Here is a 130578-nt window from a genome sequence, read left to right as displayed (position 1 = left end):
AGCTCTCAAAATTGTCCGTGATCCGATCCATCCTCTCAACCCCTGTTTCGAAATTCTCCCTTCAGGTAAACGTTATAAGGTCCCTTTGGCACGCAAAAACCAGTTTAAAAAGTCATTCCTGCCTTCTGCAGTCACCATTTTAAATTCTTCTCGCATCACGTAGAGGCTGGTCGGCTGGGAAAAAACAAACAATGTGTACATGTGAAGGTGTGTGGGAAATATTTGTAATGTGATTACTCGGCTGTGAAACCCAACTCCTGTGATATGAGAGGGTAAATTTACATAGTGCAATATCATATTTGATTGTATCCCTTTTATGTTTTATGTTTTATGTGTGTCGTCCTTACAATTGTTGTTATAATCGTTTACAGGCAGACAGGGTGTGCCGAAGAAAAATTTCCATTTTTATGTAATATTTTAATGGACAATAAAGTGCTGTTATTGTTATTATTGTTATATGTATGCTCTTCATCATCATCATCATCATCATCATCATCATCATCATCATCATCATCATCATCATCATCATCATCATCATGGTCATCGTCATCGTCATCTTTATCATCACGTGCTGAAGTTTTCTGACCTCCTTTTATTGGTAAACTTTTTAATTTTTAATTTTTCAATTTTATCATTGTGTGTCTGTGCGTCCCAAGGACAGATTGTAAGAAAAGGCGTAGCCTTAAATCTTAATCCTTGTTAAATAAAGTTCAATTCAATTCAATTCAATTCAATTCAATTCAATTCAATTATCTCTCTCTCTCTCTCTCTCTCTCTCTCTCAGTCTCTCTCTCTCGCTAGCCCCCCCCCCCCCCCCCCCTCTCTCTCGCTCTCAGCTGTGACATACAATACAATACAACTTTATTATCTGAACTTGATGTAAGACAAACAGCATTGTTTTTCATGGTGTACATAATAATATAAATCGTTTACTCTCTGACTGCTGGAAAGAGCTTTTTGGTGTTTGTTGGGGGGGGGGGGGGAGGGTGGAGGGGGACTTTGGCTGAAAAAGCGCAGCGAGCGTTTGGGAGTTGTTCGCCAGCTTGCGATGACGTCATGCCGAGAAATAGTGCAGCTCTTTGCGCAGGCGCACACGCCTCCTAAACCGCGTGCGATGTGTTTACATTGCCAGCTGTTCGTCTGCTAGCGTCTGCCAAAATAGCTCGCGTGCTCAACGCTCGGACTTCCTAGTCGCTGTTGTATGTGTGTGTGTGTGAGACTGTCTATGTCTGTGTGTAGGAAAAGACATACACGGCACTCGTAGAGTGTTCGGGCCCCAACATACATCATCAACACGCTTGGCAACGATTCTGTCCGAGCGTGGCGATCGAGGGCGGAGACAGACAGCGAAAGAAGAGAGAAGGGAGAGAAGTCGATGTCACCGTGGCTTTGGAGCAGACGACAGCGCGTTAGCAATGGGGATTAGAGTGTTGATGTTCTTTGTTTGGTGCAAAGGCCTTCAATCCACACTGTGAGCTGATCGGGGTTTTCTCGTCGCTGAGTCGAGAGCTCGATGCTCTACGGAGTTTCTGTTTCTTCGCCCATCCAAACACCGTGATACATGGTAAGTCGACTGGTAGACATAAGCTATGATAAGGCCTTTTACTGACTTCACTGTCATTTTGGATGTGTATTCTTTGACAGTCTCAAGAAACAGATACTGCTGATCACAATCAAGTCATGACAAACTGCTGTCAGTTGCAAATATAGTAGCGTTTCCACAACTATATTGATACTCATAATTATTGCTGCATCCAAGAAACAATGCTTGGAGCATAGGTACTTGACATTGAGAGTTTAGTCTTGACGAAAGCAGTTTGAGTCACATGCTACGATGTGCAGCCGTGTGATGGATAAGAAGACTTCTCCTGTCACAATCTCTGTGTGTCAAGCGCCTGTGCCTGTAGGCCGAATACACAAGTTGTAGATTTTAGTAGCAATCGCCTTCAAGCGATTTACAACGGTGCCGCTTGAGCGGTGTAACGGTAAGTGTTTTTGTTCTAAGTCAGGCTAAGAATTAATAGTTCTTGACAGCAGTTCTTGAGAGAGGAAAAGTAGTCCACTAACATGAGCGGTTGGGTGTGAGACTCCGTATCACTTTCCTGTCAGGAAAACTATCGAGCAAAAACGCTTTGTACGACTGGTGGAAAAAGCTGAAAATAACCTTAAAAGAAATGTTGGCAACATCACACCAGTTGAAAGAGTAAGGGGGAAAAAGCTCTGGGATATCCGTGCTTTCTGTGTGTGTGTGTGTGTGCCGGTGTGCGTGCGCGCGCTTATGTGTTTGTTATATTTAGTCAAGTTTTTTTTTGAATTTACCGTAGACAGACAGACACTGGGGCAGAGCGGTAGAGAGAGAGAGAGAGCGGTAGAGAGAGAGAGAGAGAGAGAGAGAGAGAGAGAGAGAGAGAGAGAGAGAGAGAGAGAGAGACACACACACCGACAGACAGAGAAACAGGGGGAGAGACAGGCGCTGTGCGTGACTAATCCTCACCATGCATTACGCCGCCGGACAATGACAATCAACATTTAAATCGATGCGTATGCGTCGAGGCGACATTACTCTCTTTGTATACCGTCTGCTCTGTTTGCCAGTGCAGAGTCGACTGAGTCATCATTATCATTATCATTAACAGCAGAGAGAGAGAGAGAGAGAGAGAGAGAGAGAGAGAGAGAGAGAGAGAGAGAGAGAGAGAGAGAGAGAGAGAGAGAGAGAGAGAGACACACACATGCACACACACACACATACACACACACACACACACACATACAAATACACACAGAGTCAGACAGACAGAGAGTAGATTGTATCAGTGAGAGAGAGAGAGAGAGAGAGAGAGAGAGAGAGAGAGAGAGAGAGAGAGAGAGAGAGAGAGAGAGAGAGAAGAGAGAGAGAGAGCAGTGCATTTGATCAGTTCTATACATACATAGGCTTATAATACAGGGTTTTAGTAGGTGCTAAAGCAAGGACAATAAATTAACCTGGCCTTCATTACATTTAGTCAATTTTTGACTCAATGTTTTAACATAGAGGGGGAATCGAGACGAGGGTCGTGGTGTATGTGTGTGTGTGTCTGTGTCTGTGTGTCTGTGCGTGTGTGTGTGTAGAGCGATTCAGAGTAAACTACTAAACCGATCTTTATGAAATTTTACATGAGAGTTCCTGGGTATGATATCCCCTGACGTTTTTTTCTCAATTTTTGGATAAATGTCTTTGATGACGTCATATCCGGCTTTTTGTAAAAGTTGAGGCGGCACTGTCACACTCTCATTTTTCAATAAAATTGATTGAAATTTTGGCCAAGCAATCTTTGACGAAGGCCGGACTTCGGTATTGCATTTCAGCTTGGTGGCTTAAAAATTAATTAATGACTTTGGTCATTAAAAATCTGAAAATTGTAATTAATTTTTTTTTATAAAATGATCCAAAATTACGTTCATCTTATTTTTCATCATTTTCTGATTCCAAAAACATATAAATATGTTATATTCGGATTAAAAACAAGCTCTGAAAATTAAAAATATAAAATTTCCGAAATCGATTTAAAAACAATTTCATCTTATTGCTTGTCGGCTCCTGATTCCAAAAACATATAGATATGATATGTTTGGATTAAAAACACGCTCAGAAAGTTAAAACGAAGAGAGGTACATAAAAGCGTGCTATGCAGCACAGCGCAACTACTACCCCGCTCTTCTTGTCAATGTCACTGCCTTTGCCACGAGCGGTGGACTGACGATGCTACGAGTATACGGTCTTGCTGAAAAAATGCAGTGCGTTCAGTTTCATTCTGTGAGTTCGACAGCTTGACTAAATGTAGTAATTTCGCCTTGCGCGACTTGTTTATTCTTTCAACGTACCAAATACTGATAATCCCAAGTTTTAAAGAAGCGAATCAAGGTCCGTATAGTTAATCAATGTTGTGCCGAACGTTCCTCTTTTATTTTCCTGTTTAGCTTTTGTATGTGATGATAAGCAGGTTTTCAGAACCCACTTGACAAGACCACCTACCATCATTTATTTGCATTATTTTCGAGAAAACCTACACAGAGAGTTGCAAATAGCTTGTCCTTATTTTGTCGCAGGGACTTTGGCAGTTATTACTCAAGATAAGCAGGTTTTCGAAACCTTCAGGTCAAGAACATTTTTACCTTCATTTTTTTCATTTTTTTGTATAGTAAACTTGCATAGACCTGCTCATCCACCTTTAAATTACAAGGAATGTTACGCCTATCAATCGTGCACAACTCGCTTTCTGTTTTTGATTGCGAATGTTTTTTGGACGTTTTTTCCTTGAGAATAAGCTAGCTTTCGAAGACTAAACGCTAAAAACACATCACTGTCAAAAGCGTTTCCTGTTCCGTTAATTTACAGGTGGGTGATCCTGGTTTATAATGTAGAAGAGAACCTCAAAGCACATGCTCTGTTTGGTGGAAATGGGTTGTATGATGGGTTTTTCTTTCTGCTTTTGGGGGACACGAAGTTTCATTCATAGGTTGGGGACACTGGTTATGTGAAGCCCAAAGTCAAAGGATACGCTATGTGTGAGGAAAATTGGATTCTATGGTTGTCTGCTCTTTTCGCGGCAAGAAGTAACAAAGAAGCGCGACAGGCATCAGCATTTGTGTTTAATACTAGGGATCGAATTGTATGAGGTTTTTCTTGAAAAGTAACGTGGTTGCCCCTCTCAGCTCAGTCGCAAAAAGGTCAGTAAGTGTACTATTATGCATCCAAGACTTTGGAGCGTTTAACATTCTATTTGTTTTGGATTATTGACATCCAAGATCGAAGAGAAGAAAAATCGGTCGATCCTACGTGTCTGCTTGTTTGGTCTGAAGTATGGCTAGTATTGCGAGGTGCATGGTCTGAAATATGGCTAGTATTGCGAGGTGCATGGTCTGAAGTATGGCTAGTATTGCGAGGTGCATGGTCTGAAATATGGCTAGTATTACGAGGAGCAAGGGCCAGCGCAATCGTCGGAATCGTTCTTTTTCTTCTGATGACAGAGGAGCAAGAACTGAACTTGCAAGACGACCGAATTTCCTTATTTCCCTTCGAGTAAATTGAACGTCGTGCATCTGCCTGTGGCCCGGTCAGACACAGTCAGCTGTTGCAATCTGACGCAGTCTGCTGCAGTGTTAACATGTGAAAGGAGCCTAAGAAAGGGGGTTCACAGCGGAAGGGGATATCGATCATACGCCTAATGATTTTAACATGCCCTTTGACAGTGTCGCGCTCCCGTTGGAGTGACGAGGATGGGGTTTAAGGCCCTCACAGAAAAATCGTTTGAAGCATGTCGTTCTCCAGTCCCTCCAGGTCCCCCATTTGTGTTTGTTGTCCAGGTGCAAATGTGTTCACAGTTTCTTGATACTGGTAAGTGTTGTTGTTGTTACTTTGTTTCGTGTTGTTAGTTGTTTTTGTTGTGTGTGTGTTTTTAGTTTGCAGCAGTTTTGCCTTCTTCTTCTTCAGCATTGATTCGAGGTTGGCAACCCAAATCATCTATGTTGCCAAATTGGGTAATTTATCAGTATGTAGATAACTTTAAACGGCATGAGACAATTAGAAAGAATAGGATAGTGACCGGAAACAAGGGTTTCGGTGAACGGGGAAATTTTGTTCGGCAGAATAAATTTGCACATTTTGTGGCTAATTTCTTATAAATAGTCGGGTTTGATACGGCAAAAGCACAAGCATATAATGAGACGTGTTTCTTCGTTAATCTGCTCAGGGCAGAAGTGTTTTAATGGTGCTTTTCTGGCGCCGGTGTAACACGAAATTTTTACTCCACGAAAAATTTACTCCGGAGTAAATATTTCGTACGAAATTCTTACTCCGAGTACACTTTTCGTACGAGAAAAGAACTCCCCAAGGCACGAAAAAATTATTCCCTCCACGAAATTTTTACTCCCCATTTTTTTTACTTCCAGTAAAAAAACTCGTACGCAAAAATGGGATGCGGGCGAAGGGATAATGCCAATAAGTGATCTCGCGCACACGAATGTCGCGCTACCCTCCTTCCACCCTTTCCACCACCAAGACTAACAGGGGACAAGGGAGTAACAATTTCGTACACCTGGCATGGGAAGTTAAATTGCTCGTGTTGGGCTGAAGTAATTTATTCGTATTTATTCGTCAGGGGAGTAACATTTGTGTACGAAATGTTTACTCGGAACTCACCTGTCTTGGGGAGTAATTTTCTCGTGCAATGGGGGAGTGCTTTTTTCGTAAAGGGAGTAACTTTTTCATGCGAAATGTTTACTCCGGAGTAAAAATCTCGTGGGAGTAATTTTCTCGTGTTACACCGGAGCACAGTATACCTTTTGTGAATAGTCTGTTACAAGTATCACTGAATCTTTTTAAGCGTTTCTGCTTGAAATGTATTTTTTGTGTGTGGTTTGTTTGCTTGACGTTTCTGTCTTGTGGTGGACAAACAAAAAGGAGAGATTTTTACTTTGACAAATTGACAATGATACCTGGGAATATCTCAGTACAGTACGTATCACCACTCTTTTATGACCACCCCTCCCCTGCCTCACCTTCACACACACACACACACACACACATCCACACACACACACACACACACACACACACGCGCATACATCCACACACACATACACACACACAGTCACATACACACACACACACATCCACACACACACACACATACTCACACACACACATCCACACACACACACACACACATCCACACTCACACACACATACACACACACACTCACACACACACACACACACACACACACTCACACACACATACACACACACACACACATCAATTTAATGCTTTCCTCCCTTCTAAGACCCTGCTTATTAAGATTCTCTGTTCACAACCTATGTAAATGTATACATTACTATGCTTTTCATCTAAATAGTTCCACAATTTATAAGTAATGCTTGTCCGACATCATATTGTGTTATTTTCCTACTACCGTAGGGCGCGTAATAAAAGCGTTCGCTTGAGTTCGTGTCCCTATTGTTTATCGTTGTATTATTGTATCATGTTTGATTTAATAAAACATTGTTTAAACCAAATGTATATATTTCCATTTTAAGACTCTCTGTCATTCTTTCCAAACCTGACTTTCTCAGATGTTGTTGTTGTTGTTATGGTTTTGAGAGAGTCTACCACAGGACTAGCATTGTGAACTACGCCAGAACACACAGAGCATATCTATGCAGCGCCCGCTTCACCTGTAGAATCAGAAAGGCCAGAGAGATAGAAGGCTAACCGCAGACGGTAAAGCGTGGAATAGAGATAGGTGTGTCTACCTGCGCCGCAGTGCATCTTTCTCACCTGTGCATGCTCAGGCTGGCAAGGTGATGTATTTATAAGCATGCTAGTCTATGTTTTGGTTCCGCCTGCAAGGGGTGTGTGGGGTTTTATTGTTACAGAACGTTGGCACTGGTAAGTCTCAGTGCTTGCATCCTTACTATTCTGCGCTGGAGCTTACTGTCTTTCTTTGTCTTCACTGACTGAGAAGTTCGTGGTCCCGCAGTTCGCTATATGTTGAAGAGCTTTGGTCGAGTTGAAGACTTCTCGGTCAGTGACACAGTATCTTTTGGTGCCGTGATTCTCAGTGGCAATGGCAGAACTGAACTGCGATGGTAAGAGTTATGTTTTTGGTCTGCATAAAGTCAGTATTCTAGGCACACGGAAGCACACATTTAACGCTACTACACGCTCAGTGGTTAGGGATGCCAGGGAAAACAGGACGAAGCCAAGCTTTGTAAACAAAGAAAAGCTTTTTCTGGAAATGGTGTTACGCGCGTTACTGCGTCTTTGTGTACGGTGCATTCGTAACTTGATTTGAAGCAGGCTTTCGAGTTTTCTTTCTTTATTACTTACAGCTATGTGACACACTCTTAGTCTGAACTGTCAATGTAAATTGTGCATGTTAAATGAAAGATAGCATGATTCGAGTCAGTTGTAGTTTCTGTTTGTACAGCGCTACGAGTATCACGTGCGTTTTTTTATTGTTTTTTTATCTTCGTCTTCTTGGGCATGTTCGTTACTGTATTTATGCAGACATAGTTGTAAAATGAGTACAGTATTCTTACATTAGATGTACCTTCCGAAACATACTATATTCTGAACCGTCCTTGGTACTAGTTGGTAAATGCAAAATATCTCAGGTCTGTAAATTGTTATCATACACTATCAGTGTTGAGTTGTTGATTAGTTTTCCCTGCTCGCCGGGTTGCTCTTAAGTCCTGTGCTACTATATGTATTTATGAACATAATCTAGTGGGAACACGATTGCAGTAAAGAAACTTATCCCCTGAAACAGTTACAGATTTGTGAGGCTTCGACTCCCAACGCAAGGATCCGCTGTGTATACTTTATTTGAGCTGCCCTTTTTAGTGGTTCAATAAAACGCTTTCAAGATATCTAACTGAGTATTGTGTATAGTCGTTTGCATGCGTTGTAAAACCCTAAGTCAAATGGATCCTTGTCGAGTAAATTCGGTGCTTTACAGTGCTTCAACACGGACAATCTCTTTTTTGTTTGTTTTTCTATGAATTCCGTTACGTTTATCACAGTAAGTTATAGCGAGTTCAAGCTAGCAAATAAAACTATCCCAAAAAAATCTGAGGCCGGGGTTTTTCAGTGCGAGAGGCCGAGGTCGTTATCGGAGTACCCGTTTTAATGGTCCATTATCGTACCGGTACTAATGGACACCACTTCGAGGTCAGCCGTTGCTTTTTACGACCGGAAGGGTAGATAGAAAGCTAGATTCTGGGGACCGGGAGCGATCTAAAGGCCAAAATAAGATCAGTATATGTGTCATCATTAGCACAGTTCATGTGTACACATGCTTATTGCGTGTTAGATTGTCTAGAGCTGTGACCTTCCAATGTCAACCATCACCTGTGATTGTGTATACACAACGTGTGTGGTATTGTTCTCTATTTCGTCTGAATGTTAAGAATCGATTTTCATTGATAAATGAACCTTCTGAAGAGACTTTCCTCACTGGTAAGCTGTTTCGAATCTCTCCAAAATTTATGTGACTTTGCTTTTCGATTGAAATAACATAATATTATAATGCAATTAACTCTGCGAAACTAAGTGATGCTGAACGAGTTTTAGTTTGTAGGACTAAGTCATTTAGAATCTATCAACTGCAGTTAAAGTGCGGTACAATGACGAATCGAACTCTAAAGTCACATGTGTCCAGGTACAAAGTTGATAGGGATTTAGCTTTTTCTTCTTCTGGAATATTCGAACGTACAATTGCATGTGTTTCTTGGTGAACGTACAATGAGCAATCCCCACTCCCCCTTCCCCCTTGTATTTTCTTTGAGGAAATAAAGCGAAAAAAGCGGTTAATAATAGCACCTATGGATATAGTTTTAATCGGCAGAACAGAGACATTTTACAATTCAATTGCCAAAAGCCTCGAACCCAAGAATACGCTTATATCACATGGCCTAAACGACCACAGAATCACACGTCGAACCACCATAGTGGAAAGGCTTAAGAGATGCTTTCAGAGAAGGTGTATTCTTTGTAACATCTACTAACTGAGATGAAATGTAGTAAGAGACAAGTATAGGGAATAAGAGACGCTGTTACTGTCCATAGTGTGCAGTGCGGGTTACTGTCCATATAGTGTCCAGAATAACAAAGAACATTCGTCTTTTGATAGCACATATTTTTGCTGTTTCAGTGTAAGTCAATGACCGAACAATGAGAGGACTCTTACCGCTCAAGTAGCCATGGTTCGAGTCAATTGCTACTAGTCTGATGATCTGTAGACGTGCTAGCCAAACAAAACGAGAGGTAGTGAAGGAGTATATGAGTGTGCATTCAGAGCCTTCAAGTGCTCCCCCATTAGAGCATAACCAGCATGTCGCGAACGGCAATACAGTTTCTTTGCACTGTCAATACTGGGCGTTTGTCCATTTGTATGGCTGTGGTGAATATGGGTTTGCGTACGATTCGGGGTAAGATACTCAGCCGCGGGAACTTTGACCTGTTCAACGTTTTCCCATACCGCTGACAGGGAGAAATACTGACACATATATTATGCGGTAACTAATGAAAGTTTTCGGGCCTTACGACTGTCATGACTGGCTGCTTGGTGCGCTAAATTTCAAGTTCAGCGGCTGTCTGAAGTTACTTCACTCTGCCAACAGCAAGCCATGTCCGTGCTGATCATGAATAAGGTTTACGGAATGGAAAAGGTTTATGGAATGAATCGAACTTTAAAGTCAAAAACCATCGGTTTTCACTTGGTATTTGCTTCCGTTGGAGCTACTCATTTGACGTGGTGTACTCCGGCGTCTTTAGACTTGGGAAACTTGCAATAAATTCCTTGAATCCGGGAAAGTAAACTTTTTACTACACGTATTGCCTCACGCAATGTGTTTTGCAACTGATGCAAGTTTATATGTACCAACGAATCCAGCGCCCTGGGCTTATATTGCAGGCGTGTGTCTACATTTACCGCAGTCCCGGCAACTAGACACCAACCATAGGATATTTCCTTTAGGTAGGTGCTTGAAATAGCAGGACGTTTGCTATCATTAATGTCGGTTAAGAAAATCGAAACCTACAAAGGCCATCAGTGTGGTCTTTTGATCATTGCTTTAGAAAGGTCATATGTTATGGCACGACGTTCCTTCTTGTGTTCTAGTTCTACCATTGTTGAGTGGTTAAGAAAACCAAGATCCGCGAAGGCCACCCATCAGTGTGGCCTTTAGATTACTGCTTTATAAAGGTGATACAAGCATGTTATGGTACGAAGTTCGTGGCTTTACTGCTGTTAAGAAACAAATGACTAACACTGTCTTGAAAACCCACAAATGACATCAATGTTGCATTTGGATTACTGCTTTATAAAGGTGATACAAGTATGTTATGGCACAACGTCCGTGGGTTCACTGCCGTTAAGAAAACTAAACCAATGACAAAGTCATGCAACGTGACATTTGGACAAATGCTTTACAAACAAAGGTGATATGTTACAGCACGATAATTCTTCGTACACTATGTGATTGTTGGTAGTTAAGAAAACTTGAACCCAGGCTGAAAGCCAGCAAAGTGGCTGCTATCCAAACGGCGTTTAGTTCCAACGACTAAAACCTGGTTAAGAGTCATTGTCAAAGAGGCTTGCGTTAATCCTCACCCTAGATAATGGAGATTTTAGAGAAACGGACTCAGAAATGGGGGCGGTTTAGTTACTGGCCCCCACTTGTATCAATTTCGGTTTAATCGGAGAGTAAATGGAATACGGCCATATCGGACTATTATCAACCGTGGAACGGCACAAAAGTAACTCTTCTCCAATCGTGTCGAGGTTTACGTTTTCTTAAGGTTAAGGTGTTTGTTTCATTAACAGACCAAAAGGGGACCATAGGTCAACACACATATCTGACTCGGAAAACAAGTCTCTAAGGATTATATTTAATTTGATGCTTGGTTGTTTCTGTGATAGCAATGTTGAAACTTTAGAAAGAAAACCAACAACGATTTTCCCCGCAAAAACTTTTGGACCCAAATTATTCATAGGCAAGCCCATGCGTAGGTTTTTCATGCATACTTTTATCCAGCACTATGACCAGTTCCACATTTGTGTGGGTTTATAGTTTGACTTTCTTATTCAGACTTCAGAGCGAGTCAGTCTAGAGTTGAGTTTGGTTAATAATGCTCCCTTTACCCGATCCTAGAAGCTAACCCTAGTTAGCTGTAGAAGTAGCTTTAACTACTAACGTTGTCTTGCCGCAGATGAAGGTAGGTAGCTATGAGGAAAATAGCCATCCGGCTCATTTTTGACACTTTAATTGCCAGTTTATTGCCCGGAAATCGTTGAATTTGTCTTTGAGTACATTTCTGTTGGAACACACATTATACCAAGGTGTAACCGTCTCACTCTTAATGTTGTGGGTTTCTTATTTAGTATTTGCCGTCGGTCTTGCTGACACTGAACGTCAAAAACAAGTTGACATGGCCAGAAACTTTAGATTGACGCACAGGCAGACAGACAGAAACAAACACAGACAAACTCTCTGTCTGTCTGTCTCTCTTTCTGTCTGTTTGTCTGTCTGTGTCTGTCTGTCTGTCTGTGTGTGTCTCTATGTCTCTGTCTCTGTCTCTCTCTTTCTTAATGTCTTGCGAACGTGTTCATTTAATATGTGCATTATTGTTGTGGTTTTTGTTCTCTTTTTCACATAGTTGACAAAGATTATCCGTGAACATAAGTGTATAGACGGGTCCTTTCCAGGTAATACATTACGTCGAAGATAGTAAAGACACAAACAGCTGAAACCTTAGCCCGACACAGTCACAGTTCCGTTTGAAACAGTATCCGTAAAGTGGCTCAGTTTCATTCTGCGTAAATGAAACTGTAATCACCCGCATTGTGCTGTGTGTACTTTACTACTTTGCAAAAGCAGCAGATTTTTGACGAAAAGAATGCGACTTCCTTCTACGACGAGGCAACAGTGTTGTGTTGGTTCAAGTCCGTGAGGCTGTTGGGTTCCAAAAGGGGCTTTAGTAGACTGACGGGGAAAACTGATCGTCAGTCAGACAATTTCAATCTGATAACGGTGTGTGTGTGTGTGTGTTTCTGTCTGTTTGTCTGCGTGTTTGTCACAGTGCAAGTCAGTGAAGTTTATTTTCCTCACCGAGCGAAATGTGTTAACTAGCACGAATGCCTTTTTGCAAGTTGTATATATAATGACTTTACTATCCGTTTGTTTTCAGTCAAACGGCGCATTCATCTGTCCCCAGTACGCACAAAGAAACATTCATGTTTTAATTTTTTTTGAATTTTTGGTTTTCAGACTGATCCGAACCCGGAATCCAGAAGCTTGTGAAGCAACGATGTGTTGACAGACCTCCAACGTCGGCCTTCCGCGGACCCCTTCTGCACATGATCAATTATCTGGAATCTGCAACAAGTCTGAAGAAAGCGGAGAACTTCAGTTGAAAGCTAGAGCAACAGACGAAGAACTGTTCTGCTGAAATTTGAGAAGACTACTCCGTAGATTTTTAAATTTGATCAAAAACGTATTTTAGAGATCACTGAGTGCCTTTAACTTCTGTATTGAAAAGAGATATCAGAGCGGAAACATCATATTTTGAACTTCAACGAAGAAGAAGACGACGACAACAACAACAGCAACAGGAACAGCAGAAACAACAACACTGACAACAACAACAACAACAACAACAACAACAACAACAACAACAACAACAACAACAACAACAACACAAGAAGAAGGACAATGAGAATGATAGATCGGTGGAACCGAGAACATTGATTTCTTTGCGAGCACATACGCCTCAGAACTAAATCCGAGAAGGTAGTCTGTACGTGAACGTGGCAGTCAGTGCTAATACAGATCAACGGTGACACCACGACAGCTCCGTTCAGGTCGTAAAGGAGTGGAGTTGGAAAGACGACCCGGTGTGACGTTTTCATCTTTCGCCGTGTTGATATTTCGCTTCTCGGCCTCGTTGATCTAGTATAAACTCTACACTGAACATAAAAAAAACCTTCGATAGTACTGATGAGGGACCTTGTGTACCTTACATTCATGGGGCCAAATTTGTCCAACCAATTTGTTTTATTTAACTTATAAATTTGATTCATCCTAAAATGTTTTCCTTCTAACTCAAGGGACGTAACCACTCGGTACACGTTTTCGAAGAATTCGATTTTGGGGGTGAAATCTATTAAATTTTACCACCAATTTTCTTCACATGCAAGAAACTGACATGCTTTTCGTCCATAAATAATTTCACTTCTTAATTTTACTAGGAAACAACATTTCAGTCTTGAGCATATGTCGAGGGGGAAATATGTACACAGGCGAAAGATGAAATCGTGACACCGGGTCATGACAGAACGGACAATACTCTGACGGTTTTTAAGCGGGAACATGTCCCAGCGGCGGGTCTAAAGATGTCCACACAGTGATTACTGATTCTTTTATATAGTTTTTTCTTCGTTCGGGATCAAGCAGGACATCCGGACCCAGTAGTGCTGAATCTCTTTATCTGCTTCATCGCGAAATCTTCGGAATAGAAAGGCATATGGTTGCGTTGTGACGGCCAATCTGTGTAGTTCAAGGTGAACATCTTGAAGAGAGAACAACCATTAGTACTGTGTCGTCAGTGTGATCAGTCTCAGCAGTGCGGCCAGTCTCCCTATCTCAACTTGAAAGTATTGTGGAGAGAAAGGACAAGCATTTTGTTGTGGTCAGGATTTGTGATTCAGTCAGAAAATCTCGAAGGAAGGAGGAATTGGTATTGTGGTGTTGTCAGTCTCTCAGTCTAAATTCAACGTGAAAGCGTTGAACAGAGAAAGAAGCCTGGACACGGTCTGCTGTGGTGTCAGCGTTGAAAAGACGGACAAAAGCGACAGTGAAATGTGTAATCCTATCATGGCTGATATCATCTCTGTAGCGGTCTGGGATGTCTGATTATGGCCATAGACCTCTCACCCACGATGAAATCTTGACCGAGGAAAAAGCATCACACGGGATACGAGTTTACGAGTATAGGGCGGCCCCACACATCATTGCGACAAAGAACTCGAGATCTTTACCAGCGCCTGAAAGACTGGAGAGAGACTGACAGAGACATTGAAGCTGGTGACAGAGAGACTGGAATGGGTGATGTTACAGAGAGAGACTGAGACTGGCGACAAAGTGAGACTGTTAATCGTACATTAAACAATAAAGCAAATCAAAATACGGGAAATACCCGACTAAAAGTGCCCGACGGACAAGTATGTGGCGGCGTTTATTTCTTGACTATGATGAAAAGTTCATAGTAAAATTGTGAGACGGTGGAACCTGCAATCAAATTTTTACCACGTCGTTTTGGGGACAGGGATTTTGTATTGCTTTTGAAATACGAGACACAACCCTGAAGTAAGGCCCGTGAGGGTTTAGACAGGAATAAAGGGAAACCTGGACAACCTTTATGCCGATCTCACTGACGTGATAAGCTCCTTATCGTGACCATAAGACCGTAGTGTCATCGCAGAGATCATTGCACTCAGTCGGCAGTACTGAACTTTATGGTCGCCTTACGAAGGTGCTAGAATTGTCACCATAGTGCAAGAGACTGGTCAGTATGACCAAGGTATAAGTTTTATTGTCCAGCCTTCGTACTACTGTTGCTCTACGTATGCAGGTGGGTCGGTAATCTGCCCCAACAACGGATCAACGGTATTTTGTTACAGTGCTCGTGTCTTTTCTGAATCTATTTGTGTTTGTGTTCTCTTTCTATATAGTTTGTGCGGTACTCTTTTAGTTCAGAGCCATATTCATTTGTAGAGCTCTCGAAAGCGCGGACTCAAGTCTGCATCCGCTTCCAAGTGCAATACCAGAAACGTGCCACTACTCGTATTAGCAACACTAACAATAAGTGGGAAACTACGCGCACTTAACTCTCATAGTATTACCTCTGTGATACACTCCGGACACCTGCAGTATTCCTTGTTCTTCGCAACATTAGACGTGCGAACGAATGTACATTTCGCCAGTGTGTCATTTGTTGACATCGACAAATATAACTAGTTTTCATATCAGTTCATTGTCACCACCATTACAGCTTTAGTCTCACAAACCATTTTCAGCAGTGTAATTTTACTGCGGTGTTCTAATCAAGAGTCATGATGAATTGTGTTGTCTATTGACACTGCTCCGTTGTGGCTAAGTCATCGTCACTGCTTCGTTGTGGCTAAGTCAACGACATTGCTTCGTTGTGGTTAAGTCATCGACACTGCTATTCGTTGTGGCTAAGTCATCGACACTGCTTCGCTGTGGCTAAGTCATTGACAGCTCTGATGAACTGACTAGTCGCCAATAGTGATCGTTCACTGATAGTCTTTAATCCCCAGTAGTGCTGCATCTTCAACAAGACTTTCATACCTCCGACATATCATCTTCTTGACTTCTTCTTCTTCTGCGTTCGACTTTCATGGCCGTCATATCCTCAGGTTGGTGGCTGCCATGAAGTCTGCAGTCTGCTCTTTTTGACAAAAAAAAGCAACAGTGCCGTTGCGTGTTCACGAAGTCACCAATTCCAGCAGTCAACGAAGGGTAGCACTTCAGCAACAATGTTTAGTACAGTGTCATTCTCCTTATAAAGCCTCCAATAAATCAAGAATAACTTCCGATAAAAGCGTCCTTAGTTTTTTAATTACTATGGAGGTAAACTTACAGTCTTAGTGGAGCAAAAGTGTGAGAAATAGGGTCTTTTCTCAAAAGAAGATCTCAAAACCCAGGTTCCACTTCACTCAGAAATCAGCATTGACCTTTACCTGTTGCTCTCAGGTCTTCGTCGAGAGCTTTTTACTGACTAAACGATCCCTGAAAGTGACCCATACGATCTCAGGATGCCGACCCAGTTGGTGCAACAAGAGGAGCAACTCCTGGAGGCAGTGAAGGCAGGGAGGGAAGACAAGGTCCGTGCCTTGCTCAGCTCTGGCTGCAGGCTAGAGGCTGTGGACGCCGACGGCAGAACTGCGCTGCACTGGGCCTGTCACTACGGACACCTCGCTATTCTCTGCCTCCTGCTCTCCCACACCCCTGCCGCCTTCACCCCGCCTCCTGACTCCCAACCTTGCCCTTCCTGCGCACTGTCTCTACGCTTGAACAACGATGCCAAAGAAAAACAGTCTGTGAGAAACTTGAAAGGCGAGTTTAAGACGCCAGAACATGGTGGTGGTAGCTTGAACAGTGAAGGAGATGCTGAGACTTTAGACAATGATGACGGTTTAGGTGGAAGCGGTGAAAAGTCACTAGTCCACAAAAATCACCACGTGCAGGCCAGAAAGGGTCCGTGCACGTGCGTCAGTCGCCTGACAGCGCACGAGGTGAACAGGCGTGACACTAAGGGCCACACCCCGCTGCACGTGGCCTGCAACTACCGGCGTGATGACGTGGCGGCCTTCCTGGTGACGCTGCCCTCCTGTGACATCAACGCGGCGGACAAGGCGGGCAACACGCCGCTCCATCGCGCCATCCACGCCGACCTCCACACCCTTGCCTGCCTCCTCTGCGACGCCGGGGCTGACGTCACCGCCACCAACAGCCAGCTGCGCACCCCCTTGCACGAGGCCATCCGCAGCGGCAACCATGACGTCATACGCACGCTGATCGCGCGTGGCTGTGACGTCAACGCTGTGACGAGCAGCATGGCGGCTACCACGCCCTTCCTGACGGCGATATTCTACCACAGGATCTCTTCGCGGTCCTTACAGTGCGGCCAAGCTTTAGACACTACGCTGAGACTCCTCATAGAGGCGGGCTGCCGGCTGTCCGAGGGTGACTACCAGTGGACACCTCTGTCTGCCACCATCGACATCGACCGCAGTTTCATCGCTTCCTTGCTGCTCTTCAACGGCTGTCGCGTGCAGAGAGCGTACAGCGATGAGCGCAAACACAGCCACAACCTCAACCAGCTTCTCCCTTCGTCCTACTCTCGCAGCTTGCTGGTGGAAGCGTTCTCTCGCTGCGAGAGCCACGTGGTGAAGCTGCTAGTCCTGTGCGGCTACCAGCCCACGCCGGAGGAGGTGGAGCAGTGTTCGCGCCGCATCCCGTCCTTCTCCCCGCTCTTCTACCGCATCTCCACCTCGGAGCGAGCCGCCACGCGCGCCAAGACCCAGTTGCTGCACTGGCTGGGACAGCGCGCGAGCAGCACGTGCACGCTGATGGAGCTCAGCAGGACCGCTGTCAGGACGGCCCTCAACCACGCCGCTGGAGACACCTCCATCCTCAAGCGCGTCCCCCACCTCCCCCTCCCTTCCGCCATGAGGCACTACGTCGGTCTCAGTGACTTCACAGAAATCTTGATGCTTTGACGTGGGCGTCATTCTCAGTGACTTCATAGAAAACTTGATGCTTTGACGTGGGCGTCATTCTCAGTGACTTCACAGAAAACTTGATGCTTTGACGTGGGCGTCATTCTCAGTGACTTCATAGAAAACTTGATGCTTTGACGTGGGCGTCATTCTCAGTGACTTCACAGAAAACTTGATGCTTTGACGTGGGCGTCATTCTCAGTGACTTCACAGAAAACTTGATGCTTTGACGTGGGCGTCATTCTCAGTGACTTCATAGAAAACTTGATGCTTTGACGTGGGCGTCATTCTCAGTGACTTCACAGAAAACTTGATGCTTTGACGTGGGTGTTTAGTGTTGCACTGCCATTGTGTTCAGTCCATATTATGTGAGTGGTGAAGACAGGCTCGGGTAGAAATATTTTTGAGAGTTGTGTTGTGTTAAAGAAGGGGTTGGTATGGGGGTTGAGCGGAGGAGGAGAACAAACTGTTCCTTTGTTTGTTTGGCCGCATTTTCTTACGTTGAACATTTAATCCAGCAACAGTTCTCTGAAGTGCTATACTGAGTATTGTCCGTATTTTAGAGTTTTTTCCTCTTGTTATGCATTCTCAGTAGATTGCAATGTGTGTGTGTTTGTGTTTGTGCGTGTGTTTGTGTGTGCGTACGTGCACGCACGTGTTTGAATATGTGTGTGTGTGTGTGTGTGTTCGTGCGTGCGTGCTTGCATGTGTGTGTGTGTGTTTGTGTGTGTGTGTGTGTGTTTGTGTGTGTGTGTGTGTGTTTGTGTGTGTTTGTGTGTGTGTGTGCACTTCTGTATACGCAGTTTTCAGAAAATTTGCTTGTGCGATGAATATGATGATTATGTATTGTATGGCGATGAAGATGAGGACGAAGACGATAACATTGATGACAATGATAACAGTAATGATGCAGACGACAATGGTGATGATAATGGTTCGGTATTGCACTCCCCACCCAAGTGAAAAAGTACCACATAGTATACTATAGTATACCACAGTACATTTTTTTTTCAAATGACCAAAATCATATAGTACATTTACAATTTAAACTATAGTATACTATAGTACATTTACCACTATGTACTATAGTATACTATGGTACATTTACCAAAGTACTTTATTGTACTATAGTATACTATAGTACATTTACTATAGTATACTGTGGTATAGTACTGTGGTATACTATAGTACTTTTACTATAGTAAACTGTGGTACTTTTTCGCCTGGGCACCTAGTGCAGCATTATGCACACACAAAAAATAGTCTGTTTACGGTAAACCGACCGACCCTATTTTTTCGCGCGACCCGGCCTAGACTTTTTTTTGGCATTTGGGAGAAAAAAACCAAACAAAAACCCATCTTTTGGGTTTTTTTGCAAAATAACGTAAAAATATGGTTTAAAAAAAAAACCAAAAAAACCATATCCCGACCTACCGACCCTATTTTTTGCGTGTGAGCTGACCCCCACTTGTGACCAGTAGCAAAGAACAACTCAAAAACTATAGTATACTATAGTACATTTACCACTATGTACTATAGTATACTATGGTACATTTACCAAAGTACTTTATTGTACTATAGTATACTATAGTACATTTACTATAGTATACTGTGGTATAGTACTGTGGTATACTATAGTACTTTTACTATAGTAAACTGTGGTACTTTTTCGCCTGGGCACCTAGTGCAGCATTATGCACACAAAAAAAAATAGTCTGTTTACGGTAAACCGACCGACCCTATTTTTTCGCGCGACCCGGCCTAGACTTTTTTTTGGCATTTGGGAAAAAAAACCAAACAAAAACCCATCTTTTGGGTTTTTTTGCAAAATAACGTAAAAATATGGTTTAAAAAAAAACAAAAAAAAACCAACATATCCCGACCTACCGACCCTATTTTTTTGGCCTATGTTACCGTAAACAGACCTATTTTTTTTTGGCCTTACGTAGGCACGGAAACAATCGTGACAGTCTTTCTAGTCAGTGACTTCTCAATTGCATTGTACTGCCGTGTAATTTATGTGTAAACATGTTCGTCGGTCATCCAAGGAAGGGAGGATGGGTGGTGGGTGGATAATAGGGGTGGATGGATGGAGGAAGAAGCGGAGGAGGGTGGAAAGCCAGGTGAGTCAGGAAGGTATCGGTGAAAATACCCGATTCATATTCTAATCACATTTTTGTTCTTTGCTCTCTGCATATAATGTTGTTGGAAGATCTTGACTGAAAGAAGTTGAATTGTTGACAGAAAATATAAATGCGTCCGAAGATAGTGCGGGATTGAACTAAATATGCTTTCATCGTTCTCCAAACGATGTGTGGTTGCCTCTGCAACCATTATTTCTATTTTGTTCTTTGCTCTCTGCATATAATGTTGTTGAAAGATCTTGACTGAAAGAAGTTGAATTGTTGACAGAAAATATAAATGCGTCCGAAGAATGATAGTGCGGGATTGAACTGTCTGATTTAGTTCGTGTCTGATTTATGAGGCTTGTTTTTGAAGGTTTGAAAGGGACATCAATCTAAAGCGGACGTAAAAGTCTAAATTTTATTAACAAATCTTAGGCATACATTTTATACGGCATATCATGAAACAGATAGTCTTGAACTGATGTGTTTGCTGGACACATCAGTGTACATTTTGTAGCTGCCAATAACGTTGGCTGTACGGGATCTTAAGTGTTACGTAGGCCTATTTAGTAACATCATAAAGGCTCTCCCGTGACGCCACAATGTCATATGATGATTAAAAGACCTTTGTGTGGTTTTAAGTGACGTAACCAACAATCCTGTAACAAAAGAGTCCCTTTTCATAAATATTGTCAGTACTTGATTGTGTTAAAAACTTCAGAGAAATAAAATAAGAAGAAAAAGAATTACACCGCTAACTTCTTTTGAACAAGCGACGTTTGTGTCCTTTTGGTCGACGCCACTTGAAACAGTGTGCCCTATTCTAGTTGCTGAATGTGTCCTTGACTAAAGTCACGTGCAGATGGTCCGAGTTCAAAGAAAACAATCTGTCTAATAATGGGTAACACACTTGATGATTACAGGCGCCACCACCACTGACTTCCTTTGGTGCACGACTAGGTCAAAGCACTACAAACGTATAGAAGAACACTCACGACCGTTCGTTGTCGTGTCGGATACTGTCTCTTCGACATTTCCGATCGTCTGTGGAATCCAGCGCAGAGAACAATGGATGAAATGTCAGCCATGTTGGTTTGGTGAGGGTGACACGTGCGTGCTCTCTCTCTCTGTCACTGAGCCCAAGGCGTTTTCCGGCTGCTGCTATTGTTGAAATAACGGAACAAGGAGATTGTGTAAAGGTCGAGAACTAACTGTGGAATTTTCTTTGCGTTTATGAGTAAGATTTATGTGCAAGTCTATACACGTGTTTTTCTGATTGTTTTTTCTTTTTGCCGCTGTGCTTTAGGGTTATGTTTTTAAGGACATCGCGTAAAGGTCGAGAGCAAACTGGAACACTTTGTGTTCATGAGTTAGATGAATATTATAATTTCTTCCTGATGTTTTGTTTGTTTGTTTGCTATGATTTAGAAAGTAATAGTGCAGCTGTCCATCCATTTATACTGACATGTTTCAGATTGATCATTTTGCATGAAAAAAAAGTCTCAGTGTCGGATCCAGACTACATTTTTCTTTCAATATACACTTTATCGATCCACACATATCCCTTATCAGCTCATCTGGTGATTCAGTACTGAAAAGCTTTTAAAGCGAATCTTTTGACAAAAAAATGCGTACGTTGTTTTAAAGAAAAGAAGATTTTGCAGGTTGCATTTATTTCGAATTGCGCATATCACGTACATAACTTTTTTTGTAGTGATTCAGACAAAGAAGTTTAGTTTAGATTTGTAGATTTGGTCGCTCTTTGCTACGATCTCATGGGACTAAAATGGATTAAATTGCAATATGCCAATGTGTGCGTGCTTTTGTAAGTGAAGACGACCGTGCTTAGAGACGTTTTTATTTTTTTGTTTTTAAGTTTTGAATGGTCTTATGGCTGCATTATGCTGTATCACAACGCGGAGAGGTTTGCTCCCACACTGAAGTCAGGTGGTAAATGCGAACATGCACGCTCTGGGTGAAAGCTGTGAATATGTATGTGTAGGCCTACATGTATGTGTATATATATGTATAAGTTTTTTTTAATTTTTTTATCTGCTTGTAGTCAAGTGAACTGCTTCCTGCTAGTACCATTGTAATTTCTACAACAAAGTCAACTTCAGTTCTTGCTCAGGAAAATGGCACTGCCAAAAATATCAGTATTAATCATTACGAGCCAATATATGTCTACATGTACCGTGAATGCAATCCTTTTGATTTTTGTACTTGCTGGTTTTGTGTTTGTTGTAAGATGGATCATTCAAATCAACGGCGACATCGGCCCTCTTCCATCAACATGTCACGCTAGATTGATTTTTATGCTAGATTTGTTCAGTAACCAACTGCAATTAGCACACCTTCCGTTCTCAGTGGCTTTTTTCCAGTCATCTTGTGTTTTGTGTGTGATTTTTACATTTAGTCAAGTTATGACTAAATGTTTTAACATCGAGGGGGGAATCGAGACGAGGGTCGTGGTGTATGTGTGTGTGTGTGTGTGTGTGTGTGTGTGTGCGTGCGTGTAGAGCGATTCAGACCAAACTACTGGACCGATCTTTATGAAAATTAACATGAAAGTTCCTGGGTATGATATCCCCTTACGTTTTTTTTCATTTTTTTGATAAATGTCTTTGATGACGTCATATCCGGCTTTTCGTGAAAGTTGAGGCGGCACTGTCACGCCCTCATTTTTCAACCAAATTGGTTGAAATTTTGGTCAAGTATTGTTCGACGAAGCCCGGACTTCGGTATTGCATTTCAGCGTAGTGGCTTAAAAATTAATTAATGACTTTGGTCATTAAAAATCTGAAAATTGTAAAAAAGATATTTCTTTTATAAAACGATCCAAATTTACGTTCATCTTATTCTCCATCATTTGCTGATTCCAAAAACATATAAATATGTTATATTTGGATTAAAAACAAGCTCTGAAAATTAAATATATAAAAATTATTATCAAAATTAAATTGTCGAAATCAATTTAAAAACACTTTCATCTTATTCCTTGTCGGTTCCTGATTCCAAAAACATATAGATATGATATGTTTGGATTAAAAACACGCTCAGAAAGTTAAAACGAAGAGAGGTACAGAAAAGCGTGCTATCGTTCTCAGCACAACTACTACCCCGCTCTTCTTGTCAATTTCACTGCCTTTGCCGTGAGCGGTGGACTGACGATGTTACGAGTATACGGTCTTGCTGCGTTGCATTGCGTTTAGTTTCATTCTGTGAGTTCGACAGCTACTTGACTAAATGTTGTATTTTCGCCTTACGCGACTTGTTTGTTGTTGTTGTAAGTAGCATCAGGTCTGCTACATGTTAGACTATGGCCAATTGATTAAATGTGTTCTGTGAAGAAAATTTCTTGTTCTATATTGTTGATTACTTTCAATATAATTATGTGATCATTGGAGAGAGTGAGTGAGTGAAAACGTGTATGCTTCCATGCATGTGTACGCTTGTTGTGTGTGTTCCCAGCACGCCTGGTTAACGAAATGAAGACAATGAATTCGAGTCATGAATCCCACACACACACAAACTATCTCTTTCTTCTGGCAGCAAAAATCAAAACAATGACACAATCACAGTAAGTCTTACCCTCTGTCATGCAGATTTCATCATAACTGACACTTATGGCATTCAACAATGATGTAACAAAAACAGAATTAGACATCACTTACACCTTTTCCAAATCTTCAGACCAAACTTATGATGTGACAATTAATGTGAATGATCAAATTATAGAACCTGAACACATACATTGAACCTAAACTACCTGAGTTAATGCTGAACAAGTCAAGGTAAATCAGTGAAAATTGCACTGCTCTTCATATTTGACTGAAAGTCCCTGAAACGAACCAAAGGAAATACTGAAACATAGGTGTAATTTTTCAAATCACTTTTCAGTTACGCACTTAGTCAAACAGAGTTGTTTTTCTTTCTTTTTACTTTTTTTTCGCTGCAACATTTTCAGGATGATTAAAAGCACTGCTACGCCGTTGTCTCAAATTTTGAAAAAAATACAATCAAGCTTTTTCACTGTGTCAGATGGTTCAACATTATGAGAGAAAAATATAACAGAATAATGACGTTACCACACAAAAATAAATATATGAAATAAAATAAAATGAAAGGAACATAAATTGTTTAAAGTTGATATTTCGTTGTTATGCTTAAGGTACTCACAGTGCAAATGTAAAGTATAATGCATGCACATTCATTTTTACAATCGACACATTTTAGAAAATGCAGTTTTCAACATAATTATGGTAACAACAACAACACAGCATAATATATCGATTGAAATTGGATTTACATATTACCTTCTTTGAGCCATGTGACATCTGAGTCCGACAAAAGCTCATATCTAGGCGGCCAGCGGAGACTACAAAAGAGCGCATGTTTTTGTGCAAATTCAATCGTAAAAACTAAAAGGAATTCTAACCAAAGTGGATCGATACATAAATATTATTTGTATTTTTGATCAAGATATGACATTTTACACTGATCGCGACAGTCATTGTTCACTAGCACAGTCTCAGAGGAACACTGACTCTCTCGGTCTTTGTAAAATGTCATAAAAGGGTCAAAAATATAAATAAGGTATAAGTATCTTGCATTCATAATGAATTGAGCCACTCCATTGAAACGCGTTTGAACTTGCATGACACATACACGACTGGCACCATGAATTTAAAGCGCAAAGACCAATCATTGAAAGCACTTCTAATTGCTGAAAAACCTCTATAACGAAGCAACCTATTTCAAAGGATATAATTGTTTAACTCCTCAAACATGTGTTTGAAAATGTATTAATTTTGTAGCTGCCTTTTAATAACATGGGTGCAACCTGGAAAATTCCAAAAACCGGCAAAAGTTGGGGTCCAGCTTTTTTAGTATTTAAAATGCCAAAAAAAACCTCTCCTGGAACAAAAACATCGGCAGCCGATGAAACCAAAAACCGGCTGCCGGCGTGTAGCCGGCAGAGTTGCACCCATGTAATAAGCACATTAAAGAGAATACATTTATCAAAATTCTGACAGGACAATACTGTCATCTGTCTAGACTCTGACAAACTTCAACCAATACTTCTGGCTGGTTTCTTTCTTTGTTCAGTTGTTGTGTTTTGCTTGTTTGTTTGTTGGATTGGTTTGTTTTTTTGGTTCGCCAGTTGGGCTTTTTCTTTTTCTTTGTTTGATTTTAATGGTTCATGCTTCCAGCTCAATGTAAAAAATCCAATGCAATACTCTCCTGGGTCAAAACACTCTTTAGAAAAGGCACTCAACAAACATCACACAATCGTAATGCACACATGTACAAAAACCTGAGCAATAAAGCCAAAGCCTTCAAAATATAGAGTTGCACATGCAAAAGAGAAGGATTTTCTACTGGAGTTTGCCTCAAGCAATGTGGACAACAGTATTACAAACAGAGACAGTTTCAAGAATGTGTTTGTCATTCAGAGAGATACAGAGACAGAGAGAGAAAGAGAGCGTGCGAGAATGAATGAGCATCAGTGTACATGTGCGTGTGTGTGTGTGTGTGTGTGTGTGTGTGTGTGTGTGTGTGTGTGTGTCTGTTAGTCTGTATGTCTGTGTGTGTGTCTGTGTGTGTGTGTGTGTGTGTGTGTGTGTGTGTGTGTGTGTGTGTGTGTGTGTGTGTGTGTGTGTGTGTATGTGTGTCTCTGTATCTGTGTCTGTGCAAGTCAGACTACTGCAAGCAGAGATTATAATCAACTGCAATGTCATGCTGACCTGACTTGCAGAACATTGCTATTCAAAAAATAATATATAGATATACATCTTCCAAAATCACAGACAACTTGTTCTTGATTTCACAAGCACCAACTTGAATACCCAAAGCACAGAACATAAGAACAATGGGTCCTGTACAATAGCTATTGACAGTATTAATAGAGAGACCAGCATGCATTCATTAGTGAAAACATCCAGCACTCGTAAGAGGCATAATGACAGTTGTGTCTGGTGTATGGTGTTACCATTGAAGTTGCAACAGCGTTGTAATCTATTCAGCATACAGATGTCGGTGAAGCTATCCAGCGATTGACAGTGGCACAGTGACAGTCTATCTATAGAGAATGGAGTCAGCGTTGATGACGCTTCCACAGCTTGGTAATCCATCCACCATGCATACATCAGTGGACATCTCCAGTACTTGTTGTCAGTAGTATTGTGACAGTTCATTCTCTGACTGGTGTCAATGTTTCTACATTCCATAGAGTTGCAATCTATACAGCATACAGATGTCAGTGGAAGTATCCAGCACACAATGTCAGTGGCACAGTAACAGTCTATTCATCCACCACACAACGTCAGTGACACAGTAACAGTCTATTCATCCACCACACAACATCAGTGACACAGTAACAGTCTATTCATCCACCACACAACGTCAGTGACACAGTAACAGTCTATTCATCCACCACACAATGTCAGTGACACAGTAACAGTCTATTCATCCACTACACAACGTCAGTGACACAATATAACAGTCTATTCATCCACCACACAACGTCAGTGACACAATATAACAGTCTATTCATCCACCACACAATGTCAGTGACACAGTAACAGTCTATTCATCCACCACACAACGTCAGTGACACAGTAACAGTCTATTCAACCGACGGTGTCAGTGCTTCTGCTTTCCACAGCTTTGTAATACATGTATATCCAGCATAGATAATTATGTCAGTGGCACTATGACGGTCCATGTGTTGTACAATGTCTATGGTGTCAGTGCTCCTGCTTTCCACAGCTTTGTAATATATCCAGCATAGTTATTTCAGTGGCACTATGACAGACCATGTAGTGTATGCAGTGTCTATGGTGTCAGTGGCACTATGACAGACCATGTAGTGTATGCAGTGTCTATGGTGTCAGTGGCACTATGACAGACCATGTAGTGTAGACAGTGTCCATGGTGTCAGTGGCACTATGACAATCCATGTAGTGTATGCAGTGTCTATGGTGTCAGTGGCACTATGACAGACAATGTAGTGTATGCAGTGTCTATGGTGTCAGTGGCACTATGACAGACCATGTAGTGTATGCAGTGTCCATGGTGTCAGTGGCACTATGACAGACCATGTAGTGTATGCAGTGTCTATGGTGTCAGTGGCACTATGACAGACCATGTAGTGTATGCAGTGTCTATGGTGTCAGTGGCACTATGACAGACCATGTAGTGTATGCAGTGTCCATGGTGTCAGTGGCACTATGACAGACCATGTAGTGTATGCAGTGTCTATGGTGTCAGTGGCACTATGACAGACAATGTAGTGTATGCAGTGTCTATGGTGTCAGTGGCACTATGACAGACCATGTAGTGTATGCAGTGTCCATGGTGTCAGTGGCACTATGACAGACCATGTAGTGTATGCAGTGTCTATGGTGTCAGTGGCACTATGACAGACCATGTAGTGTATGCAGTGTCTATGGTGTCAGTGGCACTATGACAGACCATGTAGTGTATGCAGTGTCCATGGTGTCAGTGGCACTATGACAGACCATGTAGTGTATGCAGTGTCTATGGTGTCAGTGGCACTATGACAGACCATGTAGTGTATGCAGTGTCTATGGTGTCAGTGGTGTGGTTTCCACAGTTTGACACACCTGTCCTGACCCCCTGACAAGACGGCGCCCTTCACTCTTGTGTTGAGGCAAGACACAGGGCCTGCAACAAAACAAACAAGATACAAGGGGGAAAACACAGAAGAGGCTTCTCCTTCTTCTTCAGCGTTCGATGATGGTTGTATCAATAGAGGCACTGTATAGATAACTACTATAATATGCAGCTTGTTGTTGATTTAGTTCTTATTGTTAATTAAGTATTTGAAAAAATGGATTGTTGAAGAAAACAATGTTTCAACCAAAAGAACAGGCCAACGCCAGGGGTTATAAGCTGCCATGGCCAGTCCTAAACAGATTGTTATACTGTCTTAGCTAGACTACAAACTGCTAGAGCCTACATACCTGTGTGAGCTTGGAGCTGAGCTGCCACCTGTCCTATGTCCATGTCCCACAGTCAGACACACCTTATCATACTGTCTCAGACTGCAAACTCATAAAGCCTACATACCTGTGTGAGCCTGGAGCTGAGCTGCCACCTGTCCTATGTCCATGTCCCACACCCGCAGGTAACCTTCCTTGTCCCCTGTCACCACAGCGCCGTTCAACGCTCCCACACACCTGTGATAAATATTGTGTAGTCTTCACTCAACATATTCCCAGTAGCATTTTTTAGACACATATGCATGGACTTTATACACCGTAATCAACACGGAGAGTCGTCCCCACAAGGTTCCAGGGGTATGAAAGCAGCAATATCATCGAGCGGCAAGCTGTAAACAACACACGAGGCTTCCGCATCCCCACCTGCAAGACAGACCAGTACAAGAACTCCTTCTTCGTACGGACAGTCGCAGAGTGGAATCAGCTGAGTGACGCAGACCTCCCAGCACGACCAGCCCAGCCAGCCAGCGCAGCATCTTCAGCGCTGAGACTGCCGTCATCAGGGCTGCCCCAACACTGACCACCTACAGAGCTCAGTTTTTAACATTTTAATAAGTCACTAAGAGCGAAAAGACATTGATGTGACGGGACAGTATATATGACTTGTCCCACCAAAGTCAGGACTTTTATTGTATTCAAAATTATTGTATGCACTCTCCCGCATCCGTTGCGAAGATGACCAACAGTGGTTCCTGCAACGTAACAAATCCAGATCCAGATCCAGAACACAAGGTAGGTTATTAGTCAACATTATTTTTATATCAATGGGTCATTTTTATATCAGCGGGTCAGTCTATTCCACCCTTGATTGACTTTGATGCATAAAGGATGGCTTGATGAACATACAGTTAAAATGATCAGTAACTTCAAAGTTAAATGTGACAATGACCGGTGACTGTAATCTGGCCTAAAGACTGAACTTGCAAGAAAAACACTACCTGAGGTCTTTCAAATAATTGCTTGCAAAAGTAACGTATTCATCTTGCAGCTTTTGAAACAAAAGCATGAATCTATTAGCTACATTATGCATTCATTAAAATTCAGGTCTTGCTCGCAGCTCACAGAATTTCATGTTGAATATCCTTGGAGAATAGTTCTGTCAGCGTTTCCATGTCAATGACCCTGAGCAGTCGGTCGGAGCCACAGGTCACGATGCGCTGGTGCTCTGATCACAGAACAGAAAGAAAAACCATCAGCACCAGCATCAAGTTCTTCTGGTAAAGGCAGTCTTTAATTGAGCCAGAAGTCGACTTTGTGAATATTTTGAAAAGTTTTTTTTTAACAAAAATTCAGTACCGAAGCTCCGTGCAGCGAGCTTCCTGAAGTAGATTTCACAAAGTCGACTTTGTCCAATTAGTGACAGGCTTCAGAGGTGGAAAACCCCAAAGATGTTATGAAAGAGAAAAAATTGTCACTGTGTCTTAATTTGCCCTACCAAAGTAATTGAAAGAGATACAGTGGAACCCTCCTTTTAAGACCACCACCCCCCCCCCCCCCCTCCCTAATTTAAGACTCTCCCCCTTTTAAGACGTTGCTTTTTCACACTGCCTCTTCATAACCTCTGTATGCATATCTCCATTTTATAAGTACCTCCTTTCAAAGACCTGCTTTTCTGAGATTTTTGGAGGTCTTGGAGGGTGGGGGGGGGGGCGGTTTCACTATACAAGAAAAGATACAGAATAATCTGCCATCACCACCTGTCAGTTTGAGCTAATTTGAAGTGTGGGAAGATTGTACTAAACACAACAATTGACCTTTGACTTATAATTGTCAAGCATGCTTGGGGCCGGGATACACTGATTTGCATCTGGGTTCAAAAACTAGAAGTTTGTAGTTTTACCTGAGGAGACGAGGCAGGCGTTCACTTCACCGTGATGCACTGCAGGAAGAAAAGACATGCAACAAATTTACTCGTCTTCAATATACTAATTAGCGTGGAAGGAAACTAAGTCAATTGCATGTCACTCCATACACAACATCACTTACATGCATGAAAAGCAAATACAAAGAAACAATACAAAGAAGCACATACTCTTACATGTATACGAATGCACAGAAATGAAATTTAAGTTGAGGAGTTAGTTACAGGTCTCAAGACCGATCCCATTTTATTTTGAGTCCACTGGCCTAGTCCACCTTTCTTGTCATGATAGATTTGCTATCAAGGGTCAAGGCCACTTCTCAAAAAGGGACGCTACAGCACGGACAAGTTTGCATCAAAGGGGATTCGACGTGGTTCGAAGGAATAAGTATTGAATTTGATGTTTTTATGTGGTCAAGTTATACCTCGTAAGGTTGAGGGGTAATTGACGCAATTTTTTTTGGGAAAAAACTGTGGCGATCAGTGTAGTTAGCGTTGAGCATAACTACAGGTCTTTGTTCGGAAAACAATGGCTAGATCAGCGGAATCTAGGTCATCCTGCAAGTGGGGGAATATCATGGTGTACGGTCATTCGTTTGTGCGAAGACTTAGCGAGTTCGCTGAGAGGGATGGGCTAGTGGATACTCATTTTGGATTTCAGCAATGCAAGGTGTCCATGAAGGGGGTCGGAGGCTGGAAGATAAAAAATCTTTGTGAGGCTGCCGACCATATGATTAGTCACTCGACTGAGTTGTTGATTTTGTTGATTGGGGATAACGATATTTCCCCCAGGGACTCGGCAGAACTGATCGCTGCTCAATTGTTGGCGACAGCCACGCATTTGAAGACGAAGTTCCACATCAGAGCGGTCATGATATGTCAACTAATGCCTCGATTTCATACTACAGGGAAGGGGCGTGCAATGCATGAGGACTACAATACCAAGGCCCAAGAGGTGAACGAAAAGCTGGCCGCAGAAGTGAATAACACGGCGGGGTTGTTCTTCTGGACACATGATTTTGTCTTCTTTCCTCAACAGAATGCCCAGAAATATAACACACTGAGGCGCAGCTTCCTAGCTGATGGGGTGCACCTGGCACCGTGCGGGCAGTGCAGACTGTATAAATCATTGAAAAAAGCTGTTTTGCACGTTGGCAGGGCAATGGGTTGTTAAAAGGGTCTGTCAGAAAAACAGTTACATTACAAGTGGAACAAGGTTTCACTGTCAGTGTCAGGTAAACAGCACGAGTGATTCTGGTACACAACTCCCACAAGTGTAGGGTAACTTACAGATACAGATACAGAGAACTAAAAGGCAGTAGTATAGGACGGGGCGTTTTGGCCCTTTTTTTGGGGGAGCCTACTTCCATGCCAGTAATAGTGGTAAGGGTTACGGTATTGATGTCCCATGATACCAGGTACTTGCGATAAGGAATTTCAGGGCGGTTGGTCATAGACTCAGAGCACGTGTGTGTGCTATGGAGTCACAGCCGGTGTGTGTGCTGGTGACATGAGACCATGTATTAGCGATAAGAAATTTCAGGGCGGTCGGTCATAGACTCAGAGCATGAGTGTGTGCTATGGAGTCACAGCCGGTGTGTGTGCTGATGACATGAGACCAGGTATTATCGATAAGAAATTTCAGGGCGGTCGGTCATAGACTCAGAGCATGTGTGTGTGCTATGGGGTCACAGCCGGTGTGTGTGCTGATGACATGAGACCAGGTATTAGCGATAAGAACTTTCAGGGCGGTCGGTCATAGACTCAGAGCATGTGTGTGTGCTATGGAGTCACAGCCGGTGTGTGTGCTGATGACATGAGACCAGGTATTAGCGATAAGAAAATTTCAGGGCGGTCGGTCATAGACTCAGAGCATGTGTGTGTGCTATGGAGTCACAGCCGGTGTGTGTGCTGATGACATGAGACCAGGTATTAGCGATAAGAAATTTTAATGCGGTCGGTCATAGACTCAGAACATGAGTGCGTGCTATGGAGTCACAGCCGGGGTGTGGCTGTTGACAGAAGACCAGATAGCAGTTGTAAGAAAATTCAGGGCGGTCAGTCTCGGATGATAGACTAAGACCATGTGTGGTTGCTTATGACTATGAGAGTTAATGGAGACAAATCCACCAATAAATTACATCTGACATTGACTATTTCAGGCAGAAAGCAGTCGGCGGCGGCACGCCACATAGTCAGAGTAAGATTGAAGTGTTTAATTTATTGCAGCTGCAGAATCGGTGGACAACCAGTATCGTGTGTTGTGTGTGCGTGAGTGCATGGTTGTATGGCTGTGCACGTTAGCATGCATGTGTGTGTTGTGTGTGCGCGGGTGCATGGTTCTATGGTTGTGCACGCTAGCATGCATGTGTGTGTTGTGTGCGCGCGAGTGCATGGTTGTATGGCTGTGCACGCTAGCATGCATGTGTGTGTTGTGTGTGCGCGAGTGCATGGCTGTGCACGCTAGCATGCATGTGTGTGTTGTGTGTGCGCGAGTGCATGGTTGTATGGCTGTGCACGCTAGCATGCATGTGTGTGTTGTGTGTGCGCGAGTGCATGGTTGTATGGCTGTGCACGCTAGCATGCATGTGTGTGTTGTGTGTGCGCGAGTGCATGGTTGTATGGCTGTGCACGCTAGCATGCATGTGTGTGCATGTAAGTGTGGGTGTGCTAGCATGCATGAGTGTGTGCATGTGTGTTTGCCTGATGTGTTTGCACTGACCAAAATTCTACAGTACGAGAAAGAAGTCTGTATGCCAGACTTGCATATGGACTGCTTACACATAGGCACAGTCAGCACTACGGCACTTCTAAGTAAAAGCCCGGCACAGAAGATCTTAGAATACTGTGCACAAATTGTCAGACATAATGAAACCATCCCCTTCTTTCCCTATTTTTGCAGGTTATGCTGGGCTTCTGAGCAGACAAATGCGGAAAAGAACTTGATGGGATGGGATGTTATTTGATGTTGCTGTCTGATGTTGATGTCGTGTACCAAAAAGAATTAAAAACTGGTATAAAAAAATAAAAAATAAAAAATTGATGGGATAGCATGTGTTTAGGTCCAACAGACACTACCAGCACAGTGAATAAAAGAACTTTCACACACAAACCTGACAAGGTGTTGATGAGAAAAGAAGTGTTTAAGTCACACAGGCACAGAGAACCCATTAAATATTCACAGAGAGAGAAAGTGAGAGAAAGAGAGAGAGTGTGTACAGAGATACTAACACCTTTAAAACTACTTTCTTTCTTTTCTTTATTTGGTGTTTAACGTCGTTTTCAACTACGAAGGTTATATCGCGACGGGGGAAGGGGGGAGATGGGATAGAGCCACTTGTCAATTGTTTCTTGTTCACAAAAGCACTGATCAAAAATTTGCTCCAGGGGCTTGCAACGTAGTACAATATATTACCTTACTGGGAGAATGCAAGTTTCCAGTACAAAGGACTTAACATTTCTTACATACTGCTTGACTAAAATCTTTACAACAAGAGGCGAAGCCTTCAAGGCTCCCGTAAGAAATCAACAAACAGTAACATAACACAAACTCACTCACTCCGTAACACACACACACAAACACACACACACACACACACACACACACACACACACACGCACACACACACACACAGTTAAAACTAACGCATCATATCAACTCCATGTATAATTTTCAAAAGAAGGCAAACAGATAAAATGACTAGGGTAATAGGTTAGGTACCTGCCATGTGGGCACTTTTTCCACTGCTGTCCTCAGTCCTATACTTTTCATCAAGACTTGTCACCATGCCGAGTAGATCTAAATTCGGAAGTCTTCATGTGGCTGAGGCATATATCTGACATAGCGTCGATCTTGTTGTAGGTTAACCTCCTTTCTGAAACAAATGGCAAAATGCGATTAGTTATGATGACTACAACCTACACAAATATAAACAGTGTTTTGAAACAGAATAGTCAGGTTATACAAGCCACTTTACCTATGCAGCATGGTAACCCTACAATATGCGAAACATGTCGACTGCAGCAGCCTGGTTCTTAAAATAATTCTGACGGTCAACACAGCCAGAAATGCCAACAAAGACAAGAAAGCTGTGGCAAGGTAAGCTTACCAAACGTTACATAGCAAATCATATGATAGTGCGTAAACAGCAAACAGTAGATCTACAATCAAAGAGAGGATCGAGTCTGGAATGAAACGCGATACAGATCTAGCATTCAAAAACTGTCTTTCACGTTCAAGGAAGTTGTTGCAAAGTACTTAAGACTTACTAAATTGTACAGACAAAACCATGACAGTGCATGTTTTGAATCTGAGGAAAAAATCGTGATCATTTTGACTTTGAGAACAGATTCATTCCGTTTCCTTATATCTGCATGTTCAAGTAAATGGTGGACAGTTTTTTTCGGGCAGAGTAAACTTAACTTGAGACTCTACTGCAAGTCTTGAAATTCACATAAATCGAACCACGAGCAAAGACATCCAAACATTACAGGCACTTTAGATCAACTCATTTCACTAGAGGTGACTGCCTAGCACTGTGTTTGACATCCGTGTCTGCTGAAATAAAAAGAAATTAAAACAAGAAGAGCAAACGCTCGATCGAGTCACTTTCGCAGTTCTGAATATTATATGAGGCATCAGATTGACAGGAAGAAATTGCTATTCACAACACAATACAGATGTAAATAATTTGATGTAAAGAATAATCCTATAAAGTTTGAATCAAATCCGATGAATAGTTTCAGAGATATGATATTTCAATTTTTTTCCTTCAAGACATACCTGTGACCTTGAAAAAGGTCAAAGGTCACCAAAGCCGACGTCAAAGTGTAGAGGTCACTGGGAGTCACGTTCACATAAAATTTGAGCCCGGTCACTTTTATAGTTTCCGAGAAAAGCCCAACGTTAAGTTGTGTGTTGCCGAACAGAAAAGGCTAGTTATCTCCCTTGTTTTTCTGATAACGTTCGTAAAAGGCTACAGATGTAAATACTTTGATGTAAAGAATAATCCTACAAAGTTTCAATCACATCCGATGAACTTTGTCAAAGATATAAAATGTCTAATTTTTCCTTTGACGCTGACCTGTGACCTTGAAAAAGGTCAAAGGTCAACGAAACCATCGTTAAAGTGTAGAGGTCATTGGAGGTCACGACTAAACAAAATATGAGCCGGATCGCTTTGATAGTTTCCGAGAAAAGTCCAACGTTAAGGTGGTGTCTACGGACGGCCGGCCGGACAGACTAACACTGACCGATTACATAGAGTCACTTTTTCTCAAGTGACTCAACAAAACGGATTAACAGTAGGTGACACGTTATCAGAGTGGGAGACACTAGATCTGTCTCTGAACTTACCGGGATACGGCTGCAAGATCGACACTGACTGCCGCGCTTTCGACAGCTCTTCCTCGCGTGGACATTGGAAACACGCTGTGCAGATCAAATTGTAGGAAATCTCCCTTTGGTATCTTCTTTATTTACTTTTCTGGAGCTTAGAAACCGAACAACATGAAATCGTCTTCCCCGGCGAATCGGCGAGGTGAGAACTGGACCACAATCCTTCGCGCGACCCCTGACCTGATCTTGACACCTGACCTGCCGTCTACATGCCAAACACGACACAAATCAGTCAACTGCTTGTACCCCTTCAAAACCCCCCACCACCCGTTTTCTTTGGATACACGCTTTAACTACACACATGCCGACACAATGTTGATCATTGCTTCAATAATTTGAAGATGGTGCTTGAAAATTAACCACGTGAAATGAGTATTTCGGTGTTTAGCCAAAAATGTTAAAGTTTCTACCACAGACATACACACATACATACATACGCACGCACGCACAGACAGACAAAGTTTACCATCGCATAGGCTACACTTACGTGAGCCAAAAATTGACTATATTCTATACAAGAAACACTTAACAAAGGTAAAAGGAGAAACAGAATCAGTTAGTCGCCTCTTACGACATGCTGGGGAGCATCGGGTAAATTCTTCCCCCTAACCCGCGGGGGGTCTTTAAAACTACATGTATCATCAAAGTATATTAGCCTGTAATTGTGTACACAAAAAAAATGGGATCACTGACACAATGTGTTAAAAATCGCTGTGTGGAAGAATGGAAAAACAGTGCGCAGTCAGCTAGTGGTTGCCGATCTTTCGAAACGCTCTTGTGGGTAGCGCACTACTCATGAAGTCCGAGCAGCGACTCGCCTGCTCTTACAGAAAAACAGGCTGCGTGCACACCTATTCCTCTGCAGTATCTTTATTTGCTTTCACACACAAACCTGACAGGGAGTTGATGGGATAGCAGGTGTTGAGGTCCCACAGTGTCAGCTGACCGTCCTTGGTTCCCGTCACCAGTGTGTGCGTTGGAGCGTACACGTCCATGCAGGTCACGCCCTCTTCATGGTCCATCTGACCCTGTTTTCATGACAACCATCATGAAGCAATTTCACAATTAGAACTCTTAAAATAAAATTTTTAAAAACCCCACCCAACAACAAACAAACAAGCAAATAAAAGGTGCCTTTTGGCATCATATTCTGTAGATAGATGTGTCTGCTCTTGAGTCATTTTATTACTTCCTAACTCTAGTAACACATCCTTTGAGTACGATGCCTAACACGTTCAACTGTTCCGTCAAGGGGCTATTATTGGCTGATCACTCACAAACTCATAATTAAAAACTCCTGTTAGTTAATGAAGACAGGAAATTTATGAAAGGCTTGTGTAAGACATGTGGAAGATGGTCTCTAATCTATCTCAAACTTGGACCAATAAAAGCCAAAATCAATCAATCAATCAATTAATTAATCAATTTATCAAATAATCAATCAGTCAAAAGAACTTGCCTGATAGTCAGTGGGGCTGACTGATTTCTGATCTGCTTGCAGTCGCCATTTCTGAGAAACAAACAAAACAGCATATAATGTTTTCAAAATAAAGGCACAACTTCTTTCTTTTAGGCTCCATTGAACAGCAACAATTATTATTTATACCACTAACTTTATCTCTAAATTTCAGGTGTACAATATATCAGTTATCTCTAAAAGTCTAACTCTGCAGCAGTATAAATGGATGACATTGATCATTTAATACACCAAAACAAACTTCTTCAAGACAAGCTCAAGAGATGCTATGCATTTGATTTGCTTCACACTGACAGCATCTTTTCTTTTCTTTTATCACAGTTACAGTCATGCAAATATGCATGACATATTCTTTCCTTTTTCCTGAGAATGCATGTTTCTGTTCTTCGGGTCCAACTCATGTATTTTCCTAAACAGTATTTTCCTACTATTTACATAACCACCTCAAACCTTATTGGTGTTTGTCAGTTCTTACCTTGACAGTCCCATCCCAGGAAGCAGTGTAAAGAATCTCTTCATGCCATAACATACTGGACACTGCACAAAGCATCCAACATTCATTAACAATAAGTTTGTGTAGTAAATCATTACATTGGTATTGACACCAGAGCCTGGGTTATGCAAGAAACACAGACACTGACAATCATGCTGGCATACAAACTGACACACACACACACGCACACACACACACACACACACACGCACGCACGCACGCACGCACGCACGCACGCACGCACGCACGCACGCACGCACACACACACACACACGCACACACACACACACACTCGCACAACACATTACCTGCATCATCATGTGCTGACAGTTTGTCCTGTACTCGCCCATACTCAATGCTGTAGAAATACACATTGTTGTCCCAGCTACCAACAATTATTGTTCTGTTGCCTGGCAACACAACACAGGAGGACAGTGCCTGGAACAAAAGCAACAACAAGAAGAATAAATTTGTATCTGACAAAAATTGGGTGAAATCATATCAAGAGAAAAAGAGCAGTGCACAAAGAGTTGAGTAACACCAAGAAGTCTGCATTGTTGAACTTAAAAAGCAAACACTATAATCTTAGCATAGAGATCACAGTTGAAATCAACAAGAAATAGCAAAATAATATGCCTATCTTAAAGTAGTGGTACTTACCATTGAAGACAGGTTTATACTACGCAGCTGTCGTTGTTCTTCAAGTGAGTACATCTTCAGCAAACCATCTGAAAAGGTTAAACTCATGAGAACAGCAATCAATCCCTTCACCTGAAGTCAACCAATGTACTTCAACTAACAACAAAAATATCTGCAGGATACATATCAAATGAACATGCTTTGGGACATATAGACACTTCCAAGGTCATGAACACAGCAAATCAAACAGTATAAATGATATCCCCGTACAGACAGACAGAAAAATGCACAAATAATATGGCAGGCTGGTCATACCTTGAGAAACAGACAAAATGCTCCTTTCATCTCCAGACATGTGCACCTCTGATACTGTGCTGAAAAAAGAAGAAGAAGGGTTTTTAGTTTTTATCTTCTTATTTTGTTCCTTTTCTCCCCCCTGCCATTCTGACTTTCTTAATTCTTTCCTCCCAATCCTACCCCCACCATCCCCATTTAAAAAAATAAAGAACTCAAGTTTCGATATGAATTACACATCATGTTTATCAATTCCGGTTCATCTTCTTGATTTGTCTTTTCAATTAATTAGCACTTAGTTCCGCATAGTCCAGATTTAACTATGTGGAAGTGACGTCACATGCTGAAAGGAGAGCGACAGTTTGAGATTCACTCAGTGGGACAGTGAATCTTACATCGGGCTAAATCAGGCGATTGCCATTATTTTCAGATGGAGATTGAGTTTTCTCACTTTTTGTGAAGAGTGTACTCATACTGCGCAGTGAGTCTGCTGAAGTTTTTCACAGTCACACTGTTGCCCTCTTTCTCCTGCTCTTTGTCTCCTGTGTGAATATAACACAATAAACCATGCTAAAAATCCTGATATGCTCAAACAACAACAACAACAACAACAACAACAACAACAACAACAACAACAACAACAACAACAACAACAACAACAACAACAACAACAACAACAACAACAACAACAACAAATGAATTAACATACATAACACTTGTTTCCCTGAACACTGCGGAGGTTTTCATTTCCTTTTCTGCCCCCTAAAACTACTCCTGTTGAAACAAAAATGTTTCATGTGTCCTCAAATTGTAATTATTGGTGGGGGTCTCACAAGGGAGGTGCATCTTCATTCCATATTTCATGAGCGGGGATGTAGCTCAGTCGGTAGCGCGCTGGATTTGTATCCAGTTGGCCGCTGTCAGCGTGAGTTCGTCCCCACGTTCGGCGAGAGATTTATTTCTCAGAGTCAACTTTGTGTGCAGACTCTCCTCGGTGTCCGAACACCCCCGTGTGTACACGCAAGCACAAGACCAAGTGCGCACGAAAAAGATCCTGTAATCCATGTCAGAGTTTGGTGGGTTATAGAAACACGAAAATACCCAGCATGCTTCCTCCGAAAACGGCGTATGGCTGCCTAAATGGCGGGGTAAAAAACGGTCATACACGTAAAATTCCACTCGTGCTAAAAACACGTGTACGTGGGAGTTTCAGCCCACGAACGCAGAAGAAGAAGATTCCATATTTCATTGTATGTCTAAATTCACACAAAAAACAAAACAGCCTCATAAAAAAATTGCAACCAGCGCCTACCTTGAAGGGTCTGTGTGTCCACAGCGGGGGCATCACCCCCCTCCAGACCCACAGTGTTGATGGGCTGTGGAGTGACCGCTGCAGCATCAACAGCTTTAGCATCAGCCGTGGGGTCAAGCTTCAGGGCAGGGGGGACGCAGGTGGCTTTGCGGTGGGGGTGTGGGGTGGTGAACAGCTGCTTAGGTGTCTGGCCAAACTCCATGATCTGCGTTTCTTTTATCTTCAGATCGTTGGGATCTTTGATGCTGTAGGAAAGATACGAAAAAGTCTGAAGCAATCAGAGTTGACAGTTTGAATTGATTTGTGTTGTTCTTGTGATTTATCCATAATTGTGATTAGTGTCTCAGATTTTCCTTGGGATTAAGCGCCTTAGCATGAACAACACACAACATAATGCGTGAGTAGAGGCATAGGTTATTACGTGTACTGATTTCATTTCCATGTGATACTCACGTATCAAGATCTACTGCTCCTTCATAGGTTATTACGTGTACTGATTTCATTTCCATGTGATACTCACGTATCAAGATCTACTGCTCCTTCGTATGTCATGTAGTGAAACACTGAAACACAAAGATTGGCAGTTAGCAGCAGCGCAATGACAATAATTATTAGAAATATAAAATGTCTTGACTCTGATCCTCCACACCACATTCTTGTCTCCCCTTCTAGTCTTCTTGTATGAGTATAATCGGTTTGTGCACAAACATCTCATTTACCAAGGATGGCCAAATCATCCGCCCGATCGCCAGGGGCGAGTAAAAAAGTCACCGGGCTAGTAGAAACTGCCTGGGAACTCACCAGGCTGGCCAGTGAACATTCTGGTCAAATGCAACACTTTTTGTTTTATTATCGAGTTTCAAAGCCTGGTATTCATTGCAGATGCATGAACTGTGGTACATGTATGTACCGGGCCGACAACATTTCTGACGGGCAAGTAACTTATTTTTTAACTTTCTCGCCCGGCTAGCGAGTTAAAACGTTGAGATTTGGCCATCCTTTTTTACATTTCTGATTCTGTCTTCAGACCAATGCTTTTTTGTTTGTTTGTTTGCTTAACGCCCAGCCGACCACGAAGGGCCATATCAGGGAGGTGCTGCTTTGACATATAACGTGCGCCACACACAAGACAGAAGTCGCAGCACAGGCTTCATGTCTCACCCAGTCACATTATTCTGACACCGGACCAACCAGTCCTAGCACTAACCCCATAATGCCAGACGCCAGGCGGAGCAGCCACTAGATTGCCAATTTTAAAGTCTTAGGTATGACCCGGCCGGGGTTCGAACCCACGACCTCCCGATCACGGGGCGGACGCCTTACCACTAAGCCAACCGTGCCGGTAGACCAATGCTAAGTGTCTCTTTAATATCAAACAGCCATGAAGGAGTGAACACAACGTTTTACAGAATCAAAAACAAACAAGAGGCGAAGCCATCAAGGCTCACGTAAGAAATCGACAAACAGTAACACAAACTCAATCACACACACACACACACACACACACACACACACATACACACACACACACACACACACACACACACACACACACACACACACACACACACACACACACACACACACACACACACACACACACACACACACACACACACACACACACACACACACACACACACACACACACACACACACACACACACACACACACACACACACACACACACACACACACACACACACACACACACACACACACACACACACACACACACACACACACACACACACACACACACACACACACACACACACACACACACACACACACACACACACACACACACACACACACACACACACACACACACACACACACACACACACACACACACACACACACACACACACACACACACACACACACACACACACACACACACACACACACACACACACACACACACACACACACACACACACACACACACACACACACACACACACACACACACACACACACACACACACACACACACACACACACACACACACACACACACACACACACACACACACACACACACACACACACACACACACACACACACACACACACACACACACACACACACACACACACACACACACACACACACACACACACACACACACACACACACACACACACACACACACACACACACACACACACACACACACACACACACACACACACACACACACACACACACACACACACACACACACACACACACACACACACACACACACACACACACACACACACACACACAGAGAAAGAGCATAGGTGAAATTGTGCAAGAAAGCGAGACACTAGATCTAGATCTGTCTGTCTGCATGTAGCCTACTTACAAGGACACGACTGCCAACTAGTCTCGGCCCGCTCAAAATAATAATGACCGAGACTGTCAGTACTTCCTTCGCGTGACGTCTAACCCTCTTACGTCATAATGTGACGTCACATTACATTGACGTCTTCAAATGTTAGAGTTTCTACCACAGACATACACACGCACAGACGCACGCACGCACGCACGCACGCACGCACGCACAGACAGACAAAGTTACGATCGCATAGGCTACACTTACGTGAGCCAAAAATACCTTCCAGAATGTCAGGAAAGCACAGATTTAAATTGGGGGTGGAGATGGTGGGGGGGTGGTCGTGGTAAAAAGGGAGGTTTCACTGTACTCACCATTATCTGCCTTCCAAGCCTCCTCTCCGCGCTGCTTGTGACCGAAGATGAGATCGATCCAGTGGTGAAGATGACGTGACACGTAGTCGCACTCCAGGGCTGACCGCAGCTTTTTGATGAAGTCTTTGGCGTCTGGAATATTCAGCATATATGAATCAGAAACTAAAACTCAAACAGTGAAACGCATGTAGCTCTGGCACGGTCATTTGTCCCCCCAATCTAGTGTATCTGAGTGAGAAACTAAAACAAACAGCAAAATGTATGTAGCTCTGACGCGGTCATTTTTTTCCCAATCTAGAGTTTAAAGGCTGCCATATACGTAGCGTTCATTAATTAATTCCTATTGTTTACATGTGCCAATAATGTTATAAAACTGTACCTAAGGGGATATAATAACGATTAGCTGTAGCTTTCGAACACAGAAAAAATTATTTCAGTATTGCAAAGTGGTTTTGATAGTGTCGAATGTAAATAAAACAGTCTCAAAGTGAAAGTGGATGTTTCTCGGAAATTGCGAAGTTAACAAGAATACAGAAAAGCGCGCTTTCCTGCTTAGCACAATACGCTACCACGCTAATCTGGCGTGTCAATATCACTACGTTTTGCACGTGGAAGGTGAGCGATTTCCTTCACGCGGGGATTGGCGACGCTGTACTGTCTGTGTTGACGGTCTAAAAATAGCCCAAGTCCTGGAGAACATAGCAATAAAGAATTAATTATTTCTCGTAATTGGTAAGGACTTCAAAGCTAAAACTTTGCAGGAAGCTTAATTTATACATCCCCGCAACGATGGGAAAAGCCCTGGAAGTAATTAAATAGGACAATGTCAGCCTTTAAGAGCCAGAAACTAAAACTTTAACAGCAAAAGCATGCAGTTTCATGTTTGTTTCCAATTCTAATTCATTGAGAAAACAAATAGGTCTGGAAAATTAAAAAAATAACCACAAAATCTTTTAGTAAACATGAAGAGAATATCTGGAAAACCCCGAGTAAGCTATCAAACTGGAAGAAGAAGGAGAAAGAAAATGAGCCTTAAAGTTTGATCACGGGACGTACTAACTCTCTTGGGTCAATGAAACTTAATATGATCTTTTAAAAAAAAATCCTAACAAGGGTTAACGGAAGCACAAAATATGCTGCAGGCTGGTATGGAAGACTGATCACTGACACTGACCTGAAGCCCACGGAGGCAGCGCGACATTTTCAACTGGCCGTCCATCATTCCTCTGACCAAAGTTCACCACCTGCAATTTCAGCACAAAATTTCGAGCTTCATGTTAAGTATGTTGCTATTTTGCCATGTGTGAGAATATGAAAATAATTTTGTTTAAATCAAGTACACAGGACCATAATATTCAGTAAACTTCACTATGACTATGTCATCAAAATTGGCACACTACTTTCATGTGGTTAAAATATTGTACAGAAAATAAATATCACCCCACTCAATGCAAGCCTGCGGCTAAACTATGCTTGGATCCTTAGCTCTGACGAAAACAAAAATCATAAAGAATTGTGAAAAAACACATGGATAACATAATGATGTATGTAAGGCTTCTTTTTAAGCCTACTGTCTATATGATACTTACCGAGACAGTACTATTCTTGCACATTATCTATTATAGGCCGAAAAAATTGGACAAAACGCTGAGTGGGTACAATTATCTCCCATAACCATGCGCCACCGTGGATCCCAAGCACTGTCCGAGTGCTTCCCCCTTACAGGATGTAGGTGGCGCGTCCTCTTTCTTTATGAGCTGCAGACCCTCAAAAAGCCCATAACATATCAAGAGGGGAGGCGGGAGGGAAACTCTAATAGTACTGTCTCGGTAAGTATCATATAGACAGTAGGCTTAAAAAGAAGCCTTACAGTCAATATAACACTTACCTCGACAGTACTATTCTTGCACAGAATACCAGAGTGGTGTGAGGGTGATATGTAGAGTATTAAACTCCTTAATCAAAATCACTTAAATCCAAGGATTAAGATACCCAGGCAATTTTCGAACAGTACTACCGTAAAAGAAAATATACCCAAGAAACATACCTTAGACTGACGTGACCATGCTGGCAACCACTGCTGTGTGGTGAACTCAATGTCAAAGTCCAGGCCACTCAAAGCTTGAATACCACTGAGTCTACGGCAAGTGGCTAAAGCGATGAGGAACAATTAGTCTTAAAAATCAGCAACTTGATACTGATGCCTGCCAGGGGTTCAAACTCATTGCTACGCAGGAGTTTGAGGACCAGAAAGACATCCCCCTTGGGAAATGAAACCCGAGGTTTAGACACCGCTGCATTGCTAATACCCGAAAGGACATTAGCGATGAGGGAGGACCTGATCAAGTGTTCAGATCTGCGACCAGTAGCGGCCGCAATCGTGGAAGCGATGGCAGATCTGTATCCAAGAAGAGTCTTAGAAGAAAGACTCTTCTTTTGATACACTTCCACCAGGAAGTTGGCCAAGTCCTGTGTTGAGGGATAAAGCGGCTTTATCCCCTTGGACAAGGCGAAGGTGGCCCAAGCTCTCCAGCGTAAGTCGTAGAGCTGATTAGTTGATCGCCTCTTAGCGTTCAAGGAAAACTCTACTGAACTCTTGTGCAATCCTAGTGCAAGCAGTTTGGAGCGCACAAGAGCCATGCGGTCAAGCACAGACTCTCTGGACGTGGATGAGGGAGGCATGATCGAGGCTGGAGCAGACCTCCCCCGTCCAGATCCAGAGGTAGAGGGTCTACGTGGGTGAGACCGCGAAGATCTGGAAACCACGGAGCTGTTGGCCAGTAAGGCGCGACCAAAATCAGTCTTGGTCGTTCCTGCAGATATTTTGCCAGCACCCTCGGAATCAGAGATGTCGGGGGATAGGCGTAAGCATCGAGGAGCCTCCACAAGAGAGTGAATGCGTCCAAGTGGAACGCATTCATGTCTCGAAAGGGGCTGACGTACCTGGGAAGCCGAGCGCTGAATCGAGTTGCGAACCGATCGATCAGAGGACGGTCCCACCTTGCCCACAGACGCTGTAGAACGTTGTGAGCGATGGTCCATTCTGTGGAGAGAACCTGATCGCCCCGACTGAGAATGTCGGCCAGGGCGTTCATTTTCCCCGGAACGAACTGGACTGACATCCGGACCTGATTGGTCTGGCACCAGAGCAGAATCTCCTCCGCCAACAGGGAGAGGGACCGAGAATTGGTGCCCCCCTGGTGGCGAAGGTAAGCTAAGCATGTGGTGTTGTTGTCCCCGTTGAAAATCAGAGGGGCCAAGGACAGGCCGAATGGGAGGGCCCGAAACTCGAACACTGTGCCCTCCCAAACGAACCGGAGCAGATGTCGGTACCCCGGGGCCACCAGGATGTGGAAGTAAGCATCCTGGAGGTCCCAGACATGGCCCAAACGTTTGGCCGGATGACCAACCGGACCGACGAAGGGGTTTCCATCTTGAACTTGCACCTGTGAAGGTACAAGTTCAAGGTGGAGAGGTCCAACACCGGCCTGAACCGGCCGTCCTTTTTGGGGACGGTGAACAGGCGGGAGCAGAACCCCCGAGAAGGCTGAGAAAGGGGGTAGACCGCCTTCTTCTCGACCAACGAGTTCACCTCGTCCTGAAGAGCCTGCCATCTGGCAGGGTCTCGAGGAGGGGGGAACGTCCAGGGTAGAGCGGACAATGGAGGTTGTGACGACAGCGGTAGAGAAAACCCCGACCACACCACCCTCAAGAAAAACTGGTTGGAGACCAGTCTGCCCCACATGCCGCGGGCCCGAAAAAGGGAACCGACGGACGAAAGAGGGGCAACTTGAGGGGGCGTCAACGTAGGGCCGGGACTCACTGAAAATTCTGCTGGCGGGCAGGCGCAGGCTTGCGACCACCCCCCCTGGTGGTGGTGCTTCCCCTTACCTGTCTGAGCACCCTTCGTCTTGCTTGGGAACGCAACAGGCGCCTAAGAGGAGGAAGAAGGAGGCAGTGAAACTGGCTTCTTCTTCTTCTTCTGAGGCTGGGAGCTGGAGGTGACTGTAGCACTTCTCTTACTCCCCGCCGCCGTCGCCGAAGCAGCGAGGCCAACCATCAGAGAATCAGTGTTCCTCTGGCGTGTGGACTCCACCACAGAACGAACAGTGTCCGGATGAAAGAGGGAAGAAGGCTGAGGAAACGTGTTCCTCAGACTCTTCCTCATATCCGGAGGCACTATAGAAGTAGGCAGAAAATGATCACGGAACAGGGCCAATAAAGTGGACCCGTGTTCCAATGGCCAATTCTGCCGCAGACGTCACGCACGATCGCACGGCATGCAAAGCCCGATCCACTCGAACCGTGTCAAGGACCCGAGTGGAATCGGACTCTGCCCGATCGGGAGGGTTCAACAGTGTGGACAGCGTGCTCATCCATGTCAAGGCCTGTGATTGGGCCTCGACTGTGGAAGAAACGGTGGCCTCAAGATTGTGGAACGAAGCAGAGCTCAGTTCCACCTTCTTGACCGAAGGCACCTCCCCAACGAACACATCACCGTCAGCCCCACCCTAAACACTCGAAGTCTGGAAAGGGAGAGTTCGAGAGTCAAAGGGAAAAGGGAGGGACGAAACAGATTGGACACGAGGAAACAGTGGAGGTGCGCCTCCCAAAGGAAAGCATGGCACTGAACCCGCGTCCTCCCGAGGAACATAGGTCGCGTTTGCACGTGAATCTGTACTCCTCAGGCGATGTGCTGCCGCTTCCACCGTGGCACTAAGACTAGGGTGGAACGCGAATTGCCGGCGGACGGATCGTTCATAAAACGAGCCGCCGGCAGACGCGGCGTGAGCCTCCCACGCCCGGGCCGAAGCGGACTCAAAGGACGAGAGGGCGTCTCAGGGAAGAACGTCCTGAAACTGTTCAAACGTCCTTCTAGCTGTGCGAGGACGAGCCTCCTGCCTCTCGTCCTCAGACCCCGGGTCCAGGTCCTGTGTGTCAACACTAGACGACAGACGCTTAAGAGAGGCATCCGTGACGTCAAGACGCCGCGTGATGTCTGTCATGTACTGTTGGAAAGTACGAAGCATAGCTTCGGAAGTTCCATCAGAAACCGGCAAGGGTAGAGGATCAGTGTTAACCTCAGGGCGACCCTGATCCTCCTCCCTATCGTCCTCCGACTCACTCTCCTCTTCACTTCCCGACAACTCCTCAAAAGCAGGAGTGTAGGGAGCTTGAGGGGGAAGAGCCGAAAGCGATGAAGCAGGCTGTGAAGAAACGCCCACAGAAGCAAGAGGCCGCGAAGACCCCTGCCCCAAAGACGAAACGTCTCCAGCAGCCGAAGGGGGAGAAAAACAACAACCCTGCGACTGTTGGGTCAGCCCAGCCAACGAACCCCCGCCATTTATAGACTGAACAGGAACCCATCGGGTCTGATCAGAAAAGAAATGGTCCGGTCCGGTCGGGGGTGCCGATCCGGTCCGGTAGGGTGGTCCGGTGTTCCGGTCCGGTGCCGGACCATCCGGAGGTCCCGTTCGGCACCGAACCATCGTACCCACAGAAGTGTTCGGGTGGTTAGGTCCGGACGTGGACATACCGTACCATACGGACCCGTGGTCCAGTATGGTCCGGTTCGGTGCCAGACCATCCAGACCAACAGAGGTGGTCGGGTGGTCCGGCACCGGGCCATCCGGACCCGTAGGTCCGGACCCGTAGGTCCGGACCCGTAGGTCCGGTACCATCCGGAGGTCCTGTTCGACATCGAACCATCCGTACGCACAGAAGTGTTCGGGTGGCTGGGTCCGGGCGTGGACGTACCGTACCATCCGGACCCGTAGGTCCGGTTCAGTGCCAGACCATCCGGACCAACAGAGGTGGTCGGGTGGTCCGGACCGGTCCGGTAGGGTGGTCCGGTGTTCCGGTCCGGTGTTCCGGTCCGGTCCCGTACCATCCGGAGGTCCCGTTCGGCACCGAACCATCCGTACCCACAGAAGTGTTCGGGTGGTTCGGTCCGGACGTGGACACACCGCACCATCCGGACCCGTAAGTCCGGTGGTCCGGTGCCAGACTATCCGGACCAACAGAGGTGGTCGGGTGGTCCGGTCCGGACCGGACCACCGGTCCAGTACCGGACCATCCGGACCCGTAGGTCCGGTCCGGTCCCGTACCATCCGGAGGTCCCGTTCGGCACCGAACCACCCGTACCCACAGAAGTGTTCGGGTGGCTCGGTCCGGACGTGGACATACCGTACCATCCGGACCCGTAGGTCCGGTTCGGTGCCAGACCATCCGGACCAACAGAGGTGGTCGGGTGGTCCGGACCGATCCGATAGGGTGGTCCGGTGTTCCGGTCCTGTGGTCCGGTCCCGTACCATCCGGAGGTCCCGTACGGCACCGAACCATCCGTACCCACAGAAGTGTTCGGGTGGTTCGGTCCGGACGTGGACCTACCGTACCATCCGGACCCGTAGGTCCGGTGGTCCGGTATGGTCCGGTTCGGTGACAGACCATCCGGACCAACAGAGGTGGTCGGGTGGTCCGGTTCGGACCGGACCACTGGTCCGGTACCGGACCATCCGAACCCGTAGGTTCGGTCCGGTCCCGTAGCATCCGGAGGTCCCGTTCGGTACCGAACCATCCGTACCCACAGAAGTGTTCGGGTGGCTCGGTCGGACGTGGACATACCGTACCATCCGGACCCGTAGGTCCGGCATGGTCCGGTTCGGTGCCAGACCACCCGGACCAACAGAGGTGGTCGAGTGGTCCGGCCCCGACCGGACCACTGGTCCGGCCCCGACCGGACCACTGGTCCGGTACCGTACCATCCGGACCCGTAGGTCCGGTGGTCCGGTGTGTTCCGGTTCGGTGCCAGACCACCCAGACCAACAGAGGTGGTCGGGTGGTCCGGTCCCGACCGAACCACTGGTCCCGTACCGTACCATCCGGACCCGTAGGTCCGGGGGTCCGGCAAGGGCCAGAGGTACTGTCCCGCACCGGACCCTAAGGTCCGGTACGGTCCCGTACCATGGGTCCCGTCCGGACCAAACCCGGAGGTCAAGTCCAGTCGGGACCCGTGGGTCCGGTTCGATCCCGACCCGTAAGCCTGGAACGTTCCGGACCCTTGGTCCGGACCATCCGTCACCCGAACACCAGACGCTAAGGAATGGCGTGGGGTCAAGACGGTCCGGTCGGAGGTGTCGGTCTGAGCAACAGAAACAATGTTCCCGTCGCCCTGACCATTCGACAGAAGTACCACGTTCTGTCGAACACCTCCACGTCCAGTAACTAGTCGGCCGGAGCGTCTTAACAAGAGGGACAGCCACCAGTCACACGGACGTCAGAGGGAACCGTAGTAGCAGTGGTCGTAGGCACGAAGCCTGAAACCCCTGCCCCCACAGGACCGCCCTGAACGGGGTCAATTCGCATCCCAACCCCAGCGGGGAGGGAATTCAGAGACCCCGTCATCTCCTCCGATCTCCCCCCCCAGGAGGCCGAAACTACTGTCGAAACAGCAGCAGACGACCCAGCGAGGGAGTTCAGAGGAGGACCCGTGTCCCTCCTGGCTTCCACAGCGGTGGAAACCGAGGAGGGCACAGGAGAGGCACCGGAAAAAGGAAGATTTTAATGCCAACTGCACCCGGTGTTCCCAGGCGGTCACCCATCCAAGTACTAACCGGGCCCGACGTTGCTTAACTTCGGTGGTCGGACGAGAACCGGTGTTTACAACGTGGTATGGCCGTTGGCTGTCAAAACCTGAGTCTCTCCAGTAGCCCCTAGATCGGATTCACCAACCCCCAAAGAGGGTTGGGAATCGACCTGCCCCCGGATTCGAGCCAGGGAGGAGAAGGAAACCTTCCCCCCAGGCTTGAAACCGGGAGGAGCTGAAGCCTGAGACTGAGGGCCGGACAACGGCGTCGAAGGGGGGGAAGCCTGTTCCACTGAAGGAGAAGGAGAAAGAAGCTTTTTCTTTCTCCTCGACCTTCCCCGAACCTTCGACGGCGCAGCCCCGCCCGAAGTCCCAGGCTCAAGCCCAGCCTGTTTGAGCAAGCTCGCATTGAGCTTGCTCAAACAGGCTTTCTCCGCCCTCCCTCGCCGCAAACGCAAAGCGTTTGGGGAGGGAGAGTCGGAGCGCCGAAAGATCCCCTTCTCCGTGCGTAAAACATGACGCTGGGCGCCCGGAGAAGGGTTGCCCCCGGCAGACTCTGGTTCCGTAGAACCAGAGCCCAAAACAGGACGAGACATCCTACCTCGCCCTGTACGTACCCTTAAAGACCGAGAATTAACAAAATTCAAAGAAAATTTAGGTCAATACTCAAGTGAATGCGGCGAAACGAGAAGCAGACGACCGGTCACCACGAAGTAGGACGGGAGGCACGCCGAGTCCGCCACACAAAAACGGAGGCACAAGTTGAAGGAAACACAACGTAGCCTCAAGCCAGAAGTGGAATAACACACAATAATCCAACAGGTGATAGTCCACACAGAAAAGAAGCCTCTTAGTCCAAAATAATCCGGGAGCGTAGCAGAAACACAGCCGGTCTGACACGCGCGAAAAAAGAAAGAGGACGCGCCACCTACATCCTGTAAGGGGGAAGCACTCGGACAGTGCTTGGGATCCACGGTGGCGCATGGTTATGGGAGATAATTGTACCCACTCAGCGTTTTGTCCAATTTTTTCGGCCTATAATAGATAATGTGCAAGAATAGTACTGTCGAGGTAAGTGTTATATTGACATCTATATATATATACGACTTGTGTCTGTCTGTCTGTCTGTCTGTCTGTGTGTGTGTCTGTCTGTGAGTTCGCGATGCACGGCCAAAGTTCTCGATGGATCTGCTTCAAATTTGGTGGGCATATTCAGGTAGACCCGGGACAGGACACAACCTGGTCGATATTTCAACACGTGCTCTCAGCGCGCAGCGCTGAACCGATTTTGGTTCCACCTCAGCTATTTTGGTTCCACCTCAGCTACCCGGGCCCCCATACCGACACACCAAAGCCAAAGTTCTCGGTGGATCTTTTTCAAATTTGGACACCGTATTCAGCTACACCCCGGACACAATATCATCGATGAGATATTTCAACACGTGCTCTCAGCGCGCAGCGCAGAACCGATTTTGGTTTTTGTGTTCATTTCACCATTATAAGTAACTCTTCCTTATCTTTTCATCTTCTCCAGGTTTTCAGCGTTTACCTCCCTTCCTTCGTATGGTGCACTATAGTATGAGTGGTGCGTCTTCGGATATTCCCGGCGTTCTGTTACTATTTTTAGAAGGTCACCGCAGTGTCCAGAACGTAAATTGGACCCGTAAATTATCCTCACTGTAAAAGTGCAAAGGTCGAATCAATTTATAGCCACGCGAAAAATACACTGTCATCTATCTCTCTATATATACGGCTTCTCTGTGTTTGTGTGTGTCTCTCTATGTGAGCAACACCTGGGGATTGTTCAGTTCTGTTTGTGATGTGGTCTGGCGGCTTTTGTGTATTTGTATGTACTGGCCTTCCTTTGAGAAGCCATAACAGTTCAAAAGGGCTTACAGATAAGCTATAAATTGCTCAATCCTGTTTGAGTGGAGTTCGCCTCCAAAGGTGATTAACACGGTTACATTCGTCGACAAGGATGGGACTCGATATGGTCAGGAATGGCATTATGGCCACTGAATCATTTTCGTGCTGTTCCCATTCCACGAATCTGGGAGGGACCTAAGCTTGGCGGGTCCATTGTTCGGACCCGGCGAAGCCGGCGTACGGCTCTAAGTACTTCTTCCCGGCGAAGCCGGCTACCCGGCGAAGCGGGTATTCATTCTAGTTCATAATCATTCTTCAGCAAATGACGCGGACGTGACAAATGATGACAGCTATACAAGTTCCATTTCTGACACCCAAGCAAAAAATTCAAGAATGCTGATTCGTAATAGTATAGAATTCGTATAAACAGAGACCTCATATGTTTTTCCTTTAGATCTGTTTTAGGGTAAAAATAAACACTCGTTGCATTATAATGATTGTCATTACCCCTCTGTGAACCAGGAAATCCCCAGGACCGTCATAGAACTCTGGAATAAGTTCCTTGAAGTCTGTGGATCCTGTCAGACAGTTCTGCCACAAATCCTGCAGACTGAGCAACATTTCATTCAATGTACTAATTTAATTTTATAATGTGATCCTCTTCAACAGGTAAAATATCAATCATAGAATGCATTTGCACTGAGTAAAATAGCAATTGCATATAATGCTCATTTATACAGCAAAATATACCACATTCACAACTTTCATAAAGCAACAATATTATCATCAGTCACAAAACAATTTTACACCCCCCTGACACACACACACACACACACACACACACACACACACACACACACACACACACACACACACACACACACACACACACACACTTAAAACCAAAAACAAAACAAAAACCACTAAAACAAACACAGAACCAACCACAAAATAAAACGAGATTAAATTCAAGACAAAAAAGAGACCTATCAAGAACTGTTGGCCTACCTTCCACTCACCCTGACTGGACTAACAAAACACCACAATCACCAGATATGCCCTAAATTTTGGGAAGTTCTGTTATTTTTCTAAGGCACAATTATTTGGCAAATTTTTCTTTACACTTCAACAGGGGTCGGCCCGCTATTGCGCGGGGCCGCTATTGCGCGAATCTTTAGGGTTAGGGTTAGGGTTAGGATTAGGGTAAGGGTTAGGGTTAGGGTTAGGGTTAGCGGACCCGCGCAATAGCGGCCCAGCCCCCTTCAACAGACAGGAACAAGTCATGCTATTGAGCAATTGCTGCATAAGTAAACTGTGTTGACACTAAGGCTCAAATGTCAGCCTTGTCTTACCTGTTGAACATTCTGTCGGGGCTGTCAAACTTGCCATTCTGTAGACACAGCACATACTCTGGTGCTGAAAACAGACAAAAGACATCTAATAAACGAAGGGAAGTAAGCGCTCTAAATGCATACACCATGTATAATAGAGTAAGCGAGAGTTGTTCGGAACCATTCTCCTGGCACCTGAGAGAATAACAATGAAATGAACAAGCAACTTTCATCCTCAAAAGTCAAAAGACATGCCAAAACAGATTTCAAACAGGGCGTATTTTGACGAAAAAGCACACAAGTAAATTATATTATTAAAAAAAATATAAAAAGAAAAAAGAAATAAAAAGAAAACAAGCTTTCGAAATAATGAATTTACAAGAAAAACTGTCAGCATCAGTTGTGGTAGAGAATAACGTTAATCCTTTCAATTCTTTCATCTACAGTGATCCCTTGCTTTCCACCAGCCAGGCATGGCACCGACACCCAGGAGTGCCTGGTTGTGGCTATGAGTGTGGAAAAAGACTCACCTATTCTGGCCAAGAAGAACAAGATGTAGCCAGGGTTGGAGTAGTGTGAGCCATACAGGTACTTTGGGTCTGGCAGATACTCTGAATGTTCCTGTTAACATAAAACGAAACCATCAGCTGTTTAGGAGACATGCAAGCAAGTGAAGTGACAGGTTCTGCAAAAGTTTGACAAAGTGTGGGAAAGATAGGGGTGATTACTAATGTTAAATGGAGAGAAAAAACAAACACACACACACACACAAAAACTGACAAGGCTGTGGGGTTCGAGAGTAGAGGGCTGGTATTTTATTGATTTGACAACAGTAGTATTGGCACATTCTTTTTCATTTTAATTTGTAGGCAAAAATTATAAGCTCTCACATACATAAACAGCAGAAAGTATACCTAAAAAACAATCGCAAAAAAGTTCAATTCTTCCAAGAAACAACAACACAAATTAATTATATTTATTCCCCCCTCTGCTTCTTTACCTCTGTAAACTTGTAGGGGTAGTTATTTTTCGATAATGACCCAGCAACCAAACAAATAACGACCCAGCAACAGCCTGAATCCTCGATAGTGCAATGGGTTGAGAAGTTGTTCTGTTTCGGTACTACTTTTTGCGACTGAAAAGTTCCGAACGCTCTAACGTACGAAGTATACATCTCTGGAGCAAAAAATACAAACATACCGCATTTAAATTAACAACTACAGGCCTGAACACATGAATCTTCATATAAAATCCATGAGTTCGGTTGTTTTCTGAATCTAGATTTGCCGTGCTCAAACGTTCATCACAAGCAATTTCCCGCAAGGCAAGTAACTCATACTTTGTCTAGCGACAAGAGTAGTTCCCCTTCTTTTCACTCAGTTTCTTCGACAACAGACTGCAATCCGACGGTCAGTTTTCAACAATATTTCATTTAATAAACAGATCACACGCAACCAAATGCACACATCTCATCAATTTAAACAACATAAAGCGGTTTCATACACTATTTTCCCCTGAAAACTGAACTTCATACAGTTTTTAACGTTGGAACACGGGTGCAAAAGTTCGTCTGCTAGTCCCATTTGACGAAAGAACATTATCCTAAGCGATACCTTTGCCGCCACAGCAGAATAACAGCATACCTGTGTATTTGATTTTAGTCCAAAATAGGAAAACTGACAAGAAGTGTTAACAGAATGGAATGATTTGCACGGAACTATACAACCGCGCATTAATCGATCGCCTGCGCAGATTGACTGGTTGAGTGAATAGGATTCGATCAAACTTTCGCAAAAAACCTCCTCTTTTCTTTGAATAACTGAAGAAAGGAGGAATAAAGAGGTGTGTACCTCGTCTCAGTGATTATAAAAAATAATGGTCTCAGTTCGCGGTCATGAAAAAGCTCGCTAAAGCTCGCATTTTTCATGATCCGCTAACTTCGACCATTATTTTTAATAATCACTGAGACTCGGCGTGTAACCTCTACGTACTTACACATAACCCAGTTGTTAGGTAGACAGAAACACAGACAGACCAATGCTCAGACATAATGCAGTACCTTCAATCGATTGAGACGTTCCGTGTTAAGAGCACCGATAGGTTTGCTTAGGTCACGGAAGGTTGCTTCATTTTCAAGATCTATAACACACACAAAAAGCCAAACAGTCAACAAACCAGTCAAACAAGTTAATCAATCCATCTTCATCAAAAAGCAAATGACGTATGTATCATTATGGTCACATTGAGAAAATAACAGAACCTTAAACAAGTCTAGTTAAAATACCTAAACATTCAAGATGCTAGTAGAAAAAGAGATACACCCCTATATGTTTACTTCTCTGGTCTTAGACAAAATCTGCTAAAGTTAAAACAAGTTTATTGTTGAAATACCTAAACATTTAAGATGCTGGTACAAAAAGAGATACATCCGTATATTTTTACCTCTCTGGCCTAAGAACAAATCTGCAGAAATAAAAACAATTCCATAGTTAGAATACCTAAATATTCCAGATTCTGGTACTAAAAGAGATGCATCGCTATGTTTACTTCTCTGGTCAAACACAAAATCTGCATCAGTTAAAACGTTTCCACCCCAAAACAGACCCAAACGAGGAGTTACCTAGGACAGGACTAGTGTAGTCTTTAACGACCCATGGCATCACAGGATACTGCGTCAAGTCACTGAAGCTTCTGTCGGCCAGGCTGTAGATTTGAAATAGAGTAACCTTTAAACACACCATGGAGCTTCCAGACTTGCTCCTACATTTTTTCATTAGAATTTATAAAGTAAGAGAAATTTTAATGAAAAAACTACAAAGCAAGTTATCTTGTCTAGACTGTTTTGGAACTGCCACTGCAGTGAAGGCTGGAGGCCTGCATGTATGCCGATTTTGGATTGTGGTCAATGTAATCTTTATTCACAAAGAGAGACAAAGTGCTTACAATTTGTTTTTTTAAAGCAACATCATAATAAAGGACCTCAACTCTTTTAACCTACTGTTTCAGATTTGTTGTGCATAACCTCTGTGAATGTACCTCAATTTGAAGACTTCCTCCTTTTTCACTTGATTTAAGATTTGGGGGCCGGGGGTCTTAACAAAAAGAGTAGGGAGGAGGGGCTCTAGTGCACATAGATGAGATACAGACAGGAAAGTATGAGATGTATAGCAGTTGACCTGTTAAGGTAGAGCAAGTAGTCATAGTTAGAGACAGCTCCACTCTGCCAGCGAAGAGTCATGTCTTCTTGTCGCTCTTCTTCTAAACGCAGGTCTGAAAACAAGTGTAAAGCATGTTGTTTGAAACCGCAGCATCAATGACGTTCAGAAAGAATCATGTGTACATTAATCACATGAAATAATGAGCCATAAGTTTGCATACACATCAATCATTTCTGAGAAACACTTCACAGAAACAAGAAACAAAAAGAATTTGAGGTGAAATAGGCCCACTTTCCTTTCTACAGAAAGACCCAAAATAAATCAAATTGTCTAAATTTAAATAGCAAAGGTGCAAGCTAGTGGGGTTTGAAGTCTGCTTAAAAACAATAATCACGGTACAGCAAAACCCCCCTCTAAGACTTCCTCCCGACCCTGTTTTCTGACTTTCTGTTCATAAGGTCTGTAAATCTACCCCAATCTTTAAGACTCTCTTTTTCAAAACATGATTTTCTCAGATTTTCATTTTTCATTTTCATTTTCATTACTTTATTGTCCCATCGCTGGGAAATTCGGGTCGCTTCCTCCCAGTGGAAAGCTAGCAGCAACGGAGTCGCGCTACCCAGGTGTCTGCGTGTTTAGGTGTATTCAGCCACCTGCACTTATGGCAGAATGACCGAGGTCTTTTACGTGCCATTGTGATGACACGGGGGTGGGACATGGCTTCCGTCTCTGGGTCTGCACATAAAGTTGACCCGTGTCCGTCCCGGCCCGAATTCGAACCTGCGACCTTCCGATCACAAGTCCAGTGCTCTACCAACTGAGCTACCCCAAAGGACATTTTTTTTTGTTTTTTTTGTTTTTGAAGGTCTTGAAATATGTGTTCCACTGTACCAATTCGTTGTCCCTCTTACTTGGCTCACACATTTTTCTTTTGGCTCAGTGCCTCAGTGCTGAAATTCTTATGAAATTGACAGAGTCATGGCCACGGGTGTAGCTTCATGCACCCCTATGACTACTGCACTCACCGGGTAGCTGCAAAAGAGCAGCATAGAACTCCTCACAGCTCTCCTTGCTCTTGAGAGCCAGGTACAGGTGGCTGACAGGGGCGCCCTCTCTGCAGTCAAACTCCAGGCCCTGCACAAACATGGCATCTTTTGTTGTATTTACAATTAACCTAGATCTGATAAACAAAGGGAAGTAAGCACTCTAAATGCATACAAAATGTGTAATGGAGTAAGTGAGAGTTATACGGAACCAGTCTCCTGGCACCTGAGAGAATTACAAGCACTGAAATGGACAAGCGACTTTCATCCTCTAGCTCAACCTCAGAGATGCACAGCATACAAAAATCAACCAAATCCAATCAAATTAACTTTAACGTCTCAAATGTGAGACAGGGTTACCGTAGTCATGTTCAACAAGCTGCAACGGCTATGCATGTCAAAAGCTGTGTGGATTTTACATCTCCTCCCTTTCCTTGCTCACAACGCAACCATAGAAGAATTCAGAGAATAGTCAGTGACTCTGTGTTTACAGCTAAGCAATTGTCAGACGTACATTTTACAGTCACCTTTGGAGAGAAAACAACACAGTTATCTATACCCATACCTTCCCTCTAGGGAATTTGCTTTTAAACTTTACTCCTTACATACCATAAGAACCAGGGAAGGCTAAAAATTAAACCTGAATAAGACAAGACTGTTCTGTCTCCAAGTGTCATGTTAAGGTGGTCGACAAGAAGAAGAAGAAGACAATACATACTGTCTTCCAGGTAATACGAGGAAAATGAAGAGTCAGAATAAACAAACTTACGATTGGTCTGAGAAGAAATCGCCGACGCTGGATTCCTTTGATGTGACTGATTCTAATCTTCAACACTGGCCACTGTTTTCAACAGATCAAAAGAATTAATAGAAGGGCTAACTTCCTTTTCAAAATAAGTTGTTAGAAAATAAAAATTCTGAAAATGTGGCTCCTGCATGCATAACGACTGTTGATAATAGTATGTTACAATCAAGTGGTTCCAAAACATTAATCTATACATATAAATAAAAGAGAGTGTCTGTCTGTCTGTGTGTGTGTGTGTGTGTCTGTCTGTGGTCGCCATACCTCAGAGATGGCAAAAGATAAGCACAAGATATTTTGCATGCACACTGCCCTGGACCCACAAATGTGCACCTGGGTTTTAGTTTCTCCAGACATTGTTTCCTTCCTCGGATAATTACCCTCCCCATCTATCAATACAGTCTATATAGTGCAAGGGAGGTAAGTCATGGTTTGTCACCCACAGAAGGGAGGTAACTCTCATCAAACCAGTATACCGTGTCATTCTCAAGGGTTACCCCCCGCCCGCTATCATCCCGCCGCCCACCCCCCCCCACACACACACACACACACACTAACCCTGCCCCCTGCTCCCAGATCATCGCGAATAATGTTTACGAAACGATCGCCTCAGTGAAAGATCACGAGAATTTACAGATTTCTCTCCCCTGTTCAAAAAGGTATGACGCGCTCACTCATGAGGTATGCGTGCTTTGATCAGACGGTAACTACAGTGGGTGTGAGAAGGGGTAAACAAATCACGAAGAACACGTTGAACCAAATAGAAACTTGCCTTGCCTATACATCCAAATGTATGAGCTCACACTGTCATTTTTCTTATCCACATTGGAATAAGATTCGAGAGGTTTCTGAGAGAGGGGAGAGCAGAAACACCCGGGCGAAGCCGGGCCTGACTGCTAGTTCTTGTTATAAATTTGAGGATTATAGAGTAAGACAACCTAGAAATACCGAAAAATATATATTAAAAGGCTATCTTTCCTCAAAAATATATCTCTTGTGTTTTGTGTGTACCAGTCAGAAAATGCCTGAAAGAAAGACAAACTGAAAGCTTGTATCAGTGGTATCATCAAGCGTACATATTCACAGAAGTTCCAAACACAGAAAGGTTGTCATACACATTTCTTCACCCAGAGTTCAGTAAGACTATTCTTTCAAAATCAACACATCAAATTCTCTTTCTTCTTTCTTTATTTGGTGTTTAACGTCGTTTTCAATCGTTCAAGGTTATATCGCGACGGGGAAAGGGGGGAGATGGGATAGAGCCACTTGTTAATTGTTTCTTGTTCACAAAAGCACTAATCAAAATATTGCTCCAGGGACTTGCAACGTAGTATAATATATGACCTTACTGGGAGAATGCAAGTTTCCAGTACAAAGGACTTAACATTTCTTACATACTGCTTGACTAAAATCTTTACAAACATGGACTATATTCTATACAAGAAACACTTAACAAGGGTAAAAGGAGAAACAGAATCCGTTAGTCGCCTCTTACGACATGCTGGGGAGCATCGGGTAAATTCTTCCCCCTAACCCGCGGGGGGTCAAATCAAATTCTCTCCACTTTAACGAACCCACCAGTAATGAGAAAATCAGCAGGGCACTTTCAAAATCAAAACTCCAGTTTTCTTGGCCTGACCATGGTTATCAAAACTTAAATGGATTATTCGTACGCAACAGCGATTAGTGATGAATGCCAGGTGTAACACCTAATTTGTTTTTGTCCAATTTTTTTCTAAGTTCTGAGTCCATGGTTCCAATTTGGGACATATCAAGCACGTGTCACAAATGTACCAATAGTGTGCTAATGTTATGCTACGTGTAGCACATCTGTGGTATACATGTCCCGTGGTGATGCACCTTATCAATGTTGTTGAAAGGCTGGAAGTATAGCCTGGAAGAGGTCAGCATAAGGCGGCCAGGGTTATTTGCCAGGGGTGTGACTCTGTCTGCTCTAGCTTCCAGCAAGATCTTTTCATACAAATCGTCTAACCTGAAACAACAATTTTTTTACGTTAAACCCTGAAAAAGTCAAACTGTATCCTCGATCAGCTCAACAGCAAAGTCAGAACATTTCATCGAAAACAGTTTCAAACACTTCTAGTTTTTACCGCCTCTCTCTCAGAAGTTTGGCGTTAGCCAGTAAGTTTGATTGAAAAAAAAATCCCAAAACCAGCCCCCCAAAAAATGGAAAAAGAAAAGAAGTATAAGGAGATCAAATAAACGGCAATGGAAAAAACAGAAGGACAGATAACAAGTTAGGCGGGAGCTAGGAATTGAAATACAAACTGTATCTGTAACTGAAAAAGAAGGCAATACAAATCCCCAGAGGATTTTACCAAAAACAACAACAAAGAAAATAAAGATCTTAACAAAAATGGTAGGACTGATGCAGAAGAAAAAGAAATGAACTGCTCATTCGAAAAGAAATCAAACAAGGAGAATCAATAGGAAAATCAAACAAAATAAAAATAGAATAAAAAGACTTTCAAAACACACCAGCTAGTGTTGAACTGAACGCGAGATTGCCTGGACAATACAATGGCATTTATCTGGAACCAAGAACAACAACAACAATTTAAAACATTTGTAAATAATTCGCATTAGTCTATCAATGCCTGTTGGAAACACGTACCTGCATGAGAAAAGACACAATCTGACTACAAAGCACATCTTTACCACTGCAATAAGGAACCAATCAGGGAAAAAAGGGAAATTTAAAACAATGAACAAGAAAAGCTACTTGTTTCCTGCTTCTTGCTCCCCCCTACCAACCCCCTTCCCCAACCCGGTGTGTGTGTTTGTATGAGTGCATGCATGTGTGAAAGAAAGAGACAAACAGACAATGACAGAGAGAGACACACACACAGAATACAAATGGTTTATTTTGTGTGTGTGGATAAAATAGGCATTTTTTTTTAATTTAAAAAAACAAACAAACCAAAAATCTTTTTGGTTGGGGGGGGGGATTTTATTTAATAAACTGATTGACTGTTTTATATTTTGTATAACATAGATATATAATGTATACTTAATATAATATATAATGAGCTGTTATTGATATTATAAGATCGTTAAATAAAGCATCTCCGTTTGTAAGCCCTAATATCTCATTGAAAAAAAAGCTGATTCCCCCCCAACCCCCCCCAAAAAAAAAAGAACAAAAAATTTATAAAAAAAAGAGTTTTTTTTGCTGTAGGCCTTTGCAGCCTTTAGCAACGGGTAAGGGGTATGGGGTCAAAGTAAACAACATTTCCAACAAATCTGAACCAAAGAAAACACCTATAAATCCTAGCGTGATTCACATTATTGGTCAATCAAAATCAAATTTGAGCTTTTTTGCATCCCAAAATGTCACATGTTTTTGAGTTACATCGCCGGGAACTGTTCACCACATCACAAGAAGTAATGTTGACAGAGACAGGCACAATAGCCCAGTGGTGGATCTAGCCTGTCCTTAACTGGACAAAGTCTACTACGCAAAGTTTACTTCGCGGAGCTTTCTTTCTTTATTTGGTGTTTAACGTCGTTTTCAACCGTTCAAGGTTATATCGCGACGGGGAAAAGGGGGGGGGGGGGGGGGGGGGGGGATGGGATAGAGCCACTTGTTAATTGTTTCTTGTTCACAAAAGCACTAATCAAAAAATTGCTCCAGGGGCTTGCAACGTAGTACAATATATGACCTTACTGGGAGAATGCAAGTTTCCAGTACAAAGGACTTAACATTTCTTACATACTGCTTGACTAAAATCTTTACAAACATTGACTATTTTCTATACAAGAAGCACTTAACAAGGGTAAAAGGAGAAACAGAATCCGTTAGTCGCCTCTTACGACATGCTGGGGAGCATCAGGTAAATTCTTCCCCCTAACCCGCGGGGGGCTTCACGGAGCTAGCCGCACAGAGTTTTAGCCCTGAGTTTTCTGTAAAAAGACTTCAGCCTCAATTAAGGATCGCATTATGACTTTGGCCCCCTAGCTATGTTGAGTGTTTCAATCCCGGCCCTGTACTTACCATGACTTCTTGGTCAAAATGCATGAGCGTGGAGGCACGGTGAATCTGACACATGGGGCCCAGGGCGTCGTCCAGGCTGGCGTAGTTCAGCGAGAACACGTGCTCCCGGTGAACCTGAACAACAATAATATAATAGTAATGATAATAACAAAGACGTATCATTATTAATCGCCCTTGTCATGAGAGCTCACAGCAATATACAATCACATCGCTAACATAGTCAGATATATACAAATACACAATAAGCCCTCTCCCTTAACAAAGATCTCTTCCTATTTTTGGAGCCCTTCTTTTTGTTTTTGTTTTGTCATGGTAGTTTTCATAGATTATGGCTCTCTTGTAAGTACAGTGGTACCTCCCTTTACGACCCCTCTCTTTTACGGGTCCCTAAATAATACGACCGACTTTTCTCTGACGGATTTTTTTCTCCTTCTTTGTCTTAGTATTTCTCACCTCCGGACTTATAACGACTTTTCCCAAAATTATCATGGGTTTGGTTTACTCTAATTATATCTCAAGTCGAGTCAGTGCGCGATATGGACGCTCAAAACTTGCGGAAATCCTTTCAGTGTACAACTCCACTTCGGCACGCAAACAGCTGAAGCCACGGGTTTTCGTTTCTATTTCAGGTCATTGCTTTATCATGACTCTAGATAAAGCTCATTTGCAAGATCTCTGCTTCATTTCGCACAGACCTGTGCAGTAACTCTTACCTAAAAACACGCAAAGTTACAGAAATGTCATGAAAGTAATCCGCATATCGAACCAAAACCGAAAGTTGTGGTGACGTCATGAAATTTTGCGATGTACGTCAGCGAAGCACGTGCAAGTGTTTTCTGTCAAGCTAAAAATTGCCGACGCCAGAACATGGTTTCGAAATCTGGAACTTTTTTTTGCTTTCCCCGATCCGTGACCGAGTGACGCGATATACAACCGCGCGTTTGGTTGAATCAATAGATTCTCCTCAGAATCCCGTCAGTGAAATTTGAAGATGAGAAGTGGAGTGTCCTAAATTAATCAACTCCCTGGACAGTCCGAAGTGCAGTGATGTCCCTTGAAGGAGCGAGCGTTTCATTGTGAAAACTGACGCTTTTCGCTACAATTTTACATCAGTTTCAACACACTGCCGCCGTTCTTTACGTTCGGTACCTTGCGTTTGGGACACTGTGTCTTTGTTTTTAACCAAATCCTTGCTGGGTATCGTATGACTGTGATTAGTAACTGGTAATGTTATCGACATCGTCATCGATGTGCATGCTTTGGGACCGCATGCTTTTGTTCGACCTCAGTGCATTTATTGCAAACCTTAACTCTTGAATAGTTACGGGGCAAGAAAACTTTGTGTGGGTAATTAATTGAATAGAAAACTGGTTACCAAAATCGTTTAAGTAAAGAATATCATTACTTTGTGGGCGGCATCAATCAAAACACCCATGTCATTCAATCCGGATCAGTGACGGACCCGGACATGAACATAACAAACCAACTCCTCCATATTACGACCCCTCCATATAACGACCGAATTTCGGTAACATTTTCAAAGTCGTTATATAGAGGTACCACTGTAGACCTTTTGTTGAGGTAGCGGCTGGACATTGCAAATAACTATCACAGCAACTGTAAGTCAGCTACAAAGACATAAGAGTTAACTTTATGAACTAAACACACACACACACACACGTAAACAAACACAAGCACACACAATACCATCTTTGATCATTCTCTGATCTTCACTTTATAAAGCACAAGACAGATAAAACAATAGTCGAACAAGAAACTACCACTTCCAAATACGTACCTTCTTGAAGACGAATGGAGCCACAATATTGTTTGCCTTCATCTCAACATACTTGAACGACACAATCCGAAGAACGTTTTTGGCCCTGTAACAGTATTAGGGAAACATTTATGAGATTGCACAATTTTATTTTGACATACATTTCTTTGTCTTTCCCTCAAACCCGTTCCATAAAGTAAAAGGTAAACTTTGACATTTATGTGTGTAAACACAATACAACCTCCAGTTTGCAGTCTATACAAACTGGCACGGTTGGCCTAGTGGTAAGGCGTCCGCCCTATGATCGGGAGGTCGTGGGTTCGAACCCCGGCCGGGTCATATCTAAGACTTTAAAATTGGCAATCTAGTGGCTGCTCCGCCTGGCGTCCGGCATTATGGGGTTAGTGCTAGGACTGGTTGGTCCGGTGTCAGAATAATGTGACTGGGTGAGACATGAAGCTTGTGCTGCGACTTCTGTCTTGTGTGTGGCGCACGTTATATGTCAAAGCAGCACCGCCCTGATCTGGTCGGCTGGGCGTTAAGCAAACAAACAAACAAACAAAAAGTCTATACAATCCATTAACTAAACTGAACAGCACATATCTGACAGAAGAAATACATGTAGCAGGAACAATGGCAGATTACTTGAGACATGTTTCACAGCTTTGATTTGTTTGTTTGTTTATTTGTTGCTTAACGTCCAGCCGACTACGCAGAGCCATATCAGGACGAGGAAGGGGGGGATGAAGGGGGCCACTTGTCAAGCGATTCCTGTTTACAAATGCACTAACCCATTACTTGTGTCCCAGCAGGCTTTAGTAAAACTAAATTAATACCTACTGGAAGATTACCAGTTTCCAGTATGTTAAAATAGGCTTAACCTATCTACTGCTGGACTTACATCAGAACACTAACAGATTAAACTATACATGAATCGCGAGACAAGCGGCAAGAGAAGAGATTTTTGGAAAAAATACAGGTGAATGAGCAAGAAGGCAGAAAAAAGAAAAGAATTCATGAAGAAAAAGAGAGCATGACAGGAAAGAGGAACCAAAAATCTACCTAACAGCAAACTAGAAAGCTCCTGCGGTTCCAAAAACAGGAGGGGCCTTTAATTTCATAACCGCAGTGCCCCACTGCGGGACACAGCTTTGATACGAGCAGTCTTCAGTTTGTAACAATGATGAACAGTTGGATAAGACAGAAAGACAAAATAAATATTTATTTATTTAGGGTTATGGAATAACAACTTGCATTTAAGTTCTTGCAGCCTTCTAATTTCTCAGTGGGGCTGAGTGTTTTACATCCATTTCATCAATTAACATATTTAAATGTGCTACTCTGACCCTGCATGCACATGGGGAAAAAATCACACAGAGTAGAAATTGACCTCTAAGTATAGTACATGTATTAGTATTTTGTAGATATCCAAAACTGATCAAATATTCCTCAACATAAACTCTTGACTGAATAAATAAACGAGCATAATCAGTCATAATGTTCTTACTTGGACAGCAAGCCAGGTTCAACTTCTTCAAGCTTTTCCACACTCTTCATTGGAAACTGGAAAACAATTAAAAAAGCTGACTATAGTGCAAGACAAAAACTAAATATTCATTCATGCAAAATACACAACGCAATAGCTACATGCATGTAAGTTAAATGGTGTGAACTAAAACTACAGATACTATTCTTATTAATATTATCATTCATAACATTAGTATTATAATCATTATTATTCTTAAGGATAAGGATAAGATTTTATATAGTCCATGAGGGTAACCTCACAGAAATTCGGGCTCCTTTCTCCCTGGGGAAAGCGAGCTGCCATACAGTATACGGCGCTACCCATTTTTAAAATTTTTTCCTGCATGCGTGTATTCATGTTTCCAAGCCCTGAGACTTAATGCCGTGTGAGATGGAATTTTTTTTACACTTTATTTCAAACAGTACTGGTTTTACAAAACAATTTCATGAAGATTACAGTGAAACATTCCATTTAAGAAACCCTGATTTAAGACTCTCTCCATTTTAATACATTGCATGTTTTTTTCAGATTTTCTTTTCATAAGTAAATTACCCCCATTTTATGACTCCTGATTTTTTCAGGTCTTAAAAGGGGGGTTCGACTGTAGTACAATTAAAAATCAAACCTTAATGATAGGCCACTGTAACTCCTTTGGCACAAAAACAACCGACTTTGAACAGACCTTCAGATGACCTTGTTGCTGTCTGAAAATAACATCACACACAAAATTAAGTTTATATCAATCCGTCAACATGACCATGCTTCACTGCAAGTACTACTCATTATAAATATAATAGTATACATATTGTGAAAAATCAATGAAGAAAAGTCAAACAGAATTTAATGGTTCTTTCTTTCTTTATTTGGTGTTTAACGTCGTTTTCAACCACGAAGGTTATATCGCGACGGGGAAAGGGGGGGAGATGGGATAGAGCCACTTGTTAATTGTTTCTTGTTCACAAAAGCACTAATCAAAAAATTGCTCCAGGGGCTTGCAACATAGTACAATATATTACCTTACTGGGAGAATGCAAGTTTCCAGTACAAAGGACTTAACATTTCTTACATACTGCTTGACTAAAATCTTTACAAACATTGACTATATTCTATACAAGAAACACTTAACAAGGGTAAATGGAGAAACAGAATCCGTTAGTTGCCTCTTACGACATCAGGGATCGCGTTTACGCACGATTTTTGCGTATTTGACGCATTTTAAAAGTCGCTGACGCGTTTTTTTCGCCGCGCCGCGTAAGCCATACGCAAAAATATTGTAACTTTTTCTTGTCTTCACGCAGCGCTTTTGCTCTGACTTAATAATCACCCGATCCTGAAACTGACTATAGGACTCGAGAAGTGACGACACACATGAAATCTGCGCGTCAAAACTAAAGTCCGGTTTTTTTTTGCATCGAAGTATCGCAAACGAACGTAACGAGGGTATTACCAGATAATGTCTTGTCGGATAATGAAACAGACATTAGCTGCTCTCCCATCTCGCGCTTCCAAAAGGCGGAAAGTGTGTCTAGTCGTATTAGAGCGGGAAACAAACTCGCAAGGCCCGAAGGTTGGAGACAGCAGGGGTGTTATTCGACAGGCGTGCGCGGAGTTCGACAGGAAAACTCGCCGTATTTAGGTAAGGAGTGTCTTTAAGTCTTTCGTGCGTGTTTTGTTTGTGTCTGTACGTGTTTTCGTAGTACGCAAAAATATTGGTCCGTGACGCGTTTTTTTCGTTTCGTTGCGTATGACTTACGCATTTTTTAAAAAGCTAGCGCGATCCCTGGACATGCTGGGGAGCATCCGGTAAATTCTTCCCCCTAACCCGCAGGGGGTGAATTTAATGGTGCAAAATGACATAAAAACATGGGGTGTGTGTGCACACACAAGTTTGCTTCTGTCTGTGTGTCACAAGTTTGCTTCTGTGTGTGTGTGTATGTGTATGTGTGTGTGTGTGTGTGTGTGTGTGTGTGTATGTGTGTGTGTGTGTGTGTGTGCATGCACATATGTGTGCAACTCACCTGTTTGGAGCAGGATTTTCAAGGTTACCATCAGGAAAGTAGAAGACACTGAAATCTTCAAAGTAGATTTCTCCCGGCTCCAAGAGCAAGAGAGAAAATCTGCAAAGTACCCACAAATTTGTGAAAACAGTGTGTAAGCTAGGATAAATCAGATGCTTTCTTCAGTTTTCAAATATAGGACTGGGTGGGCCGAGTGGTAACGCACTTGCGCTCGGAAGGGAGAGGTTGCGAGTTCGACCCTGGGTCAGGGCGTTAGCAATTTTCTCCCCCCTTTCCTAACCTAGGTGGTGGGTTCAAGTGCTAGTCTTTCGGATGAGACGAAAAACCGAGGTCCCTTCGTGTCCACTACATTGGGGTGTGCACGTCAAAGATCCCACGATTGACAAAAGGGTCTTTCCTGGCAAAATTGTATAGGCATAGATAAAAAATGTCCACCAAAATACCCGTGTGACTTGGAATAATAGGCCGTGAAAAGTAGGATATGTGTCGAAATGGCTGCGATCTGCTGGGCGATGTGAATGCGTGATGTATTGTGTAAAAAATTCCATCTCACACGGCATAAATAGATCCCTGCGCCTTGAGTCCGAGTCTGGAGATTGTTTGTTTGTTTGTTTATTTGTTGCTTAACGTCCAGCCGACTACGCAGAGCCATATCAGGACGAGGAAGGGGGGGATGAAGGGGGCCACTTGTCAAGCGATTCCTGTTTACAAATGCACTAACCCATTACTTGTGTCCCAGCAGGCTTTAGTAAAACTAAATTAATACCTACTGGAAGATTACCAGTTTCCAGTATGTTAAAATAGGCTTAACCTATCTACTGCTGGACTTACATCAGAACACTAACAGATTAAACTATACATGAATCGCGAGACAAGCGGCAAGAGAAGAGATTTTTGGAAAAAATACAGGTGAATGAGCAAGAAGGCAGAAAAAAGAAAAGAATTCATAAAGAAAAAGAGAGCATGACAGGAAAGAGGAACCAAAAATCTACCTAACAGCAAACTAGAAAGCTCCTGCGGTTCCAAAAACAGGAGGGGCCTTTAATTTCATAACCGCAGTGCCGCACTGCGGGAAGTCTGGAGATACGCGCGCGATATAAGACTTCATATAACATAACATAAATGCAAAAAACAACCTTGTCTGCGAAACTTGCCTCTAAAATTGCATGCTGCTTCTGTATGCATATATTAGTGTGTACCTAGGGTAAGTCAAGGATAAGGCACAAAAAAATAGGTGTGGTTAAGGTAACATAGCCCAAAAAAATAGGGTAGGAAGGTAGGCAATCACTTCTTTTTTTTTAACCTTTTTTTTTTTCTAATGTGCACAAATTAAACCTACTTGACAGGAAAATAAGTGTGCGAATCGAGCGCTTTTGCTTTCATTGCGTTTTCTGCACTCGTTTTCTTGGGTTTTTTAATGACAAATGTAATAAAAAGTTACAGTGTCGGCCCCTAAAAATAGGGTAGGTTGGGTTACCGTAACCACACCTATTTTTTTTTTAGGCCTAACTAATATGTCACTTTTCATAGAGTAGTTATTGCAATAACTAGGGTGGTTTACCTACAATAATATGCCAGCTGTTTTTATTTTGCAATATTTGTTAGTGCTAAGCCATTACACGTCAGGGATGAGTTAAAATAACTGGCACTAGTGGCAGGAGACCAAAGGGAACCTGAGGCTTCTTGAGATAGATCTATGTCAAATCTGGCATCTCAGTCAAGGCTTGTGGTTGTTTAGTGAGAGAGAAAGTTGTGCGACTGAAAGTTCCTTCTGAGAGAAGTCTAATACACCTGGGCGAAAGAAGATAAACATAAAATATTTTGTTAAAATCCAGGCCTTTTTGGTTGGATATTATTGTTGTCCTGTCGTAACTTGATTCTTGACGATTTTGATGTTTGTGTGCTTTAGACTAAGTAAATCATTCTCCATGAGAAATATTCTCTAAAATACGATGGACAATACTTGATTTAACATTCTTTTATCTTTCTAACCATACACGGCACAAATATAAACACTATTTCATAATAAAAATAATCAGTTTGGTCTTCTGCTGAAAAGTTGTCTAAAATGAGTTGCGCCAAACATCCATGACAACATCGATATATATATATATACAAACACTCTGACAATGAAAAGCTCTGTTACAACTCTAAGCCAAGTCGTTAAGAAGTAGCCAATGAAAATCAATCTGATGTAATTACTGTATTAACTTATGCAATCTCTTTTTCGGAGTGCAACTATGATAATGTATACTCACATTGTATACAACCACTTCTAGGTCGATACACACATGCAGTGTAGCATCATGCACTTTGTGTGTGTGTGTTTGTTTGTTTTTTGTACTCTCTGATAATCAACTACTCTGCGTTTCTATCACAAAGTAGCGTCGAATGGCAAATTTGCTTCCCGACCGAAAGTTCTTTTCTTCATTTGGTGTTTAACGTCGTTTTCAACCGTTCAAGGTTATATCGCGACGGGGAAGGGGGGGGATGGGATAGAGCCACTTGTTAATTGTTTCTTGTTCACAAAAGCACTAATCAAACAATTGCTCCAGGGGCTTGCAACGTAGTACAATATATATGACCTTACTGGGAGAATGCAAGTTTCCAGTACAAAGGACTTAACATTTCTTACATACTGCTTGACTAAAATCTTTACAAACATTGACTATATTCTATACAAGAAACACTTAACAAGGGTAAAAGGAGAAACAGAATCCGTTAGTCGCCTTTTACGACATGGTGGGGAGCATACGGTAAATTCTTCCCCCTAACCCGCAGGGGGGAGATCGAAAGTTAACGTCGAAGTGCATATAGGGGGCAGTATCTTGTATACACTCGGAGTGCATGTAACTGGTCAGTGCGTAATATATTTTCAGGCTGCCACTCTATTGAGGCATTCAAGGCGGCGCTGACTACCAGCCGCCGATAAGCGACGTCGCTGCGCACACCCACCCGTCGCGCCAAAGCCAGCAATCTGGATGCTAGCGACGTAACCTACAGATACAGATACAGACAGTGGACAACAGGGTCCTTAATTCTTATCCAAATCACATGGCTTTCTCCACGAGACTGAGAGTATGCCGTTAACAAAATCGCAACAGTAAAAGACGACTGAACTAGATACTAGCAAAAGGGTAAAGTGTCAAGCTCTTTTTAACTCTTAAAAACCCACAGGAAGATGAAACGCTTCGCAGTACAAGGAAAACTTTCCTTGGAACTCTGTCGCTGCCTGAACAAGGAGGAAAGTACGTGAATCAATTCATACGTGTTTTAAGTTCCTCGCATTCCCCAAGATCGAACTGAGTATCAACATTTATTCATTGCGATTCCTACCTCTCTTGACCAAGAGTGTCAGTTTCGAGGAACTGCATTTTGAAGGTTTGGAGTCAAACAGAAACTTGATAAAAAAAACTCGAGTCCCACGCCCTCCTCGGGCTGCGAAGTTATACGAGGATGATCTCCCTTCAATTACTATTTACCGAAAGCTCACAGATCTTGCAATAATGTCCCCAAATAACTATACACAACTGTATCCTGGGGTGTGCAGCGAAATAATCTGTGCGGTGAGTGTATGTGTGTGTGTGTGTGTGTGTGTGTGTGTGTGTATGTGCATGTCACAGTACGGTGTGTGTGCGTGTGTGTGTCAGTGAGTGTGTGCCCCGCGTTTGTGTTGGTGCGTGTGTGTGCGTGTGTCAGCCGGTGTGTGTCACTGAGTGTGTGCCGCCGGGGTCAGTGTGTGTCAGTGTGTGGTCGGTCTGTCGCGGCGTGTGTGTGTGTGTGTGTGTGCGGTCGGTGTGTGTGTGTGTGCGGTCGGTCCGAGTCTGTGTGTGTGTGTGTGTGTGATTGGTCTGCAGTGTGTGTGCGGTCGGAGTCTGTGTGTGTCACGGTGTGTGTGTGCGTTAGTGCGGTCGGTCTGTGTGTGTGTGTCAGTGTGCGTGAGTGCGGTCGGTCTGTGTGTGTGTGCGGTCAGTCTAGCTGTGTGCGTGTGTGCACGGCCGTGTGCGTGTGTCAGTGTGTGTGCGTGCGTGTGTGTTCATATGTGTGTGCGGTCGGTCTGTCTTCAGCTCTGGACATTGACTGGCATTGAAACTGATTGACGGACCGAATTCTATCACACACTCACACTCACTGTGGCACACTCGACTGTGGCACACACACATTGTGCACAACCCTCCTCCCCCCCCCCACACACACACACCGGGCACTATGATATACGCACGCATGCATGCCCCACGTACACACACACCAACGCCCTACACATACACGCACTGATATGACAGTCCAGGGGCGGACGAGGGGGGGTTCTAGGGTTTCCAGACCCCCCAGCCAAAAAATAAAAATATTTGTATGGTGCATTTCTTTATTTTACATTGAGTTTCAATTTTTGGGGTATTAATCAGTGACAAAATCTGCTGCCTGAAACTCAGGTAATGATCATCCTCAGAATGCACCAGATTGCACCCTTTTTTTCAGCGCTAGGCGCTTGGCGCTGTCGGTTCGGCGCTTCGCGCGGCCTTCATTTCATTTTCATTTTTCATTTTCATTACATTATTGTCCCATCGCTGGGAAATTCGGGTCCGCGCTTCCTCCCAGTGGAAAGCTAGCAGCAACGGAGTCGCGCTACCCAGGTGTCTGCGTGTTTAGGTGTATTCAGCCACCTGCACTTATGGCAGAATGACCAAGGTCTTTTACGTGCCATTGTGATGACACGGGGGTGGGACATGGCTTCCGTCTCTGGGTCTGCACATAAAGTTGACCCGTGTCCGTCCCGGCCCGAATTCGAACCTGCGACCTTTCGATCACAAGTCCATTGCTCTACCAACTGAGCTACCGGACAACCATATCTTCACAATATACTTTTGGAACCCCCCCCCCCCCCCCCCATAAAATGAACTGATCCGCCCCTGGACACACTCATACGCCCGCACACTCGTACGCCCGCATTCACACACGCACACGCATACTTCATTAGACATTACTTGTCTTGGAAAGTGCTATGCAAGTTTCGAATCTTTATTTGTAATTTGCCACAAACGCATTATCTACAAGTAACTATCAACAATTGGATGCAGCCCGGACATGCGCCCTTGGGCTTTTCATACCAGCTGATCATGGTTACTAAAAATAGAATAGGAAAGTCTTCGAAACTGTTCAAAGGTAGTAGGGGAAGGGCCCCTAATATGGACCACTTTTTGTTTCATGCTGATAAATAGCTTGTTTTCTTGCAAAGAAGTTTCATTTTGTGTTTGGTAGTCCTTCTTTCTTAGGTTAACCGTTAGGCCTAATTAGAGTAAAATAGCTTTGATACACATTCAGCAAAAATTAAATACAGAAAAAAATCACAAAGGGTCCATATTAGGAGCCTGGGCGCCTAATATGGACCAGTGAAGCGGCCTTCACGAATCACTGTAAAAAGCCCCCTATATTTCAAAATAACATGATACAACTTAGTGTACAAGTCAGCCTAATTAAAATATGCTCTAGATTGATCTGTTTCGGGTTGATGAGAGCATTATTTGAAGCACACCAGGAAACTAAAGAAGCTTATCAAAAACAGAGTGAAAATAAGTGAAATTATCAACTTCCACGAAAAGAAGACTTTTCGTTGAATTTTTTTTAAATCTCGAGGGCTAGTTATAGGTAATTACCAGCAAGCTTCTTAATGAATTAATGAAAATAGCCTTTAGCTTTTATTTTCTTCGATTTGTTGAAGGTGGTCCATATTAGGGGACTCGCACATACCGTGATTTTGCTATTATATTTTGTTTGCAATAGAAACTCGGGGTCAACACTGCTAAAATGTAACAAATACGGTTTTTGCTGTCATATATAGCCATTTTTGTTTGATAAAAGCTTTGGCTGAAGACAGAAACGAGTCCGTTTTAGGCGGCAAATTTAGAGTGAACGCTGCCAAAAGTGAAAAAAGAGAAAAAGCCTAACGGTTTTGAGATTTGTGTTTCTGCAACTGTTTTGACATGTGCAAGTTATCCAGAGAGGGTGAATACAGCGAATAAAACTTTTTTGAGCGCTCTAGCGCCGTTAGTCAGTTTGTGGTGGTCCATATTAGGAGCCGGTCCATATTAGGAGCCCTTCCCCTACTTGTAACTTACTTTTGTGTGACAGTTATTCGAACCTTGTTGAATATTACAGAACTTCTAAGATTTAAGATTATTCATTTAGTTAACTGCCGCAGTTGGGTGAAAAATTTTTGTTATGGTAAGGGTTTAGAAAAGATAAGAAGAAATGAAAGATCAAATAAACTCTGTTCCAGGAGTGTTAACTTGATAGCTACTCCTATTCTTCCATTTACTTTGTGTCAGACTGACAAAGACACAGAGGAGCGAAGAGTATTTGCAAGGTGATCAACTTGCGATACTTCATAAAAGGTCTGTTTTTTAACCAAGGCTTTTGTGCAACGTCAGAATCACAGTTAGTGTAACACGAACGCTGCGAACTCAGTGACCATAGAGGCCATGGCGCGACAAGTAGAATGACGTCAGATCTGGCTAGCGCAACTTGAACGTCTCTGACAAACAATATGATAACACAACTATTCAGAGTCTCGGAATGATGTACAGCAGGGTGAAATCAGTCTCAGCATGACGTAAGACCGGGTGACATCAGAGTCTTGGTATGGCGTCACAACCGGGTGACGTCAGAGTTTTGGTGAAGCGTGTAACAGGTCGCTGACCATCTGTGCCACATGCACCCCGGTTCCCCAACTCAGGCTGATGCCGAATGACCCGTGACCGTAGTTGTGAACAATCTGCTCACACACAAGCACGCACACACACACACACACACACACACACACACACACACACACACACACACACACACAAACACACACACACAAACACACACACACACACACACACACACACACACACGCACACACACACACACACACACACGGCACACACACACACACACACACACACACACACACACACACACGGCACACACACACACACACACACACACACACACACACACACATGCTTTCAGCTTAACTTCCTGGTTTTTTTAGTGTGACGTTGTGACTCAAAAAGTAGCAAAAAAAGCAAATTCATGAGCAAAGTAAAATATGAAGAACCGGCTTTGAATCTGCGGCCAGTGTCACATTCCAACGCAACTACATGTCACTGTTTCTGTTTGTACATTTAAAAAATAAGTTTTAATTAAATGGATAAAGTTCAAACCTATACTGATTTGAAAAAGGTCTTATGTTTTGAACGTGTTGAAGCGAGACGTCGGTTTTGGTACCAAGGTAGGCTTACTTGTTTCGCAGGATTGTATACCCAGCTTCTGCTCCATGGCACGAAATACGGCGTAACCGGAAATTAAGTGTGAAAACTGGCGTAACGCGTTAGCAGCCTGTTACCTTGATGGGACGTCCGTCTGCTGTTCGTCTGATTTCACTTTCCACTCTGGGCGGACAGCGGTACGGTCTCAGGCCTACCCACTCCCACAGTGTTTTGGCACCCTGATACACACACACAAATGACAGACACATAGACAAACACAGATCACGCACGCGTACATGCATAGGGCCTACATAGTAGACACACACACACACACACACACACACACACACACACATACACACACACACACACACACACACACACACACTCACACACAAACACATACACTCACACACACACAAACACAAACGCACACACACACACACACACACCGCGCGCGGTCGCGCACTCATTAGCATACCTGGGAACCGCTGTTTGTACTTGGAGTATTCTCAAACAAATTTGGCGTATTTTCAGAAAAATGAGTGAACTCCACACAAAGATATGAACATCGAAGATTCAAACATGCTTCGCAGTCGCATGCGTCCGTTGCACTGTTAATTAAGTTTACCAATACGTCATCTAAAGCAAATTCTTCTTTTATATGTTTAATGACAAAAGCTGTAATCATTGATCCAACGCTGAGTTATACATTTATTGTTAATAATTAAAATAAACAGTGCCCCCAGAAAATAGACAGGAATGACAGGGATGATACGTTTGTGGAGAAAAGTAGTCAGGGAATTTTTCTCTTCGTATTTTTTTTTTCTCAACCAACCGAACTGATCGTTCTTTAGACAAAAAGACGTACACGTACAAAATACGGCGAAATCGTATGGGTTCCCAGGTCTGCATCAGGTTTAAGCCATCAAGCCATCAAGCCATTAAGCCATCAAGTTTAACTAGTTGAAATTAAGAAACTCTTTCATGCCAACCGAGCACGCTCAGCTGATCAGTCTCTTCCCACCTCCCCTCTTAAAAAAAAAAAAAAACCCGGCCTGTAGACAGTTGTGCCCCTTCCTCCACCGTCCAGGTCTAGCGAAAATCTCTCTGGCCCTTCCTTCACTCTGGTCAGACTGTCTAATATACCTGTCTGTGTTTCAGAGGCGAGGTAGTCTGTCTGTCTGTCTGTCTGTCTGTCTGTCTGTCTAACTCTCTCTGTTTGGGTCTGTCTGCCTCTCTCTCTCTCTCTCTCTCTCTCTCCCCCTCCCTCTCTCTCTCCCCATATTCCTCTCAGTCCCTCTCTCAGTCTCTCTCACTCAACGCGCATCTCAAACTCCAAGATGTTTCTGACTAGCCCACGCGCTTCGTGAGAGCCACGGGTATCCTTGGCATTCGATGTCATTAATGATAATAATCCAACAAATAAGCCCACAAATTTGTGGGGCACATTTCCAGTTTGTGGACCACAAAAATAAGCCCACAAATTTGTGGGACACATTTCCAGTTTGTGGACCACAAAATGAAGGCCAAAACAAAATGTGGGGCACAAAATGTGCGCCATAAAAATAAAGGCAAATAAAAGTAGCCCTTAAATAAAATATGAAGCAAGTTTTTGTGGACCATAAAATTCGATTGATCACTTTCCCGAGAAGTCGGTTTTAAGACACAATAAAACGCTCTTCCTTAGTGGAGTACATGAATAGTATTGATGACAAAAAACATGGCGGCCGTCGTGACTGATATTATTGAAAACAATCTAATATTTGGCAGTTCAACACGTCCACCAGAGAAATATACCGACAAAGAAGTTGAAACACCGACTGCCCTTCTGAAAGAATTCAATCGGGATGTGAATGATACAGCTGATTTTGGACACGGTCTGCCTTGAATGGGGAGGTTGGCGATGAATCGCACTGTTCTACACTACTCTCACTGATTTTCAATCATCGGTTTGGATCAACAAGCAGGTAAGTTATTATTTTTAAAATCCAAGACATGACCATAGCAAACGTGGCCTTTGTAGAACTGAGCAAGATTCATCTGTTGTGTATGTGTGTGTTAATGAGTAACTGGATGTGACTGTGAGTGTGAGTCACAGAGTGTGTGCTTGTTGAGTTGTTCTGTTCTTTTTTTTTACTCAAGTTTAGAAAATGCTTGATCTTTAATCTGTATGCACATAATCAAATGCTGCTGTATCAGTGTATGAACTATGGTTGTAAAAGAATAAACAAAACAATTACTGAATTAGTGAGTGATTTTGCTCTGAATCGTCTGATAGTGAAGTTGAAATAGTACTTATTTCATTTTCAAGACATGTTAATAGTTAGGCCAAAAAAAAAAATAGGTGTGGTTACGGTAACATAGCCAAAAAAAATAGGGTAGGTAGGTAGGCAATCACTTTTTTTTTTTTTTTAACTTTTTTTTCTAATGTGTACAAATTAAACCTACTTGACAGGGAAATAAGTGTGCGACACGGGCGCTTTCGCTTTCATTGCGTTTTTTGCACTGGGTTTTTTGTTTTTGTTTTTTTGTTTTGACAAATGTAATAAAAAGTTATAGGATCGGCCCCTAAAAATAGGGTAGGTCGGGTTACCGTAACCACACCTATTTTTTTTTTAGGCCTTATGATAATATTGTTATGGTTGTTTTCAGGCCTCCCGAGAAACCAGAGATGATGTGCATCATTCATACAGCTCCTGTCTTCCAGTTCCAACAGTTTACCTTTAAACATGGATGCATACATGTACTGGAGAGATATCAGGATGACTTGGCGTGGTGCTTTACATTACAGACTACTCCTGAAGAGTAAGTTACACATTTCTTTACCACTTACAGCTTTTGCTTGTCAAATCTGTATGGTAAAATATATGTAACATTGGGTATTGGTGATGGTAGTCTGAAGCTATAAACATGTACTGATGTAGATCATTCAGCAGTCTTTTGTTCTTTGTAAATTGAATAACAAGTACTTTGTAGATGAAATTATTCATACATGTATTTGAAGATGCATAGTAATACTGTGCATGGTAATTGGTATGATGTACTTTATATACATAATGGTACAAATATCTTTATTTTCTCTCTCCTTCCCATCTTAAAGTTTGTTGCAACCCTATACTCATAAAGTGCATTATACTGTTTGTATGAACATTGAACTATTGTGATGCAAGAAAGTAAAACATGAAATAGCTAGAATGAAAGATTTACTCATTACTGGAATTATTTTAAATACAGTCAGTCCTTTCCTTGGTTCACAATCACAGATCTGGCAAGTTGTTTTTTTATAGTTTTTTTTTTTTTTTTTGTACATGGAATAAGAGTTACAATGTAAATTGTAATACCGCCTGTGTACTTGGATACCTACTTCTACATCCAACACCCTGACTGCCCCTGCGCAGAGTTAGAATTTTCTGAATGAATTCACATCACATTTCTCAACAAAACTGTAAGGTGTCAACGCTAAATAGGGAATGTGTGTGGGATGAAGGCTCATGCTGAATTTAAAAAAATAGTAACTTTCCATCACATTCCAGAAAAGCCGCTCACACCAGCAGCATAACAAGATATCATGTCGTTAGAAAGGTTCTTGTGAGGAAGTCTTTTTGATTTTAAGATGAAAGATTATCTTTTTAATTTTAATGATGAAAGTATATCTATTATATCCATGAAATAAATGGTTTTCACAGGAAGAAATGATGGCACCTGTAATATTACAGAATAAGGTTTACAGTTTAGTTCATAGTTGTCACTGTCAGTATCACCCCCACCATTCTCCATCCCACTGATCTTGTGAAGAACAAGTATTACCTCCTACCTACCTTCCCGCACCCCACACCCTCTTCTCGATACCCAAAACATATCCCCATCAGTGCACAGCAAAGTCTGGATGTGCTCAGTAATACATTTTCTGTATTTTCCAGGAAGTGAGGTGCCGAGATATGATGTGCAGGCAGCTTGCAGAGTAGTGCCTGGCTTTGCTGAGGATGATGATCAGATTCAGTCCATTCTGTGCTGACGGAGCTACCAGAACTGCTTTAATATAGTCCATCTGAATATGCTGACACTTACAGAGGTTTTCTGTTGCCTTTGTGGTGAAATGAACATGTAACACATTAACAATAACATTCTACACAAATAATGTGTGGTGCGATGTGGATCAAAGGGTACATTTTGACTTATAAATTAAGTTGTCAATTCAACTAAATACAGGTAGTGTTTGGTATGCAGATATTTTCTTACAGCAAACAGCGGTTTGTTTGTTTTTACTACATAAAGTGATATTATCTTAGACTTTTATGTTGTTTGAGTGCTTTAAGTTAAGTTGTTCACAGGCAGTATTTTACACACAGGCTTAGCTTTGGGAGATGTGTGTGTATGTTTCGGTCAATGCGTGTTCATGTATAGACTTTGTTTGCAATATTAGAATTTAGATCTTTTAACTGCATTATGCACATGAAATGTGTTAACCCATGAATTTTTCTTCCTTTGAATCCTAGTCAGTACTTTATCTTGTTTAAGATTTTCATTGATTCTGTTTTTGGGTCGTTCTGGTGCATCCTGGATGGTTCAATTCATTCTTATGTTGTGCTGAAATGTTGCTTTTGTAATACAGTTTGCCAAGATTGTGTCTTTCACTTGGATGTGGTGAACTTATTTTTTAAAGGCCTGCTCTGCCTCATTAAAACACTTCACCTCACTGTGTCAGACCTTCATCAGGCTTTTTGCATGGGATAAGAAAATCCTTCCACTTGGTCACATAGCTAAAGTCAGCACCCTGACTTCTTAGTGTGGTGATGTCTTTTCTTATTAATTTATTTCCCCCAAAAGGTATAAGAGTTTTAAACAAAATTATGTCTTACAGCTACAGTGGAACCCCCCTTTTAAGACCTCCAAAAATCTGAGAAAATCAGGTCTTAAAAAGGAGGGGGTCTTAAAATGGAGGTAAAATTTAAAATTTACAGAGGTTATGAACAGAAAGTCTGAGAAAACAAGGTCTTAAAATGGAGGGGGTCTTAAAAGGGGGGTTCCACTGTATGACTATTGGGGATTATGTGTTTGTAAAGATAGAGCTGAGAATCCTACACCGAATTCTGTGCATAGAAGGCGGCCTGAATCTTGACCCACACTGCTGGCATGACCTTCATAGCTGCATTCAACGCTTTACTTTTACCCTGGTAACTTTACGGTTGCTCTCTCTGGATTGAGCATTTTTTATTTCAACCAAGGGGAAAAATTAAATGCCTCTGTAGAGATTCGAACCTAGGACCTAGATTTTCAGGCAGATGTCCTAACCACTACGGTAGTTTTTTTTATTGTAAGATGGATATATATGTCTAGCGGATGCAGCTACATGTACAAATGTGCCAAATTAGAACTTGCATTCTCAGCCTATAATCTTTGGCCATTCATGCGAGTCGAGTACTAAATATTGTGAATGCATGTGAGACTGCCTTGTTTTACTTTTGTGAAATGTGTGAACTCACTTTGTTTACATCTTTGTGTTAATAAATGCAGTTTATCAGTTACCTCTGTTTGTTTCTTCTGCAAGTATGTCAAATTGCCCACACACACCCTCATGCGCACACACACACACACAAAATCAGATCTCAAGTGTAAGTATTCTTTTTGCAGTTTTATTTTAATGCCCATAATCAGTCAAACAAATATATCATCACACTTCGTCACTTGCACCTAAGCTTAAAAGTAGCAGTCCTGCATACATATGTAATGTGTAAATGTTTCAGGTCACCATCTGTCCTGGCTTGAACATGCAATAAGAACACCTCTACACAAACACATGTACAGTCAACCACCGGCTAGCTGCTTCCCTGAAAGGCATATTTTTCTATGAATTAATCGATTTTCCGCAGACAGCAGCCAGGTAGTGGATCTTTAGTATATGTCCAAGCAGACGGTTGATCTTAGTACAACACATCAAGGAAATATTTTTTAAAAACAGATCCAACATCTAATCTTCCAAAGTTCATAATCAATAAAGAAGAAAGGTATGTTACTGGAACCCTTTATTTATGATTTAAGGCAATGTGCGGCAGTAAAATTACCAAACTTAAACTTGAAGAATACAGTCAAGGAATAACTTAGTTTTCTGGGTAGTTATTGAAGTGACTTATTAAAATGAATGAAAACATTGTGGATGGATATTGACGGCTGTTGCGATGAAAACTGGCATTTACAGCGTCAAATGGGATTTCTAGAAAACGGCTTTACAGCAACATCATACATCAGAAATTCATAATATTTGGCACAAGGATACACATGTATTATATCTACAATCATATAGAACGTGTTTGTTTTTTTAAACAACTACAGTTGAATTTAAATTAATTATTGTAATGAATCTTTCTTTCTTTATTTGGTGTTTAACGTCGTTTTCAACCATTCAAGGTTATATCGCGACGGGGAAAGGGGGGAGATGGGATAGGGGAAAGGGGGGAGATGGGATAGAGCCACTTGTTAATTGTTTCTTGTTCACAAAAGCACCAATCAAAAAATTGCTCCAGGGGCTTGCAACGTAGTACAATATATGACCTTACTGGGAGAATGCAAGTTTCCAGTACAAAAAACTTAACATTTCTTACATACTGCTTGACTAAAATCTTTACAAACAGGGCCGGACTAGGCGAAGAGGAGGGGGGGGGTTGCCAGTGGTGGCCCAGGGGGATGTCCCCCCTGGCGGCAGAGGCGGATCAGTTCATTTTATGACTGGTTTTTTTCAAAAGTATATTGTGAAGTATGGGTGTGAAGGCGCGAAGCGCCGAGCCGACGGCGCAAAGCGCCTAGCTTGCTAGGGGGGTCCGGGGGCATGCCCCCCCGGAAAATTTTGAAAAAAAGGATGCAAAATGGTGCAATCTGGTGCATTCTGAGGATGATCATTACCAGTTTCAAGCAGCAGATTTTGTCACTGATTAATACCCCAAAAATTGAAACTCAATGTAAAATAAAGAAATGCATACCTCATTCAATATTTTTATTTTTTGGCTGGGGGGGTCCGGAAACCCTAGAACCCACCCCCCCTCCCCCCCTCGTTGTGGGGGTCAGGGGGCGAAGCCCCCTGAAGCTGACGGGTAGGTCATATTCTGAGATAGGAAAATGGTCGCTCCTTGCATGAAACGGCATAAAATAAGCAATAATAAAAAAAAAATTAAATAAGTAAGGTACATGTTTAGGCTAGGGGGGGGGTTGCGCAACCCCCATAACCCCCCCGGTAGTCCGGCCCTGACAAACATTGACTATATTCTATACAAGAAACACTTAACAAGGGTAAAAGGAGAAACAGAACCGTTAGTCGCCTCTTACGACATGCTGGGTGGCATCAGGTAAATTCTTTCTCGTCCCAACCAATATGGGACTCCCCCTAACCCGCGGGGGGTATTGTAATGAATATGCAGTGAGAAATTCGTTCATTCTTATGACAAAAGATATTAAAATTCAACTGTAGTCTGTTGTAAAAAAATCGTTCTATATGATTGTTGATATGATACATGTGCATCTTTGTGCCAAATATTAGGAATTTCTGATGTATTATGTCGCTGTTAAACTGTTTCCTAGAAATCCAATGTAACGACTGTTTCCATAGCAACGGCACTCTATGTCGATCAGTATTCACAATCCTCCGAAAGCGGCGTATGGCTGCCTAAATGGCGGGGTAAAAACGGTCATACAGGTAAAAATCCACTCGTACAAAAACATGAGTGTACGTGGGAGTTTCAGCCCACAAACACAGAAGAAGAAGAAGAAGTATTCACAATTGTTCTATTTATTTTTATGTCACTTCCCAGAAAACCAGGTTATTCCATGTATTCTCCAAATTCAATTTTACTGCCGCACATTTCCTTAACAAAATGTAAGATTTACTGTACTTTGACCGAGCAATTTTTGTAAGTGGACAGGCCTTAGTTTTATTTCGGTGGCATAATTCAATGCGCTTCGTCAAAATGTCTTGAACTGAAACCAGATGCAAGACTTATGGTCAGTTGGAGTTGTCTCCCGTACTCCTAACTTTAATGTGCTGCAGACAGGTGTGCCCAAACAGCCCATATCACAAACGGTTTGGAATTCCCGAAAACACAAGATCCGCACTGCACAACTTCAGTGCACAAATACGCGAGAGTGCTCGGTCGCTTTTTGAAAATGTGTATCTTGAGAGAAAAATATAGAATAGTGCGCTGTCCGAAGGAATAGAGTTCTTATAGGACAATGACAGCGCTCAGTTCAAAACGATAGGACATGATCACATCTGACCGCCATGCGGCTATGTGAATCAGACATCTGAGCCTTTCAATCCGTCTATGTCGGACGCCTGACGACATCCCCGAGGCTTTTAAATGAAATAAGACCATACGGGCACTAATAGTTGCATACCAAAAATGAACTGCCTCAAGGCTCTCTATGCAGAGTGGTATCTTTTTAAAGAATACATTCAGGTACAGCTTCTTCGAAAGAAAAAATAAATTCACCGCAACCACCAAAACATCTACCTCACTACAGAAAGCAGTCAAAGTGTTGATTTTTGGTCTGTGACCAAGTGGAGGGATGGTCTTATCCCATGTTAAAGGTGAGGACAACTTTTTAAATGAGGCGTAGTGGGCCTTTAAAACATTGACACAAATTTACAATAGCAACAAGTTGTAAAGCTCAGTACAACCAATACTGAGTGGACATTTACTGCCGCTGTTGCTGTAGTTTCCCCATCGATCACAGCTGGACCTGGATAGCACTGCTTTTCATCCACATTCACTGGCCAGGTCTTCGTCATCTTCTGTCCCTACTGACAAATGAATGACAAAGGAACTGATCTTAAATTCAAACACAATGACAAGAACAAGTTTTAAGTATGAGTAAGGAGTAAATTGTGTTTGTAACTGACACACACACACACACACACACACACTAAACCCACATAAATGCCAAGAGCGTAAACATTCTAATTCCCTGATAGACAAGTTCCAATGCCTACTTTTTAATATGAAATATAGAAGACACATTCCCTGTCAGCGCTTGCTATCAAATTCAAAAAGCAAAGCAAAGGTCTGTAACATCAATCTGCAGGGCTAGAAAAATCTGCAGGTATTATTACTATTAATGTCTGGCAGCTCTCCTGACTGGCCAGGGGAAATCAAACACACACACACACACACACACACACACACACACACACACACACAAACACACTTCGGTTCTCACACACAAACACACACCAACAGTCAGAATGTAACCAGAACTTGAGACTGAGAGGGAGGATAAAACACAATATGATCATGTAGCAGAACTCTTACCTGAATTGCCATTAGCATGAAATATTTCCCATTTGAGTCTTGACAGCCTCCCGATCATGAAGGAATCAATCTGCTTCTTCCACTGTGCCGGATCGATGCCAACCTGTAATATAATATTGGCTGAAGTAACATTCCTCTGAGCAACAAATTTAAAACAGTTAGTTGACAGGACAAGTAGTACTAGGAGCTACATGCAGTATAATATTTAGCTATGTGGAGGAACAACAAACACACTGTCCACAGAACCAGATGAATTTACACACTGCACCCTCCCCCATAAAACAACAACAACAAAAAACGACAACAGACGACCAAACCAACATTAACGCTTGATTCTTATGATACTGTGGACAGTGGCATTGATATCTTTCTAGAATATAAAATTTTATAAGTCCTTTTACATTTAGTGAAGTTTTGACTGAATCAGTGAACTGAATCTGTTCACATAGACTGATAGAGTGACAGACATACAATGTAGACAAGTTGATGTGTGCATATATATATATACATGCATATTACATAACATGTATATATATATATGTATGTATAACATGTATGCATGTGTGTAGAGCACAAAGGAAAAAAATAATAGAACTTGACACACAGTTTCACTGAGAATGAGATATATCCTGACAGTGAGTGAGTGAGTGACTGTTTACAGCAATACATTGTACTTTATTAAACTTAAAGGTACACACTGAAAGTCATGCGCTTCTAGTATTAAAAATGATTCTAATACTGGAGGAACTGCATGATCATCTTACTGGTGAAATAAAGCTAAGAGGTTCGAGCAGTTCTGTGGTTTGGACTCTAAGTCAGAAGGTGTTCATTATTTTATTATTATCCCTGAACATGAATTATAAAAATAAAATGAAAACACTCTTCCAGTCTTGCTCACAGTCACACACACACCTCCATATGAGTTATTCTGACCAGAACTTGAGAATGTAAGGGAGGGGAAGGAAAAAACACACTGTACATCATAACACTGACAGTTGTATAATAAAACCTCTTCGCCTTACTCTTACCTGATTTGCGGCAGTGGCATCAAATATTTTACTTCTGTCAGTGACAGCCTCAAGATCATGCAGCAATCGGTTGGCTTTTTCAGCTGAGAGGAGACCTTGAAGTTGAACATACTAGCTCTAGCTCTCTTCTGATTGATGCCAACCTGCAAGTAAAATAATTGGGAACTGCCGATCAGAAGGTTACCTATTTGAGTATTTCAAGTTAGACTCAATCTTTAAAAACAAAAAGAATTTATAAAATATTATGATCATGCACCTTGAAAAGAGGTTGCAAAAACGTGGTAGTGGTAATCTTCTTCTTCAAATTAATGAGAAAATCCCTGTACAGAGCAACTACGTGTTGGTTCAGTGAACGATACCTTGCGCCTGTGGACTGACAGTCACAGTGACACTGACAGTGACTCGAGTGAGTCGAAATGACACCTGTTGCAACACATACTACCATAAACCCACTCTCAGTTATGAAACGAAACATGGAAACTTACCTCTGGTTAGTATGCAAAGGTTCGCCCGTCCCAATTCTCTCGCATTAGCAAACACCATTGCCATTGGAGATTCTGTCCAAACATCGACCGCCATTACTGAACTAAAAACCGAAACGCAGTAGGTCTGAAAACCACGCTCAACGTCCAAAATAAGGAGGAAAAAAAAGAGCCCAAAACATTTTTTTGGCCAAAAACACTGTTTAAGCCCCACAAATATTTGTCCTTATTTTTTATGAAGCTTAATTTGTGCCCCTTATTTTATGCTCCACAAATACAGTTTGTGGCCCACAAAACCAAAATGTGCCCCACAAAAATAAGCCCAAAAATTTGTGAGGCACATTTCGCGTTTGTGGCCCACAAAAATAAGCCCAAAACGTGTGGGATTACTGACATCGAATGCCAAGGATACACGGGTCTCGGTTCAGCGACATGCTCCGAGCAAAAACTGCCTCCCTCCGCCGCACACACACACACACACACACACACACACACATATACACCTATTCTTACACACCTCCCAAACCCCCCCTCCCCCCTTCCGTCATCTCCTCTTAACCTTTATATCCACTTTGCTAACCTAAATTACCCCGCGGGCTGAATTGGGAGCTGGCGAGCTTAATTCCAGTCCCATTCCGCCAGATATTCACTAATTTCATGCTTTCCAGCTAAAACGTCTGGCTGTCCTGTGGAGACTTGACATTTTTATCCCTAGTTAATTATCGATTACCCCCCTCTCTCCATCCCCCCCACCACCACCACCTCCCCTCTTACACCACTCTCCCCCTTCCCACCTCCGTCGTCAACTACGACCCTCCTACGCCCTTTTTCTTAAAATAATTAAAAAGTCTGTATTTCAAAATTCCAAGAATCAGAGTGCACATGGGTCGGTGGACACAGCATGAGCTGATGCAGTGAGTCAACAAATAATTATGTGACTATAGCATACAGGATTAGACTAGTATTATTCCCACCAACTCATCCATGCACTTATTTGTTGCATAATTATCACACAATTTAGGAATCAACAACAAGCTATACAAACTTAAAGTAGTGATTCCCCAAAAGGTGGGGATTTAAAAAAAAAAAGACAACCCAAAGTGATGATCTTTGCCTCGAGACTAATTCAAACTGCTCCTGAAAACCAATTCACACTGTCTTCTGGTAACCTGAAAAGGCAAACTTGAAGATGTATCAAAAGCACACAAAAAACCCACACACAAAAACCCCACACACAATAACCCCACACACAAAAAACCCACACACAAAAACACCCACACACAAAAACACCCCCCAACACAAACAAACAAAGTGATTCTATGGTGCTCCTTTTAATATCATACTTACTTTAATAGCACGCACCCTGGCGAGGGCTCTCTCAAACAATTGTTTGCTGACGTCAGGGTTTGGTGTGACGTCACACTCGTCCGCTTCTTTGGTAGATCCGATAGCAACATTTTCAGATCTAGAGTCCGCAAAGGAATTTAAAGGCATATGTACTCGATGACTATACACGCTAATTGCTTTACCAACAGCTGGAGACATGCTAAATTAAGTTCCCTGCAAAATATTTTGGTCTAGGACCCCTTCAATGTTGAGATATGTTAATTTTCATTTTGATCTGGATCGTCCTATTTATAGATTTGGCAACACATGTAACGTTGATGTAAGGGAGCTAACACCGCGGCTTTGTTGACATCCTCACTTTTTCAGAGGCTAGAACAAGCTGTAATGCATGTATTATGGTCCGCGCATGGTGACATATCGTCATTATATGGTCTTATGGTGCGTTTGACATCGATTATGGGCAAACTACACTTTGTAAACACGGGAGCGCGTACATATGCCTTTAAAATAAGCGACTGAATGTTTAAACGGTTGAACAATCAATCAAACAAACGAATGACTCACTTTAATAGCCGGGATTCTGGCCAGGACCCTGTCAAAAACTTGTTTACTGACGTCAGGATTTGGTGTGACGTCATACTCATCTGCCTCTCTGGTCCCGCCGACAGCGACATTTTCAGACCTAATTAAGGTCCAAATGAGCATGAACAAATTTAATCATTAAACGAATGCATGATTGCAAGAATGAATAAATAAATCAATAAAGGAGTAAAGAAATCTACCAATCAACCAATAGAAGGATGACTGTTTGGCTACCCGAAACAGCAGAGGCAGACAAACATAATCCAAACACATTAACAGCCAGACACACAGACCACCCAAACCGCATAAAAGCTAAACGGCAAACTCTTTGTCTATCAGCAGTCTGTCTGTCTGTCTGTCTGTTTGTCTCAAGCACACGCGCATTACACACGGTCCACTTACGAAGGCAGAATGTAGACATTATTGTCTGTGCGGACGAAGAACTTTATCCATGGTGCATGTACCTGCACAGGAAATTCAATACATATAAATGAATGCAGTCATTTGGAATTACTAGCATTTCTGTACACACAGCACTCTTCGCGAAAAGTTTCTTCGTAACCAAAGTTTCCCTCTCCACAAAAATATCTTCTGAGCTCAAACCACACTGTGCCAAATTCAATTTAAAAATCAAACAAACATCTAAAACCAACAAGCAAACAAACACAACATATTACCTCTTTCAATAGTCCCCCCCTTCCGAAAGTTACAAAGCCAAACGTTTACAGTGCATACAAAAAACCCACATTTAACAAACACAAAACAAACACAAAAGAAAGATAGAAAGAAAGGAAGAAAAAAAAACCCACAGACAAACAAGAAAGAAAGAAACAAACAAACAAACAAACAAACAAACAAACAAATATGGATCTTTGTACTTTTGCGTGCGTGCTATGAGAAGTGCATCAAAATAATGCACTTATGATCGAAAACTGAAAGTAACGTGGCAGGAAATGTTACAGACGTATAGTAGAGGCTACATGCCGAGTCTCAGTGGATATTTAAAATAATGGTCGAAGTTTGCGGCTCATGAACAATGCGAGCTTCGGCGATCTTTTTCATGACCGCGAACTGAGACCATTATTTTTAATATTCACAGAGACGAGGTGTGTACGCAACCTTTTTATTTCCCTATAATAGCTATTATGGGCACGTGGGGGAATTCGGGAGCTGTGATTGGATGGTCTCTTCCGATCATCAAAGCATAATGCTACGGAAGTCGGCCATTTTTGCCAATATCCAAAAGCACTGTATTGGCAAAAATGGTCGACTTTCTTATCTCGTAACTCCACACTAAATACCCCACTTCCCCTCTGAAGTATTGATGTACAACCCATGGCACTAACATTCATGTAGTCGTTTATAACTGAGGTTGAACAATTCGCTTCATGACGAGACAAGTATAAATGCCATTCAGTGATTCACCCAAACTGAAAACTTCGCTGCCGTCTGCTCGCGTTGTACGGATTAGCCGCGTGTTCTCTTCTCCTCCCCTTGTTGCATCCTAGTTCTTCAGTTGTTTCTAGTTTTCCGTTGATGTTGTGTTTTGGTCTTCTTCATAAGTAGTCTTGTTCAAAATTTTAAAAAAACTCAAATATTAAACTTGTTTTTGTTGTATACGAATGAACTAATAAAAAGCTGTTTAACAGCTGTGTTGTCAAATCGAGTTTTTTTTCCAAAGTCAGTGTGGCGCCTGCGAAAAACTAATGCGCATAAGAAACGGCGTCTGCTATCAAAACCTGAGATCAACGCATCGACGCAAAAACTGTCATTTTGTAAGTTTGGAACAACAAATCAAGGTCAGAACAGCTATATAATCGCTATTGTATTTTCAGCGTAGCAATAGGGTCCGATATTTAGACTCGAACAAGTATAATGCGACTCGTCTTCGACTCGTCGGCATTATACTTGTCTCGTCTAAATATCGGACCCTATTCTTACGCTGAAAACACAATAGCTGTTAATCTTCAGTTTTATCGAATCTTAATCACTCTGCCAGTCTCCCTGCGCAGGTGAGTGATTATAATGCGCGGTTGTAAAGTTCTGTGAAAATCATTCAATTCTACTAACACTTCATAGCAGTTTCTTTTGTTTGGAATAAAATCAAGTACACAGTTATGCCGTTGTACTGCTGTGGTGGTAAAAGCAGATACTTTTGTGTTCTTATCATGTTATAGTATCGCAAAGAAAATTGTCTTCCGTCGTATTGAGTAGCAGACGAACTTAAAGCCTGTCCTTAACTGGGCGAAGTCGACTACGCGAAGTTTACTTCGCGATGCTGGCCGCACGGAGCTTTAGCACTGAGTTCTCAGTAAAAAGACTTCGCGTAGTCTTCGCTTAGTCTACTTCGGGCTCAATATAAGGACAGGCTTTAGCCACCGTGTTCCAACGTCAAATACTGTAGGAAGTTCGGGTTTCTGACACCAAACAGTGTATGAAACCGCTTCATTGTCTTGACACACCATGCGCCTGCCTCAATCATATCTGTATACATTTTTTTTTTTTTTTTTTTTTTTTTTTTTTTAATGATGGATTTTTTACTTACTCGAATAACTTGTCCTCTCAAGGGTTTGAGCAGAGGGTCAGGGACCAGCTTGATGCTGCCCAGTCCAGAGCAGTTGACCACTACATCGAAACGTCCACACAGCTGCACGAGCAATAGAAAACAGCGTCAGATTGATCAACAGTGCTTGTGATAGTTTAAAAAAAAAATACTTCGTGTACACTACATTGGGCGCTGGGGTATGCACGTTAAAGATCCCACGATTGACAAAAGGGTCTTTCCTGGCAAAATTGTATAGGCGTAGATAAAAATGTCCTCCAAAATACCCGTGTGACCTGGAATAATAGGCCGTGAAAGGTGGATGCAGCGCCTAAAGGCAGTCGATCTACTGGCCGATGTGAATGCGTGATATATTGTGTATACGGTAACATGCGCCTTGAGTCGCCTTGTGTGGTGAGATACGTGCGCGATATAAATCCTCGTAAATAAAATAAATAAATAAATAAAATACTTGTTTAAGGCTGCCATGCACATCATTCTGGGGCGTTAATGCTAAAAAAAACATGCATTCCTAAACACCCAATATATCGACTTATGCTTGATCATTCACAACTGATCAACTATGAAGTATGATTCTGAAGAGAACCTGATGGCGTTTAGTAATACATTTTTTTTAAAGGTGTACAAAAAAAGTCATAGCGTCTCGTTTTAAAGATTATGTCTTTGATGTACATTGCAAACACAAAAACACAAGAGCAAGCCAAGTGCTTGAGACAGTAGCTGTGTGCTTTGCAAGACCCTCGTTGGTTTAAAGCCACACATCAATTGGACGAAATCGACTTCGCGAAGTCTACTTCATGAACCTTGCTACACAAAGCTTTGGCAGTGATTTTTTTCGGTAAAAAGATTTCGCGAAATCGACTTCGGGCTTAAAGGCACAGTAAGCCTCCCGTAAACCATCACAGATACTGTCAGGCTTTTACACACAGTACAAACACCCTTCCATTTGAACGCTCACCGAACGGGAACATCCTGGCTGCTTTCCGTCGAGAGTGAGACATTTTCAAAGAATTTATTTTCGTGGACTATCAGGCGCCTCGTTTTGGCGCTAGAACTAACTTTTAAAATCTAAATAATAAATTGACAGCTTGTAGCACAAACATTCTTAAATCATAAAAGATTTCTTTTTTCATCAAGACAAGATTAGTACAATTCGAAGTTTTGAAAGTTTTAAAAAAGATAGCCCGGAAGCAGGGTCACGAAAGGTCGTGTCTCAAAGCAGACGATGTTTCTGCATAGCGCTCGCGCTTTCTTTGAAGCCAGCCGCCGCCGACAAATTCGTGCGACTCGCAGCCGTTTGTTGCGTTTTAGAATCAGAGGTACACAATATCGTGCTTTTGCAGATACAGCCAGTCGCATTGAAATCACAAACTGACGACTAAATTGTGAAAAAAAGAAAAGTGGATCACACGGGTTCACGATGGCTCCGGGGTTAGATAAACCACGAAATCTGGTGTGTGGTTTACGCGAGCTAAATAGCAATTCAAACGAACTGTTTCATGTAATGCTAGTAAATGCTATTGCAAGTGTGTTCCATAAGGTTCGAACTGCTTTTTTCATTGGAAGATTTAAATCGTTTTGTAAACCATTTGAGACATACTGGGGCTTTAAGCAAGCCAGCCGTTACGGAGATTCCGATTTGGCGTTGCAAGGCAAAGTTATTGATTGAGTGTATAATAAACACAGCGAACGGTCTGGCACGACTAATTTCAATTTGCAAATTTAGGAGCTTGAGTCCGCATATCAACGGCGATTGGCAAATGAAAGCCCCGATAGCGTTATTTCCGACCATAGTCTACTACCGTAGTCTACTACCGTATTTGGAGAAACACACACACACACACACACACACACACACACACACACACACACACACACACACACACACACACACACACACACACAAAACAGTCACGACACGGAAAAGTTAATGTGAAAACAAATCAACATTTGTTCTCTCAAATCTTAATATCGACATGTAAAGGCTGCGGGTGAATAAATGGCCAATGACATCTAGCTAAGACTGAAAGACTGTAATAGCAAGCGCAGTCGTATCTCTGACGTCATACGTGTGTCCCTTGCTTGTGACTCGCATCACAGACGCATTTTTGTCCCTATTTTTTTTCTTATTTTATGGCAAATAAGAACAATGCAAGAAGAAATCATTCTTTTCATCATGATATTAAAACATTAGTGCTATTATTATTGCTCAACATCTGCGTATGTCACACGCTTTCCTTCTTTGCCACTACTAAAGCAAACGTGTGCAAGATTGTATGTTACACGCTTTGGAGCATGTGCAAGAACGGATTCAAACTCGAAATCGTCCCTCCAAAAGCCCCAAAATGCACACACGACTTTTATTTCTCCTGCTGTTGTCGTGTCTTCTCTTTACAAATTCTTCAACGCTGAGAATACTGAAAACGGCATCCCAGACTATAGTACTGTTTCCATACGCGAGTTTAGCTTCCCTTGGAAAGTGGCTCGCTCAGGAGGCCTGTTAGTCTGAAACTAGAAGGACAGAGTTCTGAACATAGATGACAAAGACCCCGGAAAGAACAAACATTTTGCGGATGCAGACACAGAAAGACGTCATGAAGAATGGAATGCTTCAAAATATACAGACTGTGACGATGACTGTGACGTCATTCACATATACCGAGACGTCATTCATAGTTGTTCGTTCACTTTCGTCAAAAAGTAGATCTCTCCACAATGGCTGCTCCTGTGTTTAGGTTTATTAAGCGTGAGTACGCAAAACGTGTTTGTTCTCTCCTCTGTTGAAGCTGTGAGACATAATCGCCATTACGAGCTAGTCGTGTGACAGAGAGTGTTCTTGCACACTCGACTGCTGCTGTTTCACTCCGGCTAAAGCCGTCGTGAAACATCTACAGTCTCGTGTGCAAGAAAACTCTCTGTCACACGACTAGCTCGTAATAGCGGGTAATCTGCCTCAAATGGACAAACATCTCCAATCTTGTACCTCACCTCATCAAAGCTTTGTACCCGACGATTCTCCATGTGTCCACCTTTTTCTCGGAACCTGGAAAATGAACGAACAACGTTACCAAGGGAGCCTTTCTTTCTTCTTTGCATGCTTGCCTACTTGCTTGGTTGTTTCATGCAGAGATTTAGTCACCGATCCATCAATCTATCTGTGATTCATTCATTCATCCATTCAGTCGTTCATTTCTTCCTCAATTCATTCGTTCATTAATCGTTCGTTCGTTCGTTCATTCCTCCATTTAGTCGTTCATTTCTTCCTTAATTCATTCATTCATTCATTCGTTCGTTCGTTCATTCATTCATTCATCATTCATTCATTCTTTACTAGTTAATTCATTCATTCATTCATTCATTCATTCATTCATTCTTTCTTTCATTCTTTCATCATTCATTCATTCATTTATCAGTCATTCATTCATTCATTCTTTCCTAGTTAATTAATTCATTCATCCATCCATTCATCCATTCATTCATTTATTCTTTTCCCATCTTTATTCGGAACCATTGTCAGGCCGACGTTTTGTTGTATTTGCTGGTACTTTTAGTTTTTTCCCTTCGGCTCTTGTCAGTGACTTTATTGATTTTTATGCAAAATGTTGGACTCAATTAAGTAAATCAAAAGTGGTTTGAAAAGTGTTTTCGTTTAATAAAAGCAGCAACCAACTCCCCCCCCACACTCCAACAACATTTATATTTATACATGTATGATAATGTAAGAACAAGAACAAGAACAAATACTTTATTGTCTGTCTTTATGGGGACAGAAATTTGCCTTTAGGCCCGTATAGGCTACCTCACAATTACAAAAAGGATAGTGCACACAAATATACAAAAATAAACATTAGATTAAACATCGTAATAAATAATACAATCCTCTGAAAAAGAAGTGAAATGATGTATACCATCGTGCACTCCGACACAATCTTCCTCTCATAATGATATAAACGTAATTATTCCTGTTTATATGTCATTTACCTCGCTGTAATCCACGGTAAGTACTTGCGACCTTCCACAATGACTGTCGTGAAGTGAAAGCCATCCCTGCAATCAGTGTATTCATATATGTATACGCATGCAGGGAATTGTCCAAAGTGTACATCTTACGCCGAATAACAGTCTATGCCGAACCAATATCCAGCTGTGCAACTTCGTGCACACTGCAATTTACCGCTATCGCTACGAGTTCAAACGCAGCATGCTCCTATCCACGTTATTGACTCAATTTCCGAATACACACAGCGCCATAATAGAACGAATGTTATTCCGCAATAAAATGTTGAAATAGACGGGAATTTGGACTTAATCCCAAACAGTTGTTCAGTCCTTCCTGGTTCATTTTCCGGGCAAACTCCAGTGTTATGGACCTTGCAAAACACATGAGTTTTTGGCTCACGTAAGTGTAGCCTATGCGATGCTAACTTTGTCTGTCTGTGCGTGCGTGTGTGTGTGTGTGTGTGTGTGTGCGTGTGTATGTCTGTGGTAGAAACTTTAACATTTCGTCATTTGAAGACGTCACATTATGACGTAAGAGGGTTAGACGTCACGCGAAGGAATTACTGAAAGTCTCGGTCATTGTTATTTTGAGCGGGCCGAGACTAGTTGGCAGTCGTGTCCCTGTAAGTAGGCTACATGCAGACAGACAGATCTAGATCTAGTGTCTCGCTTTCTTGCACAGTGTCACCTATCATGCTTACTGTGTGTGTGTGTATGTGTGACGGAGTGATTGAGTTTGTGTTACTGTTTGTCGATTTCTTACGTGAGCCTTGAAGGCTTCGCCTCTTGTTGTATGTAAACTGCATTATTGTTATGATTCTCAATTTCAAGAGCAAAAATCAAAAGCACACACAAAATGTTATTCATAATAATAAACACAACATACACTCACTTATAGTAGGGTTGAAACCTTTTCAGTTCCTCGGGGTTCAATCGTCTGTGAGATAGGGCGAACTCCAGTTCTATTGGCAACTAACAAACAGACAGGTTGTGCAGGGAAAATGCAATTATCGTTAAAGTTCTCACTACCAACAGCATCTGATGCAAGAAGGTAACGGTCAGGCATTTCAGCAGTTATATTTTTGAATGAATTCAATTACGCCATTTAGCGTTGCGAAAGGTAATACCTTCATCTCAAAACTTTTTTTTTTGTAAAGAAGGAAATACCATTGGCAATAATAAAACAACAAAAGCAATTCAAATCGGTCATGCACGTAATAGGAAGCAAAACACTTTAGAAAGAACAAGTCGCGTAAGGCGAAATTACTACATTTAGTCAAGCTGTGGAACTCACAGAATGAAACTGAACGTAGTCCGCCGCTAGTGCAAAAGCAGTGAAAGTGACGAGCCTGTTTGGCGCGGTAGCGATTGCGCTGTGCTTCATAGCACGCTTTACTGTACCTCTCTTCGTTTTAACTTTCTGAGCGTGTTTTTAATCCAAACATATCATATCTATATGTTTTTGGAATCAAGAACCGACAAGGAATAAGATGAAATAGTTTTTAAAACGATTTCGGAAATGTAATTTTGATCATAATTTTTATATTTTTAATTTTCAAAGCTTGTTTTTAATCCAAATATAACATATGTATATGTTTTTGGAATCAGAAAATGACGAAAAATAAGATGAAATTGTTTTTGGATCGTTTAATAAAAAATAATTTTAATTACAAGTTTCCGATTTTTAATGACCAAACTCATTTATTAATTTTTAAGCCACCAAGCTGAAATGCAATACCAAACCCCGGCCTTCGTTGAAGATTGCTTTGCCAAAATTTCAATCAATTTAATTAAACAAGAAGAGCAAACGCTCGATCGAGTCACTTTCGTAGTTCTGAATATTATATGAGGCATCAGATGGACAGGAAGAAATTGCTATTCACAACACAATGAGTCACGTTCACATAAAATTTGAGCCCGGTCACTTTTATAGTTTCCGAGAAAAGCCCAACGTTAAGTTGTGTGTTGCCGAACAGAAAAGGCTAGTTATCTCCCTTGTTTTTCTGATAACGTTCGTAAAAGGCTACAGATGTAAATACTTTGATGTAAAGAATAATCCTACAAAGTTTCAATCACATCCGATGAACTTTGTCAAAGATATAAAATGTCTAATTTTTCCTTTGACGCTGACCTGTGACCTTGAAAAAGGTCGGACAGACTAACACTGACCGATTACATAGAGTCACTTTTTCTCAAGTGACTCAAAAATGAGGGTGTGACAGTGCCGCCTCAACTTTTACAAAAAGCCGGATATGACGTCATCAAAGGTATTTATCGAAAAAATGAAAAAAACGTCCGGGGATATCATACCCAGGAACTCTCATGTCACATTTCATAAAGATCGGCCCAGTAGTTTAGTCTGAATCGCTCTACACACACACACAGACAGACAGACAGACAGACACACACACACACACACACACACACACATACACCACGACCCTCGTCTCGATTCCCCCCTCTATGTTAAAACATTTAGTCAAAACTTGACTAAATGTAAAAACAGGAGAGAGAGAGAGAGAGAGAGAGAGAGAGAGAGAGAGAGAGAGAGAGAGAGAGAGAGAGAGATAGAGAGAGAGAGACAGAGACAGAGAGACAGAGACAGAAAGAGAGAGAGAGAGAGAGAGAGAGAGAGAGAGAGAGAGATGTGTGTGTGGTGTGTGTGTCAACGTCCCTCTCTCTCGCTCTCCCTCTCCCTCTCTCTCTCACACATGCACACACACACACACACACACACACACACACACACACACACACACACACACACACACACACGACAGAAACAGAGAGACAGACAAAGAAAGGCGGGGCCAGAGAGTCAGAGACAGACCTGTTCCAGGGGCTTGGTGGACAGCTCATAGCCGTGACTGAGGTATACGCCGGCCTCACTACTGTCTTCAGAAAACGCCAGGTTGAAGAAATGGCGCGCTCCCTCCTTTCCCCATTTGCTGGCCAACAGATAAAATTAATATGTAACATCACCACGAGGCAACTAAAAGGGACTATAACTTTGGATCAACGTAAAGTGGTTTCAAACGCTCAAAGCATAAAGCCCTTTATCAATTGAGCACGAAGGTGACTTCGCGAAGACTTAACGAAAATTCACCGTCAAAGCCTCGTGCAGCGAGCTTCTTGAAGTAGACTTCGCCAAGTCACCTTCGCCAAAATAGGCTTAACAGATCCTTGTATAAAAGTGGGTTTAAACGCTAACCGGGTAACAGTACCTTTGGTCAAAGTGAATTCAAACTCTATTCGGGTAACAGAACCTTGGATCAGAGTGAATTTAAACGCTCGCCGGGTAACAGAACCTTGGATGAAAGTGAGTTCAAACGTTAACCGGGTAACAGAACCTTACATCAAAGGGAGCTCTAAACGCTCACTGGGTAACAGAACCTTGGATCAGAGTGAGCTCAAACGTTAAACGGGTACCAGAACCTTGGATCAGAGTGGATTCAAACGTTAACCGGGTAACAGAACCTTGGATCAGAGTGAGCTCAAACGTTAACCGGGTAACAGAACCTTGGATCAGAGTGAGCTCAAACGTTAACCGGGTAACAGAACCTTGGATCAGAGTGGACTCAAACGTTAACCGGGTAACAGAACCTTGGATTAGAGTGGATTCAAACGCTCACCGGGTAACAGAACCTTGGATCAGAGTGGATTCAAACGCTCACCGGGTAACAGAACCTTGGATCAGAGTGGATTCAAACGCTCACCGGGTAACAGAACCTTGGATCAGAGTCAGTTCAAACGCTTACCGGGTAACAGAACCTTGGATCAGAGTCAGTTCAAACGTTCACCGGGTAACAGAACCTTGGATCAGAGTGAATTAAAACGTTCATCGCATAACAGAACCTTGGGTCAAAGTGGGTTCAAACGTTCATCGCGTATCAGAACCTTGGGTCAAAGTGGATTAAAACGTTAACCGGGTAATATAACTTTGGGTCAAAGTGAATTAAAACGCTAACCGGGTAGCAGAACCTTGGATCAGAGTGCGTTCAAACGCTCACCGGGTAACAGAACCTTGGATCAGTCAGTTCAAACGCTCACCGGGGAACAGAACCTTGGATCAGAGTCAGTTCAAACGCTCACCGGGTAATAGAACCTTGGATCAGAGTCAGTTCAAACGCTTACCGGGTAACAGAACCTTGGATCAGAGTCAGTTCAAACGCTCACCGGGGAACAGAACCTTGGATCAGAGTCAGTTCAAACGCTCACCGGGTAATAGAACCTTGGATCAGAGTCAGTTCAAACGCTTACCGGGTAACAGAACCTTGGATCAGTCAGTTCAAACGCTCACCGGGGAACAGAACCTTGGATCAGAGTCAGTTCAAACGCTCACCGGGGAACAGAACCTTGGATCAGAGTCAGTTCAAACGCTCACCGGGGAACAGAACCTTGGATCAGAGTCAGTTCAAACGCTTACCGGGTAACAGAACCTTGGATCAGTCAGTTCAAACGCTCACCGGGGAACAGAACCTTGGATCAGAGTCAGTTCAAACGCTCACCGGGTAACAGAACCTTGGATCAGAGTCAGTTCAAACGCTCACCGGATAACAGAATCTTGGATCAGAGTCAGTTCAAACGCTCACCGGGTAACAGAACCTTGGATCAGAGTCAGTTCAAACGCTCACCGGGTAACAGAACCTTGGATCAGATTAGGATGAAAACAGAACCTTGGGATCAAAGTTTGATCGAACGCTCACTGCGTTGCAGCTCACTGGGTAACACTAACAGATCCTCGGATCAAAGTGGGTCTCAACGCTCACCGCGTATCAGAACCTGGGATCAAAGTGGGTTCAAACGCTCATCGGGCTCAGAACTTAGGATCGTTTTAAAGACAGTGAGTTCAAACGCTCACCGCGTGATCCTTGAATCAATGTGGGTTTAATCGCTCACCGTTTATCAGAACCTTGTATCAAAATGGGTTAATCAAACGCTCACCGGGTTCAAAACTTTGGATCATTCAAAAGATAATTATAGCTCAAACGCTCACATTGTAACAGAAACTTGCACCAAAGTGGCTTCAAAACGCTCACCGGATAAGGCTGACGTCGGTATCTGGGGCGTTTGGCACGAAAAGGCCACCGGCTCCGTCACTCGTGGTGTCGACGGTGAAGCTTTCCGCCATGATGGTCACGTGTGCGGCCGGAAGTCGCTGCTGGATGGCCACAGCAGCCGACAGACCCATGATTCCCGCGCCCACAACACCGATGGAAGCCATGACGCCTGCCGTGCACAGTAACAGAAAACTGTCGATTATTTTGAGTTAGGTTATCTTTGACGAATTACAACACTAAGGGAGATCTTCCACCGTAACAGAAAACTGTCGATTATTTTGAGTTAGGTTATCTTTGACGAATTACAACACCAGACTATTAGGGTTTAACGTCCTCTTAGACCAGTTGGCCTATATTGGGACAGGTATTGGTAATACACTGAGGATATGGTGTGATACTTTGACTAGAACAATCCCGCTGTGGCTGTCTTCTTCGACACACAAGCATTGGGTTTGTCTTGTCAAAGTATCGAAATACGATCATGATAATCAGAGACGAGAGATGATGCATGCGTGTCTTCGTGTTTTCCAAGCCCTGAGACTTTCGCTGTGAACTTGGGATCTTTTTCGTGCGCATGTGTGCACACGGGGGTGTTCGGACACCGAAAAGAGTCTGCAGAAAGTTGACTCCGGGAAATAAATCTCTCGCCGAACGTGGGGTTCGACTGAACTCACGCTGATAGCGACCAACCGGATACAAAGCCAGCGCGCTACCAACTGAGCTACTTCCCCGCCCAACACCAAAGAAGATCTTCTACAGTAACAGAAAACTATAGATTATTTTCAGTTAGGTTATTCTGGACGAATTACAACGCAAAGGGAGATCTTCCACAGTAACAGAAAACTGTATATTAATTTGAGTTAGGTTATTCTGGACGAATTACAACGCTATGTGTTCAATAGCCAGCCATACTTAATAAACCTTTGAATTTTGACAAGCTGTCCTTCAACATCAGGGCTGGGGGCCGGAGGGGGGGGGGGGGGGGTAGGGGGACCTGGGTTCCTGAAGAACCCCCACCCCCCTTTCTCAGCAATGGTAAAGACTAGAAGGAGAAACGCAAAATGCCAATTTCAAATGCTAAATTTCATCAGCATCTCGGCAGCAAGGCCTGAACCGCTCTACCCCCCCCCCCCCCCTTCCGTCCCCCCTTCCGCCCGCCCCCTCCCCTGGCCAGCCTATGTACCCCTGCATCAATCTGAACGCCCTTTCCTCTCATACACTAGACCCAGCCCTGAATCTGACCCTGCAAACTAAACAATTATATTTGCAAACACGCCTGCTGCATATTAAGTATTTTTCCTTGGTTTTCCTTTTCATGAAATCTCTTCCAAGATTCTGGTTGTTGTTGTTTTTTCTCCAGGTTTTATCTTTGCAAAGCCTCTCCGGTTTGCCTCAATCTGTCTTTTTTATTTTCACCAAAAACAAATGACAAATCTACTTGCATTTTAAGCCATCCTATCTTGTAATGCATTTCTTTCTTGTGTATTAGCTCAGCTACTCTTCATAATCTCTCCTTTAGCTTGTTGCATGCACACTGTTTCATAAGGTTTGCCCATAATAATAGCTTTGAACGTACCTTCAACTGATGACTACGAGTTTTCTTCAGAGGTCAGTATTCTTCATATGTAGTGGTCACGAGACTGCACATGCATTCGAACGACGGGAAAAAATCAACAAGACACATGAGGATCACAGAAAAAACAAACATATATTTTTCTTCTTGTTTGCTTCTCAGATGGCTTTTATTGATGTTTGGTGCAAAATAACTATAATGCACACTTTTGAGGACAACTATCCTCAAACCACTGGCAGCGATTTAAAAATCGACGAAACAAGCAGTTGAACGGGGAGACACGTTTATTGCATCAGAAAGGGGTGTCTCTTCTCTCTCCCTTTCTTTCTACTCCTATTTTCTTGTTCGTTGCGTTGAAAGACAGTTTTACTCATACTCTCACACACGACAACACAGCACCTTGCGGAGCACAACAAGTTAGCAAGTTATCATCAATTGTCAATCAATCAATCAATCAATGAGTCTTATATCGCGCATATTCCGTGGGTACAGTTCTAGGCGCTCTGCAGTGATGCCGTGTGAGATGAAATTTTATACGGCCAGTAGATTGCAGCCATTTCGGCGCATATTTACCTTTCACGGCCTATTATTCCAAGTCACACGGGTATAGGTAGACAATTATTAACTGTCCCTAAGCAATTTTGCCAGGAAAGACCCTTTTGTCAATCGTGGGATCTTTAACGTGCACACCCAATGTAGTGTACACGGGGGGAGGTTCGGACACCGAAGAGAGTCTGCACACAAAGTTGACTCTGTGAAATAAATTTCCGCCGAACCTGGGATCGAACTCACGCTGACAGCGGCCAACTGAATACAAATCCAGCGCGCTACCAACTGAGCTATATCCCCGCCCGTCACATAGACTTCCTTGATTTTGTATTGCCGGCAGGAAATAAAGGAACAAACGGAACTTCCCAACTTGTTAAAAAAAAAAACACCAGGTACATAAGGCATCTCATGTATTCCATAGAGAATACTACCTGGTTTGGTGTGTCGTACCAGATTTACACGAGTTACATCTTAAAATATTAAACTGTAAGCAAAAGCGAGCTTTTCAATATTTGAAAAAGCAACGAGTGTAAAATAATCTAGTACGACACAGCAAGCCATGTAGTATTCTGTTTATCCTACATATTGTGCTTACGTGTATTTTACTCAAAACGTCCCGCAGTCGAGCGTACACATTGAAGGCGCTTCTTTTGGAACCTCAATCTCTTCCAAAGCCTCGTGCAATCTTTCACGTCAAAGCAAAAAAAAACGCTGGTGTATTTAGCTGTTATCGGCAATACACAAAATATTGCCACTGATACTTGAACAATACTAGATAATGCCAATGTTAATATAGCACTAAAGCGTCAACGAAACATAACAACAAGTCGCGTAAGGCGAAATTACTACATTTAGTCAAGCTGTGGAACTCACAGAATGAAACTGAACGCACTGCATTTTTTCACAATGACCGTAGTCCGCCGCTAGTGCAAAAGGCAGTGAAAGTGACGAGCCTGTTCAGCGCTGTAGCGGTTGCGCTGCGCTGCATAGCACGCTTTACTGTGCCTCTCTTCGTTTTAACTTTCTGAGCGTGTTTTTAATCCAAACATATCATATCTATATGTTTTTTGAATCAGGAACCGACAAGAAATAAGATGAAATTGTTTTTAAAACGATTTCGGAAATTTAATTTTAATCAAAATTTTTATAATTATTTTTAATTTTCAGAGCTTGTTTTTAATCCCAATATAACATATCTATATGTTTTTGGAATCAGAACATGATAAAGAATAAAATAAAAGTAATTTTGGATCGTTTTATAAAAAACTAATTTTAATTACAGTTTGCTGATTTTTAATGACCAAAGCCATTAATTAATTTTTAAGCCTCCATGCTGAAATGCAATACCGAAGTCCGGCCTTCGTCGAAGATTGCTTGGCCAAAATTTTAATCAATTTGATTGAAAAATGAAGGTGTGACAGTGCCGCCTCAACTTTTACAAAAAGCCGGATATGATGTCATCAAAGACATTTATCGAAAAAAAGAAAAAAAGTCTGGGGATATCATACCCAGGAACTCTCATGTAAAATTTCATAAAGATCGGTCCAGTAGTTTACTCTGAATCGCTCTACACACACACACGCACAGACAGACAGACAGACACACACAGACAGACACACACACACACACACACACCCACACACACACACACACACACACACACACACATACACCTCGACCCTCGTCTCGATTCCCCCTCTATGTTAAAACATTTAGTCAAAACTTGACTAAATGTAAAAATGATCAACCTGACCGGTTTCCTGCGTACATGCAGTTTAGTATGCCCTTGTAAATGCACGGTGCAACCACGTTATCAATGTATTCAGCAGTGAATTTCTCTATAACCACAAGCACATGATCTAATAAACAACGACCCAACTGCGAGCTCAGGCGAGTCAGGCTATAGAGCAACACACAATCGCTAGCGCGTCTGGTAATTGTTCGCAATACAAACGTAAAATGCGCTTGTTGCAAGCTGTCGTTACCTCAAAGACTGCAGCTGAATAAAATGCATACATGTATGCTATTCTGTCAGTGCTTACGCCTGAATAGCCTATACAAAACACCTTGGTTTGATCTGGCTCACATCTTATAACCACGGATAATACCCACCTTTTTTGTCGTCGTATGCTTTTACTGACAGAGAGCGAAACTGTCTCAAATAAGTCACACTACAGTCATGAAAAGTACAAAAGATGACTAGAGCATTTCAGTCGCCTAGTGTTTTGTACCAGCTCGAAAGTGACAGCCACTTTGGCATACCATCTAAGTATGTTCAAATAACGAAGAGAAGAATTAAGGCACAAACACAGACACACAGACACACAGACACACAGGGAAACATCCAGCCAGCCAGAGCACAGACGGACATGGCAGACACACCGACAGACAGGCAGAGAACACACAGACACACACACACACACACACACACACACATACACACACAGGCAGAGAACACACAGACACACACAACACACACACACACACACACACACACACACACACACACACACACACACACACACACACAGAGTTAAGAAACACTAACCTATAGATACAGAGGAATTCATTCGTAGATTAGGACACTTACTTTGACCATCACTTAAACCAGCGTCAAAGAAACACGAACACGAAAGAAAGGTCACGATTACTTACCTTCACAAACATAGACTGTATGACTATACTCAGCAAGCGTATCTGCTGGTTTTTCTTCTGAATAACTTGTGGTGTTTACTGTCTCCAAATCCTAGGCTATTTAATCACACGTTGCAAACTGGCACACTCAGTTTAGCCATACGAAATAAACATGAACATACGTGCGCTTGGGCTATTAGAAGCGCTGTCGTGAACGCATTTTGTGCTATGAACAGTGTCGAAGTTAAAGGCATATGTACGCGCTCCCGTGTTTACAAAGTGTAGTTTGCCCATAATCGATGTCAAACGCACCATAAGACCATATAATGACGATATGTCACCATGCGCGGACCATAATACATGCATTACAGCTTGTTCTAGCCTCTGAAAAAGTGAGGATGTCAACAAAGCCGCGGTGTTAGCTCCCTTGCATCAACGTTACATGTGTTGCCAAATCTATAAATAGGACGATCCAGATCAAAATGAAAATTAACATATCTCAACATTGAAGGGGTCCTAGACCACACTATTTTGCAGGGAACTTAATTTAGCATGTCTCCAGCTGTTGGTAAAGCAATTAGCGTGTATAGTCATCGAGTACATATGCCTTTAAGGCAAGCACACTCGTTATCATAGACGTAAAGTATATGACAAGGTTTCCAAAGCAAGGATTTCAAGGTATCGTTGTTCACTGAGTCTATCTGCACCCTCCCGCTCCACACCATCTGAGGTAACGGCCTGCATTTGACCTCTCGCTTACCTTAGTTTGTGTCTACATTATTATGTGGATTGCAATGTAGGTTTTAAATTGCATGACACTGCCGAAATGCTCCTATCACACGTGTGATTATCCACGGGATAATGATAATAGTGCCTGTTAAAATCCACATCCAGGAAAAGTATAGCGTTTAACCATTTAATCTGTGATGGAATACAGCATCTTAGACAGTTCGAAGCACAGGAGCTTGTCTCCAATCGTCGGTCGAAAATTATTTACTCCTTATTCCCTACAGTCTCCTTACTACTAGTACTACTATTCACTACAGTGAATAGAAGTAGTAAGGGTAAGCATGCAGCAGTAAATAATAAGCATGCAGGAGTAAATAATGATCGACCGGCGGTTGGATACAAGCTCCTGTGGTTCGAAGAGAATACAATCTACATTAAAAACCACATACATATATTTGCAAAGACAACACATCTTAAACAGTGCAAAGAGGACACCAGTGTCAGTTAAGACATTAATTCAACAACAACAAATCGACTAAGCTCGCAGTTTATTGATTTGTCTAACGCATGTCCCAAGACGAACCTTTCTCGTGGGCACATACCAAACAAGAGGCGAAGCCTTCAAGGCTCACGTAAGAAATCGACAAACAGTAACACAAACTCAATCACTCCGTCACACACACACACACACACACACACACACACACACACACACACACACACACACACACACACACACACACACACACACACACACACACACACACACACACACACAGTAAGCATAGGTGACACTGTGCAAGAAAGCGAGACACTAGATCTAGATCTGTCTGTCTGCATGTGTAGCCTACTTACAGGGACACGACTGCCAACTAGTCTCGGCCCGCTCAAAATAACAATGACCGAGACTTTCAGTAATTCCTTCGCGTGACGTCTAACCCTCTTACGTCATAATGTGACGTCTTCAAATGACGAAATGTTAAAGTTTCTACCACAGACATACACACGCACGCACATACGCACATACGCACGCACAGACAGACAAAGTTACGATCGCATAGGCTACACTTACGTGAGCCAAAAACGACATCCTGACTAGTTCTGTACAGAGTGGGCATTTTTAGATGAATTTATTTCACAAATTGACACCAGTGTCAGTTAAGAAATTAATTCAACAACAATACTTCCCACTCAGTAAAGAACGCATGCAGTTCGTTGATTTTTTGTATGTGTCCAAGTCAGTGACAGGGTGCTCTTATCCCATGTTAGTCTGGACAGATCTAAGAGAATGAGTCGAATCTTTTACACGGAAAGTTTTGTTTAAACTTTCGGAATTTTATTCGTCAAGAGCCAACATTGGCACACTTGTGGAATTTAAGTCAGAAGAAATACATTACTCTCCAAGCTAAAACTAACTTTGCGCGTCTTCTATCGAAACATTGTAACTGAGATGTCAGATGACCCAATGGGGTGCGGTGTGTGTGGCTTCGCATTACGCAGTAAAAACCCGGACAGGAAAGCACACAGAAACCAGAAAAGAGACAAACCGCAATTAATCCGAGCTGTGCGCTCTACTTTGGCTTCGCTTATTTGAAACAAAAAATTAGTTGGGCTCTTGGCATTAAGGCGATAGTCGCCACGTGAAAATATATGTTTTCTGACCGTCAGAGCCTTAGTGCAGACTGAGCTTTTTGAACGTTTTCCGCAATCTTTTCTGTGTAAACTTACTAACCGACGATCGATGCCTGTTAAAGCGAGGCTCTGTTATTGATCTTTCTTCTTCCACCTCAACGCTGTCCAATGTGGTGTAAATGAGATGTGACAGCTTTTTTACTCCCTTCCAAATATTCTGTTTTCAATCCTGAACCTTTATTTTCTCTTGATAGAAAACTGCATTGTGTAACTGTAAACAATACAATACGAACAACATAATCCCATTTTTGTGTAACTATGCACAGAGACAACACAGAACAAACATTCCAATACAATTAATGTATTTATAAAAAAAAAATGTAAATTGTTGTTTTTTTTGTTTTTTTCCTTGTCGCAAAGTAAAACAGCAACGACTCCTTTATAGAAAACTTCATACAGAACAAAGATTTCAATATAATTTTGGAATAGGATGTTTTAGTACTATTTTCATTGTCGTATTGTAAACCAGAATCGCATCCTGTATAGATAACTTCGTTGTCTGTATATTTTTTTCTGTCAATTTCCCATATCGTAAACCTTCTTCACTTTATTGTGATAGACCTAAACGTTAATGGTTTCAATGTATGTGAGGGTGCAGGTATGGATGTGTGTGGTTTGGGTTATGTGTGTATTGATGTTTACTTTTATGTGTCTATATGTTCTGCGAGTCTGTTTTTATGTGATGTTATAACGAGCACCAACAAAAAAAAATCTGTTTGTTGCAGACAATAACGTTTTATTGAATTGAATTGAATTGAATTGAATTGAATACGGAGACCGTCATGTAAACTGAGAAAGGAAACAAAATTGAATCGGTCCCGAATTGATAAATAATTAATAAATACGTTGAAGGGGTAATAAAACACCAACAACCAACCAACGAACCAACCAAGCAATCCCGTGTCTTATATATAGTAAAACAACAACGCATCTGTTTAGAGAAAATTGCATTAATATTATGTATAGTATTTGTTGTCTATTTCTCTTGCCGCATGGTACAAACAACGCATCTTTGATAGAAAACTGCATTGTATGTATAGTACTTGACCCCCCGCGGATTAGGGGGAGTCCCATATTGGTTGGGACGAGAAAGAATTTACCCGATGCTTCCCAGCATGTCGTAAGAGGCGACTAACGGTTCTGTTTCTCCTTTTACCCTTGTTAAGTGTTTCTTGTATAGAATATAGTCAATGTTTGTAAAGATTTTAGTCAAGCAGTATGTAAGAAATGTTAAGTCCTTTGTACTGGAAACTTGCATTCTCCCAGTAAGGTCATATATTGTACTACGTTGCAAGCCCCTGGAGCAATTTTTTGATTAGTGCTTTTGTGAACAAGAAACAATTAACAAGTGGCTCTATCCCATCTCCCCCCTTTCCCCTATCCCATCTCCCCCCTTTCCCCGTCGCGATATAACCTTGAATGGTTGAAAACGACGTTAAACACCAAATGAAGAAAGAAAGAAAGAAAGTATAGTACTTGTTGTCTATTTTCCTTCTAGCTTACCGCAAAGAACAAACAACGCATCTTTATAGAAAACTGTATTGTATGTATAGTACTTGTTGTCTATTTTCCTTATAGCTTACCGCAAAGAACAAACAACGCATCTTTATAGAAAACTGCATTGTATGTATAGTACTTGTTGTCTATTTTCCTTATAGCTTACCGCAAAGAACAAACAACCCATCTTTATAGAAAACTGTATTGTATGTATAGTACTTGTTGTCTATTTTCCTTATAGCTTACCGCATAGAACAAACAACGCATCTTTATAGAATACTGTATTGTATGTATAGTACTTGTTGTCTATTTTCCTTATAACTTACCGCATAGAACAAACAACGCATCTTTATAGAAAACTGTATTGTATGGAGAGTATTTGTTGTCTATTTCCCTGGCCGCATAGTAAAAACAACGCATCTTTTAGAGAAAAGTGCATTCTATATATAGTATTTGTCGTCAATTCCCCTTACCGTATCGTAAAAACCCAACGCATCATTTATAAAAAATTTAAAAAAAGATTAATATTAATAATAATAATAATAATAATAAACTGCAATGTCTTATACATTTTGCAGTCCATTTTCCCTTGTTGTACAGAAAAGCAGTAACGCGTCTTGTGCATTTGTGCGGGTCTTTCATGAGTGACATTTGTGCTGACTGTCAGGATTGTAGCCATCACAAGAGCCATCACCACAGGCGGAGCTGTCGCGAAAGGCGAGCCAGGACGAGATAAATGGACCCGATATAAAACCCTCGAGGGGATGCCAAGACCCCGACCGGCACAGAATAAAGCCCCAAAAATCTCCTCCTCGATCATGCTTGCTAAAAATGAGTCCTCCCTACGGATCCTCAAAATATACACTGAGGATCCTCAAAAATTACACTGGCTGCCTACGCCACTAGACTTCTTTGCTGTTGGTGTGTTTTTACCCGACTGGAACTGTCTTCTGAGTTTGACTAATTGTTCCCAGACTACGGTCCAAAGCTGATCTATCAATGCTATAGGTGTATATATTTCATCACTGAATCTTATTTTAAGCCGTGCGACTCTTGCTTTGCTACTGATTCTAGACTACCGTTTTTACATTTAGTCAAGTTTTGACTAAATGTTTTAACATAGAGGGGGGAATCGAGACGAGGGTCGTGGTGTATGTGTGTCTGTCTGTCTGTCTGTGTGTGTGTGTGTAGAGCGATTCAGACTAAACTACTGGACCGATCTTTATGAAATTTGACATGAGAGTTCCTGGGTATGATATCTTCAGACGTTGTTTTTCATTTTTTTGATAAATGTTTTTGATGACGTCATATCCGGCTTTTCGTGAAAGTTGAGGCGGCACTGTCACGCTCTCATTTTTCAACCCAATTGGTTGAAATTTCGGTCAAATAATCTCCGACAAAGCCCGGACTTCAATATTGCATTTCAGCTTGGTGGCTTAAAAATTAATTAATGACTTTGGTCATTAAAAATCTGAAAATTGTAACAAAATTATTTTTTTTTATAAAACGATCCAAATTTACCTGCATCTTATTTTCCATCATTTTCTGATTCCAAAAACATATAAATATGTTATATTTGGATTACAAACAAGCTCTGAAAATTAAAAATATAAAAATTATGATCAAAATTAAATTTTCGAAATCAGTTTAAAAACACTTTCATCTTATTCCTTGTCGGTTCCTGATTCCAAAAACATATAGATATGATATGTTTGGATTGAAAACACGCTCAGAAAGTTAAAACGAAGAGAGGTACAGAAAAGCATGCTATCCTTCTCAGCGCAACTACTACCCCGCTCTTCTTGTCAATTTCACTGCCTTTGCCATGAGCGGTGGACTGACGATGCTACGAGTATACGGTCTTGCTACGTTGCATTGCGTTCAGTTTCATTCTGTGAGTTCGAAAGCTACTTGACTAAATGTTGTATTTTCGCCTTACGCGACTTGTTCCTTTTTCCCTCGAAGTTATATGTTTGCCAGCATCTTTTTTTTAAACAAGAATTAACTTAGCCCCTGTGGGTGGGCGTGAGTGATTGTGTGGGTGTGTATCTGTGCGTGCGTGCATGCGTTTGTGTGCGTGCGTGTGTGTGTGTGTGTGAATGTGTGGGACTGTGTGAGTGTGTGTGAGAGAGAGAGAGAGAGAGAGAGAGAGAGAGAGAGAGAGAGAGAGAGAGAGAGAGAGAGAGAGAGAGAGAGAGAGAGAGTTGCCACCGAACCATAGATACATTTGAAGTTCATTTGGACCTATGACCAAAACCAGAGGTTTGTTTTCATCTCACGTGGTGACGGGCGCTGTGGCGTGGTGGTAAGACGTCGGCCTCCTAATCGGAAGGTCGAGGGTTCGAATCCCGGCCGCGGCCGCCTGGTGGGTTAAGTGTGGAGATTTTTCCGATCTCCCAGGTCAACTTATGTGCAGACCTGCTAGTGGCTTATCCCCCTTCGTGTGTACACGCAAGCACAAGACCAAGTGCGCACGTAAAAGATCCTGTAATCCATGTCAGAGTTCGGTGGGTTATAGAAACACGAAAATACCCAGCATGCTTCCTCCGAAAGCGGCGTATGGCTGCCTAAATGGCGGGGTAAAAACGGTCATACACGTAAAATTCCACCCGTGCAAAAACACGAGTGTACGTGGGAGTTGCAGCCCACGAACGAAGAAGAAGAAGAAGAAGATCTCACGTGGTAAACGTGTTAGCTTTAGATTAGTTATAGAACACCAGAGCACACATGAAGACCCGATTCTTTTCAAGTTCCGTAGTTCTAAGGCACACGTGATCTCTTCTCAGCCCAGCTTCGTACATCACAATTTCCTTTACACCGAAACCTGATTTTGTGGAACACATGGAACAATTGTATCAATTTGGTTTAAACAATGTTTTATTAAATCAAACATGACACAAAAATACAACGATAAACAATAGGGACACGAACTCAAGCAAACGCTTATATTACGCGCCCTACGTAGTAGGAAAATAACGCAAATATGATGTCGGACAAGCATTACTTATCAATTGTTGAACTATCTACAAGAAGAGCATAGTTAAAGTAAATCAGAAAGAATAAGAAAAAGCTAGCAGGAGGAAGAGGGGGGAGGGTGGAGGAGGGAGGAGAAAACGGTAGGTACATATAAAAGATGAAGTTGGCAGCGCATACAAATAAGAATATACATAGTACATTACAAACCATAGTCCTGTGGCAAGTAAGCAGTAGCTCGCTAAATATACATTTGAAAAATGCATATAAAATAAGGTTTGTTGGCATGAATATGGGTACTGAGTCAAATCAACAGAAACGACCAGATTCATGGATAAACGATTGGACACTTTCAAAAACAAGCTTGTTGGTGCAAAGAGAAAGGTTTTCGCTACCATTTAACAATATTTCAACATGTCTGTAATTAACAGGAAGTGCGTTTATTGTAGACAGGCGAGCATCTACGTACAAAGGACAATGTGTCAAATAATGGTCAGCTGTTTCGTTCGGGTAGCCGCAAGCGCACTGTGGGTTTCCCTGTAGGTGCCGTTTACACAGGTCAGAATTCAAATTACTCATGTTTAGGCGTATTCTGCAGTGGTGAATCTCTTCCAGTCTTTTACCACAGTAATAATAGGCAGGTACGTTATAATCAGGAGTATATAAATAGCGTTTGAAATCGCTGATTGAGTTAGTTGTTTTGATGTTGTCTGGCAAGGTGTTCCACAGGACAGTAGTAGATGGTATAAAAGATCGACGGTATAATTCAGTTTTGCACATGGGGACTCTTCTTTCTAATGGTCTTCTATGATGGTAGGGGTTAACATCAGAAGTTAAAGGTGGCAAGAGATCTGATAAGTAATGATACGCTTGTATCAATTTGGTGTCCATGATTGCTCTGTCAGTAAGGCGTTCGTTTTTAAAGTGCGTTTATCACGTCGGGTTTGTTGCGAACAGAATCAACTCATAAAATGGAGAGGTCTTCTTATTTGCCCCGCTCCCCCCCCCCCCCCCCCCCCCCCCCCACCCCCCCCCCCGCCCTTCCCTCCTTTTCACAAATGCACACCCCAATCCACACTTAACTTCAAAACTACACACTTATTTAATAATAAGAACATTTATATAGCGCTAAATCAAAAACTTTCGTTAAAAAGGCTTGCTCTAAGCGCTTGACATCTAAACTAAAACGTCATTCACACTCTTTACAATGATGTACAAGAACTTCATGTCACACTCTTTCATTCAGTATAGCACCATTCACACAGTTGTTATTCTGTACAAGACAATAAGTTAGTCTAACATTTAGAATGTTCATAAGATGAAAACAAGAGAAAACCAGACTGATTAAAACAACTGCTTAGTGCTAACAAAGCATGAATCTTAATGATAACGTAATACATGTTTAACTGTTAAGACCATAAAAAAACCTATATGCTAAAATAACTTCGAACTTATTTTCGTGTGATTTTGACAACCCCTCGCACGGACAATAATCACGAGACGAGGCGCGCGTTAAAATAAAAACATACAACTCACTGCAGAATCCACCAATTTTGCTGCGACAACAGCGACATGAAAATACACATAACCCGGAAGAAATCCGAAACCGATTATTCGGGAAAACAGGAATAGAGTGGCAGGCTTTGTCCACGAACACTCGAATGAAAACCTAGTTATAGGTCTGTGATGATGAACAAAATTGCTTACAAAAAGAAGGATACGCTTATTTAGTACACTCTTTGACAGCTGTTTGTGTTCCTTATAATATGGTCAAACGCGTCATTACATTTAGTCAAGTTTTGACTCAAACCGAACCCGACCTGTTAAGCTCTTTGGGCGATTATAGGGACAGTTGTTTGTCGATTATATCCCTTTAACACATTGAGGATCCAATCTAATGGAAACTGCCAACTTTCGATTCAGGAGCTTGTCTAACCTTCGAGTTTGTCTGAATGGCATTCGGTACTTTCACTATTGTAAAAAATCCTGATCTCTTCAAAAAAGTTGAAAAAATCGTCTCTTGGATTACATCTCAGACTCCTATGGAAAGGCACTGTCTTAGATACCTCATTGATAAGTAAGTCTGCTGCAGGGAGTAAGTAAATGAGCTTGCGAGACCGGTAGAGGTTGGTTTATCGATTTAATGCCAGACATCTACGCGGATTTGGTTCAGGATTTTTACACAAACATTTTATTTTTCTTGTTTTTCCCGTCTTTCTTTATTTCTTTCTGTCTTTAGTTCTTGCTTTCTTTCTTTCATTCATTCTTTCATGGCAATGCCCATACAAGAAAACATCTATTCATGAGAAAGCCTTTGTGAATGAGCAAGAGATGCAAGAACGAGATATGTCAGGTACAGCTCGGCATCGGCTGGCTGCGAACAGTCCACTCTATTGGACAGTCGGTCATCATGCAGGCATGATATGGAGGCTCTTTGGCCGAATACCGACCTGCCGCGTTAGACTTCGTGCCCGAGCAGACTGGCGCGGCTCACATCTGGCAAGACATCGTCCCTGCACCTTTTAGTTTCTATTTCATTGTCGCAGTTAGAGAACATTTGTATAAGACTTTGAGTGACGGAAACAAATACTGCTCAAATTAGAAGTCTATTATACTAGAAGTAGTTATCTTCTTGTAGTATTTCATTCACTTGTGCTCAAATCCAATAAACCCATTTTAGAAGAAGAAAAGTAGATCTTCAAATACACATAATGTTTCTGACCGGAACACTGCTGTTTAACATGTGGACTATACCGCGGAAATAATACTCCCTATCTTTTTGTGCTCAGTGTATAATTGTGTTCGTTGGAACACAGGAAGGACAATACGCCCACAGTGGAACTCTTTTATGACAAATTCGGATATGAGTAACATCGCTTAGAGGAAAAGAAATGTCGGTTTGAAATGGGTTTTTTTTCCTCACTTTAAAAAACTCGGATAAGAAATTTAAAAAAAATGTTGATACAAGGAATGAGATTTTGTTTTTTTACTGGGTGCCACTTACATCGGATACAGGAATTGGCCAGTATGTATTTAGTGAAGTAAAATCTACATTATATATGACATACTCGAAGGCTTAGGCAGGCACCTAAATCGAAAATAAGGGAGTTACAAGTATGAAGGCTAGGTATGTTGACTCTCAACAGTAATTCTGTCTATTTTCTTGTTAAAATCTTGATCTCCATAAAAAAGTTAAACCTCTTGTGGGCCGAGGAGGGGGCATGGGCTGAGTGAAGGGGACGTCTCGGAATAAACGAAGACAAAGAGTTGTTCAGTGTTTACAGTGTTTCTGTTGGGAGAATGTCTTTTGTGTTTTCGACCCCAGACAGACGTGGGTCGTTTGCTCCGGAACTGCAACGTACGTCGACATGCCTGATTGCCAAAACAAAACAATATAGCACAAATCCTCAAAGCTGGCTGGAGTTGTCATCGGTTTGGAAGAACAACTTTTAATTTTCAGACCTGAGCGCGCGCGCGCGCGTGTTTTATGTGTGTGTGTGTGTGTGTGTATGTGTGTGTGTGTGTGTGTGTGTGTGTGTGTGTGTGTTTCTGTAGTAGACTTATGTGTACGCGTAGTGATAAAGGATGTACTGCGAAAGGGATATTGCACGTCGTTATAGCGTTTGGTGCAGAATTGGCAAACAGTACGAATTATCAACGTAGTGATAGGGACATTAAAGCCTCACTACGCCTCACATGAGGTTTACAGTACGATGGAATCTTTCACGAAATAAGCAGTTATAACCTTATGGAACACACTTGCAGTAGCATTTAACAGCATTTAAATAACACAGTTCGTTTGAATGGCTAATTAGCATGCGTAAAACACACACCTGTTTTCGTGGCTTATCCAACCCCTGAGCCATCGTAGACCCGTGTGACCCATTTTCCATTTTTTCACAATTTAGTCGTCAGTTATGGTTTCATTGCGACTCGATGTATCTGCAATAGCACGTTATTGTGTACCTCTAAATCTAAAATGCAACCTTATCGGCGGCGGTTGGCTTCAAAGAAGCCAGCGATATGCAGAAAATTCGTCTGCTTGGGCAAACACAACCTTGCATGGAGAGCTTCCGGGCTCCCTTTTTTCAAACTTTCAAAACTTCGAATTGTACTGATCTTGTCTTGATGAAAAAAGAATTCTTTTATGATTTAAGAATGTTTGTGTAACAAGCTGTCAATTTATTAGTTAGATTTTAAAAGTTAGGTCAAGCGCCAAAACGAGGCTTCCGATTTGTTTTAAAGTAAATCCGGCTGGCAACGCAAAAATAAATTCTTAGAAAAATGCTCGCTCTTTATGGAGGACACACAGGATGTTCAAAACGAAAGGGTGTTTGTACTGTGTGTTCAAGCCTGACAGTGTCTGTGACCAGAAACTGATGGTTTACGGGAGACTTCCTAAGTGTTAATAGTATGAAGGGCATATGACACGTAGTGATAGCGATACGCACCCCCTAGACTGCGGTTCCGAAGTCCTGGGCCAGAGTCTAGCGGTGAGGGTCGTGGTGATCATAGTTGTTTCCTGTCACCACTGCCACCGTTCTCTCCGTCTGAAAAGATTGATATTGTGCAACGCCTTCCTTCAATGTCGGACACTGCTTACCGCGCGCTCAAACACACACACACACACACACACACACACCTACACAACGACACACACACCTACACACACGCACACATGCACGCACGCATGCACGCACGCACGCACACACACACACACACACACACACACACATACATACACACACACACACACACACACACACACACACACACACACACGCACACAGCAGACCGAGAGAGACAGACTCAGGGACAGACTGACAAAGACGAAGAGAGAGAGAGAGAGAGAGAGAGAGAGAGAGAGAGAGAGAGAGAGAGAGAGAGAGAGAGAGAGAGAGAGAGAGAGAGAGAGAGAGAGAGAGAGAGAGAGAGAGAGGGCTAAAAACTCTTTATACCGTAGCGCAAATGACAGGCAGTGATAGCGATTCGCAACCCCTATTGACGTAAGCTTACTGCAAGTGTTCAAACGACGGTTCCGATTTCCAGTGCCAGAGTTGTGCGGCCACGGTGAGAGTCTTGGTGATCATAGTTGGTGTCTGTCTCCACTGCCAAGGTTCTCTCCGTCTGAAAAGATTGATGTTTTAGGTTCAATTTTGGACACTGCTTTGGGGTTTTACCGGACCGAAAAGCACACGCATATTTTTGTAATTTTGAACCTTCAGCTGTGTGAATTCAGTGATGTTTTGATTTCTACTGCAATCTAAGACTGTGAATTTGCTTTAACTTGCTTTTTTAAAGCATGAAACATTTAAGTCTATTTGAATGAAGTTCAACATTACCCACTTTTCCACCATCGTGCAGTGGTGACACGAACCGTCACACATCCCTGGAACGGTAGATTGGAGACCTGGCTGTAATCAATTGTCTTGGTAGGGTAGAATGAAGAACTGGCAGACGATCAACTGTCTTGGAACTGTCAACAATCTGCTTCCCTTCCTCGTGTCTCTTCTCTTTTCGTTGTACGCGACGTCAAGAGAAAGAAATGACGTTGTTTCAATGCTGGTTTCAATGCTGACGTCATTGTGAATCATGGGGGACTTGGTTGAAAAGATGGCGTCTTGCGCTGGTTTCGTTGTTTTGGTCAACCTTCGACTTCGCTAATTAATTTGTGCTGCCTGTGATATTTTCAGAGTGTGTTGAAACAAGTGTGAAAAAAATAGAGAAATATACCGGACGGAGCGATTTTAACCAAATAAATAGTACACAATGCAGAGCAGAGTCCACACAATCACATAATATAGCTATTCTGATGAACACGTGGGGGAATTTGGGGGCTGTGATTGGATGGTCTCTTCCGATCATCAAAGCATAATGCTACGGAAGTCGGCCATTTTTCTCAATATCCAAAAGCATATTGTCAATAACAAAGACGCATGGTTCCGGTTTACCCACCTGTACCACACGATGTTTCACTGATCGACAACAGCATACACTGACAACTTGAAATTCTTCTCGGGAATGTTTTTCAGCTTTACAAATGTCGATAGCATACCCTTTTCTGCTAACTTCCCGATGAAACAGGACTAAACCTATTATTTTCTGTCCCTAAACACCACAAAATGCCCAAAGTCGAAAGATGTAGTACAAACAGGGGAGTACAACGGAACAGCCGTTTTTGTGTGCCTGTGAGCTTAGTTCACAGTTGCCGACTGACACAAATTTTCGCATTCGGCTTTTCTTATCTCGTAACTCCACACTAAATACCCCACGTCCCCTCTGAAGTATTGATGTACAACCCATGGCACTAACATTCATGTAGTCGTTTATAACTGACGTTGAAAAATTCGCTTCATGACGAGACAAGTATAAATGCCATTCACCCAAACTGGAAACGTCGCTGCCGTCTGCTCGCTTTGTACGGATTAGCTGTTCTCTTTTCCTCCCCTTGTTGCATCCTAGTTCTTCAGTTGTTTCTAGTTTTCCGTTGATGTTGTGTTTTGGTCTTCTTCATAAGTAGTCTTGTTCAAAATTTAAAAAAACTCAAACTTCTTTTTGTTGTATACGAATGAACTAATAAAAAGCTAAAATCTAAACAACGAATTTTTTTTTTAATAAAAAGCTGTTTAACAGCTGTGTTGTCAAATCGAGTTTTTTTTCCAAAGTCAGTGTGGCGCCTGCGCAAAACTAATGCGCATAAGAAACGGCGTCTGCTATCAAAACCTGAGATCAACGCATCGACGCAAAAACTGTCATTTTGTAAGTTTGGAACAACAAATAAAGGTCAGAACAGCTATATAATCGCTATTGTATTTTCAGCGTAGCAATACAGGGGCGGACGAGGGTGGGGTGCACAGGGTGCAGGTGCACCCCCCCTCCAGCAAAAAAAATAAAAAATTTGGAAAGCTGATTCTATGACCATTTTATAAGTTCAGATGGCACCATTTTGCTTCTTTGGGCAAAAAAAAACATTTCCGGGGGGGCATGCCCCCGGACCCTCCTAGCAAATTCAGGCACTTCGCGCCCATCACATTCACTTTCGATTCAAAGTGCACCCCCCCTTACAAGGCAACTGATTCGCCCCTGCAATAGGGTCCGATATTTAGACTCGAAAAAGTATAATGCGACTCGTCTTCGACTCGTCGGCATTATACTTGTCTCGTCTAAATATCGGACCCTATTGCTACGTTGAAAACACAATAGCTGTTAATATCATAATCAAGTTAATACAATTGACCGTGACAATTTTTCAGACCTGAAAAATGTACCACGACCCCCATTTTGAAATGATACGTAGGCCTACGTGTGTGTGTGTGTGTGTGTGTGTGTGTGTGTGTGTGTGTGTGTGTGTGTGTGTGTGTGTGTGTGTGTGTGTGTGTGTATGTGTGTGTGTGTGTATGTGTGTGTTGGAGAGAGAGAGAGAGAGAGAGAGAGAGAGAGAGAGACAGACAAACAGACAGACAGACAGACAGACAGACAGACAGAGACAGAGACAGAGAGAGACAGAGAGACTGCGAAAGAGAGAGAGAGACAGAGACAGACAGACAGACAGAGAGACAGATCGGTAGACAGGCAAACGGACGGACAGAGCGAGAGAAATATAGACAGAGAGAGAAAGAGAGACAGAGACACAGAGAGATACACACACAGACAGACACTGAGATACAAACACAGACAGACACACAGACAGACACACAGACAGAGAGAGGGAGAGAGTCCCCAGAAAGAAAGCCAGTCTTCACAGGCAGCTTGCCAACATACTGTCTTGACCTTTTGCATGGCTTTGTGGCTAATGCCTGTCATCATGTTGTCGAGGGATCACCGTCGCTGCAATTTCCCGCCTCGCCGCCGTTTCTTTTTTTCTCTCGGTGGAACACAGCAAATACACTGAAGGCACTTTTTATATTTAGTCAAGTTTTGACTAAATATTTTAACATCGAGGGGGAATCGAAACGAGGGTATGGTGTATGTGCGTGTGTCTGTGTGTGTGTCTGTGTGTGTGTCTGTGTGTGTGTGTAGAGCGATTCAGACTAAACTACTGGACCGATCTTTATGAAATTTGACATGAGAGTTCCTGGGTATGAAATCCCCGAACGTTTTTTTTCATTTTTTTGATAAATGTCTTTGATGACGTCATATCCGGCTTTTCGTGAAAGTTGAGGCGGCACTGTCACGCCCTCATTTTTCAACCAAATTGGTTGAAATTTTGGTCAAGTAATCTTCGACGAAGCCCGGGGTTCGGTATTGCATTTCAGCTTGGTGGCTTAAAAATTAATTTATGACTTTGGTCATTAAAAATCGGAAAATTGTAAAAAAAAATAAAAATTTATAAAACGATCCAAATTTACGTTTATCTTATTCTCCATCATTTGCTGATTCCAAAAACATATAAATATGTTATATTCGGATTAAAAACAAGCTCTGAAAATTAAATATATAAAAATTATTATCAAAATTTTTTTTTCGAAATCAATTTAAAAACACTTTCATCTTATTCCTTGTCGGTTCCTGATTCCAAAAACATATAGATATGATATGTTTGGATTAAAAACACGCTCAGAAAGTTAAAACAAAGAGAGGTACAGAAAAGCGTGCTATCCTTCTTAGCGCAACTACTACCCCGCTCTTCTTGTCAATTTCACTGCCTTTGCCATGAGCGGTGGACTGACGATGCTACGAGTATACGGTCTTGCTGAAAAAGGGCAGCTACTTGACTAAATATTGTATTTTCGCCTTACGCGACTTGTTCTTTCATCTTTTATCCTCTTTTTGACTTGACTGATGTCATGATGGCACACTCTTTCTCTCATAAAACTGCTCCTCATTAAAGATTAGGTCAGGGGGAACATTGAAGTAGCCATAGGCAGTGTTTTCTCTAGTGCCCGTGTTCAAAACAGGAAGAAGAGGGAAAAGCCTGCGAGCGAAAATCAAAGTCTGGAATAAGAAAGGATTTTAATTAAGAGATTAGTTCAAAGAAAACACAAGCAGCGTGAAGCGATATCAAAACATTTAGTCAATATTTCGGCCTAAAACTAAAAGATCAACATTGAAGATACTGTGTGGAGAAAAGCGACTACAGGAATAATTTGTCTTTTCTCCATATGCAATTTTCTTCTTAAAGTTTATAGAGTGAAGAAGAAGAGAAAGCGTAGAGAGCAGAATATATTATCTAAGTTAGTATTGAAACGGTGTGGAATTAAGATTCACACTCTAAAATCATATTTGTTCTTTCCCTTAGTAAATTGTTTAGAAATAGGTATAATCCAGTCCTTTCTCATTGTTCTCTCGCGGTAGAGTTTAATTGGCTCTGACACGATGACGCCGAACTGACTGGATTCAAGTTATGGAGGTCGGAGGGGCCAGTCTGTGAACCTTTTTCCCCCCTCTCCCCATGTAACCTTTCTGTACTGACTTTTTAACCCCTTGGTCACTTCTCCTGTCACTAACCCTCTACGCCTTTGTTTGTGCGCTAGGGCAGTCAGCGAGGGCATTGTTTTTCTACATCCACCTCTCACCTCCCTCCTCCCCAACCCCCTTTTCCTTTTTGACCTGATTCTTTACTTCTATGTTGCTGTGCTTTTGTTAATAATATCTGTTACACATAGACACACACACACACACACACACACACACACACACACACACACACACACATTCTCTCTCTCTCTCTCTCTCTCTCTCTCTTTCTCTCTCTCTCTTTCTTTCTTTCTTTTCTGTAGCTTTTCTATCATTCTTTCTTTTACCCGTATTCGATATAAATATGTATTTTGTATTCATTTGTTTAGTAGAATGGAGATTTTATGTTTATCATCTACATACGAGAAGCCTGTTGGATATACACTGTGTTTGATTGTGGTTAACTTGTAACTGCATTGCACTTTGTTCACAGTGTTGATCACCAATGACTGTTTGGTATCAAATGATGCGTCGTAGAATTTCCATTTTGTTGATGTATTTCTTTATGGCGTTTTTGATGTAGTTTTCAACAAGCTACTCGAGGTCTTCAACAGCAGCTGGCAAGAAGGATCGCTACCACAACTCTGGCGAGATGCGATCATGATCCCCATCCTAAAAAAAGGGAAGGATCCAAAGAAGGCCACCAGCTATCGCCCAATCAGCCTCACCAGCTGTGTTGTGAAAACCCTGGAGAGAATTGTGAACGAGCGCCTCAGGTGGTACCTGGAATCCAGGAACCTCCTCGCCCCTGAACAAGCTGGATTCCGACAGTTCCGCAGCACCGAAGATCAGGTCACTTACCTGGCGCAAGAAGTTGAAGATGCCTTTCAGGAACAGAAGCTGGTCTTCGTCTACTGGATAGATCTTCAGAAGGCCTTTGACAAGGTCTGGAAAGATGGACTCCTTGTAAAACTGCTGAGGAAAGGCGTGTCCAGCAACATGTACCAGTGGATTCGCTCCTACCTCTACAACCGCAGGGCAAGAGTTAACGTCGACCAGACCAAAAGCAAGAAGTTCCTCCTTCGTCATGGCATCCCTCAGGGCGGAGTCCTCTCCCCCCACACTCTTCCTTCTCTTCATCGACGATCTGGTGTCTGAGATGCCCAAGGGGATCAAAGCTGCTCTCTACGCAGACGACCTTGTGATCTGGTGCAAGGAGGAGCACGCAAGTACTGCCACCTACAGAATGCAGCAAGCGGCAGATACGCTTTCTGAAAAGAACCTGCGCATTGTATTGGGTTGTTTTCTTGATTTGTTAAGATTCAATACAAATTTGAACTTCACCTGCCTCTTCTTGAGTTTATATTCTGTGTGTCTGTTTGTCCTGTCGTGTGATTGCCATCCTGACAAATGACCTTCAAACACGTATAACATCTAAGACACAGACACAGACAGTTAGAGTTAACGTGAAGCTCGTCTCACTTTCGGCTTTACAAATGGTGTCAGAAACGTGAAGCTAAGACCGCTCGGCTTTACAACTGTATATTTAAGATGCAGACAGAAGAACGAGAGGATGAGGACGCGCACGGCAGAAGAAGAAGAAGAAGAAGAAGAAGAAGAAGAAGAAGAAGAAGAAGAAGAAGAAGAAGAAGAAGAAGAAGAAGAAGAAGAAGAAGAAGAACAGGCTCTGAAAAAACAACTGTTCATTATCAAATATTAGATCAATGAAAAAAAAATGTCGCCATCGGCAGCAATCTTTTTGTAGGACTGTTGAAAACATGACGTATATACACTCAAAAAAAGAATAAAAAACACATTTTGAGGGGTTGGGGGGGGGGGGGGGAGGAGGAGAGTTGAAGAGGAGAGGGAATTAAAGAGGAGGGAGAGTTGAGGAGGATGGAGAGTTGAGAAGGAGGTTAGGGTGGAGAAGTAGAGGGAATGGATGAGACGGAAGATGATTTGAAGAGGAGGGGTTGAAAAAGAAGAAGGAAGGGAGGAGTATGGCGAGTTGAGGGAGAATAGAGGAGGAAGAGGAGGAGAGGGAATAGATGAGGCGGAAAAGGAGGGGTTGATGCAGAAGAGGGAAGGAGCAGGACGAGTTGAGGGAGAATAGAGGAGGGGAAGGTGAGGAGACGGGGGGAGTGAGGAGAAGCAGATGAAGGAGAATAGAGGAGGAGGAGGTGAGGAGACGGGGGAAGTGATGAAGGAGAATAGAGGAGGAGAAGGTGAGGAGATGGGGGAAGTGAAGAAGGAGATCAAGGAGAATAGAGGAGGAGGAAACGGGGGAAGTGAAGAAGGAGATGAAGGAGAATAGAGGAGGAGGAGACGGGGGGAGTGAGGAGGGGGAGTTGAAGGAGAATAGAGGAGGAGGAGGTGAGGAGACGGGGGAAGTGAAGAAGGAGATCAAGGAGAATAGAGGAGGAGGAGACGGGGGAAGTGAAGAAGGAGATGAAGGAGAATAGAGGAGGTGAGGAGACGGGGGAAGTGAGGAGGGGGATTTGAAGTGAAGGATGAACAGTTGCACGAGCAGCCAACGAATGATGAGCAAAGTCATGAATTAAACATGATTTTAATTTAAACTGAAAAAGAGGACGACGGCGAAGGAGACACAGAAGACATACGAGAAGGTGGACCCGTTAGGCTCCTTATCATCATATCAAAGATCAGGCCAGGGGGAAAACACTGTCGACATCCGCAACGCTCAGTGGTAGTCCTGTTCAAACCTTGTAGCAGACTGGGGTAAAAATGACAAGGAAAGAAGTCTGTCAGTACAAGAAGGAGAGAAAGAAGGAGAAAATGAGGAAGAGGAGGGGGGGGGGGGGACTAAGAAAATGACAAATGAGAGGCAAATGCTAAAAAAAAACCACAAAAACATTGAGGCTACTTGTGTAACAATTAATTCAAAAAACCACCACTGCAGCCAGTGACAGTGCTTTTGCTGGTCAGCTAATCAGTCAGGCAGTCATCTTGAAAAGAATTAGAGAAAACGCAGGAAGAAGAAGGGGAAAAGATGATGAAGATAGAACAAGAACAAGAACAAGAAGAAACTAAAGACAAAAGAGAAGTGTGGCCTGAAAACCCCTCCTTGTCAAAAATAAGGCAATGCAAAACACGGTTGCCATCGGCTGCGCTCTGTAGTAGTCTGCATTAAGAAAAAACATGAAACAGATGTGATAAGAAGACGGAAGAATGCAGAAGAAGAAAGAGGAGGAGAATTAGGATGATTTTATATTTCCTAAATTTGAATGATATTTTGTGTTAAACTGGTTGAATGTTTTGTTTTTACGTATTGTGTATTACATTCCATGAACATGTAAAACAGAAATAAAACTCATTGTTTAAACCAAGGAGAAGCAGGTTGAGGACAACGTGCGGGAGGGGGGGGGGGGGGGTCGGGGGAGAGAGAGAGAAGAGGCAAGAGGCAGCGTCCACAACATCGCGTTAAATTGTGAGATTAGATCATGGGAAACATTGTAGACAGCGGTGGTGCTTTTGCTTGTCAGCCATCTTATTGAACACACGTGGAAGTCTCGGTTTCGAAGAAGAAAAGGAAAAAGACCCTGAAATACGAGGAGTAAACAGAACAAACGAGAAGCTAAACCCGTAAAACTGCTCCTTAGAGAAGATTAGAACAGGGGGAAAATTCTTGCCAGCGGCCGGGGTTTTGCTAGTCAGTCAGGCAGCGGCATCTTGTCACAAGAGCAGAACATGACCAGGTTGCGGAACGCAGACGAGGGAGAGGGGGATGAGCCTGAAGAGTGAGACAATGACAAATAAAAGCACAGTCTCAAGTCAATACGAATTTGAAAACACACAAACACACACACACACACACGCACACACAAGGACGCATACACACACACACACACACACGCACACACACACACACACACACACACACACACACACATACACACAATACATACACATACACACACGCACACACACACACACACACACACACACACACACACACACACACACACACACACACTGCTCCTTGCAGGTTAGGTCGGCGGAAAATATTAAAGCAAGTAGTGTCGCTTTCACTAGTCAGGCACACAAAAAGCCATTTTGTCCAAAACAACAGCAGATGCAGGGCAAAGAAAGAGAGGATGAGGACGCACACAGAAGCAGAAGAAGAAGGAATTAAGGAGAAAAAAAGAAGGAGGAGAAGAAGGAAGAAGAGGAAGAAAAAGAAGAGGAGCAGGAGAATGTAACCAACAAGAAACCGAATCTGAAATGCATTAATTTTAATTGCAAAATTAGGTCACGGAAATAAAGTTGCCAGCGGTGGCGCTTTTGCGAGTCAGTCAGGCAGTCAGCCATCTTGTCCAAAACATGAGGATGGTGCGTGAAGAGGGAGAGAAGGAGGACGCGGAAAGAGGAAGAAGCTTGACTCTGTAAAACTGCTCTGTAACACAGATTACAATAGGACCACACAAAAACCACACACATACACACAAAAAAACAACTGCTCTGTAACACAGATTACAATAGGACCACACAAAAACCACACACATACACACAAAAAAAACAACTGCTCTGTAACACAGATTACAATAGGACCACACAAAAACCACACACATACACACACAAAAAAAAACTGCTCTGTAACACAGATTACAATAGGACCACACAAAAACCACACACATACACACAAAAAAACAACTGCTCTGTAACACAGATTACAATAGGACCACACAAAAACCACACACATACACACACAAAAAACAACTGCTCTGTAACACAGATTACAATAGAACCACACACAAAAAAACATACACACACACACACAAACACACACAAACTGCTCTGTAACACAGATTACAATAGGTCCACACAAAAACCACACACACACACACACACAAACGGCTCTGTAACACCGATTACAATAGGACCACACAAAAACCACATACACACACACACACACACACACAAACAACTCTGTAACACAGATTGCAATAGGACCACACAAAAACCAATCACACACGAAACAGCTAGTCGATATCAGCAGCGAAGTGGGGGGGGGGGGGGGGGGGTGGGGGTGGTGGAAGGGGGGGGGGGGTTGAGCAGTGAATACGTCGATACAAAAAACACATGCTGGTCCAGACGACCGAATGAGACGCGTGTGAACGTGTTGACCTAAAAGCTTCTAATCACGACTATGATTCTCTTCTTCTGAAGCTGAAGCTGTCGCGCACATTTCACCAAAACCGCTTAAATGTCTGTGGATTTTTCAGTTTAGTTTTGCACGACAAAAATAGTTTCAATAGCTTCGGGAACGGGGCGAGGGTTGTGGTGGGGGTTGAAGGGGCATTCTGATCATCATCGCTCCACGGCTCATCGCCAGTTATCTCTCTGACCGGACGCCAAAGTCCTACGCGAATCTATCAAAACAAGAATACAGAGTTATCTCCCATATGTTGTTCGCGAGCAGTGTTCGCGAGACGAAAATGATTGCAGATTGGCCGACTTCGACAGTGATCTCCGTTCTGTTCTTCACAGTTATGATAAAGACATCGTTCTAAGGTCAAAACGAGTCGAAATTTTGGGACTGCTGCCGGAAGGAGACCGTAATATATGGTTGCATCACTGTCAGAAAAAATCGTCTGCTCCTGCGAGCGCCGAAACCAAACGGTTGATTATCACGTGACACTTTTGCCCTATTTAGAGTTGTTTGCACAGTAAATACAGCCGCGAAAAATAGCTCGCTTGAAACTGTCTTATATATCAATTCCTTTGTAATTTAAAAATTACACAACACCATGAAAAATCATTATCGACGATCGCGAATCTGCTTATATACTTAACACATTACGAAAAGATCTAAATATGTAAAAAAATCAATTTCCTCGCCAGACAAGGAAAACCAAGGCATCCTGTCAGGGATAGAATGAGCCGAACTCATTTTGACCTGAGGTCAGGATGGCTGAAGGGGGTGCTTGTTCCTTCTGAAGGCATAAGGCAATATTTGCCACGCGTTTATCGGACTTTTGTATGCTTTGGCAGAAGCTCTTCCCCCCCCCCCCCAAAAAAAAACAACAAAAAAAAACAAACACACACACAAAAAACACAAACATCAACAACAACAACAAAACAAACAAGTCGCGTAAGGCGAAATTACTACATTTAGTCAAGCTGTGGAACTCACAGAATGAAACTGAACGCACTGCATTTTTTCACAATGACCGTAGTCCGCCGCTAGTGCAAAAGGCAGTGAAAGTGACGAGCCTGTTCAGCGCTGTAGCGGTTGCGCTGCGCTGCATAGCACGCTTTACTGTACCTCTCTTCGTTTTAACTTTCTGAGCGTGTTTTTAATCCAAACATATCATATCTATATGTTTTTTGGAATCAGGAACCGACAAGGAATAAGATGAAATTGTTTTTAAAACGATTTCGGAAATTTACTTTTAATCATAATTTTTATATTTTTAATTTTCAGAGCTTGTTTTTAATCCGAATATGACATATCTATATGTTTTTGGAATCAGAACATGATAAAGAATAAACTAAAAGTAATTTTGGATCGTTTTATAAAAACATATTTAGACATATTTAGATTTTTAATGACCAAAGTCATTAATTAATTTTTAAGCCTTCATGCTGAAATGCAATACCGAAGTCCGGCCTTCGTCGAAGATTGCTTGGCCAAAATTTCAATCCATTTGATTGAAAAATGAAGGTGTGACAGTGCCGCCTCAACTTTTACAATAAGCCGAATATGACGTCATAAAAGACATTTATCGAAAAACAGAAAAAAACGTCTGGGGATATCATACCCAGGAACTCTCATGTCAAATTTCATAAAGATCGGTCCAGTAGTTTACTCTGAATCGCTCTACACACACACACACACAGACAGACAGCCAGACACATAGACAGACACACACACAGGGCCGGACTAGGCGAAGAGGAGGGGGGGGGTTGCCAGTGGTGGCCCAGGGGGATGTCCCCCCTGGCGGCAGGGGCAGATCAGTTCATTTTATGGGTGGTTTTTTTTCAAAGGTATATTGCGAAGATATGGGTGTGAAGGCGCGATGCGCCGAGCCGACGGCGCGAAGCGCCTAGCTTGCTAGGGAGGTCCGGGGGCATGCCCCCCCGGAAAATTCTGAAAAAAGGATGCAAAATGGTGCAATCTGGTGCATTCTGAGGATGATCATTACCAGTTTCAGGCAGCAGATTTTGTCACTGATTAATACCCCAAAAATTGAAACTCGATGTAAAATAAAGAAATGCATACCTCATTCAATATTTTTATTTTTTGGCTGGGGGGGTCCGGAAACCCTAGAACCCCCCCCCCCCCCCTCGTTGTGGGGGTCAGGGGGCGAATCCCCCTGAAGCTGATGGGTAGGTCATATTCTGAGATAGGAAAATGGTCGCTCCTTGCATGAAACGGCATAAAATAAGCAATAATAAAAAAAATTAAATAAGTAAGGTACATGTTTAGGCTAGGGGGGGGGGTTGCGCAACCCCCATAACCCCCCGGTAGTCCGGCCCTGCACACACATACACCACGACCCTCGTCTCGATTCCCCCTCTATGTTAAAACATTTAGTCAAAACTTGACTAAATGTAAAAACAAAAACGCTTTACACAGAATGTCACCAGACATGTCAAATTCCTGAAAGAATTTCGGTCGATAATTCAGTCCGTAGTCCCCTCTCAAATATACCGTAGGCAAGTATTTCCACGACATGTTGCAAGACAAAACTAATCATGGTAATGTTGACGCAAAAGCAGGTCGCCAGGAAACAAAGGGATTTGGGAATTGACATTTGATTCAGTTCGCCAATCCTACAGTGTTTTTCAACATGCGTAAGTGCAAAGCTTGCCGTGGACGAATAGAGTGAATTGAAGGGCACTTACCAATAGCTTTTCACGCTTTTAAAAACAAATCAGCGTAAATTGAAATTCTCTTCCCTTGTTTGGCTTCCACGCTTCGACCAACGCTTTCGATCTGACCTGCCGCTGCGATTTGAGTCTGTCTGCGATAATGAAGTGAAAACTATTTCAGCTCTTGGGCAACTCTTCGTTACTGTCTAATTGCCAGTCAAATTGACGCAGTGGCACGCGCCAAAGTGGTGCTAGTTGTCGGTTTCACTTGTAACACGTGACAAGCAATGGCGTCCCCCGAGGCAGCGTGGGAAGGGAAGAGGCTGGATTTCCGCACAGGCATTTGATGCTGGTTCGAAAACTAGAGGAAATAGATAGAGGGTTTCTTAGAAGTGTTTTCTGTAAATTACAAGACGAAACACGAACACTTTCACATTAACGCCCCACGTACCACATGTTAGCTGGGAAACCGAGGCTCACAAATTGTTGCGTCTACTGAGTCTGCAGGTGGCAAGCCAAGATATGCTAGAACTAGGAAAAACCCAAACCCACCATTCCGTTTACCCAAGAAGAAACACAGTGAAATATATTTATACTGAACAGGGCATTAAAACAGAGTTCGTGTGTGTGTGTGTGTGTGTGTGTGTGCGTGCGTGCGTGCGCCGGTGTGTGTGTGTGTGCGGTCTGCGTGCGTGCGTGCGTGCGTGCGTGTGCGTGCGTGCCAGCCGTTCGTACGTGCGTGCCAGTGCGTGCGTGTGTGCGTACGTGCGTACATGTGTGCGAGCGTGGGCAATCGTTCGATCGTGTGTACGAATATATGTGTGTGTGTGCGTGTGTGCTGAGTGTTTGGTGTGTTTTGGGGTGTGTGTATATATGAGAAACAAAACATGTTTCTGGCATTCGCTGTATTGCCTACACCCGCCCCCTGTGCCTGTGACTGTGAGAGAGTGGAGCCACCCCTAGTCCCCGCAGACAGAGGCTTTTTCGACGTGTTTCCTGTCACTGCACATGATCATGACATACTGATCCAAGCACACCCAACGCTTGGTGTCTGCCAATTAAAACCACATAATGAAACTAAATCTAAGTACTCCTCCTTTCTACATATTTTTTTTCTTTTAACATGTTTGTTTTTAAAAGACATGTGTAACAATAACAAAAACAGGAACATCAAAAAAGAAAGAAAAAACACTCACAAACAGACAGAACATATATATATACAAGAAAATTGGTTGATTAAAATCAACATGGCCGAAGCAATGTTTTCATAAAAGAAGCGGTATTGTACGGGCACATGTTGAATTTGGGTTACATGTGTTGCAGAGTATTTGAAAATCCGTAGGCATAAAAACATGCAAAGAAGAGTGATAGGTCCCTGTTGTGAATATAGTCAAGTGGATAAATTGATTACTTATGTTTCACACTAGTTTTGCTGTTACAGCAGTCCTTCTCATGAACGGACACCCTTGGGCCAGTGCAAACCTGTCCGTACATTGCAGGTGGCCGGTCACGGGAGAGCCCCCCCCCCCCCCCATCAGACACACTCAGGCACACTGACGGACTGAGTGAGTCTTTGCTACTGGTGAACGAGCTCTACTTGTCCTAAAACAATAAGGTCAAACTACTACAACTTATAACTGAAAGGAAAAAAACTGTCCTGTAAAAATGACGTTAAATCAACGGTGTCAGAAAAAGAGAGATAAAAGAAATCCTCAAATTCCTGAGGATACAGGCACCCCATGAAAGCAGCCACGAACATACTCACAGAGGCACACATGCTTGTGCAGATACTTTGCAAAAATATGAATTGAAAACCTGCATATGTGGTAATTTCTTTTTTTGTGTGTGGCTTTATTGAATACTTCAGGCAGTGACTTTTCCCTGTCCAGTTTTCTCTTTCGTCTCTCTTACCCCTCGCTTACCCACCCCCCACCCCCTTACCCTCCACTCCCTTTACCCAGCCCCGACAGCACAAATTTGTAATCTGCAAGGCAGAGTACACATTTTCTAAAAGGAAGACTACTCCTCTTCAATTATATCCAGAGATCTTCCAGCTGTCTCCACCATAAGCCAAGTGGTCGAGTCTTATACCCCCTTTCCACACAACCGTTCTAGGTCCCGTTCCCGTACCGACCAAGGAACGGTGCGGGCACGGGAGGGATCGGGACAGAACCGCAATGAACGTAACTGATCGTTAACGGAACTGCTTTGAACGGTAGGGTCGGTAGGGACGGCTGAGTTTGGGCTGCATGTTCAAGTTTTTAGCCGTTCCCCTCCCGATCAGAATGAACGGTAATGGAACCTCAACCCATCGGTAACGGAACGCTTGGATCGTTAAAGGAACTTAAAACATAACGCAACGGTAGCGCTCTCACACACTGAGTTGTCATACCCGCATTCCACACATCCGTTCTAGGTCCCGTTCCCTTACCGACCAAGGGCGGCTGCCACTATGGTCAGACGCTGCTGAAAGATGCCAAAAAACGGCCGTTTGCGCAGCGTTCCATTGTTGTGGCAGCATTCCTTGGTTGGTACGGGAACGGGACAAAGAACGGTTGTGTGGAATGGGGGTATAACTTTTGACACCGACAAACTGCAGAATGAACAGATCTATGAGGTAACCGTCTCAATGGTCCAGGCTCAGGAAACAAAGAGTATATATGGCCTGGGGCGATTGTAGCTTCCTTTCTTCGTGTCCAATAGACAAGGACAATAAATAGTAGAGCATAGTGCAATTTCATGTTGGCATCTTCTCCACTGAAAGCTATAACCCAAAGACTGAAGACC

The 130578-nt window shown here is 42.7% G+C and overlaps 2 protein-coding genes, 3 long non-coding RNA genes and 1 other non-coding gene across 10 annotated transcripts; 1 reads left to right on the top strand and 5 right to left on the bottom strand.

The window, feature by feature from the left end:
• Positions 1–23543: 23543 nt before the first annotated feature.
• On the bottom strand, positions 23544–70762 carry LOC138962716 (protein FAN-like). Its single transcript, XM_070334648.1, has 31 exons — positions 70639–70762; positions 67303–67401; positions 65910–65988; positions 65264–65319; positions 63778–63862; positions 61980–62093; positions 60464–60516; positions 59825–59957; positions 57932–58003; positions 57145–57253; positions 56138–56231; positions 55582–55664; positions 55021–55100; positions 53492–53582; positions 52983–53046; positions 52138–52240; positions 43354–43423; positions 42180–42311; positions 39995–40037; positions 39475–39719; positions 38614–38704; positions 38184–38242; positions 37890–37957; positions 37538–37667; positions 37212–37273; positions 36719–36769; positions 36152–36287; positions 29841–29879; positions 29063–29165; positions 28068–28177; positions 23544–27662 (listed from the first exon to the last, which is right to left on the bottom strand). Exons 1-31 carry the CDS (start codon positions 70674–70676, stop codon positions 27571–27573), a joined length of 2784 nt encoding a protein of 927 aa, XP_070190749.1. The 5' UTR covers positions 70677–70762; the 3' UTR covers positions 23544–27570.
• LOC138951306 (5S ribosomal RNA) lies at positions 49744–49862 on the bottom strand. Its single transcript, XR_011451097.1, has one exon. It is a non-coding gene; the product is annotated as a 5S ribosomal RNA (ribosomal RNA).
• A 1542-nt stretch (positions 70763–72304) lies between the features above and the next one.
• Positions 72305–104700, bottom strand: LOC138962726 (D-aspartate oxidase-like). Of its 5 annotated transcripts, none has more exons than XM_070334676.1 (12): positions 104429–104700; positions 100489–100552; positions 98892–99081; positions 96683–96800; positions 94745–94824; positions 93835–93900; positions 92842–92896; positions 89836–89937; positions 87693–87754; positions 86709–86826; positions 74690–74791; positions 72305–74071 (listed from the first exon to the last, which is right to left on the bottom strand). In XM_070334676.1, the coding sequence occupies exons 3-12, from the start codon at positions 99074–99076 to the stop codon at positions 73961–73963; spliced, it is 999 nt and encodes a 332-aa protein (XP_070190777.1). In that variant the 5' UTR covers positions 99077–99081; positions 100489–100552; positions 104429–104700; the 3' UTR covers positions 72305–73960. The 5 variants fall into 5 exon arrangements, with proteins under 5 accessions (XP_070190777.1, XP_070190793.1, XP_070190760.1 ...); XM_070334692.1 differs by lacking the exons at positions 86709–86826; positions 104429–104700 and adding exons at positions 87273–87390; positions 103690–104411; XM_070334659.1 differs by lacking the exon at positions 104429–104700 and adding an exon at positions 103690–104407.
• Positions 75985–80080, top strand: LOC138962762 (uncharacterized). The gene is made up of 3 exons (XR_011454594.1): positions 75985–76522; positions 77208–77360; positions 78476–80080. It is a non-coding gene; the product is annotated as an uncharacterized lncRNA (long non-coding RNA).
• LOC138962769 (uncharacterized) lies at positions 81639–85029 on the bottom strand. Its single transcript, XR_011454598.1, has 3 exons — positions 84880–85029; positions 83852–83954; positions 81639–83343 (listed from the first exon to the last, which is right to left on the bottom strand). It is a non-coding gene; the product is annotated as an uncharacterized lncRNA (long non-coding RNA).
• A 10244-nt stretch (positions 104701–114944) lies between the features above and the next one.
• LOC138962775 (uncharacterized) lies at positions 114945–116073 on the bottom strand. The gene is made up of 3 exons (XR_011454600.1): positions 115906–116073; positions 115576–115686; positions 114945–115109 (listed from the first exon to the last, which is right to left on the bottom strand). It is a non-coding gene; the product is annotated as an uncharacterized lncRNA (long non-coding RNA).
• Between the last annotated feature and the right edge of the window lie 14505 nt (positions 116074–130578).

Source organism: Littorina saxatilis, linkage group LG1, assembly GCF_037325665.1.
Source record: "Littorina saxatilis isolate snail1 linkage group LG1, US_GU_Lsax_2.0, whole genome shotgun sequence".
Taxonomy (NCBI): Eukaryota; Metazoa; Mollusca; class Gastropoda; order Littorinimorpha; family Littorinidae; genus Littorina; species Littorina saxatilis.
Note: the sequence above shows the minus strand (reverse complement) of the source record. Positions and strands in the feature narration are given on the sequence as shown.

Coding starts and splice junctions, on each gene's coding strand:
- LOC138962726 (XM_070334676.1), bottom strand. CDS start 99,076: ATGGCTTCCATCGGTGTTGTGGGCGCGGGAATCATGGGTCTGTCGGCT. Junction 96,801..98,891: donor ACCGACGTCAGCCTTATCCG/GTGAGCGTTTTG, acceptor TCTGTTGGCCAG/CAAATGGGGAAAGGAGGGAG. Junction 86,827..87,692: donor AATGTCTACATTCTGCCTTC/GTAAGTGGACCG, acceptor TGCGGACTCTAG/ATCTGAAAATGTTGCTATCG.
- LOC138962716 (XM_070334648.1), bottom strand. CDS start 70,676: ATGCAGTTCCTCGAAACTGACACTCTTGGTCAAGAGAG. Junction 58,004..59,824: donor CTTTCAACAACATTGATAAG/GTGCATCACCAC, acceptor TGTTGAAAACAG/TGGCCAGTGTTGAAGATTAG. Junction 53,583..55,020: donor AACGTCTCAATCGATTGAAG/GTACTGCATTAT, acceptor TTATGTTAACAG/GAACATTCAGAGTATCTGCC.